At 41.8% G+C, this 144179-nt stretch overlaps 2 protein-coding genes across 3 annotated transcripts in view; both read right to left on the minus strand.

Moving 5' to 3' along the window:
• The window catches only part of CD101 (CD101 molecule), a 50659-nt gene extending 28286 nt beyond the window's left edge, over nucleotides 1–22373 (minus strand). The window contains exons 1-4 of the mRNA XM_021002744.2: nucleotides 22258–22373; nucleotides 11632–12012; nucleotides 8917–9330; nucleotides 7250–7639 (exon numbers count right to left, since the gene is read on the minus strand). Of these exons, the coding sequence (XP_020858403.1) occupies nucleotides 7250–7639; nucleotides 8917–9330; nucleotides 11632–12012; nucleotides 22258–22321 (1249 nt within the window). The 5' untranslated portion in view covers nucleotides 22322–22373. The remainder of the gene's footprint in view (nucleotides 1–7249; nucleotides 7640–8916; nucleotides 9331–11631; nucleotides 12013–22257) is intronic.
• Nucleotides 22374–30710: 8337 nt separating this feature from the next.
• On the minus strand, nucleotides 30711–115221 carry PTGFRN (prostaglandin F2 receptor inhibitor). Of its 2 annotated transcripts, XR_002327619.2 has the most exons (10): nucleotides 114740–115221; nucleotides 87958–88326; nucleotides 83985–84398; nucleotides 74975–75358; nucleotides 57494–57919; nucleotides 53665–54084; nucleotides 48329–48436; nucleotides 36258–36563; nucleotides 34107–34391; nucleotides 30711–31358 (listed from the first exon to the last, which is right to left on the minus strand). XR_002327619.2 is itself a non-coding variant. In XM_021002727.2 (9 exons), exons 1-9 carry the CDS (start codon nucleotides 114786–114788, stop codon nucleotides 34225–34227), a joined length of 2643 nt encoding a protein of 880 aa, XP_020858386.1. In that variant the 5' UTR covers nucleotides 114789–115221; the 3' UTR covers nucleotides 30711–34224. The 2 variants fall into 2 exon arrangements, 1 of the variants encoding a protein (XP_020858386.1); XM_021002727.2 differs by having other exon boundaries at nucleotides 30711–34391.
• Nucleotides 115222–144179: the final 28958 nt, after the last annotated feature.

A 144179-nucleotide genomic window follows, 5' to 3' on the forward strand; every position in this document is an offset into this window, starting at 1 on the left:
CATCTTGGTTTCTATTTCTGGAAGCCAGCTTTTTAGAAGAGATGTCGACACTGGCAAGCCGGAGCACAGTTGGAGAAGGACAACCACTATGGCGAGGGGGCTTGGAACCTTGCCATATGAGCATCAGTTAAGGGAATCATGGACGTTCAGTCCAGAGAACAGGAGATTTAAGATGGCACATGACAGCTGGCTTCAGTATATGAAATATTATCACATGGAAGAGGGATTGCATTTATTCTTTGATCCCAGAATACAGAAATAGGAACAATGGGAGTAGAAGTAACAGGAGGCCACATTTTAGCTCAACAGAAGAAAAAATTCCTAATATATGCTATGTGTGGAAAGGAAGGGAAATTCTATTAAACAAGTCGGAGAAATTGCCAGAAAGAATAGATGGATTTGATTGTGCAAAAATCAAGCATACCAGCACAAGAAAAATTAATGTAACCAAAATAAAAAGGAAAGAAATAAAATGGGAAAATATGCTTCATAAATAGACTTTAGATTTCAGGGATTCATGCTTTTGTCAGTAAGAGAGCTCCTTCTGCTACAATCTCAGAGGACAGTCTTACTCTTTTGTTTGGCATTTAAAGCCCTTCATGACTTGCATCCTCTCTGCCTTTCCAGTTCTTACTCCCCTTCACAAACTCCACAGTCCAGCTATACTTTCCTTTTGGCTGCTCCTCACATGTTCCATTCTGTGCATTTGCATGGCCTGTCCTCCATATATGGAATGCTCTTCCTCTTTGATTCTACCTCCCTGCTTTCTTGGCTACCTTCAGCATTCAGCTCCAATCCCCTCTTCTGCAGGCAGCCTTTCCCATTCTTCTCCTTCCCTCTCCCCGCCTTCTCTTTGGCAGTTCTGTAGACATGAGGTTGTGGGTTCTGCAGAGTTATCATCCAGACCACGTTATACCTATTTAGGTCTTCATAATCCAGGCTGATATTCATTTATTTATAATTGATTATTCTGGAGGTTGAACATTTTTTTCTAACTGATTATTTCTAATTTGCATATCATCTTTTATAATTGTTCATTCATATCCACTGACCATTTATTTATTATGGAATGGGCATTTCCCTCAGACATTTATATACATCCCTTTTTGTTTTTAATGTCATTTTAATCTATTACATTTGCTACAAATATTTATCCTGATCTATTCTATTATTTTATGTAATTATAATACTAGTAACTAACATTTTTATAGTCACCTAATTTTTACAAAGCACTTTACATATGGCATCACATTTGATCCTCAAAATAATGCAAAGAGGCAGGCACTATTTTTATCCCCATTTTACAAATAAGGAGACTGAGGCTGAAAAATGTCAAGTGACTTGGCAAGGGCCACACAGCAAGTAGGTACCTGAGGCAGGATCTGAATCCGGCTCTTCTTGATTTCAGGAGCAATGCTCTGGCCACCTATCTGCCTTTACTATATACAGAAAAGAAGCAGCATGTCATAGTGGAAACCAGAATTGGCTTTGAAGCTAGGAGGACCTCAGTTCCAGTCTTGCCTTTTTTCTGGTTGTGTGACTGGGCAAATCACTTAAATTCTCAGTCAACTCTCTAAGAATATGAGTCACAGGGAAGGTGGCCACCTGCATTGGAAGAGGGAGCATCTTTCTTTACCCAGGAATGAAGAATTTTATTTTTCACCTATACCAATGAATCAGAGACTGAGCCTCTACCCATATGTTTACATATAACATACATCTGTATTGACAGTAGATTTTTATTTATGAATGTTTATAGACAACAGCATTATTTTTATAAACAGTATGGTCTATAGGGAGGCAGCATATGGTACAGGGTCAAGAGCATAGGACTTGGAGTCTGCACATCTGGATTCCACTCGATCCCTCTAGCCACCCACCAGGTCAGTAGAGCCTACTCAGCATAGGCACCTTGGTATCTGCCCTGCCTCTGTACAAGAACCCCCATTCCCACCCACCTTCACATACATACATAATCTACCTCTCAGACTCTGTGACTCCTATGATGAAATAACATTGTTCCATGATGAATTCATTTCTATCATTGCTACCAAAAAGGCCATGACTATTGTTGTAACCCTAACAATCCCTAGGACAGCCCAGATTAAAACTCTCTTCCCTGGCCACTGTTCCCCTCTCTGTACTGTATTCTTCATTAAAATGTAAGCTCCTTGAGGGCAGATACTGCTTCACTTTTATATTTGTATTACTAGTGACCTAGTAAACAGCAAACACTTAATAAGTGCTTGTTGACTCAATTCTAGACTCCAACTCTTTTTTAAAATTAAATTTTATTTTATTTTATTTTTTGCTAGGCAATGGGGTTAAGTGATTTGCCCAGGGTCACACAGCTAGTAAGTGTTATGTGTCTGAGGCCAGATTTGAACTCAGGTCCTTCTGAATCCAAGGCTGGTGCTCTATTCACTGCACCACCTAGCCACCCCTAGACTCCAACTTTTATTGGCTCCATGGTGCTGGGCAAATGATTTAATCTCTCTGAGCCTCAGTTTCCTGTGTTATGGGTATGCTGATACCTGTACTACCAACCTCACAAGATTATTGTGAGAAAAGCATTTTGGAAGTGCTCTGTAAAGGCAGGCTGTTATTTGCACCGAATGTTTATTTTTGTGTAATCTAATCTATCTACCATGTTCCTCATTTCTTTTGTTTGTTCAATAAACACAAATGTAACCTCCATCTACAGTTGAGATAAATATTTTATTCCCGTTATTTGCAAAGGCAGCGTGGCCTCGAGGATAAAATACAGGACTTCTGAGACTGGGTTTCAGTTTAGCCTCTGACACTTGGTCGCTGTGAGATCCTGCCTGAGTCATTTAACTTCGCTCAACAAAGCGTAGTTTTGTTATTCAGTTGCTGCAGCTGGGTCTGACTCTGTGTGACCCCATTTGGGGCTTTTTTGACAAAGATACTGGACTGGTTTGCCATTTCCTTCTCCAGCTCATATTACAGATGAGGAAACTGAGGCAAACAAGGTCAAGTGACTTGCCCAGGGTCTCACAGCTAGTGTCTGAGACCAGATTGGAATTAAGGAAGATGAGTCTTCCTGGCTCCAGGCCTGGCACTCTATGCACTATGGCGCCAGCTAGCTGCCCGTTGGTCAGTTGTTTAATGTGGGGATAATACTACCGGCAGCACCTATCTCCTGGTGGTGTTGCGAGGCTCAGATAGAAATGTCACTGTTAAAATTCATTCTGTTTTTATGGTTTGCCCTTTTATGGGAGGGGCCGTCTTCAGTCAACTTCAAATCTCACTTCTCCCACTGATTAGCTGTGTGATCATGGGGCCACTAGGTGGCACCAAAGTGCATAGAGTGCCAGGCCTGGAGACAGGAAGGCTCACTCATCTTTATGAGTTCAAATCTGTTGTCAGACACTTACTAGCTGTGTGACCCTGGGCAAGTCACTTCACCCTGTTTGCTTCGGTTTCTTCACCTGTAAAATAAACTGGAGAAGGAAGTGGCAAATCTCTCCAGTATCTTTGCCAAGAAAACCCCAAATGGGGTCACAAAGAGTCAGACACAACTGAATTGACTGTGGGAAAGCCCCATTAACCTTTCTAAGCTTCAACTTCCCCATCTGTAAAATGGGGATAATAAGAAATACCTGTAGTAACTACAGCACAGGTTCGTTATGAGACTCAGATGAAATAATAGGTCATAGAATTATGGGTTTAGAGCTGGAAGGGAGCTTAGGGGTAATCTAGCCCAATTCCCTCATTTTACAGATGAGGAAAATGAGGTCCAAGGAAATCAAGTGACATTACCAAGATCACACAACAAATGGCAGAGATTTAAGTGGTGAGATTTGAACACAGGTCCTAGGACCCCAGAACCAAGGCTCTTTCCCCTATGCCACGATGCCTCTAATATGCTGTTCGCTCTTTTGCGGAATGATGTGCCAACATGTACAATCCCAGATTGAGTTTGTCTCTTCCAAATCCTTTTTAATTAGTCAGCCCCTTCCCTTCAATCTTTCTGCTGCAAAGGGAAAATTAGTTATGTTCCTTCATCTAAAGCATGACTCAACTGTATGAAATAAGGAAGCACATAATCCATTTAATTCTGTTTACTGCAGCAAGTGCTTAGAAGGCAATGGTTCAAACGTGGTTTGTGCTCCTCTGAGCTCGGAAAGCGTTGACATTTCCATCGCGCCTGAATGTTGACAGATCCCTTTACATCCATCCTCCCCTCTGATCGTCCCAATCTCTTGGTGAGGTGCAGTTTTCAATCCCCATTTGACAAATCCAGTAACTGAGGCTCAGAGAGAGAAGCGGTTGGCCCGAGATTCCACAGAATAAAGGGGAGAGAGAGAGCCGGCATTCACTCACGTTTCAGTCTGCTGACTCCAAGCCCAGTGCCCCTCAGAGGAGCTCAGAGCAGTCTGATTAATGAACGGCTGAAAACAGAGCTCCCCATAACGTCAACTTCCTTCTTGTTTGTTAGGATAAGCTGACCTTCACAGTCTTTTCAGCCATCCTCTTACACAAAGATCTTAATCACCATCTTCCCAAGCAAGCTACAGCATCCACATGTGTATATATTTCTATTTTCTAAAGATCAGACTTGGGCTAATGTTTGTAAACAGGTAAAGTGAAACATGAATTCCTGCAGAGTCTGAGATTTTGTAATATGCTTATATAGAGAGAGACACACACACACACACATACATTTGGGTGGAGCTGGAGGGAAATTCTTTGGATGATGGCATCATCAGAATAGGAAAACTCTCTTTACTAATGCAGATCTACAACCACAGTATTGTTCAATTTATATTATTAGAGAATCACCAGAGGTAAATAACTTGTCCACAGCTGCACAGAGGGAAGGAAAGGGGGCAAACATTTACTAAGCCCCTACAAGGTGCCACATGGGCAGCTAGGTGGCACAGTGGATAGAGTGCAAGCCCTAGAGCAGGGGTGGGGAACCTGCCCTAGAATCAGGAAGAGCTGAGTTCAAATGCAACCTTAGACACTTACTAGCTATGTGACCCTGGACAAGTCACTTCACCCTGTTTGCCTCAGTTTTCTTATTGGTAAAATGAGCTGGAGAAGGAAATGGCAAACCGCTCCAGTATCTTTGCCAAGAAAACCTCAAATGCGGTCACAAAAAGTTGGACGTGATTGAATTGACTGAACAAGAAAAACATGTACCACCTACTTTTTACTAAATGCTTTACAAATATACAACCCTGGGAGGTGGGTGCTATTATTATCCATCCCCATTTTATAGATGAGGAAACTAAGGCAGAGAGAGATTAAGTGACTTGCCCAGGGTCAAACAGCTGGTATCTATCTGAGGCTAGATTTGAACTCAGGTCTTCCTAAGGCAGCTAGGTGACTCAGTGGATAGAGTGCTGGGCCTGGGGTCAGGAAGAATTGCCTGAGTTCAAATCTGACCTCAGATATTTACTAGCTGTGTGACCCTGGGCAAGTCACTTAACCTCCATTTGCCTTAGGAGAAGGGAATGGCAAACCACTCCAGTGTCTTCACCAAGAAAACCCCACGAACAGTACTGGCATACTATGGTCCATGGCATCATGAAGAGTCGCACACAACCAAACAGCAACAAAAACAACTTCTCTTTCCAGGTCCAGGGCTCTGTCCCCTGCGCCACTTAGCCACCCACACATTTCAGAGATCGGGCTTGAAACCGGGTCTTTTTTCCTCTCCAGCCAGCTCTTTTGTCAAATACCTCCTGCTGCCTCTTGAGTAGGCATTTAATATAAGATGCCTTGTAAACCTGAAAATGCTACATAAATTTCAGCTATCATTACAAGCACAGAAAAGCATGGACCATGTGGGAACAACCACCCTGTAAGCACACACTGCAATAAACAGAATTTAAACATATCATTTGCCTCTTTCTTTTATACAGTTGAGTCATGTTTGGAATGTAGGAGCATGACTCTTCTCCCCCATACAGATGAAAGATGGAAGGGAAGAGACTAACCAATAGCATTTGGAAAAGGCAAATTCCACCGGGGATTGTGAATCCTGGCAAGTTACTTTCCAAAAGGAAGAACAAAATGCTGGAGGCAACATGGTACAGCAAAAAGCTCTTGGTCTGGAGTCCTAGGGCCTGCATTCAAATCCTGACTCTGCCATTTATTAAATGCATGACCCGTGAGAAAATTCCTTCATCTGTAAAACGAGGCTGTTGGCCGAGATAGCCTGAGGTTCCCTCCTGCTCTTCTGTGATCCTCAGATCTTCCCATTTACCCATGTACATGACAATTCTATCTCCCTTACTGCCTAGCCAGCCTTCTTCAACCCTACTCTCCAGGCAAGAGGGTTGAGATGTTTTTTGTGTGATTCCTTCTTTAAGTATGAAAAACCAGAACTTCTAAAAATAGTTACAACAGTATCACAGAAATCTAGAACTGAAAGGGACCTTAGAGATCATCTTATCAAAATCCCTCATTTTACAGGTAAGGCAACTGAGGCCCAGACAGGGTAGGTGGCTTATTGAAAGACAAAGCTAATTAGTTGCAGAAATGAAACTAGACCTTGAGTTACCCTGATTTCCAATCTACCACAGTTTTTCTTTGTGGAATTGTTTCAGACCTGTCAGATTTGTCATCATCCCATTTTGGGGTTTTCTTGGCAAAGATACTGGAGTGGTTTGCCATTTCCTTCTTCGGCTCATTTTACAGATGAGGAAATTGAGGCAATCAGGGTCATAGAGCTAGTAAGCATCTGAGGCTGGATTTGAATTCAGGGACATGAGTCTTCCTGATTCCAAGCCCGGTGCTCCATCCACTGTGTGACCTAGCTTCCTTTCTCTATCAAGCTATTTTGGAGAGAATTATTCACCTAAATAATAATAATAAATAAAAGCAAAGGGAGGGTGAGCAACTTGGAGTTCAGGAAGACAGTTCAAATCCAGCCTCTGACATTTAATTGTTTAACCTCCTGGCAAATCGTTTACTCTCTCCAAATTCCAGGCAACTCTCCTAAGACTCCTAAGCCATATGGATTGACATTGCATCGGCGGAAGGAATTCTCACACCAATGAAATCACATATTGACATAGTCACTTTATAAGAGGATTCACCTCATTCTTCCTTCCAATAAGAACTTTCCTTGGTGTATTTCAAGTAAGACATGTTTTATACTCAGTTTCTCAGGATGCATTCCTTGGGCAAATGGACTCACCAAGGAGGAAATATTAAAAGAGTAAGATACTTGTTCAGGCATGTTTTTTTCAAGGACGGCCCTATCCTTACTTACCTGTTGGCTTTCTGAGACGTATATTGATGTCTGCAAACTGCTTTCTCTGAGGGAGCCCTGGAAAGTCCTTGTGAGAGCTCTCCTCCTCCGTCACCTCACACCTGTATGCACCTTCATCCTGAGGACCCATGGCGGAGATGGTGAAGGTGAAGGCCTTGGGGCTGATCTTTGACACCTGGAGCAGCCCAAGGTTGGCTCTTTCCTCATAGTCTTTCTTTAAGCCCAGAACACCACTAGCATCAAGACTGCCAATGTCAGTGGCATTCAGGTACCAGACCACTTGCAATCTTTGGTTCTGGCTGCTCTTTGACACCACTGAGCAGAACAGTCGCAAAGGCTGCCCTATGGCAAAGGAACTTTCCACAGAAATGTTAACTTGAAAATCTCTAACTGGGAAAACAAAAGTGAGACATTTATTTGCAAGATTCACTTCATTTCTCCTCGCATCCTTTCAGTAACAGAAAGATCATAATTTACGGTAGCCTTTAACCTCTTGAGACCAGTAATCACTCATTTCCTGCCTGAGCTATAACTGAAGTAGGCTGACCAGGGCTTTTCCCGAGGTTGCTGAAATTTATCGGGTGCTGAAAGCATTTGTACTAGTTAAATAATTTAAAACAATTATAAATAAAAAAATAAATATTATATATAATAAAATAAATAATAATAATATATTTATATTTTATATATAAAATACAAATAAAAAATAAAAACAAAATGATAGTTAAAACCAATTAAGCTCATTTAGTTCCTTGTTAGCAAGAACAATTAGCTAAAATAAGAAACTACTACAGATATGCTTTGTCCCCTCCCATTTCCCCCAATGATTCAGTCTCTACCTGAACCCTCCCTGTTCTCTCCCCTGGCTATAGCCTTCTCAACAGCAGCCTCATGTTCTCTCCCTACATGAGGCCTTGAGTCCTAGGATCTGAATTCTTTCTTTGAGATCTTCCTCTGAAACTGAACTTGCCTTAAAAAGTTGATTTGAGTTCTTTCTTTGCTGCTCGTCCTGGGCCCTTAGAATTGCTAGTTACTGTTCTGTATCCTACAATGGAAGAGGAAGTTACCCAGAGAGCACAGAATCTTAGGAAATCTTTTTTTCATTAAGCCCAAGATTTTTTTTTTCTAGACACAAAGTCTAGATAATCTTTTGTCTGACTGAGCTCAGTCAGGTGACTTCCTGCCCTGATTATGTTGCTGACCTCATAGAAGTGAGGGTCCATCCAAGAGCGACATAAAGCTGTGTTGAAGAAGAGAAAAAATAGCATGAACAAAAATGAAACCTCCTATGATAAATTTCAGTTGTTTAGAGATATAATTGAGATACAACTATCAAGGAAGGGGATGCATTCTTACAAATGTCATTCATTACTTGATCAACCAATCAATCAGTCAACCAATGAATATTTATTAAGTCCCTGGTATGCGCTAGGCAACATCCCATATACAATCTCATGTGGATAGAATTAAATTGGAACACTGCATTCTTAACACCTATAATTCCCACAAGGCCAAATCCTACTTTACTCAAACCTTCCAGAAAATGTATTTTGGAACTGAGGCAAAATGGAGTCCCCAAATGGACTTCCTTTTCCTCTCATTAAATCAAAGACACCTCTAAACATACACCAGCGTAGGAATAATTAATCACCTAAAAAGAGTCTTACCTTCAGGTTGGACTATCAATGTAGCTTTGTCTGTCTGTTTCCGAGTGATAAACGTCCATGTCTCGTCAGGGTCCTGGATCCATTCAACGGCTTCACAGAAGAGCTGGCCTTGATCCACAGGCTGCAGTCTCCCTATGAACAACCTGAAGGCTGTATTCCCGATTTTGTCTAGCCTCACATCCCCTGCTGAAAACCTCTCTGTGTAGGAAGATCCGGGGATCAAGATAAAATCTTTGGACAGGGAAATGATCTCGGTGGCTTGGTTTCCTCTTTCCTGAAGTCGGTACCAGGAGACAGAGAGATGGGTGTGTTGAGTTGTGGCCTTGGAGACCTCACAGGTAAGTGCTAATGACTCTCCTTCCTCTCTGTCGAGAGTCTGAGGACTCATGGTCACAGAGAGGGTGTCTGGAATCACTGAACAGAAGAGAAATAATGATGTCCATAGCACAGTATTATATAACATGATTGAATGAAAAGAACACAAGACTTGGATTCCAGGGCCCTAGGTTCAAATCCCAGCTCTGACGCTTACGATCTGGGAAAGTCAATTAACCTCTAAACATCGCAATTCCTCATCTACAAATCTGAAATTATATTCCTAGTATCATAGACTCATAGGATTTAGAATTTAGAGATCATCAATTCAAACTAGCTTATTTTATGGATAAGAAAACAGACTTCCTCAAGGTCACACGGGTCCAGGGAGGTGCTCATGAGAGCCATTTATTAAATTATCAGTGTGAAGATTTATATCTTGGAAATCAGCAAGTGCTATAAATTAAGGCTCAATTTATTGTTTTGTTGATTGTCTAGACTTAAGAAAGTGAAGGAGAAAATGTAAGTCATGCCAATTAAACTTAAAAGTGGGATATGCTTTTTTGGGGAGCCAATCGTTAAACGTTTACCAGCACACTCCTGCACATGTTGTAGGTAGCAGAGTTATGACTTGACCCCAGGTACCCTTATTCCAAATTGAGCCCTCTTTTTGTGATTCTGAGTTTACTGGCAAGTATTGGTAAGCACCTCATTTAAGAATATCAAAGACTACCTCAAAGAGTTGTCAGGAAAGTATTATATAAATGTAATATTATAATTATAATTATTATTATTATATGAAAATAATGCTACTTGCCCACCATCATGACAGCTTTTTATTCAACTAGCCATGTTCTATTTTCCCATCTCCACTGTGACCAATAGCATATATTTGCAAAAGAATGGACTGGGCCAGCGATGTAGTGCCATGATACAGATCAAAGCCAACTGGGGCATAAGAGGACTGAACATTGGCTTCATTAGCATGTGGCTCCAAGCAAGTTGGCTAATCAGCCTCAGGTTATATTTAAATGGTGCAGTGGAAAGAATACAGAACTAGAAGCCAGGAAACCTGGATTCAAGGCCCAACCCTCCCAATTAGCTTATTGTGCAACTTGGCAAAGCACACCCCTTGAAGGGCTTCGATTTCTTCATTTGTCAAATGAAGGAGTTGATAAGAAACTCTCTAAAGTCTCTTTGTGGCCTTACAATCTGTAACCTATGATTCTCAGCCAACACAAAATGCATGGATAGAGTTTTGGCACCAAGAAGGAAAAAAAAACCACAAAAGCTTATTTCTTCACTTGGGTTGAGACAAAAGGGCAAACCCAAAGACCAAGGATTTCCATGGAATAACCAAGACAATTAGGGAATCTTTAATTAGCAGTAACAACCTCTAGCTAACCAGGAAGTTCACTGACACCCTGGATACTTAAAAAAGTATAACCACCTAACCCTACATGGCAGGGATGATAGATAAAGAGGACATACTGCATTTAGAGAGAAGGTGCACCTTTATTTCTAGGCTTTAAATCATTTGGACAAACATGAAATGTGCTTTTTCCATGAAATACATACTCTAAAATGACAATAAATCTGTGGTTTCATCAATATGGGCATTCCCTACAATGATGCAGATGGCGACCCATTCATGCATGCCCATCCTATGCAACTGGCATTCAAGTTTTCCACAGGTACCTCCATTTCATTCTCTTGACCTTGTATAGAAGCCAGTGGAATACTTGAGCTGGTAATCCGCTGGTAAGCCCTCACTCTCGTTACCTCCATTTTTGGCCACACATTTCTTCACTGATCTCATACGTTGATTTGATACATTGCATCATAGATTTTAGTCACAAAAAGAATGAAAAATATGATGTACTATTAAATCACATTATAATCATAGGCTTTTGCAACTGAAGTAATCACAGTGTCATCAACCAATAAGCCTTTGTGAAGTTCCTACTTTGTACCAATCTCTGTGTTAGACACTGGGGATACAAAAACAAAAATGAAATAATCCCTACCCTCAAGTAACTTACATTTAAATCACGTGTGTAAATCAGTATGCACAGAATACATACAAAGTGAACCAAGGGAACTTTGGGAAGGAGGACATAAGGAGCTTGGAGGGATCAGGAAAGACTTCATGTAGAAGGTGGCACTGAAGGAAACCAGCTTCTAAGAGGCAGAGGTGAGGAGAGAATGAATTCCAGGTATGAGGGGCATAGCCAGTGCAATGGAATAGACATGGGAAATGGAAGTCAGCCATAAATAGGGAGAAAAAGGGCAGCTTGGCCAGACTGGAGAGTTTGAGAAGGGGAATAATTTACAATAAGGCTGGAAAGGTAGGCTGGGATCAGGTTGTAAAGGGCTACATAGAAATGGCATATACTTTACCTGTTAGGTTCACCTTGTCACTGTAGCTCCCAAAGTACTGTTCATCAGTGTTGGGTGTATAACACTCATACTCGCCAGCATCCTGGGTTTGGAGCTTTGAAATATGCAGCAAGACTGAGTTTCCCCGGATCCTCTCCACATAGATATCACCGTGCTGAACTCGAAGGATGTAGAAGGCATAAGTAAAGTCAGTGTCCTTAGTACTGATTATCTGTATCTCTCTTTCTGGCTTATCTGGTTTGTAAATGGACCATTGGAAAGTCTGTTCAGTGGGTCCCTGGTGGCCAGTTACATTACATGCAATGCTAACTGGATAACCTTCGGCCCGGTACAGTGGTCCTTTCTGAACTGTTACTCTTCTCTGGCCAATGATGAGCTCAGCTTTCCCATTAGAAAAGGAAGAGAAATAAAAACAGATTAATATTGTAGTTCCCTACGTACAACACAGCGTAGCTCCCTATGTTACAATTCTGGTAAATGAGATCACAGGTTATTGACTGCAGTAGCAGCCTAAACACTCAATGTCTTCTCAGGCTGAACATTAGTGGAATGGCTTGATGAGCTAATTGGATTTTAGGGGTACAGTGGGAGGCAAGGATATGGTGGAGAGATATCAAGAGAGTCTGGCAGAAGGCATGGGATGATGAGATGGAGTTAAGACAATTTAAAAAAAGGTCATAAAAGCAAGCCTGAGGGAGTGTAGCATTTAGTGAACCTTATGAATCCATAAGGATAGAGAATGAAGAAGAGAAAGGATGTTAGAGAAAAGGGACGATGAAAGGAATGGAGAAGAAAGATATCATAAAGATCACATTAATGCTAAAAAAAATTCGAAGGGGAAGAGAAAAAGGATGCTAAAAAAAAAAGGCAGGAAAGACAATGATTCACCAAAAGAAGCAAACCCAATACAAAAGAATTTGATTTACTAAACATTTAATAAGTACCAACTCTAAGCAAGACATTGTGCTAGGATCTGAGGGGCATAAGAATTAAAAAAAAGATCTAATCCCTGATGATAGAACTTACCATCTACCAGGAAAGATGAGGCTCTGTGACTCAGGACAAGTCATTTAACCTCTCAATACTCTAGACAACTCTCCCAGACTGTAAGTTGTAAGGAAAGCATACTCCTATAGTAAGAAAGGGAGTTCCCTCACCAGGGACTTCCCCAAACCCGGAAAATCATAGGTCTGGCCCCTGTTCCAATATTACAAAATAGAACATTCAACAGCCAAACGGCAGTCCCACCTGCATACCCCCCAATAGTACCTCAAACTCTGTGTTCAAGACTGAGCTTATCTTTTCCCTGAACCTGCTCCTCCACCCATCTTCAATACTTCTATCACGGATACCATCATTCTACCCTATCTTCTGGATCTGAAAAACCTGTTTCCCTCTTGGATTCTTCCCTTTATATCTGAGAAGTTACACAATTTCATTGAATCTACCTCTGTAGGATCCCCAAATCCACCTCCTCCTTTCTATTCCCATAACCATCACCCTCATTACCATCTGCCCCAACTACTACAAAAGCCACCTGCCAGGTGAGCCATCTCCCTCCCATCCCTTCTTCCTACTGTTGCCAGACTAATGTTCCTCATGTATAGATTTGGTCATTTTATGACTCTGCTCAAAACTCTTCAATGGCAGCCCAGTAAAATTCAAATTCCTTGGACCGGCAGTTGAGACCCTCCATGGTATGGTGCCAACCTTTCTTTCCACCCTTTCCCGTATTCTAAGACCCACAGTCAAACTAGAATATTTATCCTGTACTCTTTGTCCTCCATGGCTTTGCTCATGCCATTCATGTATCCATTCATATATTTTGGGGGGGTCCAATTTGTGATTTCATTGGTGTGGGGAGTTCCTCACGGACTCCCTCTACCAGTGGAGACTAGCCACCGTAGTGGCTGGGATGCTGACTGTCCAGGATTACACAGCCAATACATAGGGTTCATGTTGGGAGCCAGAGGGACTCCAGCCCAGGACTTTCTGAATGAGCCCAACTCTCTATCAGCAACGTCAGGCTGCCCCCTCTCAAAACAAACAGCTACAACAAAAAACACTTATTAAGCGCGTGCAAGGCAGTATTCTAGGGACTGACAGTACACATAGAAAAATGAAAACTGTTCCTGCCTTCAAGGAGCTTATAGTTTGGACACCCGAAATGGTCTCCCCGATTGGTTCACTGGCCTGCTGAGCTTCTACTTAGCCTTTAAATTCCAATAAAGGAACCTATCCTGACCCACTCTAATCAGGAACGGTTCTCCCTGCCCCCCCCCGATTTCACAAACACTTTGCATTTGTTACTTAATCCATATTATTTTGTGCGGTGGTTATTTGTGTTTACATCACATTCCACTACTAGACGTGTCTAGTTATGGGTTCCATCTCTGGTTTGGGCCATTGAGTTTTTATCTTTTCAACATCTGGCAACAATCTTACCTGATGCGGCTTTCTAGGTGGTGCAAGTAGATAGACTGCTCAGTTTGGAGTCAGGAAGAGCAGAGTTCAAATGTGTTCTCAGATACTTACTTATGTTACCATGGGCAAGTCACTTAATTTCGGTCTGCCTCAGCTTCCTCACGTATAAAATGAGGATCATAATAGCCTCCTAGGGTTGTTGTGAGGATCAAATGAGATAATATTTGTACAGCACTTAGCACAGTGCCTGGCACACAGTAGGAGTTTAAGAAGTGTTTGTTCTTAAAAAAAAATACACCAAAAAAAAGAGGCAGCTAGGTAGTACAGTGGATAGAGCACTGGCCCTGAAGTCAGGAGGACCTGAGTTCAAATCTGGTCTCAGACCAAATACTTGACACTTACTAGCTGTGTGACCCTGGGCAAGTCACTTAACCCCAACTGCCTAAAAGAAAATACAAGAAATGTTTGTTCTTTTCCCACTAGGCTATAAGTTCTGTGAGGATGATGATGATAATCATCTCCTCTTCCTCCTCCTCCTTCCTCCAATTGGGGTTAAGTGACTTGCCAATGGTCACATAGCTAGTAAGTATCTGAGGCTGGACTTGAATTCAGATCCTTTTGACTCCAGGGCTAGATCTCTATTCACTGTGCCACCACACTGCCCCTCTATTTTTTTTTAGGCACAAAGAAACAACTATTTAATAAAATATCTAAATACATCCAGTATTTCAGAAAAAGTGGCACTGTGTACTCAATTACTTTGCTAGTGCATGTCCCTTTATTTGGTCAATTTTTCATAAAAAAAAGAATTTATGTCCACATCTAAGACAGTTTCCTGAAAGTCATCATCATAGAGGTTTCTGTAATCTTCAAGAGAAATCTTAAGTTTTATAGTTGGAACAGTACAGCAGGCACTGAGTAACTGTTTTAAAAATTAAATTAAAGAGGTACAAAGAGCTACTAGAAATCAGAGACAGAGTGCATAGGATTCTAGATGTAGAGCTGAAAGGGGTTTTGGGAGTCATCAAAGTTACTCCCCTCATTTTCTTATAGATGAGGAAACCGAGGCCTAGAAGCAGCTTGTCCAGAGTCACACAGCTGGGAAGCATCCGACCTAAGCTAGAACTCGAGTCCTCCGGACTCCATGTCCAGCACACTCTCCATGACTGCCCCTCGGTGAACACTGAGACAAACATTGCATACAAGTATTTTCAAAGAGTAAGAAAAAGGCCAGCCCACAAAAGACACTTCAAAGATAATTAAAAGGAAAAACATCACTCACCAGTACTGACAGTTAAAAAGCATTTGGTAAGCCCCTACTACGTGCTGGGTGTTCTACTAAGCCCTGGTAGGTGATTCACAAAGACTCAGATCTATAGGTTACATTCACAGCTCCCTGTGGCATGACCTGTTTAGATACAGGGAAAGGATGAATACCTTAGAAATTGCTGAATTGCTTTGACCAAATTGATTCTGCACCAGTAGAGGGGTGATGTGTAAACATGATTCATGTAAGGTATCATTGACCCATAGGAGGTATATATTCTGGAAGTTTAAAAAATAAAAAAAAATTGAGGCTTGGCAGCATCTGCTGGGCCTTTCTCGGGCTTTTGTCTAAAATTACTTCTCTTCATAGACACAGAGCATCCGGTTGGTGAGATTTTGTCTGAATAGATTCAGCTGAGTACAGTCAGCGTTTTCTTTTATCCTGCCTCATTTGCCATTTCTACTGCCCAATTACTACTTTATTATACATTGCTTATTCACTCATGTGTATCATGTGTTTGAGGCTCTCCTCCCCAGTCAGATGGGACATCTCTTGTAGGTGGGGATCAGACAGTTAGGGCTGGAAGGTGCCTCTCACACAGCTATCGAATACAGACCTTTATTTTACATATTTTATATTTTTGCATATATTATATATATTTTGTATATATTTTATATTTTTGTATATATATTGTATATTATACATACATATATATATATATACATACATATATATATATATAAATTTTTTTTTAAATTTAGGAATTTGAGGCCAAGATGGGTTAAGAGACTTGCCCAAGGCCACACAGGTAGTTAAATGGTAGATTCAGGGTGAAAACTCAGGTATTTTTATGGTACCTAGGTAGTGGAGTGGATAGAGTGCCAGGCCTGGAGTCAGGAAGACCTGAGTTCAAATCCAGCCTCAGTTACTTACTAGCTGTGTGACCCTGGGCAAGTCACTTAACTCTGTTTGGTTCAGTTTCCTCATCTGTAAAATGAGCTGGAGAAAGAAATAGCAAACCACCTGAGTATTTTTGCCATTTGTTGCTGTGTTTCAGTCATATCTGACTCTTAATGACCCCCATTTGAGGTTTCCTTAGAATGGTTTGCCATTTCCTTCTCTAGCTCCTTTTACAGATGAGGAAACTGAGGCAAACAGGGCTAAGTGACTTGCCCAGGGTCACAACAGCTAGTAAGTGTCTGAGGACGGATTTGAATTTGGGCCTTCCTGATACCCAAAGCTCTATTCACTGCATACCTAGTTACCCCTGCATCTTTGTCAAGAAAACCCCCAAAATGGGGACATGAAGAGTTGGACGTGATTGAAAATGACTAAACAACCACAAAACGTTTTGGCAACTCAGCGGCTTAGGCCAGGCATTCTGAGTTCGAATTCAGCCTCAGATACTTATTAGCTATGTACAAGGTCTCTGAGCCTCAATTTTCTTACCCGTCAATTGAGGATAATGAGAACACCCACCTCTCAGGTTGTTATGAGGATCAAAAAATACATGTAAAGTGCTTTGTAAACCTTAAAGCACTATAGAAATGCTAGCTATCATTGCTACTGTTATCACTTTGATTCCAAATCTAGCCCCTTTTTTAATGGGCCAATACTTGGTCACACACTTTTAGTGGAAAAAACCCTGGGCTTGGACACATAAGACATGGATTTGAGTGTCAGCTCTGTTACTTATGGCCTGGGTGACACTGTGCAAATAACTTTACCCCTTACAGTCAAAATTTCCTCATCTGTAAAATGGGCATAATCTTTGCACTTCCTATAGAATATGTGTATATATATGTATATGTATATCAAATATACATATTTCCTATATATTTTATATCTATCTATCTATCTATCTATCTATCTATCTATCTATCTATCTATCTTTCACACATGAAAGAATGTATGGGAGGAAAGCTTTATAATTGGGGGGAAAGTTATGGTTTATATTTATACATATATACGTATTTCTAAACATATCATGCCTACATAGCACAAGGCTTAGGTGTTTAAAAAAATGCATATTTTTGATTGTTGTGAATCCTGATGAGAGAGAAAGTATGGTGTCATAGAGGTAGTTCTTGGAGTTATGTCTTGGGTTCAAATCCTGTCACTGATGTGCAATGATGGCCAAGTCACCACCTTCCAGAATTCCAAATGACTCCCTCAAAATGATTAAATTACAGATGGGTTGTTGATACACATCAGTGGAGGGAAAGATTGTACAAAGTAGTTCCCCTTCCCAATGACATCACAGGTCCAGACCTATCTGATTTCTCTATCCACACATATTATATATGCATATATGATGTACTGTGCATATGTGTGTACTATATCTATATTTCCTGATACAGATCTGCCAAGCATGGCGCCATCTTTGAAAAAATTTTGAAATAGCTAATGTCTTGGACACGGGTGTGTGTCAAAAAGAGTTTTAAACCTGATCACTGGAATGGTGTGTGTGTGTGGGTGCGGGTGTGTAGGGGTATGTAGGGGTGTGTGTGTGTGTGTGTGTGCACATGTGTACATTTGTGTTTGTTGATGAACTCAAGCAACAATTCTAGAACCTTTCTGGAAATAGCTCCCTAAGAAGCAGCTTATCTTCTTTTTTCTAAACTCAACAATAGACCCTACAAATCTAAAGGATGTGGTTAACCCCAATCAATTTTGTCTTTATATATGAATCCAAGACTACTAATTGGACACAGCCTCTCAAGGGGGCGGTGAGAATGGGTTTCTCTTTTTAACCCATCCAAGACCCCATTTCAAAGACCCCCTTGTGATAAATGGGATTCATGCATAAAACTGAGCCAATGCTTATAATAATAATAATAGCTAACATTTTAAGGAAGCACTTTATAAATATGATCTCATTTTATCCTCACAAAAACTTTAGAGGAAGGAGTGATTATTATCTGAAGAAACCAAGGCAGAGGTTAAATGACTTAATCAGGGTCACATAGCTAGTAAGAATCTGAAGTTACATTTGAACTCTGGTCTTCCTGACTTCACATCCCACACTCTCACCCACCATGCCACCCGCCTGCCTCAGAGGAGGCTGTTGCTGGGAACTGCAAACAGGTCAAAACCTGATGTGGCCCAGACCAAAGCCTGAACTTGTAACTTGTGTGCATCAGCTTTTTTCTCTAACCAGTTGAGCTTAATATGCTTCTCATTGACAAAAGTAACTATTTCAAAGTTCACATCAATAAACATACATGTTCACCAAAGTAGATGATGATTTTAAAATGAATTTCTGGCATTTGGGTGAATTATAATATTATATTTCTAATATTTTTCTTGTTGCTTTCTTCAGCATAGTGTGGAGGGAAAAGCATTGGATTTGGAATCGAGGGGGCCTGCATTTAAAACCCAACTCTGAGGTGCAATGAGGTGGCACAGTGGATAGAGCACTGGCCCTGGGGTCATGTGGACCTGAGTTCAAATGTGACCTCAGACACTTACTACCTGTGTGACTCTGGGCAAGTCACTTAAACCCCACAAAAAACCAAAAACCCAGCTCTATTATTTACAGCCTATGTGAGCCTGGGCAAGTCATTGTGCTTTCTTAGGACTTGTATTCCTAATCTGTAAAATGAGGGCATTGTTACCCTCCCTTCCTTCCCACATTGTAGGACCGGCACCCTTGCTTGACTCGAACCAACCTTTAGTCTGACAAAGGTGCTGGGAGAAGTCTTGGAGAAAAAAACACCACCGGAGGTCCCAGTATTTTATCATTACATTTTTGGTTAATGAGTCACCTGACCTCTTGAGGTCTGATCTGTGAACGTGAAGGAACAGAGAACTGCTTTTGTGGAGTAAGGGTGGGTTAACGTCTACTGTGTTTTAGCTAGCAACTAGGAACTAGGTCTTCAACCCGTAAATGCAGTACTGGTTATAGTTATGAGTGCCCCGTCTCAGGAAGGATAGGGATGAGCAGGAGAAGGTCCAGAAGAGCACAGGTTGATTAGACCATGTAGGATCAGAAGTTCAAAGGGGTCTCGGAGATCATCTAGTATTCAAGGAAGGTGAGAACTTGAGAGGTTTATTAAGAGATGGTGATTAACAAAGATAGGAATGGAGCCTAGGTGTTCAGACTCAAAATCCATGGACCTTTCCACAACACTGGGCCATCCTTTTCCTTCTCCTTATCTTCCCATACGGAAACACGGTTCGATATTGAAGTCAGATCCCCAGAATGCATTTCAGAGTGAGCTGCGCCCACCAGAATTTAGAAGAAACAGATCATCTGTTTAGATAGATTTAAGTGGGTTAAGAAAAAAAAATCACTTCCACATTCCCCTTCCTGTTCTGTTGACTATGGGCTTTTTTTCCCCCCCAGGCCCTTTCTTCTGCCAATAGAAAAGTTCAGGGAGAAAAAACGGAACTTAAGTTTCTCTAAAACTGCACAATTTCAATGCCAGTTTAGTCTCCTCATATAATGAAATTTGGCAGTGCAGTATAGCAAAAAGTACATTGGAGTTGGAATCAAGGGACCTGAGTTGGGAGCCTGGCCCCAGCACTTCTACTTTTGTGATTTGGGCCTGTCACTTTCTCTGAGCTTCCGTTTCTTCACCTATAAGGTGAGGATAATAATACTTGTAATAACAATAATCATCACTGATATTTACAAGCTACTTTAAGGCTTACGATGTTCTTCACATTAATTATTTCATCTGATCTTCACAATTATCCCTTGTGGTAAGTGAAGAGAACCTTCATTTTTAGATGGGTAAACTGAGGTTCTGGGGGCAGGTAGGTGGTACAAGTAGATAGAGTGCCAGGTCTGGAGCCAGGAAGACTCAATTCTCTGAGTTCAAATCTGGCCTGATACACTTACTAGCTGTATGACCCTGGGCAAGTCACTTAATCTTCTTTGCCTCAGTTTCCTCATCTGTAAAATGTACTGAAGAAGGAAACGGCAAACCACTCCAGTATCTCTGCCAAGAAAACCCCAGAAGGGGTCATAGAGAGTCTGACATGCCAGAAATGACCGAACAACAACAAAACTGAGGTTCTAAAGATGAGGTGACTTGCCCAGGATCCCACATTTAGTAAGTGTTGGAGGTAGGCAGATTTATAAACCTGGGTTTTTCTTGACTCCAAGACCACTCAGAATTGTCAACTCCTCCAACTCAACCTAATTCACAGGGCTTATAAAGAAAGTACTTGGTAAACCATATGAGGCTACAGAAATATGAGTTATTGTTATTTTACAAAAAGCAAAACCATTTGGAAATGGTCTACCACAAACACACCAAGTACAACAGACAGAAATAAACGCATGGGACCTTTAGCTCACCCAGGATCTCCATCCTGTCTCAGCACAGTGATGATCATTTAGCCCCTAATAAAAAAGCCTAGTGACATTCCAGTAACCTCCACAGACTTCCTGGTCCCAGAATCCAACCCTGACTGCTTTAACCATAGTCCTCAGGACTTTCACAAGCCCAGCTCAATTAAGTCAGTCAACATTTACTGAACACACACTATAGGCTGACAACACTCTTTAATTCTCTGTACTCAGTCCAGCTCATACCGGTATTGGGGAAGCTAAGCTCCCCCTGCCTGTCCTTTCATAGACCTCCCTCAGCCTAGTCTAACTCTTCAGCCACTTAGCAGCCCCAGTTGGATGAAAAGTCTTCCATTCCCAAATCAGTAATACCCCATCAGCCCAACCAAGATACCTCAGCAGGCTCCCACTCTATCCAAAGCAGTTTCCACCTAGCCTCAATTCATTCCTAGTAAAACTTCCCTTCCTCTCTCCAATATGGTCCAGACAACCCTAGGTTCAAGCCCCAAACCAGCAACACCCCATTAAGCTCCCTCATGATGCTGTCTTCTAGACCAGTTATGTCTTCCTCTAGACCTACCAGCCTAACCCAGACAGTTAATGAGAAGTCTTATCTTGAGGCAACTCAAGTATCACAGTGCACAGAGCACTGGTCTTAGAAGACCTGAGTTGAAATCTGCCTCTGTTATTTACTAGCTGTGTGACCCTGGGCAAGTCACTTAACTCAGTTTGCTTTAGTTTTCTCAACTGTAAAAAGGGGATAACAGCAATCACCTACCTTGCAGGATTGTGAGGATCAGATCTCTCTCCCACCCCCATTTTCTTCTCTCTCCCTCATCCACCCTAGTCAGCCCCTTCAAGGTCTGTCTTGGTATTCCAGTACAGGTACAACAATCATCTCCCTAAAGGAATCCACATTTAGTCAGGGAAGACTTAATTCTAGAAAAGAGGGATCAAAAATGGAAGTCCTGGGAAGAGCAAGGGGTAATGAGCAGGAGAGACTATAGCCAAGACATCTTCCCCCTCTCCAGGGCCAGACCTATCTAACCTAACACCCAAATGAACTCATGTGTTTAAAGCTTTTTGCATGCCTTAAAGTGCTAATATAATTATTCGACAAGCATTTAGTAAACATCTAGCATGTACCAGGTGCTGACCTAGCCGCTAGAAATATCAAGAACAATATGAAATGTTCTCCACCCTCAAAGCACTTACATTTTACATGGAAAGATAACATATGCAACATGTACATACATATGCAGGGAAAAAAAAGGCAATGGTGAGGAGGGCAATAGTAAGTGGAGGAACAGGTAGGGCTTCCCAGAAGACGTGCCACTGGAGCTGAGCTTCGAAGGAACCCAGAGATGCTAAAAGGAGGAGATGAGAAGGGAGGACATTCCATTCCAGTCTTGGGAGGCAGCCCGTATATAAAGTTTATGATGATGCTAAGGAGGAGGTCTATTCTTTTGCCTGCCACAGCAGCCCCCTCCCAGCGCAAAACACTGCATCTTCCTAACCATCCTCCCAATTTATAAAGTGCTTAATAAATGCCTACTCTCTTCCCTCCCATCCCATCTTGCATTCTACTTACTAGACCTGGCAACACACAGAGAAACATGTGGATCGTGAAACTTACTCAGAAAGAGGAGAACATAAGTTGTCACAACTGGGACAGGTCCCATGGGGAGAGGGAGAGACATGGCCTTTTCCTGGCGGAGTGAAGTTATTTGAAAAGCAGATAGTGACAGAGAGCTTCCTTCACAGCCATAAAGAGGAAATGAGGGTGTGGTTTTTAGCCTACAGAGACACAGAGGTGCGTGCAAACATACAGCATATTGCTAAATGCTCCCCTGACCTAGTCACTTCCATTTGTGTGTGTATGAGAAAAAAAGTTAGTTCAAATATTATATATTTTTTAAGTGACCAACCAACCAACATTAACAACAAAAAATTCCTGAAAGACAGCTCCTTTTCCATGTGACGAGTGGAAGCTAAAAGCCTTCTACAATTCTCTGTAATTTCTTTAAATATGTGAAAAATATATGTGATCAGTCAACAAACATTTGTCAAATGCCTACACTGTGACAAGCACTGGGGCGCCAAAGAAAACAGTACAACAGACCCTGCCCTCAAGGAGCTTACATTCTGGGAGGGTGGACAACACATGATCATCAAAGAACTGAATGGAGGTGATAAAGAATCACTCTCCTCTCTGACTGCCCTTCCTCACCTCCTCATCAGAACAGGGAAGCAACAAACAAGATCTCAAGGGAACAGCTTTTGAGCTGGAAGGGACCTTGGAAGCCATCAGTAGACTCTTTGAGTCCTAGAGAAGTAAAGAGACTTCCCAAGGTGGTGTAGGTGGCAACAAACAGAGGCATCGTTCAAACCCAAGACTTCTGGCCCCACATTCCTAGTTCTTTAAGGCTTCACCACACACATGGTGGACTGTTCCTAGAGATGAGCCATTCCTACTTCCAAAGTAACAGATCATTAACCATCAGGCTTCAGATCCTAATGTTAGGTTAAAAAGCTCGGAGGGGACAAGGCTGGTCTGAGATACCTCATTGTCTGTAATATTAAGTCTAAACTCTGTTCTCTAGTATTCCAGGCCTTCCATGCTCTGGCCTCCAATGTTTTCTCCTACAAATTTGCTTCACAATCCCTGCACTCTGACCAAATCAAACTATGAAACTTTGCACCCAAACATGCATAAGGCATTCTCCTTTGGTTTTCTACGCCCAGGCCAGCCATGTGTCCATTCCTCTCCAGGCTCCACTCTTGACTCTCCAGACTTTCTCCACACACACCTTTTCACTCTGGAAGTTCACTCGTCCCCTGTAGCTCCCTCACGCTGGAAATCTACTCTGATTTTGTCCTCACACTAGAAATAGACCTTGTCCCTTCGGTCCCTTCTTCTGATTGATCAGTTTATTTTTTATTTTTTATTTTTATTTTTAGGCAATTGGGGTTAAGTGACTTGCCCAGGGTCACACAGCTAGTCAGTGTCAAGTGTTTGGTCTGAGGCCAGATTTGAACACAGGTCCTCCTGACTTCAGGACCGGTGCTCTATCCACTGTGCCACCTAGCTGCCCCTTGATTCATCACTTTCTCCTAGAACTTCCATTAAAAATTTTTTTTAAAATATTTTCGGAGGCAATCAGGATGAAGTACGTTGCCCGGGGTCACATAACTAGTAAGTGTCTGAGGCTGGATTTGAACTCAGGTCCTCCTGACTCCAGGGCTGGTGATCTATTCACTGTTCCACCTAGCTGCCCTCCTAGAACCTCCATTTTAAGGAAAGTGCCCAGGCCAGCTATGTTTCCATTTCTCTCTGAGCTCCACTCCTGACTCTGGACTTTCTCCTCCATGGCCCAATACAGGTACCTTCTCCTCCCATCCTCCAACTGTTTTTCACCTCTCATTTATATGTCATCTTCTCCCTTTAGAATATAAGGTCCTTGAGGTCAGGGACTGTCTTTCTGCTTGTATTTGCATACCCAGTGCTTGACACAAGACCTGGAACATAATAATAATAAATACTTCTTTTTTGTGTGTGTGAGGCAACTGGGGTTAAGTGACTTGCCCAGGGTCACACAGCTAGTAAGTGTTATGTGTCTGAGGCTGGATTTGAACTCAGGCCCTCCTGACCCCAAGGCCAGAGCTCAATCCATTGCGCTACCTAGCTGCCCCCTAATAAATACTTTACTTGACTTGTACACACTGATCATCTTGCATGTAACACTCTTCCTTCTACCTACCTGATAACTGCCTTTCTCAAATCCCACTCCTGTGACACCTTCCCCAAACCACCCCAGCCCTGGGTACTATCTCCCTCCTAGGAACTCCAACAGCCACAAATTTGATACCCACATAGCAATATGCATTGCACTTCTGAAAAATTAACAATACATTTTGTTTCTCCAATTCTACTGGAAACTGATTCCTTTTGGGATCCCCCAGCCTCAGTGCAGTGGGCTATATATAAGTCATCAATAAATACCTATTAAGTAGGACGTAGGATCACAGATCACAGATTTAGAGCCGGATGGGGCTTTAGAGATCATATGGTCCAAACCCTTAGTTCATAGATGAATACCATAGGTGAGGTTGAGAGATTTGCCCAAGATCACGTACATCATAAGTGACACAACTTAAGCCATGAGTTGTGTTATTATTAGCCTAGCCTAATTAAAGTACATGAAAGTATGGGGAAGAGAGGTGAGAGGTGAAACAAGGAAGGAGAAGTGAGGTTAGGCTCTCCCAGACCACAATCAGGAAGGCAAGTATGGCATCTGCAACTCTCCACAGAAAGAGCTGCTCCACTCACAGCCATAATCATGATAGCGGCAGAGTTACCTTGGGGAACACGATTTGCTGCTATGAACATTTCCTGGTCTGGAGCCCAGGGGCTAATATGAGGGCCATGGTGGTCTGCAATCCTGTACTTAGGTAGGGTTGCTGATGTTTTTGATTTCCTCTAGGGCAAAGACCGTTCTCATTTTTTGTTTTACATCTCTAGCATCTAGCACAGTATGTTGTGTATATGTGTTTGATAAATATCTATTGGGTATATGTGTTTAAATATGTGTTGGGTATATCTATTGGATTCAATGGAATGTCTATGACCCAAGGTAGTCGTGGGGAACACAATTCTTGGGATGAGGGTTTTTTTCTTTTCTTTAAGCTCATCTTGACCTCATCTTGTCCTGGGCTCAGGGTCATCTGTGATGCCCAGATTCTCTAGCCTTGGTACCCCAGGCCCATTCTGGGGACTTTGTTCAGGGAAGATAGAGGGCAGTTTGAACTCTGGCATGAGGACCCTTTGGATCAATATTCCTTATCTTCTTAAGACAGCAATGCACAGTGGAAAGGGAGACAGAGGACCTAGTTTCAAATCCTGACTCTGCCACATATAACCTTAGCCCCTCTGGGCCTCTTCATCTGTAAAAATAAGAAAACTAGATTAGATTAATCCCAAGGTCCCTACAAGCACTAAATAATATGATACTAACAGGAACAGATCTGTTTTTGACCCTTAATTCAATTCAGTAAGTGTTTATCCATTAGACTATTAGTTCCTTGAGAGCAAGGACCATCTTTTATTTTTCTTTGTATCTCTTGTGCTTAGTACAGTAGCTGGCACATAGTAGGTGCTTTATTTTTCTTTGCATCTCGCTGCTTTGTACAGTAGTTGGCACATAGTAGGTGCTTAATAAATGTTTATTGCCTGCCTGCCTACTGTTGCCTGTAACAGCATGACCCAATGGAGGGTATACAGGCTTTGAATGGGAGGACCTAGGTTTAAAACCTGACTCATGGACATTTATTGGACACAGAAATAAAAAGTAAAAAATCCCTTCTTTCATAGAGCTTACATTCTAACAGAGGTGACAGCATATACAAGAAATAAAGTAGATCTAATAACTTTGGAGGGAAAGCCAGTTAGAGCTACTGGGACCAATAGAATGTGAGGTCCTAGAGGAGAAGGGTTGTTTGAACCTTTCTTTGGACCCCCCAGAACTTAGCATATAGTAAGTGCTTAACAAATGCTTATTGATTTGACTCCAAGAAAGAGCTCCTGCAGAATGTGGTGTTGGGGCTGAGTCTCGAAGGAAGACAGAGACTCTGTGAGGTCGAGGTGAGGAGGAAGAGCATTCCAGACACAGGGCACAACCAGTGCAAACATACACAGGTAGGACATGGAGCACTGTGTGTGAGGAAGAATACAGAGACCAATATGGCTAGATTTTAGTGTGTGTGGAGGGGAGTAATATGTAAGAAAACTGAAATATAGAAAAGGTTCAGGTTTTGAGGTCATTTAAATGCCCAACTGAGAACATTTTCGATCTTAAAAGTAATGGAGAACCACCAAAATTTATTAAGTGTATGTATGGGGAAGTAACATGGTCAGACCTACGTTTTAGGAAAATCACTTTGGCAATCTATTACTTAACCTCTCTGACGTTATCTGTAAAATGACAGGGGTCAATTAGATGATGTCTAAGGTCCCTTCCAGTGCAGCACCGTACGAGACGCTGGGGACACAAAAACAAATAAAAAAATGGTCCCTCCCCTTCAGGAGCTTACATTCTACTGGAAATGAGTTACTTCACCCCACATGCAATTGTAACCCCACTTATCCACACAAGAGACTTCCACTATCTCAAGTCTCCATTTCAAACTGTTTCAGGAATGTTGTACCTGTCAAGAAAATAAGGGAGTAACGGTAAGTAGCTCCTCTAGAGAATAAGGCAGAAACCGGCTACAACCCTAGAAACTATTTAAACACTTTGTAAAGGCTTTCGAGGGGACGATGAACAGGAACAAGGGTTTGACATAAGGAGAAAATCACTGTCAATGCAGTGTACACAGGTGAACACGTCTGCTATGAGGACACACATTGTCCATTACTGGTAGGAACATTCCCCGCCCCCAACCTCACTTTCCCATTTTAGTGGCCAATTCATATTAGGATTTTATATTGATAAGAAGGTGGAAGGGGGGGAAATGAGGGAAGAGGAGAGAGAGAAGAGAGAGGAGAGAGAGGAGGGAGAGGGAGAGAGAAAATATTCTTGGCATCATTTTAATAAGACAAAAACCAAAAGTAATGCTAATAGAAGACGATTATTCTATTAACCTGGGAATCACTTCCTTGCAAATGTATCAGTAGAAAGAAATGTTAAAACGCAGTTCCTGATTTCAAGAACTAAAACAGTGACTGGATAAAGCAATGGGAAAAAATTTTTCTGTTAGAATAATTCTGTGCCAGTTCTGGGGAAATGAGTGAAAGGGAATTTTTTCCCTTCAGATCTGACTCATTATAAAGCTTGTAAAATATATACAATTCACATCCACAACTCCTATGAACGAGGCCTGTGAATAACTCCTGGAGCTGCCCTTCTAGTCTTCATCTGAACTAACCTTTCAAGATACCCATCTGGAGCAACTTTTGATCAAATGGGTAAAGCTTCAGAATTTGGGAGTGCCGGCATCAGAGGGTCTTAGATATAGAGCTGGGATGGACCTGAGAAGTCAAAATCAAATTTTACAGAAGACCAGAAAAATGAAATGATTTGTCTAAGATCACACGGGAAGTAAGGGGGAGAGTCAAGACTTGAATTCTTGTCCTCTGACTCCAGTTCAGGGCTTTCTTCACTCTATTATGTTGCGGTGGCTTCCAGTTTAGTCAGCTCTCTTGACCTTAGCCCCATATGACTAGTTTTGCCCTAAAAAAAAAACCTTATATAAATGCCTTAGGGGTATAAACTATCTTACTTTTAATAACAATAATAATTAATAATTAAAGGCAGCTAGGTGGCACAATGAATAGAGTGCCAGGTCTGGAGTCAGAAAGACCTGAGTTCAAATCTAGCCTCAGATACTTGCTAGTTATGTGACCCTAGGCAAGTCACTTTAACCTCTGTTTGCCTCAGTTTCCTCATCTGTAAAATGGGGATTATAATAGTACCTGCCTCCCAAGGTCATTGTAAGGATCAGATGAGAAAGTACATGTTAGCTATCATTATTATTATAATTAGAGCTTAGCAGAATCTGACATATAAGTAAGTAATAGGTTTGTTGTTCAGTTGTTTCAGTCACGTCCAACTCTTTGTGACCCAATCTGGAGTTTTCTTGGCAAAGATACTGGAGTGGCTTGCCATTTCCTTCTCCAGCTCATTTGACAGATGAGGAACTGAGGCAAACATGGTTAAGTGACTTGCCCAGGGTCACACAGCTAGTAAGTGTCTGAGGCTGGATTTGAACTCAGAGAGATGAGTCTTCCTGACTCCAGGCCCAATGCTCTATCCACTAGCTGCCCCAATAACTAATAATAGCTAGCTAGCATTTATATAGTGGTTTAAGGTTTGCAAAACGCTTTACATATGTTAACTTATTTGATTACTTTATTCTGGGGTCTTTGGGGGATAGTACATAGTAGGCCCTTAAGAAATGCTTGTCAATCAATAAACCTGATTCAGTGAAGAGAATGAGGTTGACGTTGAAGCAGGAGAAAAGAGCTATAAGACAGAGTAAAGGAGACTGTGTGTAATTCTACCCCCTTTGGTCCTTGCGAGTCTTGAAAATCTAATGTGACAAACTCACTGGGCTCCTGGATGTTCCAGGAGGCCTAGACCCAGACTTGCCTGTTGTCAAGAGACCAACAGATTGGGCTCCAACTGTCATGACAGCTACCTGTCGGGAAGCCTTGGAGTCCGGAAATCTTGAGTTTAAATCCTGCTTAAGATGCGTATTAGCTGTGTGACTCTGGGAAAGGCACTCCCAGCCTTAGTTTGTACACTATGGGGATTGGATTCAGTAGGTTCTAATAAGTCTACACTCCTTTATACCGAGTGCCCTAGAATTATAAACCTGTAGTCCTATTCTCCCATTTTATGAATTAGGGAAGTGAGACCCCAACAGATCAAGTGCCTCCTCTAAGGTCAAACAGCAACAGAATTAGGCCTCTTAACCCTTACACCAATAGTGTACCCCTTCACCTTGGTAGTCTGGGGCTTCACCAAAGTTCCAAGTTTGATTAACATACTAACTTGAAGCTGTATTTAAAACGTTTTGGAGGCAGATTCCAGTTCTTCGGGTCTTATTTTGATGGGGGAAGTGGGTCAGGAAGCCGCTTTGAGTTTATTGGCAAAGACATAGGTGGAGTGAACTTTGCAGTATACTGAGCTGGAGAAGCAGAGGCCAATGGGGCAGAGCCATTAGTAATAGTCTCTGTTGCTACCTACCACAAAATACTACTATGAGTTTGGGCTAGGAAGGGAGATACCTAAACCATCAGGTAATAGGATCATAGATTTAAAGCTAAGAAGAACCTCAAAGATCTAGTTCAGCCTCCTTGATTTTACAGTTAAGAAAACTCAACAGAAAGGAGTGACTTGCCCAAGGTCACATAGGTAATAAGTAGCAAGGACAGAATTCAAACCCAGGACTGAAATCTGACTACAAATTCAATGCCCTTTCCACTGTACCATATTGTTTCTTTAGTAGGGATTAATTTACGGGAAGAATAAAAGGAATGGGAATCAGAATAGGAATGGGAGAGGAAGGAAAGTCACGTTAACACAACATTTGTCTTTGATAGACTTTAATCCATTTCAAAATCCACAAATGGCAAAACCATCTCAGCCTTGGCATATGTGCTCTTTTGGAACATGTCAACCAACTCCTACTAAGAAGGCAAAGTGATATAGGGGAAGGAATGACACAATTGGAGTCGGTGGACTTGGGTTTGAATCTTGGCCTTTGCTACTTACTAGTTCACTAACTAATTGCCCCTCTCTGGATCTCAGTTTCTTCATCTGTAAAATGAAGGTGCTGCGCTAGATGGCCTGAGGTTGCTTGTAGCCCTAAAGCTTATGGTCGTATTACTGGATTCCACTCACACCAATAAAATGAGTGTGGTTTCCTACTGAGAGATAAAGAATATGAGGGAGACGATCAGATGACTTGTGGAGGGAGTCTAGCAAAGTCTAGAGGGTCATGGTGGCCACTCACTCTTTACAACTGCTACTTCCAGGCTGGGAGGGAGGAGCACCTCTCTTGAACTTTCTGGGGTGAGGGAAAGAGGGGTGGTATTGTTGGGCATCCCTGAAATCTCCCTCCATTCCAGTCCATGACTGAAACGGGCTGAATTCCAGACAGACATGTTAGTTCCCACGGGCTCACGAGTCCCCAGACTCTGCTCTAGCCATGACCAGGTCAGGGAACACATGTGCTCATTTCCTTGGTTGCAAATTGGAAGAACAATAGTTCCCACTTTCATCCTGTAGATCAGTCAGGCACCTAAGAGGTAACATGACCAGGAGACAAGGGGGCATACCAAACAGAACTGCCTCATACCCAAAGACTTTCTTTAAATGGGAAGTTTCTTTCTACCCTTCCTTTCTGTGTGGCATCAGGACACATCAGCTTCACCGAGGCCTATTAAATTTACATGCTTTTCTATCCTTGAGAACAATCTAAAATGTTGTCAGGGTTTGCCAAATCAAGAGAACCACGGACACACAGCATTCATCCTGCCATTGGAGGGGAAAGAAAAAGCCCAATAAATACCAAGCTCTTAATCCATTTTGACTTTAAATTAAACTTTCTTTAATGAAATTAGAAAAAAAAGAACCAGACTGTGTATTGCATATTATTTGTGATCACAGTATAAAACACAATATAATCAGTTCAAATGACACTGAATATGGACAAAAATACGCAAACCATTTGTCTAAGCAAGTTTTTGTAGATTTGTGAGCTGGTGTTTCCGGTCCTTGTTTCTTGTGCAGGAAAAAGCCAATACTTTCTCCCCAAGTGATGTGCATGCCGGGTGTGTCATTAGGAACCTGGTGGATCGGAGGAAGAAGAATGCACTTACCCGGGCCCTGGTTCCCTTCTTCCTCTGTTGTCAGTTGCAAAGCTAAAAAATAGTTCAGATTTTTCTGCGAGTAGCAAGTTGTATATTGCTTATTGTCCCTGCCGGGAAGGCTCAGTCTCTGGGTCACTGACTTCAGTGACAAAAAATGGCTGCCAACAGTCTGTAGAACAAAACGCAGAAGGGAAAGTAGACAGAAGGGTCTTGATACCAGGGGTCTTCCTGTGCTGGGACTTCAGGGGAATACTGGGAGAGTGGGGAGAACGGAAAACACTAAGAAATATTTTAATGTGATAGATGCGTCTCTGCATTTTCACTGTCCCAAGAGACTTTCTTTATGGTGTCAGTTTGTGTTTCTAAAAAACAACAATAACAACAACAACTTCAGTATGTCTATAAATTTTGGTTATTTAAGATTCACTCGTGTGAATAAGCCCTAGATTGTTTCTAGGGAATATGTTTATGACCATCATGTTGCTCAAATAAACAAACATAAGTGGCGAATTGTCAGCGTCAGGGGTTCTAGGACCCCTGGTCATTCCAACTGCTATGGATGGCAGGAACCTCTCCACTGGGAGCCCTACATGGTATCCCAAGAGGGCCCTCACCAACACATTTCACACTAAAGAAAGAGAGAGAGGATGGATAGAGAGACAGACGAATGATCAGCGAAGTTTGTTTTCCAAGTTGATGCAAGGTTTTTTTGGCATGGTGTCCTGGGTCTACCTCTCTCGCAAAAGCTATGGAAGTAGACATTTTGGGGCAGCTCTTAACATTACAATATCAGCTCCGACCAGCAGCATCAGCTTGTAAAGGAAAAGGCACAGGGCACAATTCCCCACAAAGCTTCGCTAATGCTAGTGGCATTGGCCAAACCAACCCATTACATAGTGCTCAACCCTACTAGGGCAGCAAGGTTCCCCTCCCTCTTTGCCTCCCCCCACCCTCAACAATAGCTGGGCGCCCTTCTCTACTAATAAGAAAGGCCTGAGTCATGAAAACCCTGAGTTTTCTCTCAGCAAAATGGTAGACCCCAAAGTGCTCAGAGTGTGCTGGCTATTAACTAGTAAAAGTCCCAATGCCAACTTCTTGATTCTAGAATTGCTGCCTTTAGAAAAGCCTGATACCTCTCTCCATGGGAAAATACCGTAAAGAAATGGTGTCTGTTTTAGTGTTAGCATGGGGGCTGGGGCAGGAGGGGTGGGGAAGGGGAGGACAAAAACTTAATGCTGTTAAAATCCTATAGTTTCTCCCTTTGGTGGCCAGCCCTACTCCATAAAGGGCATAAATGTGGGGGCCCTTTCCATTCAAAGACATGCAGACCTGGAATGCCAGGACCTGCTCCTGTCCTAAGGGAGCATTCTTGCCCTGGGCACTAAAGACTCTCACAGCCCAGAGAGAACACTCCCTCATCGCATGAGCAACCCTCTCTATTAGCAGAACAGAGGGAAATCAATGTGGAAGCCCACGTGATCATGGAAACTGTAATTGGTGAGAATAGGTGGGGATAAGAAGCTGGGGGAGGGGGAAAAGGGAAGGGTTCATCCTGCCAATTATGAGGAAACGGAAGTACATGAATGCTCTTCTTTGGGACCTGACTTTATTGCTCAAAACAATTTCTTCTCCTCCAACTCCCCCACCCCCCTTTTCCTTGGAAGACAGCACTGTGACTGCTCCTTCAGAGCGAGAATGAAAGCAAAGCAGACAGAAATCTAGGCCATGAGTCATCAATGGGCTTCAGAAAACCCCACTGGGATGCTTCAGAAAGGCCACGCCGAGTCTGAGACACTTTAGAAAGCAGGAGAGTGCTGGAGGAAATCTTTTTTAAAAGCAGGGGGGGAAAAAAGCCTCAGGACAAATAATATTTCTTTCTCTCTGCTCTGACCCACTGTCCCAGCCCTGACTGACACAGTCAAGGAAAAGAAACCGGTATTCATTCAGCGGGCTGTTTATGTGAGAATAAATAGATGGGTTTCATTCCTCTTCCTAACCATACCCTCTCCCCTTAACACCCTGTTGAGCTTCCTGAAAAAGACCTGATGGATGAAGAAGGCCATGGAAAAGAATGGCTTTTCTGCCTTGTTTCTGATTCCTTTCAGGTAAGACAGTCTTGCAAAACTATTCACTTTCCTGACTAGGGAGTCAAAGCAGCAAGACTGGAATGTTAGGTTTCTGCAGGTGCTCCCAAGGGGCCCACTGGAGCTGCTGCCAAAGTGACTGCCTGGCGGGCGGGAGAGAGGCAGTGGCGGATTCTTCTGCATGCCAACATGGGCCCTTGTCATATCTCTGTCACTCCTGCCCTGAGCTGTATAAGGTCAGCCTCGGAGGCCTGCCTCCCCAGCTCATCCAATTGCTTGCTCGAGGGAAAGGAATACTCAGAGCTGCCTCTGCTAAAAATTGGCATCCCACTCCCTTCCTCATTTCTTCACAGGTCTACCTATTGCCACTAGTGGGGGGGGTGTTGCTGGATTTTTACTTAGCTTACATTTTAAGGCTGAGGTGGCAAGGTAAGGTGTTCGGTGGGGTGTCAGGTTCTAGGATGGCCAACAGTCTAACACTGAATGAACAGAGAGGGAAGAAAGAAGCAAAAATGCCTTTCGATTCCATAGGAAACTAAGTTTCCATGTAAAGTGTAGCATAAGCCCCTGAAAATAGGGGGATGATGATAAAAGCCACAAACTGGCTTTTAGCAACAGCGCCATGCTGTCTCCGAGCTGTACTAGAACATCTCATTCAGGAGATCTTAGCAACAGTGCCTCCAAGTCGAGAGCGACCTATTGGAGTGAGCAAGTGAATATTCATCCAAGACAAAGGTCTCTAAATTCTGCCACCCCACTTCTCTCCACAACCCCCTCTCAATAGATAAAAAAACAGAACATAGAGTTTATAAGAGGTTCTAAAAACTGGTTCAGAGGGAAAAAAAAATCAGACAAAGTTCGCTGCTTAAAAAGCCCCACTTGGGAAAACATACACCCTACAAAACAACTGATATATCCAGAACAGAGCGTCCCTTTAGAAAGTGCCCTTGGAAGAGTCAGTACTGGTAAACATGTCCCGTGCTCTTGGTTCTTAACATGCAGAAAAGAGAGAGCTGGAAGTCCCACCTGAGATTAGAGAGGACTTTTCTTTTGCTAGTGTAAAACACTTCACTCTAAAATGTCACTGTCCTCTTCTCACCCATCTCTCTCCCACAAAGACAGTCCATCTTTCCCAGGCACGCGCCTAGTCCATTTCCATTGACATGAGGCGCCTTCGCTCTCTTCTTGTTTCCTGGACCTCCTTCTTACAGCACCAGTGAGAGCTGCAGTAGCCTATGAGGCAGGAGATGAGTCCAATAACCGTGGAGAGGCTGATGCCGATTAGCAGGGGATACTTGAAGGCATTCAGAACTGTGTGGAAGAGGAAGAACAAGGCTAATGAAGCAAACTGAGCCAGTTCTGATCTTGATGACAACAATTCATGCAGTAAAAATGGGTGAATATTTGACTTGCTTTTGATTAGCCCAATGTTTCTCTCCCAAATTCAATTTGATTCAATCCAAACATTTATTGAGGACCTATCTACTATCTTAAAAAGTTCTATGAATACGGGTGCCAATGTTTTTGTCTTATGTGTAGATGAGGAAAGAGGTAAGGGTTTTTCCTCCGTCACCTAAGGGTAAGGAAAATAGGTTAAGAGCTCACAGCAGGATCTAGGCCTATGTTCCCTTCACCTAACTAATGCTGCCTATTCCCTCCTCTCAAGTTAGGAGTAGGAGGTAAAAACAAACAAAAACAAAACTCATTTGGCCATCTCTACCATTTTTTTTTTTAGGGAGAGTGGGGAGCTATGAGGATGCCTCATGAGAGGCAGTGAGTATGCAGTCCCAGAGTCAGGAAGACCTGAGTTCAAGTTCTGTCTTTGATTTTCAGTCAATTCTGGCTGTATGACCTTGGGCAATATGCTAAACTACTCTGTGCCCATGGCAACTGTCTAAGATTATAAAGCATGGACGAGATGGCACTCTATACTGGAAATGGTTTCTTCACTGGGAGTCCACTGTGCTGAAGAAATCATATACCAGGTCCCCCCCAAAAAATGGTTACCTTACTTTTATTATCAGTATATGTGTTCCCCAAATTTGCGAAGAAACCAAATGTTTCTAAGGCAAACGTCATCAAGGCTGGCAATTTAATGGGAAATGCTACGGTGAATCCTTTCGCAAAGTGAATCATCACTTTCTTAATACTCTCTATAAAGCTCCATTTTCATGAATGGAGTTACTTAAAGCACTTTACACCAATACTCACGCATGGAGGTAAAACATCACTAAAGTCCCGTAAACTCAACAACGACTACACAAAAGTGAAACCTGGCCTTCCCACCCGCCCACACACTGACAGTCCTGCAGGCTGGCAGAAAGGAAACGGGTGGTCAGTCTTTAGTCTAGCATTGACTTCAAGAGGTAACCGATGTGAAAAGGGTGAGTGGCCAATGTCACGTTGAGTCCAATGGGGGAGTTGGTCCAGGGTGGGTCTCTCTACATAGTGGCCTTATCTAGAAAAAGGACATCTTTTCCTTATTTGTGTTTGACTAGGCTGAAAGATCCATCAGGGCAGGGAACACTTGAACTTTGTGTCTCCCTCCCTTAGGGCCTAGCTCCACAATCTCCACACAGTAGGAACCTGATAAAATCTGTTTAATTAAATAGTTCCTTCCCCCTTCCCATTACATCTGGGAAAAAATCCAAGTTAAGACTAGGAGGAAGCAAATAGGGCATTTACACAGGAGTTCAAAGGGCATGAAGATATCATCATCTTTCTAATAGGTCTAAACCAGGTAGAATCCATAGGCTTTTGCTGCTTATTTCTTCTGTAATTAGATTTAAGCCTATGTCAAAATTCTTAGATTCTTAACCTGGGGTCCACAGACCCCCATGAACAAATTTCAGGGCAACCTTGAATTTGTTTTTTTTTAAATACATTTTAATAGCCATATTTTGGCATGATTGGTTTCCTTCGTAATCCTACATATTTTATTTTATACATGGAAATAAACAAAAACAGTATACTTAGAAAGCTTCCAGAGACTTCACCAGACTGTTGAAGGGGTCTATAAATCCAAAAAGGTTCAATCATTCTTGTTCTAGATCAAAAACAATATTCACTGGGACAATTTTTTTTTTTTACACTGGGTAGTCCCTTGCTGTTGGTTACAACAAAGCAGACTGAGGGCACTTCACAAACACTGAGAAAAGCGAGCACACAGGTCCATACCATCCATCTTCACAGTTACAAAGATGGGCTTGGATTTGATCTCTGTCTCTCGCTGCCAGGACCCTGTGGTTGATTTGATCCATGGTATCACAGTACAAAAGTAGTTGCCAAAATCTTGGTCCTCAGAGCCATGAACCTGTAGGAGGAACTCCATCACACTGATTTTCTCCAGGCTAAGGTCACTCTTCCAGGTTCTCCGGGCCTTGTTTACAACACCTTTCCGATCCAATGAAGACAGAAGGACAGCAGGTTTATCCAAAGCAAAGGAATGGACGGCAAACCAGGATACATCAAAGGACATGTCATCTAGAGCAGGCAATCAAATGAGAGAGAGTAGTCAGTGCAGCGTATGAATCAGGGTCCCTCTACTCAACCCTGAAAAATAACAGAGGAAGAAAATTACCATGCTATAGGAATGCTCCTATGATGAGCGCAGAATGTAAAAGCGGTCTGTGGCAGATCATTTTCTAAACACCTCAGTAAACTGGACCCTACAAATAGCGAAGTCAGATGGCACGGCAGTGGACAGAGCACTGGACTCGTAGTCAGAAAGAGCTAAATTCAAATTCTTCCTCAGACACTTACTAGCTGGGTAAACCTGGGAAAGCCACTGAATCTTGCTCAGCTCAGTTTCCCTGTCTGTAAAATAGGCATAATGATAGCACCTACTCATCAAATGAGATGATACACATAAAGCACTTTAAAAAGTTGGGAGCACTATATAAATTTTAGCCACTAAGTGGGTTAAAAGCCCACCACTCACTCATACTTTCCTATACTTCTTAATGGGAAACTATGTAATGTCCTTTTCAAATGACAAGTAGGGATAAAAGAGAGATAGACAGAGAGACAAAAAGAGACAGACAGAGACAGAGAGGGAGAGAGTGACACAGAGACAGAGAGAAAGAGAGACAGAGACAGAGAGACCTAGAGAGAGAGAAGGCCCACTGGATAGTTCTGAATGTCAAACTTCTTCAAGTTTGGAGAGTTGCATTGTTTTCAAAGTCAAAACAAGGGCACCTCTGAAACATCAGGCTAAAGAACACAGCTAAATACACATTGATTCCAATGATGTAAAATGTTTGCTTGAACATGGAAAAAGATAGGAAGAGAATCCTGAGAAATGGGAACAGTTTAGAATTCAATGGCCATGTGTGCCTTTTTTTATTCTGGAAAAGTGCTTAAGTTTATAATATTTAATAATAAATTTTTTAAGTCAGACCAAGGAAATTGGGGATGGACAAACAGCCCCAGAGAGTCATGTTGCTGAATTGTAAAGTACTTTGCAAAATTAAAGTTCTAACAGAAGCAAACAAATTAGCATGGGCCTAAGAGAAATAAAGTCTTTGGGACAAGTAATAATTCTTAGACAATTTGGAAGCGCAGCCAGCAAGCAGTGAGTGGAATGAGGCCTCAGCCTCTTCAGGTTAAAGGTGTTGCTGCCATCAGGGGGAACTCAGCCAGAAGCTTTGTGAAGGATTCTGGCCAGGCCAATGGATTTCTTTAAAGTATACGCCACAAAGTCGTTTTTCTAAACAGTAGAAATTAATATATTCATTATTAATTTAGCAAAATACACTAAGGGCAACAGAAAAGGCAATGTACCAATCTTGATGTTTTTAAGATATATATTAAACAAATACAGGGGTAACACAAAAAACAACTTTTTCTAATACGAGATTCTCTAGATGGTCCCCTTTACAACTTATGCTGAGGTAGAGTGTTGGACTTAGAGTCAAGATGACCTGAGCTTGAATCCTACCTCAGATAATTACTATCTATACGTGACCTGTCCCTTTCTTTACCTCGTTTGCTCTCAGTTTCCTCATCTGTAAAATGGGGATAATAGCAGCATCTATTTCACAGTTGTGAAGATCAAGTGATAACATACTTAATGTTAGTTATTATTCTTACTTAAAAGTAACATAAAAATATACCCTCCACTGACATGAGGAATGTTATCTTTGAGGTAGGGATAGATAGCACATTTTTTCCCCATTTTCAATGCTGAGAGGCTTTGGTACTAGCCTTATCTATGCCACAGGACCACATAACAAAAAGAATTCCTTAAAAGCCATAGGATGCTTGGAGGAAATCTAATCACAATTTGTCTTTAATTAGTTGGACTCTTCCACCCACATACAAACCAAAAGGGGAGATAAAACTGAGGCAATAGGGGTTAAGTGACTTGTCCAGGGTCACACAGCTAGTAAATGTCAAGTGTCTGAGGCCGGATTTGAACTCAGGTCCTCTTGACTCCGAGGCCGGAGCTCTATCCACTGCGCCACCTAGATGCCCCAGAATAAAGCTTTTTATGCAAAGAGCAGAGTGTTTCATTCAGTCATAGGCCTATGGAGCCTTAGGGTTGGAAGGACCTCAGGGGTCATCTACTCTAACCCTCACCCGAGCATTTCTCTTCAGTATACCCAAGAAGAGGCTAGCCTAGCTTTGCTCAAAGACCTCAGAATTACACACAGGAAGAGCACTGAAAATATTGAGCTTGACACATTCGCTTCAGGAGCTTTGTGGGCAAAAACACTACTTCTTTGTTTTAGGAGATTTCTCCTCCCTTTTCTAGTGATGAGGACCCTAACTTGGAACCCAGCATGGATTACTAGCCTGGATCTCTCACATGCCATTAGACCAAAGGGTAAGTTTGGACAGAGGATGGAAAAGGAGGAAGATATTACGAGGGCAGGAAGGACAAGAAGGAGCCCAAATGAGATTAGATAATAACAACTCACATTTCTGTATTGTTCTAAAGTTTACAAAGCAGAGCTCACACATTTTAAGAGTTCTGACATGGGAAAAAATAATTTTCCATTGATTTATGGGTACAATGACCCATATCACTCACCATACATCTTTTCTACTCATTAGAGTTGTATCTAGACACACCAACCTGAATCAAGTCAACAAGCATTTATTAAGCACCAACTGTGTCCCAGATACTGTGCTAAGTAAGCTCTAGATTATGGTGACCTACTATAGAGGTCGGGTGAACAAAGACCTGAGTGGCCCCTTGGGTAATATGTTAAAAAAAAAAGAAAAGAAAAGAAAAAAAATCCAAGTGTCTGGCCATATTTCTACCATACCTTCCCACTCATACTACATGAATATCATTTCACCTTTCCTCTTTAAAGTATCATAATTAATTGGAAATTGGAGGTGCTTCGAGGAGGGAATTAAGAAGGAAAAGACTATGAAGGTGAATTTGGACCTGCTTCCGAAGGCTGGAGGGTCAAAGACTGTCACAGAGAAGGATGGGAAGAAAAGGGACCATGTAACCTCTGGAGTTCAGTGATACCCACTCACTATCTCAGATACTTTCTGTAGCTCAGGAGGAAGTGGCTTCTTGGCTTCATGGATTGGTGAAGTGGATTCATAGCTTCCATCAGGAAGATCAGTCTTGGCGATTCCACCATCACAACAGCTCTTCCATTTGTCCCCTCCTTTCCACTCATACTACCACCATCCTAGTTCATTTCCTCATTATCTTGACTATTAGGAAGCCAGACCTTCCTAAATGGACTCCTGGATTCCACTTTCTCCCCTTTCCAACCCATCTGCCACAAAGCTGACCAAAGAGGCTTCCTAAAGCACAAGTCAGATGCCACCCCTTTGCCCAAGAAACCTCAACAATTTCCTATTACCTCTACATTAAAGTACAAACTCCTCAGCTTGGTATTCAAAGTCTTTCACAACCGAGCTCCAACAAACCTTTCCAAGTCTGTGTTGTATTACTACCCTCCATATACTCTACATTCCACTGCAGACCCCCAAGCTGCATCTCCTACCTCTGTGTCTTTGCATATGCTCTCCCCCACTCCTGGAATATATTCCTTTCTCACTTCTACCACTCAGAATTCCTTTATTGCTGCTGTTCAGTCTTTTCAGACATGTCTGACTCTTCGGACACCATTCGGGATTTTCTTGGCAGAGAAACTGGAGTTATTTCCCATTTCCTTCTCCAATTCATTTTACAGATAAGGAAACTGAGGCAAACAGGGTTAAGTGATTTGCTCAGGGTTACACGGCGAATAAGTGTCTGAGGCTGGATTTGAACTCAGGCCTTCCTGACCCCAAGCCTGGTGCTCTATCCACTACACCACCTAGTTAGCCCCCTAGAATCCCTAGTTTCTTGCATAATTCAGCTCTTATGCCATCTCCTATGAGAGGTCTTATCCCACTTCCTCCATCTTAGTCCCTGCCCCTGCTGTTAATGTTCCTCCCAGCACCCTCAACCCATTACCTTGCATTCATTTTGTAAGTACTATGAGTTTATTTTTATCCTGATAGAATACAGTAAGCCACTTCAAGACAGGGAATTTTCACTTTTGCCATTATATCAATAGTACCTGGAACAGAGCAGGTATTTTAATAAATGTTTGTGGAGTAAAGTCTCTCCTGACCCCCTTTATTGTTACTCCTTACTTCTTTGAATTATCATGGACATACTTATCTTTTTCCATATTACATACCACCAGAAGATTATAAGCCCCTTGAGGGAAGGATCTGTTTTTTCATTATGTTTTCATATTCCCAGTGCCTACTACAGTAAATTGCACATAGTAGGCACTTAATAAATGCATTCTGTACTGGAATGGAAGAAATGAGTAGTAGTGCAGATAGATTAAGAAGGCATTTTATCTGTTTACTTTATATAAATAATTGAGAAAGCCACTATTTTCTCTGGAGCAGATATCTAAGACCCAAATGAGAAACTCCTGAGTCTTGTCAAAAGTGAAGAATGCAACCAAAGATGGCTATTCATGTGTGAAGAAATTGCAATTCAAGAAGGAACTTAGATACGCCTCGGGGAAGCCATGGAGAAGAAATAAGTCCCCATTAGACTACAAAATATTTATAACAGCACTTTTTGTGATAGCTAAGAATTGGGAAACAAAGTTGATGCCCATTGATTACAGAATGGCTAAACAAACTGTGGTAGACGGATGTAATGGAATATTCCGGTGCTTTCAGAAATCATAGGGATGGTAAATCCAGAGAAGCATGGAGAGTTTTATACAATCTGATGCAGACTGAAGCAAGCTAGGCCAAGACAACAACACGCACGATGGTGCCAACAATATAAACGGAAAGAGCCACCACAAAACGATCAACAGCGGATGCTGAAACGTGACAAAGAATGAGAACAGCACCAAAGACTGGAGAAAAGACGACCCTTCCATTGCCTCACTTCTTTTGTTTTCAGACTTTTGCAGAATATTGATCAGTTTCGTTGACTTTTTTCTCTTCTTTTTCTTTAAAAATATTACCGTCACATAGGATGGCTCTCAGGAAAGGGAAGAGGAGGGATACTGGAACAGCTTGCAGTGATGTAAAAAAGCAAAAGATCAATAAAAATCATTTCTTTTGAAAAAAAAACATTGATAGAAATCATGAATTCTTGGGTTTAAAAAAATTAACTAAAACCTTAGAGCAGGGGTGGGGAATCTGTGGCCTCCAAACTTTACAGAACAAATCCCCAAAAGGAGGACTTATTCTGTGGATTCAGTCAAAGGACCACTCTTAAGGACCTAGAGGGCCACATGTGGCCTTAAGGCCACAAGTTCCCCACCCCTGGCTCAGAGGCTCTGAGTGGTGTTTTTATCACCACTGTTAATTGAATACAGGGGCTTCACATACTTTTTTCACTTACTTTATTCTTTTTGTGTGTTTTTTTTTTGATCTGTTTATTCTTTCATAACTGTGATTAATATGGAAGTATTTTTTACATGATAGTACATGTATAACCTATACCAAACTGCCTACCATTTTTGGAAAACAGGAAGGGAGGGAGGGCAGGAGAAAAATTTGGAACTCAAAATCTTGTAAAAATGAGTGCTAAAAATTGTATTGACATGTAATTGGAGAAAAAGATAAAATACTACTTAAGAAAAGAATATGTGGCCTTCAGATGAGAAATCAGATCTTAGACATGAACAAGTGGTTAAAAAGATGGTATCTGAGAATACTGTTTAGATGCCTGGACCACAGCTTAAAATACAGGCATGATGGGCTCTTGGCCAGCAACAGATTCACCTAAGTCAGAGTAAAAAATAAATTTCCCTGGAATAGTCTTAAGAACCTAATCCAAAAGACTTAAAACTGAAAAGAGATGGGTAGAGAGAATATATCTTTCAAGACAGCTAACACACAGAACAGTAGGTACCACATAGGAAGAAAACTAGCAACAGGGAGGACGAATAATTTATAGGAGATAGTATCAAAGAAGAGAGTTAGTAAGAAGACCCATGACCTTGGGTACCTATGTGTAATAAACAAGGTCAACTGGAAATCTTACTGCAAGAAAACAACTTCAACTTTATACCAAGACTTGTAGGATGAGACTCAGGATTGTTGCTGGATAAAATATTTGGTAGAATAGTATTGTATATTAAGAAGATGCAGAAGGAAATATAGAAGGATGACAGAAGGAAGAATCAGATAAGGAGCTCAGGAAAAAGATCATAGGAGTTAGAGCTGCACTGTGCTAGATGCTGACAATACAAAGACCAAATTATCAATAGTCTGTACTCTGAAGAAGATTTAATTTCTCTAGATTTCACCTAGTCCAACCCACTTTACATAGAAGGAAAGTGAGGCCTGGCGTACTTAATTTTTCAATTTCGTGCAGTTAGATTTCTGTACCATTCCACTAAAACAGAACTAAGGTTACCAATGATCTCTCAATGTCTAGGACCCCTTTTTTTCCTTCAGTTTTCACCTTCCCTTGACTTTTCTACAGCATTTAATTCTATAGGCCAAAGCCACCCCTTCTTACTGGCTCCTCTCTTCACCCTCTCATCCTACCATACTCTCTTAATTCTTTTCCTTGTGGTTCACAAACCACAATACTCTCTTGCCTCCATGACAGTATAGTGACTGGGGACATATAGGTTTGAGGAGAGTAGATTTCAAAGGGCTGAGAGAAAAGGTAGGTGGGATCTCTGGCCTAAAATCTAGCTCAAGAGTTATGGAAAGCTCTCAAGAAAGAATTTTGAAATTACAAACAAAAACATTTCCAAAGAGGGAAAAAAATGAGAAGCTGTCTAAGGAGACAGATGGAGATAGATGCAGAGCTCATCAACCAGCTTAGATTTTAAAAAGGCATACATAGAAGGAAACCAGGGCAGGTAACTGAGGGTGAATACAAAAGCATGCCCTAGACCTAGAAGAATAGTGTCAGAAGTGCTAAAAAAAAAAATCAGAATGAGAAGGCTAGTGATGAATGCTAAAGACAGCACAAATGATTTTTTTAAAGCTACACTGGGAAAAAGAAGAGGATCAAAGAAAGAAATGCTGCTGTGGGGTAGATGATTTAATGAAAATAGATGATGGAGAGTAGAGAATTCGCCTCTTATTCTGGCTCTGTTTTCTCTGCGAAAGAGAATGATCTATAGTTTGGAAAGAGCAGAATGAAGCACATTAACAGTGATGTAAAACACAATGTAAGTAAGGAAGTAGTAGGACAGTGCCCAGATGTCTTTGATGAGTCCCAAACACTAGGCCCAGATTACATCACAGGATCCTCAAAGCAGTGGCAGATGTGATTGCCAAGCCTTCTTAGTATTTTTTGAAAGAATGGAAAAGGAACTGAAAGACCGTAGATGGACAAATGTACTGATTTTTAAAAAGAGAAGAAAATTAAGTCTTCAAAGTTTAGGTCAGTAACTTTGATTTCTCTTCTTGGCAAAATTCAAGAAAGCATTATTAGAAGGATGGTGTATAATGATCTAGTAAAGGAAACACTGATCACAGCCAAAAGCCAACACTATTTCCTTAAGGACAGATCATGTCAGACTTAGTTTATTGCCTTTTTTAACAGAGTCTACAGACTATTAGGGGATATTGTATAGTTTGCCTAAATGTTAGCAAAGTGTCTGACAATATGTTAGATTTTTATAAATTAGATCTTAAAGGCATATTAAGAGATAAATAGTGACCAGAACATGGGAGGTCACAGGCCCACTGTATTCTACATATATGGAGTGGTTCTTTTTCAGTTTAGTTTTAGGAAGAACACTGATAAGCTGGAGATCGCCCAGAAGACAGTGACCAGGATGAAGAGAAGATTGATGATCAGATCACATAAATACTACTGAAAGATCTGGGGAAATTTAGCCTGGAGAAGAGATTTGGGGGAGGACATGGTGGGGACCACATGGGTTGGGGTACATAGCCTCTAGAGTCCTTTCTAACCCTATGATTTTGTTTAAAAAAGGTTTTAGTTACAATTAAGGTTTAGTTAAAATTGATGTAGGCAACTGAAAAAAAATTTTTTTCCTATCTACTTTTCCCTTCATTCCTACTTCTCCATTGTGCCATTTTTCTTTGTGCTCTTTTATTGCTGGCCTTCAACGACAGTCATGGTAGCTCACCCAAGGAATAGGACCATCGCTTATTTTTGTGAATAGTATTTACCAACTAGTGAAGCTAAGGCAGATGTCATTTCATTCTCATTTCCTGTGAATTCTTCTCTTCCTCATCATCTCAAAGTTCATTTCTCTAACTTACCCCACCATTCATCCCTTCATGGCAACTTTTAGTAGTAGAAAGAGTTCTATATTTATTAGAAGGCCTGGGTTTGGAGCTTGGCTCTTCCCCTTACTGCCAATATGCCTTCTATGGTCCTCCATTTCTTCATTTGATAATGAAGATGTTAGATGAGATGACCTCTAAGGTTCCCTTAAATTCTAAATAGTAGAATCATATGAGCTGATTGGTTTTAGTATCAGTAGACCATTATTTGACTCATTCCTTCCCCCATATATCTTTACTCAGATTACTCAAGTTCTCCCCTATGAGATGGCCCCAGACACTCCCTCTGCTTATCAGAGTTTGGCCTTATCTAATCTTATTTTCACACAGAGACACACAGAGTTTCCCTTCCAGACTGTTCATTTCTGGCCTGCTACAGGTCTTAATCATTCTAGAATACCAGAAGGGAAGTACTTCCAGCTCCTTTCACAGACAATCCTTCAGTCTTACTCTTCCAGTTTCCTTCTATATCACTGTTTCCCCAACCATCTTCTCCTCAAAGCTGAATCTATTTGAAAACTATAGCTATACTTTCTACAGGACTGGAAAGTATGGAAATATTCAGTACTACAAAGGATAAGACTGGGAAAATGGCGGGGGAGGGAAGGCATGCTACAGAAATCAGCCATTAGGTTTGTTGTTATCATTCAGTCATTTCAGTCATGTCTGACTCTTTGTGGGTTTTTCTTGGCAAAGATACTAGAGTGATTTGCCTTTCCTTCTCCAGCTCATTTTATAGATGAGGAAAATGAGGCAAACAGGGTGAAGTGACTTACCCAGGGTCATACAGCTTGTAAGTGTCTGAGGCCAGATTTGAACTCAGGAAAGTGAGTCTTCCTGATTTCAGGCCCTGTACTCTATTCACTGTACCACCTAGATGCTCAACCAAGGTCTTTCTCCTTCCAAAGCTTTCTCCGGGGTCTTTACATATAAGAAACAAGACGGCAGTATCTCATTAGGCCTCATACGGGGTATTGTGTTCAGTTCTGGGAAGGACAGTGATAAGCTGGATAGTGTCCAAAGGAGAACAAACAAGATGGTGCTTGAAGGGCTCTTAATGAAACAAGGATGGGACTTGTTCTGTTTGATTCCAGAGAATATAACCAGGAGTGATGGGTAAAAGTTGCAAAGATAACAATTTAGGCTTGATGTCAGGAAAAGAACTTCCTAACAAATGGTTCCATCCAAAAGTGGAATGGACTGAATAGAGAGGTAATGAGTTCCCCAATCTTGGAGGTCTTCAAGTCAAACCTGGATGACCAATTGTCACTGTTACAGTGGAGACGCATTTTGCATTTGGATTGGACTAGATGGTGGTGAGATACTTTCCAACCCTCAAATTCTGTAATTAGCTGATTTTAAGATTTCTTCCAAGTCTAAGAGTCTATCTAGAAGGGGAAGGTCAGTAGCAGGATAACCCTGGAATAGGAAAGGGGCGATTGACCTGATGTTGCCCCTGTACCTAGTTTTACCATTTGTAATGTTTATAAAAGCATCTTAGTAACAGAAAGATTCATAACCTGGACCCAAGCAACTTTACCCATTCTACAATCCAGCCTATTTGCTGTTCCTCATATATGACATTCCCTCTCCCATCTCTGTGCCTCTTCCTATTTCCATACTTAGAATGTATTCCCTACTCATCTCTGCTTCTTGGAATTTCCATTTTCCTTCAAAGCTCAGCCAAAGCATCACTTCCTACATGAAGCCTTTCATGATTCCCCCTATTAGCTGCTAAGGCTGTCCTCAAATCACCCTCTATTTATTTTGTATACAATTATATATGTCCATGTTGAACTCCACACCCCACTCCCAATAGCAAGCAAGGTCCTTAGGAGCAGAGACCATTTCTTTTCTGTCTTTGTATCACCAGCACCTAGTACAACACCTGGTATATAATAGGAACTTAATAAATGCTTGTTGATCGATGGAAAGAAGGAAAGAAGCCATTCATTAAGTTTAACTCAAGCTACAACTAGCTTACAGTTCCCGTATTAAAAGAACACGGTCACCACATGAAAGGCACCATTTGACTGGTGTATAGGTAGAAGGGAGAATGGAATACCATCAGTATAAGTAGACAGATGGAGGCTGGGGAAAGGGCAGCTCGCTGACTCTGCCTCTGTTTGACCACCTGTCCTACTTCTTGGGTTCTCTGCAATGGTGGACCTTAATTTGAGTATATATGGGTTAACCATATTACAGCTAAAGATAACAGCAGCATGGCACACAAGAAGGAAAAAAGGGATTCAGGAGACAGTGGGACAAGAGGATCAGGGAACAGGACTAATCTTTCTTCAGGCATTTAAAACAAAATAAGATATAGAGACTCTTTCCACAACCTGTTTGGTCATGAAGTGAGGGAGAAAAAAGTTGTATCTTGGACATATTCCCAAAGAACTTACTGGATAAGTGATTTCTGTTAGGATTATTTGTTTGTTCATTCATTCTTTTAAACACTTACCAAGTGCCTATGATAGTTGGGAATATTAGTATACATAAGACAGTCCTTTCCCTTCATGAGTTTATAATCTAGTAGAGGGGCATAATCTGTATTTATTTTGGTACTTTCCAGCCATCTCCAGGCACTCCAGCTACCACCGCCTTCACCTCTTTTCATCAAAAGATGAGCTGGGCCATCTCTAGTTGTCCTGATCTATATCTGTCCACTGGACCCAGATGGCTCTGGAGGAGAAAGTGAGGCTGGTGACCTTGCACAGCCCTCCCTCACTTAAATCCAATTCACTTGCAAGTCATGGCATCACCTTACTGATGTCATGGTCCTCTTGGAGAATGAAAGAAAAACCATGCGCACAATCAAAAGCTGAACTCCAGCCCCTGAGAACCTGGGCCCTGACTGGTGAATTTTCATCTCATTTTGTCCAATCCCAAGCCTACTGAACCACTTCCCGGTTGTCTCCAAGCTATGCTATCTCACATGAAGCCTCCATTTACCTTCCCCCCTTTCCAATATGAACTCTCATATGTACCGTCTTCCTCTATTTTAGAAATCCTTGTGGAAAGGGTCTGCCTTGCGTTCCTGTATTTGTATTTCTAGCACTTAGCACATAGCAAGCACTTAATAAATACTTCTTCATTCATTCATTTCTTAGATATTTTGTGTTTATTTATTGGTGTTTTGGTTTCCCCAAGCAGGGGCCATCTTGCTGTATTGTATTTGTATCCCTAATACAAGTTCTTGGCATATAGTAAGCGAGATATGTGTATATGTGTGTGTATGTGTATGTATATATACAAGTATATGTTTATATATTTGTGTCTTGATATATATTTTCTTTCATTCTGTACATACTAATATTAATTTCTTAGTTTACTGATTTCCACCCCTGAAGGCAGGGACTGTTTCTTTTCTGTCTTTGTCTCCCCAGCATCTAGTCTAGGTCTGACACATAATAGGTTATATATAAACATATGAAAGTTAATTGAATAAAATATGTACATGAAAAAAATACAGGGTTACTCCTCTTCTCCCCCCAATAAAAGGAAGAGGAAAAATGGACAAATACCTGGGTCGAGGGCTGCTCCTTCCAGAGAGATGATGCAGAACAGTTTAATCAGATCTCCTCGATACACTGTTGGAGTGTCAGAATGCACTGAGACGTTAAATATGGGCCCTGGAAGAAAGTAATTGTGATCCCGTTACTTCTATTGCCTCGGTTCAAAATTTAACTCCAACTCTTAAAATAAATTTTTACATGAGTTTAAAAACATACAGCTTCTTCTCACTTAGAACTAGTCTGGGAATATCCACTAAAAGATCTTTTCTACATTCAGATACCAAAAGCTTAACTCTGCCAAATGAATTGCATCTGAAAATCATGAGTAATTTTTTTTCTTCCCTTTTCCTTTCTGTGATGCCAAAGGAAGCATGCTCATTTGCAGGCCCTACAGAAGGTCCCTTATCATGGCTTATTGTTATTGGTAGGGTTCACTACTGGGTAATGAACTTGGCAGTCTTAGTAATGGTGGTTACTGGATATCCCTCTTAGAATTCTAACTTTAGAGGAACTGGAATTGGAATCGTCACATCGGTCTCTCTGAGGACCACCCTGCCTCGCCACCCCCCACCAAATACAGAGGGTAATGATGTAGCTCTTTGAAAAGGGGACTGAGAGTGTTACATCTCATTAGATTCTTAGGAGGTAGATCATACATCTAGTGACATAGATAGATACAAATACAAGTTAACTCTAGGTGGGGAACAGTGTTCTCAAAATTTTGGTAGTTGTGAGCTGATGACAATGTTACAAAGCAACCCATACAAAGCAGGGCTTAGCACAGTAATTAAATAATATTTTAATGGCAAAATTAATCAGACATATACTTAATGATAAGCATAAGTGTCATTATTCTACACAGTAATTAGATGCACATGGCAAACCATTCACATAAATGAAAATGAATGACAGGATGGCAGATTTAGAATGGGAAAGGCCCATAGAGGTCATGTAGACCAATGCTTTCATTTTACAGATGAAGAAATTTAGGCCTACAGATGTTAAGTGACTCAGCCATGTTCACACAGGAAATAAGCCACCAGTCAAACCCGGGACATTTCACTACAACTCCATACCCCTTTCCATTGTCAGTCATTCAGTTATGTCCGACTCTTTGTGATTCCATATAGGGTAAGGTAAAGATACTGGAGTGGTTTGCCATTTCCTTCTTCAGTGGATTAAGGCAAACAGAGGTTAAGTGACTTGCCCAGGGTCACACAGCTAATAAGTGTCTAAGGCTGGATTTGAACTCAGGTCTTCCTGACTCCAGGCTCAGAGCTCTATCCACTGAGTCACCTAGCTGCCTCCACTCTTCCACTGCATTGATTCAAATTAAGCATTTATAAAGTCAGCTAAAAGAAAGGGGTAGTCTTGGACAAGAGATTAGATGTTGTAGCCTCTAACTTCAACCTCTGTCAGACCAATTTGTTGTTCTTCTTATGGTTCTGATTCTAGGAAAGAGTGAAGTCTAGAGTCAACCCCATTTCTCCCCAGCCCAGGACCTCCCTGTCTATCCTGGGCAGGCTCCCATTACTTGGGGATGGGCATACTTATCAGCCAGGGTTTCCAGGGCTATAAAGAGGCCCTGTCCAGACTTCCAAGAAGTAAGGAAAACAGACCACAGCTATGGACTGTGTGGATTCTTGGGTTTATCAAGGGATGCCAGTGAAAAGTAACACTCTCTTCTCTGATTAGACAAAGAGGGAAACAGGCCCATATTCAGAAGTTGGCAGCTAAGGCAAAGGCAAAGAGATGAAGGCTACCCTTCTTTGCCCACCCTCTCCCCCCAAAAAAATCCTGGCAGAGTATTAAAGTCTGCATGGGGAGGGTATTTTGTAATGGTACCATTTAATCCAATTTCAATCATATTGCTTTCTTAACAACAAGTGTCCAGGGAATGGCAATTTTGTTGGGGAGAGTAATTCAGAAATAGGGCAGGCAATTCTGGGTAGGACGCTGGGCTTGGACAGCATAAATGCTCCGAGTTACAAGACGGGTACGAGAGGGGTGGCCCAGCAGGCAAGACAGTCACAGAAAAGGATGTGCCAAGGACAAATTTCACCTCTAGATGGACCTCCAGCCAGCCCTCCTCCCCCTCTTCCCCAGGCAGTTATTTGACTCTTTCTAGGTCTTGCTCTTCCTCTTTTCTGCCCCATCATAGTGAGGTGACAACTAGCCTGACCCACTAATGCTCAACCAGGGGTTTCAAAGCTGGATGTGGAGGTACTTTATTCAAAACTTAGCAGAAACAGAGGAGAAAGTGATCACAATTTTTTGTTGTCCAGTCATTTCAATCACGTCTGATTGTTCATGATCCTATTTGGAGTTTTCTTGGCAAAGATATTGAGGTTTCTTATTTCCTTCTCCAGCTCGTTTTACAGATAAGGAAACTAAGACAAACAGGGTTAAATGACTTGCCCAGGGTCACACAGCTAGTATGTGTCTGAGGCCAGATTTTCCAGATTTCCTTAGGAAACCTCAATTTAAGAGTGCCTGTATTTCTCATTCTCCCTGTTTGCCATGGTGCAGGATAAAGTTTCCATCACAACACTGATGCTAGGAACAAGATTTTTTTTTTTTGTGGGGGAGAGGTGGCATGTATGCAGTAATGAATTATGCATGGTAGCAACTTATTAGTAATGAAGACAATGCTGTCAGCACAGATCTTTAAGGTCTGAAATACTTTCGTTATGCTGAATTTTCATGGTAATGGTATTTCTTGAATTGGACTTGGACCAATTCACTTAGAGGATCATGGAAAAAAAGTTTGAAGGGGTGTTAGAGCTCCTTTAGTTTTATAGATAAGAAAAGTGAGGCGTAGGGAGTTAAAGTGTCTTGTCTTGAGTTAAACAGAGAGTAAGCCCAGATCCAAACCTAGATTCTCTGACTCTGCGGTCTGTGCCCCTTCTACTATCTTACCCTAATTTCCTAAATGAGAAAGACGGGCCTAGACTAGGAATCAGGGGATCAAAGTTCTAGTCAAGGGTTCCCTCTTTGGGCTTCAGTTTCCCAATCTCTAAAATTCAGGAGGTGAACTAGATAATCTCACAGACAGAGCTTTTCCAGCTCTGATATTATGCTCCTAAAAGTTGAGTGAAATGAGTCAAATTCCTAGAGGTCTCTCAACTCCCAATCTACTGGAGAGTGCATTTGACCACACTGTCTTTCAAAATGCTATCCAAGGTCAGACCCTATCACCTCTGACCTGAACTGCTGGCAATATAGTCATCAACAGAACCTCACAAAGCATGTATTTCTAGGCTGTCCTCTCTCCAAACCATTCCCCAAACAGCTACCAAATAAATCTTCCTGAAGCACCTCTAGTCCCACAGTTTAACCATCTCACTCCTGCTCAGAAATCTTCAATGATTCCCTCTTTCTCTAGGATAAAATATCAACTCCTCAGCCTGGAATGTAGGGCCCTTAGGGCTTTTCACAGCCTGCTTTCCATCTACCTTTTCAGACTCGTTTCACAGTATCTCTCTTCACATACTCTGTTCCAGACAAGCCTGCCTACCGACTGTTTCCCAAACCTGACACTCCATCTATTTTCTCCCAGTATCTGCACAAACACAGGCTGTTCCCTCTGTAACACACACTTTCTTTTCACCTCCATCTATTAGCAATCTCTAGTCTCTTTTCAAGGTTCAGTGCAGGTACTCTGGTCTTTCCTGATCTCCCCAGTTAGTGATCTCCTCATCTTCACCTTGTCTCATATTTATTTTGTTGTGTATTTGTTATATACCCCATCGGAATACGCCCTCCCTAGGGAGGGGATGGGGAAGAGTGTTTCTTTATTGTCTTTGAATCCTTAGGACCAAGCACAGTGCCTTTGGGCATGATGCTTACAAATGTCTGTTGAATTGAACAAGAAGCAGAGATATGAAAGAAGGCTACTTTCGATCACATTAATATAGATTCCACTCCCCACCAATACCCCAAGTCATTAAAAACGAAGTAAAGTACTAACCAGTGGAAAAGCACCAGAGGGAATACCCAGGGAAAAATGAGATGGGGCCAGAGGAAGAGAGGGAAATTAGTCACCAGGGAGAGATGCATTATAAAACGTGGCTTAAGGCTTGCTGCACACTTAAGTGATAGCTCTTTTGTTTTCAGGATGGATCAAGTGCTGTCTGGAGCCGTGGCCTTCTATGGAGCACTCAGTCTTGATGGTAACTTATTTTTAGTGAAATAAGGGAATCTTCCTCAAGACTGAACAAACAATTCCAAAGGTTTGGTAAGAAGGGGAAAGAGCTTGGGCATTAATTTCAGTCTAGAAGCTACAGACAATAAAGACAAGCATCACATGACCTTCTCTCTTCTGATTTGGGAAATTTAAGAGTATTTCCTATATGTAATTAATTCTTGAATGGTTAGTTTAGAAAATATAAAGGAATAAATGAACAGTCATCATGGAAATGACTTCTAATTAGGGGTCAAGAGGGCAGTCACAAGAAACATTAGTAGAAGTGGCCTGCACCTCATGGAGAACATCACTTTCCCCTCCTGCATCCCAAGAATGGGGAAAACGGCTGAGGAATTTTCAGTGGCCCAAGTTTAGTTCCCCTATAACAGTAAGTCAACAACTTGAAACTTGTGATGAACTGGCCTCATTTTTCCTTGTGCAAGGTTATTAAGCTATTAAAGCTAAAAAACTGCACTAAGACTTTGAGACCTACACATTTTTAAAAAATCTCTATTACTCGTTGCTGTTCTTAGCAAAGACAGACAGACCGACAGACACATTCCACCTCCACACAGCTGCCCTGGGTACTCTGCCAAGCACACAAGCACAGAGGGAGTTGTTTGCCAAACCAGACGCAATGCCAATGGAATGAAGATGAAACTGTCTTCCCGTGTATGGAAATACTGCTTTGATTTTGGGGGTGGGGAGGAGAGGGCTGGAGGAAGTCTATGCCTGTCATTTCATCACTGTAGGGATTCCTTCCACAGATTCCAAGCAGCCACTCACCTGTAATATACAGTCTTACAAAATTGCCTGTGACTCAGATAGGGGAAGCCCTTTGCCCATGGTCCATAGAGCTGTTACGTATCAAAGGCAGAATCTGAACCCAGGTCTTCTTGATTCCTAAGCCAGATCTTTTATTTACCATGCCATGCTGCCTTGATAAGTCAGACTAATAAAAGTTATGGTGCACGTCTGTACCAGACTCCCCACCCCAAGCCCAACCACTTATGTAACCTTGGGCAAAGAAAACATTTCCCCTCTCTCAGCCTCAGTTTCTTCTTCTGTAAAATGAGGGGGTGGGCTTAGATCACCTCTAAGGTGACACTGAGCTCTACAATTTTATTCTTCTATGATTCCACCTCAATTCTACACCAACCTGTGGTTTGGAAGTCTATCAGAATTGGATTAGATAAACTGGTCCCTGCTTCTCTCCACAAGTTGCCTCCAGCGGGGGACCAGGCTGTTACCACACAGCGGTACAGGCCAGCATCGGACACCTGAGTCTGGTACATTCGATAGCGGAATTCATCTTCTTGGACCTTTTCCAGCACTACTCCATCAGCCCGGGCCTCATCAGTCCAATTCTCCAGCTTCACCACTGAATCCTGGTCTAAGGAGATGATGTGCTTCGTCTCGTTGGGGCTGAAGGGGTCTGCCGCAGGCTTCTCAGCTGTGACGAGGACTGAATACCGAGGAGTCTTTATGTGCTCAGAGGAAACCTTACAAGTCATCTCAAAAGTATTTCCTGCAGCAAAGAAAGGCTTTGCCTTCCTCGCCTTCACGAGGAGCACAGAATCTGAAATACAGCATCAAAAGAAATTAATTACAGAAGGGACTTAGGACAGTCAGACTTTTTGCTCCCAGATATTATCAAAGAAGCGCTCACTCATTTGAACACCGTCCTAGACATGCACTTGCTCCCCAAAGCTGGAGAGTCAAGGAGGAAAAAAAACGTGGATTGGAGGACAAGCTGAAAATCACTAAAGAGGCAGGATGAGTTCCAACCACAGAGGGGCGGGGAGAGTTGAGTCGGGGAAAATTTGGTTCTGGGCCACTGGAAGATGTATTAGAGGATGAACTGGGGAAAGTCTAGGGAGGCTCCTACTGTCTCTAACAGGGTACTCTGGGTGGCTCTGGAGAACCCCAGGATTATTGGTACTGTACAAAGACAGTTCCCGGGCAGCTAGGTGGCACAGTGGATAGAGCACTGGCCCTGGATTCAGGAGGACCTGAGTTCAAATCTGACCTCAGACACATAACACTTACTACCTGTTACTCTGGGCAAGTCACTTAACCCCATTGCCTAACCAAAAACAAAACAAAACAAAACAAACAAACAAACAAACAAAAAACAAAGACAGTTCCCTCTCCTTTCTACCCCATATCTCTCATCTCCCTTTTCCCCTGCCTGCACTCTTCTGCCCTACCTCCTCATTCCACAGATCAATCCAGTTCAGCAGGTGAAAACTGCTAAATGTCAGGACATGGGGGTGGGACCTAGGGCTACTCGGTTCAGAGCAGGACTTCATGTCTTACCCCCATTCACTCAGCCTTTGGAATCTGTTCTGATTGACGGACCAGTAAGTGAAAACTCATCATATCCACCCTATCTATCCCATGTAAGACCATGCTTCACAACACACCCAGTAGGACACGAGGGTTGACCCAGCATGGATACGCTACTAATCTGCCCTGCCTATATGTATTCCTCTGCACCCTATTATTCCCATTTTCCAGCTTTTACTCTAGAAAAAAAGCATCCACATAACTGGAAAGGACATGGCAATCTGCTCCCCCACAGCTCCACTCACAATCCCTGTGGCTTCCCCATCCAAAACTTCGCCTGGCCATCAATCCCCTCTATGTGCTGTATCTCCTATTAGAATTTAAGCTTCTAGGGGCAGCTAGGTGGTGCGGTGGATAGAGCACTGGCCCTGGATTCAGCAGGACCTGAGTTCAAATCCAGCCTCAGATACATAACACTTACTAGCTGTGTGACCCTGGGCAAGTCACTTAATCCCATTACCTAGCCCCAAAAGCAAAATAAAACAACAACAACAACAACAAAAAGAATTTAAGCTTCTAGAGTGAAGACTTATTCACTTTTGCATGTGTATAGTACCTAACAATGCCTGGAACATACTAAGTGGTTAATGAAGTCGTTGAGTTCCTAAATCAATCCCTAACAAGTCACTTAATCCCTGACACTTAAGTTTCCTCACTTGCAAAATGGAAATGCTTGTGCTATATACCTATCTCACTTTAAAGTAAAGTGAAGAAAATGCTACAGAAATGTGAAAGCACTATGGAAAAATCATCATCACCATTTTCATCCTGGGGAATAAAAAAGTCATCATGTGATACTTTGCAGTGCACACAGTAGGCACTTGATGTTTATGCACATGAATTGAAATGAGCCAGATTCTGGTTCTCTATCTTGTTGGACATACAGTAAGTACTGCTTGCTGAACTGGATCATCTGTGGGGTAAGGGATGGAGCAGACGAATGGCCGAGAGGGCAAAGATGGGATAAGAGGCAGGAACTGCCTTCAGGCGCTTCTGAAAACTCATTCCGCCAATGTTTTCTGAACGCCTTGTGTGTGCAAGTCACAGTGAGGAGAACAGAGAATAAGACTGCCCCTGTCCTGTGGAGCTGACCACATAGTAGAAGAAAAAAAGAATCATATATAGTGTCCGAAAAGTCTTAGTGCAGCTTAAAGCTTTCACAGATTAAAATATAAGACTTTTGGTACATTCTGTACAATTCGTATACTTTAACACTGTAGCCCAAAGCTTAGGGATTAAGTATAGTTAGCACTGCTATAATATGCTCCTAAACATGCTGCTGCTATAACGTGCTCCTAAAAAACCATGTCGTTATGCAAAATTGTCCAATAAAAAACACAAGCTTATGGGAAAAATGGGGTTAGGAGCACAATCTGTCCAGCCATAATTGTTTCTTTTATTTTTGCAACATTGCCTCTGATGGGCCACAATGTGGATTCCTTTATGTCTGTTGCTTGGGAGATATGACACGTTCTCTGGTGTCTCCCAAAAGGCTTTATTGATTCACATTTCTTCTCAACACTTGAAATTTTCCTTTAGAATGCACTGATTAGAATTTTTGAACCAGAATGCTTAGATGTTTGGGGATATTTAATGAATATGCATGTGTGTACACACACATATACGTATGTATGTATAGGTATGTGGATACATGTATGCATATGTATATACACAGTTATATTTATGCGCATGTGTGCATATATATTATGTATTGAATATATACACATATACACACACATATGCACAAAGCTCACAAACATTAAAGAATAACAAAACACAAACTTAGAGGATAACGATATACATACACGAAGTGAAATGAGGTAGCTGGCAGATATTTAAGGGCAGTGGGGGTGGGCATTTTGTGTATTCCTATATAGCTCAGGTCAGGTGGGTATAGCTTTCTACATTCACTTAGTGTTTCTTGTGGATGAAATCACACATAAGCAAACATGAAATTCACATGATGCTGAAATTGTTCCCTAATATATCAATGTGCAGCTGGAACAAAAACAAGCATTGTAACAGAATTACCATACCAAAACAGGGCCATGGTCTGCTCTGTCCTCAAGTGGTAGTACCCAGATGATAAGTAACTATAATGAGAGTCTACACGGCATAGTGGCTAGAATGCCTGACTTCAGACTCAGACACTCATCAACTATGTGACCACGAGAACACCATAACCTCTCAGTTTCCTCATCTGTCAAAAGTACTTACCTCAGATCACAAAAGTTCAAAAGAGATGATGTGCTTTGTAAACAAAGTGCTATGTAACTACTAATTATTATTGTTGTCACTATTACTTATTATTATACTATCTACCTCTCAGAGGGTTGTTGAGAAGAAAGCAATTTGCCAATCTTAAAGCACTAAATACACCTTTGCCCCATAAACTTATAGGCCTGGAGTCAAGAAGACCTGACTTCAAATGTAGCCTCAGATACTACCTATGTACCTTGGGCATGTCACTTAACCTTTGCCTCAGTTTCCCCATCTGTAAAATGGGCATGATAATAGCATCTACCTGCCAGGGTTGTTATTAAAAGGTAGTTATTACTACTGCTGCCACTGCTGCTGTTGTTGCTGCTACTACTAGGAAAGAGGAGTTACTACTCAGTAAGAGGAATCATCGTTCCTACCTTCCACAACCCAAAAAATGTTGACAGGCTTGGATACGACTTCCTTGCTTTTCATCCAGCTTTTGTTATGCTGTCTGGTCCATGCAGACACAACACAGTAGTAATTTCCTCTGTCTCCCTCTGAAGTCCTCTGAATACGAAAACTAAACCTGGCCCCATCCTCCTTGGAGAAAATAATCTCCCCATTCTGTGCCCTCTGCCTACTCTTCTCCCCAAATCTCAGGGTCCAGTCTGCATCCATGGTGGCAAGTAGCTCATCGGACACCACTTCATCACTGCGAGAGTCCATCCTGTAGTACCAAGAAACAGTGAAGCGGACGTTGGCATCTGCATTCCTCACATCTGCTATCTGGCACTCCAGCTCTGTGGGATCATCCAGGTACTCAGGGACCCTAGAAGCATTCATCAGCACCTCAAACAGCGGCTCTGTGAAAGAAAAGGGAAGACAGAAGGGCTCAGAAAGAGCAACCCACCACAGAGATAGCACGAGACAGTGAAGTTTTGGGTTTTCTAAGCCACAGGATTGTTTTTATTCATACAATTGTAAGCTTAAACATCAAATAAAATGGGTATCTCTATATACAAATTACAACAGAAAATGAAGATTGTATATGAAACTGCAGAACTCTTATGAAGTTCAGCTTGCTTTTCTTGTAAAATCTGTAATAAATTCAACCTGCAATGTTCAAAGATGCCACGTTTGTTTGTGACTTTCTGGTCTCACTTCTGATCTCTTCTGTGCATGTCTTAGAAAAAGCCAATGACCCTCTTTTTTTTTTTTTGCTGCTACCTTATCTCTGTCCTGCACTCTCCCTACCACCACCCAGCCACTAGGAAATAAAAAAAGAAAAACACACCATTGTAACAAATATGCAGAATCAGGCAAAACACATCTCTATATAGACTGTCTGAAAATCATATGCTTCCACAATCTGCATCTCAACTATATCACCTCTGTGTCCTAAGGTGGGCAGCACACTTCAACATCAATCCTTTGACATCTCAACGGGTCACTGTATTGATCAGAATTCTGAAGTCTTTTAAAATTGCCTGTTTTTACAATATTGTTGCTGTATAAAATATTCTCCTGGTTCTGTTCACTTTAATATATATATCAGATGATATAAATTTTCCCAAGTTTCTCTAAAACTGAACCACAAGCCTAAAATGTTAGAGTTAGAAGGGACCCCCAGTGAATATCTAATTAGCCTCCCTTATCTTATAGATGAGGAAACTAGGGCCAAAAAGGAAGTGATCTATCCAAGGTCAAACAGGCAGAAAATTTTCCGATCTCTATGAATACAGCATCCCCTACAATAGTGAAATATGAGAGAGAGAGAGAAAGAAAGAGAAAGAGAGAGAAGGGAAGAGAAGAAGAGAAAGAAAGAAGGAAAGAGAGGGAGGAAGGAAGAGAGAGAGAGAGAGAGAAAGAGAGAGAGAGAAGGGAAGAAGTGAAGAAGAGAAAGAAAGAAAGAAAAGGAAGGAGAGGGAGGAAGGAAGAGAGAGAAAGAGAGAGAGAGAAGGGAAGAGGAGTAGAAGAGAAAGAAAAGAAGGAAGAAGAGGGACAAAGGAAGAGAGAGAGAGAGAGAGAGAGAGAGAGAGAGAGAGAGAGAGAGAGAAAGGAAGAAAGGAAGGAAAAAAGGGAAAAAGAAAGAAAGAAAATCCTAAACTTCCAGAGCTGACTCCTGGTCCTGACTCCCAATCCAGAATTCATTTACACACCACGTGGCACTTCACTCTGACAGATTTCAGTAAGAGTCCATTAATCATCTCTCCTACTATATACAAATGATAAAATCCAAGAGATAGAAGACAATGTGAAGTCATCCAGTTCAAACTGCTCTCTAATAGATGCAGGAGCTGAGGCCCAGAGGCGTGTTTCACAAAAGTCACAGAGCTCATCTGGGGCAAATTCAGGACTTGAATCCAGATCTCCAGCCTCCCGGTGCCACTGTTCTTTCCACAGTTTCTCATGGCTGTATAAGTTCAATTAAGGCTTCTCTGATTGAACAGAAGGATCTAGGAAAAGATTTGTTTCCAAACCTAAATAACACTGATAAACATGGCAAGAAATGAAGCTCGTGAAAAGACACTTTTCAGAACTTTTAAAATATTCACAGAGATTCTCAATTTACAGCTGGAGAAACTTCAGAAGCCATCTAGTTCCATTTAGTTCAAACCATCTTGTTTTCAAATGAGAATAGTGGAGCCCAGGGTAGTTAAATGACTTGCCCAAGATCACAAAGTATTAAGTGTAAAAGGCAGGATTTGAACCCATGTCGTCAGACAGCAGAGTTTGTGCCTTTTATCAAGCACTAGGCTAGATGCAAACCTTAAAGCACCATATAAATACTAAGTTGGTGCTGAGGATACAAAGATAAAATAAAACAGCTCCCATATTCAAGAAGTTTCCATAGTATTTTAATATTTCTTAAAGAAATGGAAACTTCCCTTTATTCATTCATGATCATCTATTAGAGCAGCTAGGTGGCGCCAGAGTGCACACAGCGCTGGGCCTGGAGTCAGGCCGACTCAATTTCCTGAGTTCAAATCTGTCCCCAGACTTTTACTAGCAGAGTGACCCTAGAAAAGTCATTTAACCCTGTTTGCTTTGGTTTCCTCATCTGTAAAATGAGCTGGAGAAGGAAATGGCAAACCACTCCAGTATCTTTGCTAAGAAAACCCCAAATGGGGTCACCAAGAATGGACATGAAATGACTGAACGACAGTAACAACTATTAAAGACAACAGGACTAGAAGCTAGAACATCTCAGTCTGACACCTGGCTCTGCCACTTACTGGCCATATGACCCTGAGCAAGTCATGTTCACCTCTCTAAGCCTCCGCTTCCCTCATCTTGGAGGATCTCCAAGGTTCCCTCTAGCAACGGCCTTCTGTGATTCTGTAAATGCACCTCTCACGCTCAATCTCCCACCATCCTTTCTGTCCAAATCACCTTGACTAAACAACTTAGTTTCACCTATGACTCATCTGGATTATAAACTGTTGAGGTCATGGTGCTCATCTTTGGTGATTTACATGTCGGATGAAATTTACAGCTTTGTGACTAAGCCAAGTGACTTACATCATTTAGGGGACAAGAAATGGAACAGAATTTTGAATTTCCCCCCCCCATGTACGAAGATGAAAAACACCAGAATTCCTCATTATGAATTGAATTTGGACCACTAGAAGTTCTCACCATTGTCTCTGCCATTTTTGCTTTCAATGATTCAAGCTCATCTTTTATTGGAAAAATCCTCCCCTGAGGAAAAGCCACCTTACTGCCTAATTCTCTTAGATGTTTCCAAGCGTACAAAATGTTTATGATTCTTTTGTGAAATTGTAGATGATCATCTGTAGCTATAAATTACTGTTATAAAATATTGGGCAGCTAAGTGGCGGCATAGTGCATAGGGTGCTGGCCCTGGAGACACGAAGACTTCCTGAGTTCAAATACGGCCTCAGTAGCTGTGACCCTGGGCAAGTCAGTTACTCCTGTCTGCTTCAGTTTCCTCATTTGCAAAATGAGCTGGAGGAGGAAATGACAAATCACTCCGGTATCTTTGCCAAGAAAACTCCAAATGGGGTCATGAAGAGTCAGACACAAGTGAACAACAAAATTTTTCTTAGTTATACACAATTTGTATTTTTGAAGCTTGTAGCTATGAATCTGCAACTTAAATGTGCTTCATTAATTTTATTTATTTATTTGCTGAATTTCTTTTGCCAAGAGGCAGTATAGCTTGGTGGACAGAGAGTTGGCCTCAAAGTTATGAAGACCCGAGCTCAATTCCTGTCTCAGACATATACTGGTTATGCAGTCCCTGTGCAAGTTACTTAACCTCTAGAGACAGCTAGTGGATAAAACTCAGTCGTTAAACCTCTGGTCCTGGAGTCGGGAAGACCTAAGTTCAAATTCAGCCTCAGACACTTACTAGCTGTGTGACCCTGGGCAAATCACTTAACTTCCATCTGCCTCAGTTTCTTCAACTGTAAAATGCAGGTCACAATAGTACCTATCTTCCAAGATTGTTGTGAGAATCAAATGGGATAATATTTGTGAAGTGCTTGGCACGTAGTAGGTGGTTACTAAATCCTTCCTTCCTTTTTTCCTTCCTTCCTTCCCTCTCTCCCTCCTTCTTCCTTTCCTTCCTTTCCCTCAGTGCCTTAGGCCTTAACCAAAGAGATCATATAGTCAGTCCCTATTCCTTCATTCTTTTCTATAAAACATCATCTTCCTATTTGTATGCAGGATTAGGACCATCCCAATACAAAGCAAAATAAAATAAAAGGGTCACTTGCCTCTCAGTGAGAGATGAGAAAAATATTAAATACCATATCGTTCACTTTGCACCTGCAGCAGAAACCCCTCACAAATCACATGGCCTCTGCTGAAGACCTCCAGTAATGGGGGACTCATTCTTCCCATGAAGCCTATCAGACTTTGAACAGTTCTGATGATTAAGAGATTTCTCCTTATTTGGAAGCAAAATCTGCTACTCTGTACAGACACCATATTAACTCCTCAGGAAAGCTAATACTGATGAATACTGATATAAACACATTTAAAAAATATCACAGAATCTCATTCTTTTTCTGAATCTCATTCTTAAGAGATAACCTAGGGGCAGCTAGGTGGTATAGTGAATAGAGCACCAGCCCTGGAGTCAGGAGAACTTGAGGTCAAATTCAGCCTCAGAGACTTATTAGCTGTGTGAAATCCCTTGACCCAGAGTGCCTCTGAGAGAGAGAGAAGGCAGAAGAGAGAGAAAGGAGGGAGAAGAGAGAGAGATAGAGGAAGGAGAGAGAGAGAGAAGAGGGAGAGAGAGAGAGAACAGGGGGAGAAAGAGAGAGATAGAAAGAGAGAGAGGAGGGAGAGAGGAGGGAAAAGAGATAGAGGAAGGAGAGAGAGATGAGGGAGAAGAGAGAGGGGGAGAAGGAGAGAACGAGACAGAATCTAGCTCACTGTGATCATTTTTCAATAAATCAAAGAAAGATGACATGCCTCATTCTCGGTCATACCACTAGTGAGGATCAGAACGTACCTTCAGTGTTCTCTCTAATGTTTTACTTTCCCTCTTTAATGTAGTAAAAAGAGCAGTGGACAAAGTATTAGGAGGCAGATTAGTTTCAGATCTGTTGCTAGCTACTTGTGTAACCTTGGGCAAATCACAAATTCTCTGGCTTTAGTACTCTCATAAATAATATACTCCATATTTTCATCACGGGCCAGTCACTGAACCTCGCTGGGCCTCAGTTTCCCCACTTGTAAAATGCAAATAATCAAAATAGTAGCAATTTACAAATAGCTTTAACATCTCTGCTCTCTCATTTGATCCTCAGAAAAACTGAGACAGTTATGATTATCCCCATTTTATGGTGGAGGAAACAGTTTCAAAGAGGTAAAGTGGTTTGTGCAGTCATACAACTAGGAAAGATCAGAGGTAGAATTCAAATTCAGATCTCTGAGAGCTCTTTCTATTTTTTGGCTAGGCAATGGGGTTAAGTGACTTGCCCAGGGTCACAAAGCTAGTAAGTGTTATGTGTCTGAGGCTGGATTTGAACTCAGGTCCTCCTGAATCCAGGGTTGGTGCTCCATCCACTGCACCACCTAGCTGCCCCTGAGAGCTCTTTCTACTACAAGGTGATCTAGAAGACTGGTATTTGCACTGTTGGAGAGGGCAATAAGACCAAAGAAATTCATTAGTCTTTGGGGGTATGCATTTATCTGAAGTCCTTTATTAGCTTGGGAAAGAAGGAAGGAAGGAAGGAGGGAAGGAAGAAGGGAAGGAGGGAAGGAGGAGGGAAGGAAGGAAGGAAAGAAGGAAGGAAGAAAGAAAGGGAGGGAGGGAGGGAGAGAGGGAAGGAGGAGGAAAGGAAAAAAGGAAGGAAAGTAGGAAAAGATAGTTGAGGAAGAAAAGGAGGGAGGAAGGAAGAGAGGGAAGGAGGGAGGATGGGAGGGAGGCCATGCACCTGCATACTGTATGCCTGAAGACAAAAAAGTGAGCTAGTCCTTGATCTTAGGATCTTCCATTTGAATCATTAAGGCAACACATACAGGACAATCCTGGCTAGAAAAGGCTGTTGTGGTTTGGGAATTCAAAGGGATGAGGAATCTCACCCTTTCAGAAGCAATAGGAACACTGATTTTTATTAAAGTTCCCAGAGCAATAAGGGGGTGGGGTGGGGATGAGGAGGGTGGCCCTCCTTTGCTCCCGGGGAAAGGGACTTTGTTCTATTCATATTTTTATCCTCCAAAGGGAGAAGCAGCCAGGCTTGGCAGACAGAAGGCTAACAGCCACTAGAGAGGTGCCCCTGGGGAAGTCACTTAACCCCAGAACATCCCTGGCAGCAAAGACCGAAAACTGCAGGACAGCCATGAGTCTACATTGGCTGGGGGAGCCTCTGCATCCAAAGATGGCTACATCAATGACATCGCAGGTTCAGACCAAAACGAAAGTCCAAGACTGGCAAACAGGGCACCCTGCACACAAGTAGGTCCTCAGGAAATGCTTACTGAATGGATGAAACCGAGGACAGTGGAAAGAGAGCTCCTTTTGGAATCTGCAGCTCTGCTTCCACCACCTCCTGCAAGACCTTCTCTCAAGGGTCCTCATTTGTAAATAACCCTATGATCAGGCAATCGAGTGCCGATCGAGCCCAGCAGCATTTGAGGCATTAGAAAAGCTACAGGTAAGAATCACATTGTAGTCCTTGCCCTCAAGGAGGCTACAATCTAGTTGATGTGATAGGGTTATTATACACATGAAACCATTATTTTAAAATGATAGCATGTCACAAGGTATCAGCTAAGTCTAGAGGGGAAAAAAAAAGATGAGTTCTGAGGTCAGAGGTCCAGAGTTCAAATCCTGCTCCTCTGATGTTTCTTGGATAGTTTCCTCAAATGTAAAACTGAAGGGTTTAGACTAGATGTTCTCTACCTATGATCCTTTTGATGCTACTTACACGACAGACTGTTCAGTGTAAAGACTGGAGAAAGTGTTAAGGGAAGGAAAAAAAAATCAGTGTGGGCTGGAATAATTAGAAGTGAGTCTGGAACAGTGAAGATCTCAGCTGGAGGAAGGGTAGTGTAATGGATAGCGAGAGCTGGCCTTGGAGTCAGGAAGACCCTACCTCAAATCCTCCCTCTGACCCACCCTGGCTGGGTGTCCCTGGGCAAGCTGCTTTACCTTTCTAAGCCTCAAGCAGTTCTCTAAGATTATAAGTTGCAGAAAAGTTGGTGAGCCACATTGGCAAAGAAGTTTCTCACCAGAAATTCCCAATGCTAGAGTCAGCTAAGTGGTGCTGTGGACACAGCATTGGCCCCAGAGTCAAGAGGACCTGAGTTCAAATCCAGCCTCAGACACTTATTAGCTGTGTGACCCTGGGCAAGTCACTTAACCCCAACTGCCTCAAAAGAAAAGAAATTCCCAATTCTGATGAAATCACAGATCCAGTAAGAAATTAAAAAAAAAAAAGAAAGAAGAACAATTTCAGAAACTGTCTTAATAAAGGAGAAAAAAAGAGTTACTCCAAATATGGGTGTGGCGTGGGATACTGGTTGCAGGCAAAAACGGGATCCCCAGAAGAAAGGAATGCAGGAGTAAAGAAATCAATGGAAAAGATGAGTTAATGAATGCATGAGATAGGGATGGTGTTGTAGCCTTCACTGCCCACAGGAATTTTCAAACTATTTTCAAGCAGGTAGTTTGCAAACGAATTTAGGTTTTAACATGGTTCAGGGGTAAAATTATTGAATATTTCCGGCTGCGTGTGATCATTTCTGAATCCATTTCCTCTATCTTCTGTCTCCAAAATATATCGTTCAAATTCTGTAAAGGTATATTTGATGCCAAATGTGATGGAGAACTGTGCCAGAAATAGCTCTGTCACAAGCACTGCCATTCAAAGATGCAATGCTTATTCCAATGTGTTTTAAACACAAAAGGGAAAGAGGGAAATTTTATTATAATGCTCGCTCACATCTATCATCCCCAGCGTTATTCCCATAATGGCTACCCATTAACTGTTGTTCTAATTTCAGGATCTCCTTCCCCTCCCTCCCAACATGGATCAGGACTTCATTGTCATACAATTTACAAAACAGGAAAAATGAGCGTAAATTCCACCATTCTTCTTTTATATGCCATAAAATGTTGGCTGTGCAAATCTTTTCTGAATGGAAGGCAACATGGCCCAGAGTACTGGACCTCAAATCAGAAAGATGGAGGTTTCAATCTATATTCTCAGATATTACTACCTTGGTGACCATGAGAAGGTTAGAAAACAAAGGGAAAGAATGAGACGACCCTTGAGATCCCTTCTGGTTTCATATCTATACTAAACACCAACCTCTCATAGCCTCAGTTTCATCATACATAAAAATAGGGATGATAAAGACCCTTATTTCATAGGGCTTCAGTTGCTTAGTCATTGCTCAGTCATGTCCAACTCTTCATGACCCCATTTAGGGTTGTTTTGGTAGAGATACTGGAGTAGTTTGCCATTTCCTCTCCAGCTTATTTTACAGATGAGGAAACTGAGGCAAACAGGGTGAAGTGACTTGCCCAGGGTCACATAGTAAGTGTATGAGGCCAGATTTGAACTCAGGAAGATGAGTCTTGCTGACTATCACTATGGCACCACCTAGCTCATAGGGTTCCTGTGAGGTTAATGGTAACAAACCTTCACGTGTTATATAAATGTGAGCTATCATAATGATGACGATCTCTTGGAGTTTTAGTTTCTCCATGTATAAAATGGGGAGAGTAACAACTGCACTATTTACTCAACATATCTTTGTTGTGAGGCTCAGAGGTGCTTTACAAACTTTAAATGGATAAGTAACTATCAGCTATTAATATTATAGAATTAGTTTCTGGGTAGCCGAGAGTTAGCCTTTTATTTTTAAATTCTGTGATAGAATTCTTTCTTCTAAATTGTATTAGGCCCTTCTTTGCCTTCCTCAACAACAGGCTGAATATAATTTACCCTTTGGTTGATGACTCAGAGTGAGTATTATTTGGTCATGGTGATGTACTTGAGATATGGCAAGAACTGCTGGACGCGGTGTGGGACAAAGGCATGGAGGAATCCTGACCCAGCACTGACCCGGGACCTTGTTTTCTGAGAAAAGTCCCTGAGGTCATTTTGCTTCTTCGCCTTTTTCAAAATAAAACATGAATAGTTATTATTTGCACACTCCTCAGGAAAGCGCTGTAACCTGCCATCTTTGCTGCAAAATGAATCACTGAATCAAAAGCCAAAGCAGCCTTCTCCCAAGAGGTTTTTCCACCCTTCAGAATATTCATGGTTAGGAAAGCCAAGAGCTGGAAGGATTGGGGGGCCTGGCAAGAACTGATTCCATGGGCATCCAGTCTGATAAGCCATTTACCTAGTCAATCCATAAACATTTACTAAGTGGCCACTGTGTGCCAGGCACTGTGCTAAGACAGTCCCTGCCCTCAAGGAGCCTACAGTCTAACGGGTGAAACAACATGCAAACAGATACATACAAAGCAGGCTATATATAGGAAAAACAGGAAATAATTAACACAGGAAAGACATTGGAATTAAAAAGAGTTGGATGCCTTAAGGAAAGCAGTGAGGGTTATATACTACGCCATTTTCTTCCTAACCCTTGCTTGGTAGAAAATGTGGCTGCCTTCAAAGAATGGATGACTAATTATTTGGGTTGGACTAGAAAATGGAAAGTGGCAATAATTTAGAAGAATTATGGTTCCTGCCAAGGATAAAGCTGAGCAGTACCTAGGCATGGACCCAAAGGTGAAGCTAATTCTGACCAGGGATTGGGATGGGGGCTACTGTATAATGAAAGTAACCAATAACTACGGCTGGAATTCTAGGAGAGACGATACTGGGCTACTGGGGGAGAAATAGAGAAGGATCAGGAAAGGAGACTAAAAGAAAGCTTCCAGAATATGTCTGGTGCCCAGAGGCTACAGGGAGACTGAGCTACTTGTCTGAACAGCAAAGCCTACTCACTAATCCCTTTTAGCTGGAATATGGACTCAGAGTTAAGTACTTAGATCTATAAAAATCTATACTTGTGAAAAAGCTGGGCAAGGGGAAGAAAGTCTTAGAGGGGTACTCAGGGAACCCCAATGTCCTTCCCTACTACCCTCAGTGTCCTCAGGAACACTTAAAACTCTAGCTGTGATCTATTTATCCCAAACATGGTGACTACAAGTATATTTCCTTGCTGGCTGGAAACCTGTTTCATTTTACCTGAAACCTTAGCTGATGCAGTGGGAAGGGAGAAGACTCATTCCTCACTATTTCCAGAATTCATGCTTGAGTAATTTGGGTAGGACTTAATCCACAGTTTACTGAAGCAACAGACTTGGGGGATGAAGTTCCAGCTCTGCTGCATTTTATTTGTGTGACTTCAAGCAAATCACCTAACTTAGCCACAGAATTTCCTCATCCATAAGATGGGGATAATAACTATATCACCAACCACATGAGGCTCCTGGAAGGAGAATGCTTTCTAAATTGCCCTATAAATGAGAGCCCTCATGATCATCCTCTTACGGCATTTAGCTGCTGATGAGAAAAGCCAGCCACAAATTTTCCTCAAGGTAGCCTTGATTCGCAAGTTTGTACCAAATTCTGAAATTATCATATCATGTCTTCAGGATGGATCTACTTTCTTATGAAATCTTACTTACTTATTCTGAACACCACCCTGGTCCATACTCAGAATGAGAGAGATAATGAAGAGGGCAAGAAGACTGGCTTTTGCTCAGCGAACTCTACGGTTAACTAGCAAAAGAATGTTTTACTTAGTCCAAGCAAGACTGAGATCCTGAAATGATTTTTTTAAAAATAGGTTAGGTTCAGATTCTTAAAATCTAGCCAATAGCTCAGAAATATTCAGATTCTTTAAGAGTCTGGCCAACATGGCGGATGTTCTGATAAACCTTGTCTTTGACTGAAAGGAGGCTTGGGTCAAATTCATTGGGGCAGAACCCATATGTCGTGATTTCGGGGTCCCAGCACCCTTAAACCGCTAAACTTCAACATTTTGATGGCATATACAGGAAAGCTGCCTAACCCCAACTTCTTCTCCAGTATGTAAGCCTCCCCCCCTCTTTCTTGCCCTGCAGTTGGGGTCACTCTTGAAAGCTCGGAGGTGCTTTTCAGGCAGGCAGTTACGAGGCTGTCTCCATCCTCCGCCTGACGCTCTCAGGTTCTCAGTGCACTGGTTCAGTTCGAGGCCATGGACCTGGGCACACCTTCTGCAGCATAAAGGACGAGGACGGATGATGCTTGATTCTCCCTTGGCCACGTGGTCCAGGTCCCTGGCATTCTATTATCTCACAGTCCTCACAGACTGCTTGGCCACTCCTAGATCCCTCCCACAGTCTTTCTATATATAAGGTCCATCTTGTCTCCATTAAGGTGCTCAGATTCTTATAATCTAGCTAATAGCTCAGTAATGTTCAGAATCCTTAAGAGTCTGGCCAATATGGTGGATGTCCTAATAAACCCTGTCTTTGTCTTTGGCTGAAAAAAAAATAGTTTATTGGCGCTTTGTAAGTGGAGAGGGCCAGTGTGATAGTGAGCTGTGGAGGCAGGGGAATGGGAGGCAGCTGGATTCCTGAAGGTATGAAGGTAGTAAAAAGATAAGAGAACCCTTCAGAAAACTGGTCTTAGTGTAGGCATGCTATGTATCTTTTTTGCTGTGTTAAGGAAAATACCCAGGAATAGCTATGCAAGGGCTGTGCTGGTTGCCCTGGATGGTCTCTCACTCAATGGGTCTCCCACAACTGGGAAAGGGGCTGTAGAAAGTGCCTCAAGATCAGCTGTTTCCAGACACTTACCCTAACCTCTCTTCCAAAGGGCACAATCTTTATGGACTTGTGAGTCACTTTTCAGTTGTCCCAAGTGGTGTAGGGTCTATTATAACATTACATCATGCAAACACCCCAGATGTCTCGATATCAGCAGACTAGGCCCAAAGGTTTCTGGGAAAGGAAACAGACTAGCAAAGCCCTGAAGGCTCTGGCTGTCTTACCTCAGGACAGCTGTATAAGCAGCTGCAGCATGTGGTGGATGCGGGGGTGGGGAAGAAGAAGCCTTTGGAAGAAAAAGTAGGAGGGAAGGGCTATTACAGCAGCAGCAGCAGCAGCAGCTTTTCCCATCCCTTGTGTTCCCTATGGGTTTGCTCATTGTGAATATCTGTGCATATTCTATGAGAGGAAAATCTCGGCTACCTCTGCTATCACAGTGACTCTAGGCACACATTTTATTCCTAACATGACCATTGCTCTGCTATTGGGGTCTGTGTGTGCATGGCTTTAGAGGTAGCTTTAGAGGATGACCTTGGAGGTCATCTAGCCCAACCCCCACCCATTACTGATAAGGAAGTCAAGGCCCAAGAGATTAAGTGATTTGCCCAGGGTCACCCAGGCCACAAACAGTACTGAAAGGATTTGAAAGCAGGTCCTCTTTGCTCCAGATCTAGCAGTTTTTTCTCCCCACTTCAACATGGCATTTCCATATATAGAGAGCATATTACAGAGTACATGCACGTCTATATACGGTATGCATTCATGTAATGAGTAATATTTATACGCAGCTTTAAGATTTGTAAAGTGTCCTACATATAGTAACTCGTTAAATTAATGGCACAGTGGATAGCCGGGCCTGGACTCAAGAAGACCTGAGTTCAAATCTGGCCTCAGGCACTTAATAGCTGTGTCACTTAACCCTGGTTGCCTCAGTTTCCTCACCTGTAAAATGAGCTGGAGAAGGAAATGGCAAACCACTCCAGCATCTCTGCCAAGAAAACCCCAAATGAGGTCATAGAGTCAGACACAACTGAAACGACTGAACAACAATGATAAAACTCATCCGACCCATGAAAAGCAGAGCTGACTTTAGGGTCAGGAAGACCTGAGTTCTAGGCCTATTTCTGACATATACTGACTGAGTTCTTCTGGACAAGTCACTTCATCTTTCACTGCCCTGAGCAACTCTCTAAGACAGTGACTGTTGAGCAAGTGAAAATCTGCATTGGCGGAGGAAGTTTTGTCACTGGGAGTTTCCTGTACCTGGGAACTCATATTGGCAATTCATTCAGTGAAGGAAATCATAGGTCTGCTCCCCTACCCTAGATACACATCCACAGATGCTAAGAGATAATAAATATACACATGTATAGATGTATATATAATGTTTGCTATTCCTTAGCATCTATGGATATATATCTGGATATGTATATGTGTGTACGTGTATCTAGGTATCCATGAATGTGTATATATCCACATGTATGTACACTGTATGGATATATAATGTTTATTACCTATCAGTATCTTTGGGTGTCTATCTCTCCGTATATGTATATATGCATATATATGTCTATCTGGATTATGTGTATATATATATATATATATGCACATACACACAATATATATTTAGTATCTATAAGCATCTACGGATATATCTGTATGTATATGTATGTGTGTGGATATATATGAGTATGTATATATATGCACACACAAAGATATGCATATATGCAAGTACATGTATGCGTATATAATGTTTATCATCTATGGTTATATCTGGGTATATATTTATATCTAGATGTATACGAGTATATATACATGCACATACACATGTGTGTACATATGTACATGCATATGTACAAATATGTCATTTATTATCTTTTAGTATCTATGTATATACATGGGTGTATATGTGCATACATGTGTCTATGTATATCTGGATGTATGTGAGTATATATGCATACACATATGTATATATATACACATGGATATGTATGGATAGTTTCTTATCTATTAGCATCTATGTACATATACACACATGTGTGGGTACGTGTGTGTATATATATGTGGATTATATGAGTACATATATGCATATGCACATATATGTAGATATAGACAGGCCCATTATATATACATACACACATATCATATATACATGTACAAATGATCAAATTAATCAGCTTATCAATGTTTTTAAAGACAGTAATATTCTGCCACTTGCCCCTTCCCCAGATTACACACCCACCCACCCATGCACAACAAAAGTCTTAGGCACGTAACTGAGCCCTGTTAGCAATGCTACCTCCTCCTCTGTCTTCTTCCTCCTTTTCACTCTCTGGAAAGCACAAACCCTAATCACTCCCTTCCATGAAAGAGGATCTCAACGCCTCCCCCCAAGAGCTCTTCCTGTAATTTGACAGCCCCACAACCCCCATGTGCCAAGATCAATGCATCGGGCCTTCAAAGGCTCCCAAACTGGAGAGCAGGCAGCCCACTTAAAAAGATGCTCAGGCAGTGATTCAGAACTCAGGAGTGGGGGTTACTCAGTGTTTGGGATTTGACGGCATCACACAACATGCCCAGGGATCAGAGCTGTGGAACAAATTCAGCTCAAGAGATGAAAATCATCCTTTGGTGCTGACAACATCTGTTTTATTTTGAAGAGTTGCTAAGGAGAGTTTTGGTTGGGCCAACGTTGTTCCAGTTCAGTACCTCCCTATGTGTTGGACGCGTGGTTTGGACGGCAGGAAAAAGGCTCCCAGATAACCTTTGTTTCATGAGCTCTTCAGACATTGAAGGACTGCTCTGCTAATGAGGGTGACCACGAGGCACAATGGATAGATTGCTTGGCCTGGAGTCAAGAAGACTCATCTTCTTTAGTTCAAATCTGGACACATACACGTACTAGCTGTGTGACCCTGGGCAAGTCACTTAACCCTGTTTGCCTCAATTTATTCATCTGTAAAAATGAGCTAGAGGAAGAAATGGTAAACCCCTCTAGTATCTCTGCCAAGAAAACCCCAAATGGGGTCATAAAGAATCAGACATGGCTGAAAACAACTGAACAACAAACATATACTACATAGGCCAAAGACAATTTGAGGAGTGAGAGGCATTCAGGCTGCAACCCTCTCTTACGCAGCTTTTCTTTCATCCACCTCCCTGCAGTTATGTTAAAACACTGAAAGAGCATGCATGACCTAACGCACAGGGCACTGCACTCACAGAAATATTCAGGTTCAAATCCCACCTCAGGCATTACTTATCATACACAGGTCATTCACCAAACCTCTCTAGACCTGTTTCCTCAACTGTAAAATGAGGGTGTCGGACCCTATGACCTCTGAGGGTGCTTTTAGCTCTAGATCTACAATCTTATGAACACTCCTGAGCTTTCAAAATAAAACCATGGATTTCCCACCCCACCAGGGAAGGTGGGCCCATGGAACAATAATGTTCAGAAGTCTAGGAGGTACAGAAATAGGCAAAGGGGTCTGAACCCATATGAAACTGACAACAGTTCATACTTCTGGTTAGAAAACAATCATGCAGCTGAGTCACATAGCTGAGGAAAAGTTAAGTATGTTTAATTAGTAATAATGATAATAACTGGCATTGATATACATATCAAAGGCTACCGTGTGCTTTGCATTCTATCATCTCCTTTTCCTCATGATACCACTGAGGAAAGCAATACTAGGACTTTAATCGAGTTTTACAGACAAGGAAACTGAGGCACTGACAGGTAACATGACTTGCCCGAGTGAATAAATAATAAGGGAAGAAACCAACTTCAGAGAAGAAGCCAAAGGGTCTCCATGGGCATTAGCTTTGACTACTCTTGCTTGTGCCCACACGGGCCATTACCCTGCCCTGGGGTTTATACCAGGCAGAGGAAAGGCAACCCTGGTCCTCAAGGCATTGATGTTATCAGGGTCTCAAAGTAATGGAATGTGAGTTTTCTTGCTTAATGACGACAGCCCACATTTGTATGACACGTTAATGCTTATAAACCCCTTCCTTACAAGAACCCTGAAGAGTGGGTTGTCAAGACACTGTGATCATCATTTTAACAGATAAGAAAACAGAGGCTCAAAATAAGTGAAGCGACTTAGCTACAGCCATGGAGTTAATGTTGCAGTGGGGATTTTGAACCCAGTTCTTTTCTCACACTGGATCCAGTACTCTTTGCACTATGGTAGGCTGGCTCCCTTCAATATGACAGTGCAAAAAGGGCATGTCTAATTTCTCTTTATCAAGATTTTTTTTTAAAAAAGACCAATGTGATATGGCCGAGCAGTAGTCTTGAGTCTGAAGCATGGAAGGTGCTGTCCATATTGTCTCCCCTTCATTGGAACCTTCAGTTCGAGGAGAGGAGAAAGAGGAAAAAAAAAATAGGGCAAGCTGACCTCATTCAATGCCTGCTTCATTCAGCCTGGCTAATTTCACTTGGGAAAACAACAAAAAAAAGAATTTAGGAGGGAGTGTTCAAGAGTTTGGAGTTATTTCAGCCTAAAGACCTAGTTTGGGGGCAGAGCTGTGGGGAAAGAAGGAAACAAAGGGGAGAAGAAGGCAGAATAAGGTTTAATCTTCAGTGTACATGAAAAGTTATGAGGTAGGGGATTATGGGTATGGAATATTGCATATAATGTGGGATTTGGTTTATTTAGGCCAAACTGGCTCCTGTCCTTCCCTCATCCCTTATCTCTTTTTTTCTTAGCTATGAAGGATGACTCTTTGGGTGGGATAAGGATATATTGGCAAATAAAGGGGATGTAAAAGATATCAATAATCATTTTTTTTAACAGTTGCAACATGGGAGCTGACAATTCACATTTCTAATGCACTTTAAAGTTTACAAAACACTTCCCTCAGAATCTCCCTGAATCTAAGTAGTACAAGCATGGTTATCCTCACTTTGAGGATGAAATGGAAATGGAAGACTCACTGAGGCTTACACAGGCTAAGACATGAACCTCAGTCTTTGAATTCTGGCCCCTATGTTCTTCCTTCTCCACCACACAGAGAAGCGAATGCTTCTCGAAGCAATCCTTGGACCATCTGATGGAGCTGCCTCATCTAGTTTTATCTGGAGCCAACCAAGGACGCTAAAATACTCTGACAAAGTACATAGGCTCCTGAACCTGACATCGAGGAATAAAATATCTCTGCATTCTGGGGGGACTTAAAGGAAAATCCAGTCCCTCTTAAGTGAGGAAATCCTCTCCTTTTTTTTTCCTCTCTGCTTTGGGCTTTTGGAAAAGCACCAAGATAAACTCAGAGTCCCTGCTCCAGCTCCTAGGAGTTACGGGATAAGGGAAGAAAGAATGATACTCCATCCTTTCTCTGATGAGGATTCGTTTCAAAGAGCCATTCAGGAACACCCTGATGCTATAAATCTGAGCCACAAAAGGAGATTAAATTCCCTCCAATGAAGTCATTGAAACTGAGGCGATACTATCTAAACACTTCCCTCGCCTTCTAGATTCAGGCTCAGTCAGTCTGGTTTCATCCCTAGCTGAGGATGTACCTGGTCAAAAATTCATTTCTGCTGATGTACGGAAGCCAAAATAAAGCAGATCCCCTTAATATGCCCATGAGAACGATTATGCCTGAGAGGAGAAAAGCCCTTTTCATGAATTCTATTGATAACCAAATCACTTACCCAGCAAGGTGACCTCCACTCCAGCTGGTTCAGACATCTTCTCAGCCACCTTCTGCCAGGTCCTGTTATGCCTAGGTGCCCAGAGAGCCACATGGCAGAAATAGTAGCCAGAGTTTTCTTTGTTAGCATCTCGTACTAGCAGGCGGTATGAGTGTATATCCACACGATTTAAGGTAACTGTCAATGGGCTGTGCACCACGGCATTGTGGTCCATGCTTGCCAAGATGTGTGCATCAGGCAAAGAACTGTCAGGTGTCTTGCTAAAGTACCACGTCACCTCAGCCTGAAAATCATCCTTCTGATCAGTGGTGATGCTGCAGGTGAGGTCCAGGTCATTCCCTTCAGTCACAGATACATTATTCTTGGTGACAGTCGCTCTTAAGGCTTAAAAATTAAAAATAATATTGAGAAATCCTGACAAATCAGATGATCTAAACCTCAGATTAATTTACTTTTAGGTTCTTCTTTTTTATTTGATAAATTTTTGTTTCATTAAATATTTCCTAATTACATGTAAAAACTTTTTTAACATTCATTTTTTAAAAACTTGAGTTCCAATTTTCTCTCCCTCCCTCCTCTCCCCTACCCCTTGAGAAGGCAAGCAATATAATTTTTAGATTCTTCTTAACAAAATTGAGGAGAGGCTTCACAGGTACTCTAAATATCTGTTGGATAAAACGTATCCTTTAGGAGGCTTAGTATAAAAAATTTTTTAAAAACAAAGATTAAATTAAATTCGTCCAACCCAGGGAAAATGTGGACCATAACTTTGGCAATTTTAGAGAACAAAGGACAACCTAGGATCAGCTGGGGCCATACATTAGTCTGAGCAGGGATGCTCTTTTCAGCCCAGAGAAGGGAAGAATTCAGAGCAAAGGGGCCAAAATGGTGAGAAGCCAGTTGACTTTCCTTATAAGTCTTCAACAGTGTGACTTCATAGCAGGGTCAGTTCCAAAACCATCAGACATACCCACATACAAATCAAACACAAGAACAGACTATAAAGTTCTGGATAAATAATTTTTATAACGTAAGTCCTCTCCATTTCATTAGTGTGGCTAATTAAGAGTTGACTATGTTTGGATATAATATTTGAAATATCTTGTGTTATCCAACAGCAGCCTCACAGATGGAGTTTCCACTATTTGCTTCCAAAGCTTTCCACTTACTAATACTTTAGTCTATCTTTTTTTTTTTGAAGAAGTTGAACACCTGTAATCTAAGTACAACAGCACTCAGCTTACTGATGATGGTCTGGAAACAATTACACAGATGAGAAATAACTAACTGTCCCCGAGAGGCTAACGGCTCCGCACATCCCTATGGCTCTCTGGCAAGAGTTGTTCAGCGGTAACAGCTGCACCCAATGAGCAGGACAAAGTGAGGCTGGTGCCCAGCTCGGGGGAAGGAAGGAATCCTAACCCAAAAAACTCAGGCCCTCCCAAGCGAATGACTTTCATCCGAATCTAAACAAAACCTGAAATACATTTCAAACAAGCTTTTCAGGCCAGTTCCAAAGTCTACTTAGGTAAGAGAATGAGAAACAAGCCTTAAGTGTCGGAGAAAGGGAATGTCATAGGGCTATTTCCCATTTCTGGATATAAGTAAACACATGTGTGTGTGTGTGTGTGTGTGTCTTGTGTGTGTGCATGTGTGTACAGTGTGCACATGTGAACATTGTGTCTACATATGCACACATGTGTGCATACGTGTACACAATACATGCATGCATACAATATACATATGATACGTGCATGTATGTGCAGGGGTGTGTGTGTGTGTGTGTGTGTATGTGTATATACACCTTCTCCTCTCTGACACATTATTTAAAGGGCTTAAAAGAAGATTAAGACAGCCTTACAAGGTGGAAAAGAAAAATCTCCAATTTTTCCCAACCCATTTTATGCTTATACCCTCCCCAAACCTAATGGAAAGGAATGGGCATTTACATAGTGCTTACTGATTGCCAGGTACCACACTAAATGTTTTCATAAATATTAGTTCATTTGATCCTCATAAGAACTCAGGGGCGTAGGTGCTTGCTATTATTATCTCCATTTTATAGATGAGGAAACTGAGGCAAACAGGGTGAAGTGACTTGCTCAGGATCACACAGCTAGTAAGTGTTTAAGGCTGGATTTGAACTCAAGCCTTCCTGACTCCAGCCCCAGAGCTCTACACACTGAGTTACCTAGATGCCTCTAATCATTTAATGATCTCTTGCCACAAAAGACAGACTATGACAGAGAGCACCATGGGCAGGGCCTTGTGGAATGTAGCAGGGATGGTCTTGGTTTAGACAAGCATGTGCAAATTTCTTATGGCACCTTGCCAGACCTTCCTTTAACCCCATCACATTTTATTGTGTCTCAGACTTACTTGTACATGTTATAACCTCCCCATGAGACAGTGAGGTCTTTGAGGGCTTCCTGGAGCCTACATACATCCTCACACCCCTAGCACCTAGCACACTGCCTTGCATATCACACTCAGTAAATGCTGAAGGCAAAAGGCCCAATTCTACTGTGACACTTTTATTAATTCAATAGAAAACTGAATCTTCTACCATATCTGCTATGAGTAAGAGTAAGAAAACTTAGGGCGCTCTAGCTTTAAAATCACAAATGTAATTTCTTTTAACTTTAAGACATAAACCCGTATTTACGTTGTTATTCAAGCACACAGTGACTTCTGCTTCCTCTTGAATTTTCTCTTCTGTAAGCAAGCCAGAGAGCAAGATCACTACTGGCCAATGGATGGGGAGGCACATGGCCATTCCTTGCTCTGGGCATAGAGTCTTTAATGGAGGGGAGAATTTGAAGGTGGCGAAGACTTAGAGAGAACCTACCCTCTTTTAGAAACAGCACAGAAGAGACCTGAGTGTGTTCATACACAGCAGGGAAAGAACCAGTAGACTGGGAGGAACGGACGATTAAAGACGGGGTAAAGATGATATTATCAATCAGTCTTCGAGGGCCTCCAAGGTACCAGGCAGTCTGCTAAGCGCCGGGTTATAAAAAGACAGCCAAAACCATGGTCTGTAGCTCAAGCAGCTCACATTCTAATGCAGGAGACAACATGTAAACAACTACATACATACAAGACACAGAAGTGGAGGCAATCTCAGAGGGAAGGCACGAGCAATAGGCGGGCCAAGAAAGGCCTCAGGAAGCAGGGGAAGCCAGTTGGTGGAGGTTAGGAAGGAGAGCATTCCAAACATGGCAGACTGTGGGGCAAAGTCACAGAGTCAGGAAATGAACTGGTGTGGGACGAATAGCAAGACCACTGTTGATGGATTATAAAATACAAGAAGGGCGGCGAGGTGGCACTATAGTGCGTAGAGCGCTGGGACTGGAGTCAGGAAGACTCATCTTCCTGAGTTCACATCTGACCTCAGACACTTACCTGCTCTATGACCCTGGACAAGTCACTTAATCCTGTTTGCCTCAGTTTCCTCATCTACAAAATGAGCTGGAGAAGGCAAACCACTCCAGTATCTCTGCCAAGAAAATCCTAAATGGGGTCACGAAGAGTTAGACGCAACTGAAATGAACAAACAAGACGCGTACATGAAGGGAAGTAGAAATTAAGACTAGAAAGGCAGGAAAAGGTCAAGTTGTGAAGGGCTTTAAATGCCAGAGGATTTTATATTTGGTTCTAGAGGCAAAAGGGAAACATTAGCGTTTACTGAACAGGGGATGACATGGTCAGATCTACACTTTAGGAAAATGACTTTGACCATGAGTGGAAGACGGATTGGAGGGAGGGGAGATGAAGGAAGGGAGATTGGGAGTAATCTACTGAAGAGCACAGGAGGGGACTGCTCTATTTGAAAAAGAAGATGGAACAGGTTTACATAGAAAGTCAATCCACAGAGGGTAGGGTCATAATAACTACTAAGAAAATCAGCACCATTCCTTTGAATAAAGAATGTCTCCCCTCCCCCACAAAATAAAAGAAGACCGGCAGTAGCACTGCCACCAACAGTTTAAGGACCTTCCTCAGCCTATCACGTTGGTTCAACTCAGGGCACACTTTACCCACCACTCTAACTCTTACAAAACCTGACTGTAGCCCATAATTTATATTTTTCAATGTACTTATATTATAGAATTTGTTATAAGAGATATCAGGAATCCACTTGGACAGGAATCCTCTCTTCCAATATCTTAGACAAAAGGTCATCCAGCTTTTGCAAAAAGACCTCCAGGGATGGAGAACTCTCTACCTCCTAAGGCAGTCCATTCCATTTTTAGATAGAGATCTGTTAGGAAAAAATTTCCCTTACTTGCAGCCAAAGTCTGTGTCTGTGCTGATCTTAACCTGTTGCTACCAGCTCTGTCCTCTGGGGTCAAACAGAAGATGACTTATTCCTCTTTGATATGACAGCCTTGCAAATAAAGATAATTCTTATGTGCTCCCTTAATCTTCCCTTCCCTAGGATAAGTCTCCCTAGTTCTTTTAGTTAGCTGATCAGCAAGGCATGGTACCTAGACCCTTCATCACTCTATTTGCCCTCATGGAAAACCTTCAGCTTACCCAGCTTCTTCCTAAACTGTGATGCCCGGAGCTAAACTCAATTCATTTGTGTTCTGCCTGAAGAAGAGTACAATTGAACCTCTCCGGGTTCTCGGCACGGTGCCTCCAATGATGCAATCTGAGATAACATCAGCATCTTTGGCTGCACGTGTCAACCACCATCTTCTTCCCTTTCAAAGAAGATTTCATCTTAGAATTAGGCGGAAAGGTCATATTTGAAAGCCACCTACATCTGCTACTCTCAGATCCAATGGCTACAGTGTGGAAAGACACTGTAGAGAGAATGCTGGATCTGGAATTGGAAGACAGGAGTTCAAATCAGCCACTGTCACTTCCTGCTTAGATGGCCAACCTCTCCGAGCTTCAGCTCCTTCATCTGTAACACGAAAGGGTTGAGCCAGATGGTCCCTGAGGTGTCTTCCTGTTCTAAATTTAAGATCTATGAAAACCTTTAAGTTTCATCTTCATTATTAATATCTTCTCCATCACTTTAAGTCTACGTAATCAACAAAACATCAATCAAACCCTGATTTGTAGCATTTGCGGATTTCCAAGGTGTAAACGCTCATACTGAAAACTTCACACTTGGCACTTACGGCTCAGTATAAGTCGGCTCCAGCATACCTACCTTTGCCCTGTGTTAGTATAATTCTGCCTCCAAAGGAAATGTCTTAGAATGATGGAATTCACTATTTGGAAAGGCCTTGGGAAGTCAGCTAGTCCAACCCCCTGCCACTCCCACTAATTCCCCATTACAGTGTAGGCTCCTTGAGAGTTGGGATAATTTCACTCTTGGTATCTGCATTCCCAGTACCAAGCACAGGGCCTGGCACAAAGGAGACACTTCTACAATTAATGATTGATGGATGCTGTCTTCATGCCTCTGTTCTCTAAGTCTAAATGATATGGCCCTCACGCCTATGAAAAGAAAACTGAGTCTGACTCAGCCCATCCTCATTTTAAAAAAAAAATGTTTAAAGGTGGTATTGGTGGTAAAGTGTACTACGTAAATCTCTGTAGCATTGAGCTAGCTACATGCCACAGGGCACGTCTGCCATCTTGGAATAAGAGAGCACTCTGTTTACAGGCTCATGTTGAACATCATTAGAGGCCACGTAGGAAGATAAAGAAATAATTCTTGGCGCAGTGGATAGAGCACTGGCCTTGGATTCAGGAAGACCCGAGTTCAAAGCTGGCCTCAGACACATAACATTTACTAGCTATGTGATCCTGGGCAAGTCACTTTACCTCATTGCTTGCAACAAAAAAAGGAAAAAAAAAAAGAAATAATTCTTGGCCTGAGAAACTCCCAGTTGGATCAGGACAGCTCATCTGCAGGAACCTACGACAGGCCTGGGTAAGTCCATGTAATGTGAGAAGTTGCTGGGACAGCCAGATGCATGGGAGTCCAAACAGCCTTGGGGAAAATGAAATCTAGAAGTCAGGGTTCAAACAGAGAAAGGAATGAATTCAGTGAGCGCAAGATGATCATTACTATTGAAAGCCTTGAGTGAAGCCCAGCCCTCTTAATGGAATAACAATGTGCTAAGTACAAGAGGTAAACTATCACATAAATTGTGATGTGAGTAGAAATCCAAATGGCATAGAAAAGAATGAACACAGGACTTGAAAAAGCATCAGCACAAATAGAATTATGAGAGATAGGGAACTCCCAGGGTGGAAAATTCTTCCACTAAAGCAGATCACTACCCATCTACCTATAAATTGGTACACAAACTCTAGGGAGTTGCCCAAGACAGATATTAAGTGACTTACCCAGGGATACAAACCCAGCTAGCGTGAGAATTAGAATTTGAACCCATGTCTTCATGACTTCAAGCCCAGCATGCTATCCACTAACATCGTGCTGCCTTTACTTAAATAGCATTAAAATAAATAAAGCAAGCTATGTCTCCACCATTGGAGGGCAGCGTGAAGAGTTCCTGCTAGAACCTTCATTTAAGGTGGATGCGCAGGCCAGCCATCACTTTATTTCCCATCTGGATATACTCCTCTGGACTTTTACATCACGCCGCCATGCCTGGTGCCTTCCCTCTCCCCCTTCTCAGCTTCCTCTTGTGTGCCCTCTTCCCCCATTAGAATGTGAGCTCTTTAGGGACAAGAATTGTCTTCTTTTTTCATATTCGCATGGCCACCAATTAGCACAGTGCCTGACACATAGTAGGTACTTAATAAAAAATATTGATTGACTGCATCACGTAAAAGCAATAGAAGTGGATGCAGTTAGTGGTATGGAAAGCCAGCCAGGAATAATAGGAATTTCCTGTTTAAATGAAAAAGGCCTTATCAATTTGGAAGCAGCTAAACAAATTATGGCACATGAATGTGACAGAGCCTCACTACTCTGTAAGAAATGATGGATACAGGAAATACAGAGAAGCATGGTAAGACTTACAGCAACCAATATAGAGTGAATTAAACAGAATTAGGAAAAAATATGCACAGTGATGATAGTAATGCAAATAGAAACAGCAAAAAAAAAGTTAATAACAAAACCAGTGTGATAATAATAAAGAACAAACTTGGTGTTAAAGAGATGAGAAAATGTACCTCCCTCTCTTATTTGCAGAGGTGGGGGGTATGGGTGTGGAAGCTCCTGCATCTATCTCAGTTGATACGGTTGCTGGTTGTAGTGAATTGGTTTTTCTCATTCTCATTTTTTCTTATTCTTTGTTACAGGGGATGTAACCCTTTAGGTGGGGGAAGGGAGGATACATGGGGAAATGAAGGTGATGTAAAAATAAAAGATATGATTTAAAAATGAAGAGAAATAATGGAATGGACTGGTGAAGGAAATTTCTTGAGTTCAGGAAGAAGAGAGATACTCAAGTGGAGAAGACTACCTTGAGATATGGAGGGTTTGTGCTCACTTGAAGTCTTTGATCAGAAGCTGGGGAGCTATTTGTGGGGTTTTCATAGAGAGGATTATTTTCAGGTATGTTTTGGAATAGATGGTCATCAGTGAAATTCTATCCATCTCTGGGATTCTGTTATTCTGTAATTCATCAGAGAAATCTTCATGGAGGTACAGTGAGATTCAACCAGGTGTGCTAAGATAACATTCCATTTTTAAAATACATGGAAATCTCTTGAAAGAGTATGTGTATTGAGAGGTTTATATTGTCCTTTTGGGTATATTTCACATGAGGATCAACCTCACGTTTGTGCTTTGTTATGGGGATGGCACTTTAGGTAGGGGAAAGGAGAAGGATACATGGGGAAATGAAGGTGATATAAAAACAAAAGATACGATTAAAAAGTGAAAAGAAAAAATGGAATGGAATGGTGAAGGAAATCTCTTGAGTTCAGGAAGTAGAGAGATACTCAAGTGGAGAAGACTACCTTGAGAAATGGAGGGTTTGCGCTCACTTGAAGTCTTCGAGCAGAAGCTGGTGGGTAGAGAAAGACAAACATCTGAGCCCTTAAAGGTACTCCATACAAGAAGTCACATGTGTTAGTGCCATGGATATTGACATCTTGATGCACCTGTAAATATATACTACCTTCTATACAGTCCTGATCCATAAAGTAGATGGGACAAAGGATGAAAGTGGGACCAGAGATCTCCCAGGGAGGCATGATTTACCATTCACAAAATAAATCCTACCTATTTAGAAACTCCTGGTGTCAACTTCCCTGATATCACATTTAGGCATTATTTTACATTTACCAATATTGTGTTTACTAGTACAATAATCTGTATGTAACTTAATAAAAAGCTATACCATGTCCACTGACATGTGGACACTTTCATATATCTGTTAAGATTTTCCTCACTGAACTAGACAGATCTAATCAGGAACCCTAACACAGAGGTCCCCCAGTGAGCCAATCAAGAAAGTTAACCTTGATAACAGGCTACTATCCATCACTCTGGAGACATCACGGTATAGTGGAAATAGTCAGCGTACTTAGTTCTCACCTCTAATGGTAACTTACTTGCATGACCTTGGGAATCATGTCACTTCTCTGTGCCTCAGTTTCTTCAGCTGCAAAAATGAAGGTGTTGGACTAAATGGCCTCTGAGATCCCTTTCAGCTCCAGATATGATTCTATGATACTATGCTTGACTCCACATGCCTCACTAGGACTTTAAGAAGTAAGGGAAGGAAAAAGGGGTGTGGTGGTAGTAGCTTCCATTATACTCAAGGACTGGATCTCTTCCATCCTCCTCTCTTCTCCCCAAGTCTGGTCAACTTAAAAGATCACAGGATCACGGATGCAGAGCTGGAAGGGGCCTCAGAGACCACCTATTTCAATCCCCTCATTTCACAACTGAGCAAAAAGAAGCCCAGAGGAGTTAAAGGATTTGTTAGAGGTTGCATTTTAAGTGAAAAGCCTGAACAGCTGCTCATCACCAGAAGTGAGAGTCTTCTGGTCTAGTAGGATATGACATCATCCCTGACCAAGAGAGAAAATACACACAAATACAAAGGTGCTGGATACCCACCTGTTGGCTGGATGGTCACAGTGGCAACATCCACGCTTTTCTCTTGAATTTCTTGCCATTTACTCTTCTCTCCAATCCACTCACTGACCACACATCTGTAGGTACCCTGGTCTACTGGCAGCACCCGAGACACAGACAATCGGTAAACATCCTCCCCGACGGTATCCAGACGCAAATCTCCACTCTGGTAGCGGCTTTCATACTGTGGGCCAGGATAGAACCGATTCTCATGTGTCAAGGAGAGGATTTTCTGCCTGGCGGGGCCACGGTGAAGCTCCCACGTCACAGAGAGATGTGTATGTTCTGAGGAGGCAGAAGAGGCTGAACAACGGAGTTCAAAAGAGTCCCCATCCCTCAGGCGCAGGGAGGAAGCAGGTTGGGATTTTGAGCTCACTTGCAGAGCGTCAGCAAGCACTGTTTCAACAAAACAAAATTGTTAGGAACACTCAGCATCCTATGTAAAAGTCTGAGAGCAATTCTGCAAGCACTAGGCCCTCTGGCCTTTCCTTCCTTGCTGGGAGCTCCTGGCCCAGAGCCATAGCTGCTGGGGCTCAGTCATGGCTCTAACACCGGCCAGGGTGCAGGTGACTTCCTCCTCTCCCTCTTCATCTTCCCTGAATCGAATATTCCAAACTCTGTGCCCCCAGTACCCATTTCCTCCCCGCCTACCCATGGAAAACACCCCATTGTGATGTGGGATTTTATTAGAGCATTTAAAAAATAATTCTGTTATGGTCCAGATGATAGAGGAGGAACCTGAATGGATCACAACAATTCTAGCAGTTTTCAATGATGATAATCTTAAGTTCTGGTGCCATCCTTGGGGCTTTTCAAGGAGAACTCAGAATGAAATCACAAGAGAAAGGATTAGGAAAGTCCCTGATCCTGAGCTTACCATTATATTCCCTCTTAATCTTGCCTCCAAAAGCAAAGGCGGGGGAGAGGGGGGGAGGGGTGAGAAGAACCTTCTCTAAAGTCAACCAGTGAGAATTCTCCGCTCCCCTCCACAGTCCGACATTGTCCCAGCACAGTGTAAGCTCCCTAAGCACAGAAATTCTCTGGCTTTTGTTTTTATATCCCTGTCACCTAGCAGAGTGCCAGGCACAGAGCAGGCACTTAATATGTTAGCTGACTGATCTAAGTAACCATTGAGAGAGATGCATTTAAGTACAGCAAATACTACAACTCTATCTGTTCTATTCTATTCTCTCTCTCTCTCTCTCTCTCTCTCTCTCTCTCTCTCTCTCTCTCTCTCTCTCTCTGTATATAGATATATATATATATATGAAAGCTCTTATTTGGGGGATGGGAAGGATGGTTCATGAAGGAAGGGGTCTAGATTGCTTCTAGATTCTCTTCCAAAAACATAATTCTAACACAAAAACTGTTCCGATTAGACAACGAGACACCTGGTGATGTTTTTTGGGGGAACATAAATTATTTTAACTTATTTGTAAGGCCTTCTTATGGGATTTTCCATGTAGGTGGGAGGAGTACATGAGGAACAGGAGAGGTGGAAGCATGCAATGGTTTCTTCTCTTTGAGCCATTCATGTTACCCAGTCCGCTTGCTTGCATCCAATTTGAAACCTAGGCATCCATGGAGATGGGTGTCTTTTTCTTGCAAGTCTACCTCTTCCAATGAACTGAAACACATGTCTTCTAAGGCTTCCTCTCCATTCAGGGAGCCCTTCCCATCCCCCTTTAATTCTAGTGCTTTTGACTCATTATCTCCAATTTCTCCTCTACGCAGCCTGTTTGTACATTGCTGTTTCTCCTTCACCAGATGTGAGGCCTTTCTTATTATCCCTAGCATTTAGTACAGTGTCTAGCACATAGTATGCAATTAATAAACGTTTACTGACTGACTGGCTATGCTGCTATCCCTTTATCTTTTCATTATTATAATTATTTGACAGGCAACTAGGTGGTACAGTGGCTAGAACACGGCCTGAAGTCAAGAAGATCTGAGTTCAAATCTGGCCTCAGATACTTAGTAGCTGTGTGACCTTGAGCAAGTCACTTGATTTCTGCTTACCTCAGTTTCCTTGGCTGTAAAATTCGGATAATAAGAACACCTGCTTCACAGGGTTGTTGTGAGACTCCAATGAGATCCTATTCACAAAGTGCTTAGCACAGGGCCTCCCACATAGTCAATGCTTTGCTGTTCTGTCATTTTTCACTTCGTGACCCCTTTGGGGTTTTCCTGGCACAGATACCGGAGTGGTTTGCCATATCCTTGTCCAGCTCATTCTACAGATGAGGAAACTGAGGCAAAGAGGGTGAAGTGACTTGCCCAGGGTCACATAGCTAATACGAGTCTGAAGCTAGATTTGAACTCAGGTTTTCCTGACTCCAGATCCAGCGCTTACCATAAATGCTACATTTTTATTTGACATGTCTAAGGTCTGCTTACTAGGGCAGTATCATTTGACGGGTACAGAATTCTTTCAGGGTCTGTATGGCCTTTCACATCCACAGCCAAGTCAAATTTAGCTGCTTTGGGCCATAAGATCCTAAGTGGCAGGTTCCCATTATTCTGTCTTCACATTATTCTTTCAGCACAATACAGCCTCAGGAAGAGATGAGATGCCCAAAAGTGATGCCCGAGAAAGAAATAAGCCCTGCACCATCTGTGCACATGTTTTCACATGCCTCCTCCTCACATCATCTAGCCAGAGGTTTTCTTGCTCTTCCCCGTCTCCCCCATACGTAATTTCCATTTGCTGTCCCTGTGACTTGGCCCAGGCTATCCCCAGCCCTGGAGTGCACTCCTTCCACGATCTCCTTTCAAGGCATTGCTCAATCACCCCCTTAAACAGGAGGCCCTTCCTGATCCCCTTAGGGTCAGTGCTCTCTCGATCCAAACCCCAAAATTATTTTGCGTATACTTTTGTCTCTCTCTCTCTCTCTGTTTCTCCTCTCTCCCTCTCTTCCCCCAATTCATCCCAGCAGAATATAAGCTCCTTGTCGGCAGGGTCTGTTGCCTTTTTTTTTTTTTGGTCTTTGTATCCTTTTGCACAATACCTGGAACACAGTAGCCACTTAATAAATGCTTGCTGAAATAATCTGAACTGTTCACTCCATGAGCAGCTAAATGGGACAGTGCATAGAGTGCTGGGCTTGGAGGTAGAAAGAATCATCTTCCTGAGTTCAAATCTGGTCTCAGACAGCTGTGTGACTCTGGGCAAGTCACTTCACCTTGTTTACCTCAGTTTCCTCATCTGTAAATTAAGCTGTGGAAGGAAATGGCAAACCCACTCCAGTATCTTTGCCAAGAAAACCCCAAATGGGGTTATGAAGAGTTGGACACAACTGAACAACAGCATTCACTCCACAATAATAATAATAATAACAATGATAATTAACAATAACAAAAATAAAAATAGCTAACTTTTATATAATAATCAGTACGTACCAGACACTGTGCTAAGTGCTTTTATCCTCACAATAACCCTGAAAGGTAGGTGCAATTATTATCCCCATTTTCCAGATGAGAAAACGAGGCAAACATCGGTTAAGTGACTTGCTCAGGGTCACACAACTATCAAGTGTCTGAGGCTAGATTTGAACTCAGGTCTTCCTAACTCCAGCCCAGAGCTCTATCATAAACCTACTTCAGTGGTCATAGAGTGGTTAGATGATGTGTCATCACAGATAACAGAACTAGAAGAGACCTCAAGGAATCATCTGAGCCTGGCCATCATGCCCCTTTACGGGCCATGTACAGAACGGACTCTCTAGACTACCTTTGGTAGCTCTGAGATCTAGGGTCCAGGTGGGATGTGGACTCCGCCCTTACTGACTGCAACCCCAGTACTTTCTCCAGGGCATCACACGACCCCTACAAAATCTTCTGACTCCCTTTTCAAAGATGAGGGAGCTAGCCCTGAAGCTGCCGTAGCTGGTAAAGGCAGCGGAGTTTGAGGCGACAAGAAGCTAAGACTCCCAGTGGGAGCCTCGAAAGGACGTACCTCGCACTCGCACTGTGTCATCATAGTTGCCCTGGACGGTGGCGTCCGTGCTGGGGGTGGAACATTTGTACTGGCCTTGGTCGGCGGCCTGGAGGTTCTGAATGTGGAGCTCTACGGCGTCATTGCTGATCCGTCTCAGCTGGATCTCCCCTCTCTGCAGCCGCTCCCTGTACGGCTGGGCCGTGAAACCTGCCTCCCAGGTGCTCACTATCTCCACAAAACGTGTCCCCGAAGATGAGAAGCTCCAATCAAAGTTCTGCTCGCTGGGGCCATCGTAGTCACTGACATTGCAGGGGATGACCAGCTCCATACCCTCCACTCGGACAAGGTCCCCAGTGGGGATCTTCACGATGCGCCCCTGGCAAACAGCTGCAACGAGAGGGAAGGAAAGATGGACCTTCAGTCACTGAGGCACCCCAGGGATCAAGAAGATGAGCTTTTGGAGGATCTCGTGCCTCCACACCACAGAAGGACCTGCCAGGACCCTGAATCCCAGAGCCTTTGGAATAGGGATGCTTTCTGCCCAGGGCCTGGAGCCATCCCACCACGAAGATGTGGCCTGGCAACTACGCCTGAAGGTGTTACCGTGAAAACTACTAAAGACCCAGAAAAGGAAATTCTTGCTATCAATGACTCAACATCAAAAACCAATATGATTTTTACCAATGGAAATGAATTTAAGAAGAGGCCTGCCCATCTGCTTTGCTTCTGCACCCTAAGGACCATGAGACCTTTCCATCTGATTTGTAACTGAAACGTTCTACATGGGTTGCCCTCCCCATTACAATAGGGGCCCCTTGAGTGCAGAGGCTGTCTTACTTTTCTCTTTGTAACCTCAGTGGTAAGCCCAGTACTTTTTTTACATTTCGGTCATTTTTAGTTGTGTCTAACTCTTGGTGACCCCATTTGGGGATTTCTCGGCAAAGATGCTGGAAGAGTTAGCCATTTCCTTCTCCAGCTCATTTTACAGATGAGGAACTGAGGCAAACAAAGTTAAAGAACTTGCCACATAGCTACTAAGTGTCTGAGTTCAGATTTAAACTCAGGTCTTCCTGACTCCACCTTCTATCCACTAAGCCACCTAGTAAGCACTTAATGAATGCTTTTTCACTCATTCATTCTTTCATTCATTCATTCATTCGCAAGATAAAAACTACCACAAGCTGTATCATAAGGAAGAAATGTTTTCAAGAATCATTTCATCAAGATTTAAGAACTGCACCAAGTAATGTCCATTCCAATTAGTGAATTCCACATGCTTAGTCTGCTAAGATTGACAAAGAAAGGATCTTTGTTTTTCCTTCCAGTTTCTCATTTATTCTCTAATACACCGTCATTCTTTTAAACTTCACCCAAAAGGGAGGGATTCAGTTCATCAATTATTTATCCCTCTTTGTCCCACCCCTCTTCACCTATTTTCTCTTCCAGAGCACTTTTCTGGGGCTAATCAAGAAATGATTTTCTTTGACTCATGACAGTTTTTAACTTGAGAGCTATATCTAATAATAAAATTATTAAGCAATGGTTCCCTGGCATGTTTTATAGTTAGTGTCAAAAAATGTGATGATCCTACGGTGTTTTAATTGTCCCTTCTGACTCCCTAATCTAGAACTAATGATAAAAGGCAAGCAACTCATAAGGATGCCTCTAATTCCCAATTCTAACCATTCATTTCTGCTGGGAAATCTTTTGAAGTCCTCGACAATAATGGGTTAGGTGGGGCGCTGGGCAGGGAGGCAAGGCAAGGCCAGGGAAAGTGCGGCAAAGCGTGTAACTGTTTTGTTACTATTACCACCTCCTCTGTATATGTTCCTTCGCACACAGTTGAAGCGAGCAGTCACTAGATAGAAAAAATCTGAAATTCCCTTGGTATCAATAACCTTCAGGAACAGCTGATACAGCAAACTTAGGCACATGGGGTTTCTGGATACCTTCTGCATAAATTAGAGGCTGTACCTGGCCCAGCACCAGAGATGGTTACAGGACTGGGAGTTTCCTCAGTCTGGTGTTCCACACTGGCTTTTATCATCTGAACTACCATAATTCTCACACAAATTAGATTTAATCTCCAAATGTATATACAAAGATATGTCCCTTTCAACTAAATATCAATGATTTTGGGAATAATCATGCCAGTGAGGCAGCAAGTAGGCTTGATTTGAACTCAGATCCTGCCTGAGATACTCATTAGCTGTGTGACCCTGGGCAAGTCACGTAATTTCTCTTTGTGCGTCTATTCACTCATCTGTAAAATGAGGAGGTTGGACTCAATGACCTTTAAGATCCCTTCCAGCTTAAAATCTATGATCTTGTGATCACTGGTACAGAGAATTACGAAAGGTCAGTAGGCTGCCTGCTGTCTCTATTTCCTCTACCTCTGGAATGCATAATCAGGTTAATTAACTACACCCAACCTTGTCCCTGAATACTAGGTGGCACAATAGTGGATAGAGTATAAGGCCTGGAATCAGGAAGATTCATCTTCCTGAGTTCAAATCTGCCCTCGGACACATTAGCTGTGTGACCCTGGGCAAGTCACTTAACCCTGTATGTCTCACCTGTAAAACGAGCTGGAGAAGGAAATGGCAAACTACTTCACTATCTTTGCAAGGAAAACGCCAAACGAGGTCATGAAGAGTCAGACACAGCTGAAAGTGTTGAACAATAACAATAAACCTTGTCCTTGAGAGGGAAAAGTATCAGGCATCTTGTTCCAAGGCACAGAGCTACTGATGTAATAGAAATCTCAATATTCAGCCTCAGCAGACAAGGGAAATCATTGGAAGTCAAGGAATACTAAATCATTTATCTGCCTTCCTTAACCCTCTTCTTAAGAAATATATTTTTGTTTCTGCTATCATTCAGTATATAGAATATATGGTACTTGCACAAGTTCCTTGTGATCATTTTTAATCATCGTTCTAGTTCTACTATCCCATTAAGCCTCTCCATACAAGCAGCAAGCTTATTTTCCCTTTCTAAATCATTTGAGATATGTACCAGCAATTATGTCACAGCCTATCCAGAAAAAAAAGTCCAGCTTAGACTTCACTTAGAATTATGACTAAATTTCTTTTTTTAAATTTTATTAATTTCTTTTGATTTATCAACAATCACTTCCATATGCTTTTGAGTTCAAAATTTTTCTCCCCCTTCCTCCCACCACCCTCCCCAAGATAGCACACAATCTGATATAGGCTATACATTTACATTCCTATTAAACATATTTTCACATTAGCGGAATTGTAAGTAAAAATTAAAACCAACAGGAGGAACCATCAGAAAGAGGAAACAAAACTCGACAGAAGAGAAAAAAAAATGACAGCGATTCAACTTCCATAGTTCTTTCTTTGGATGTGGATAGCATTTTCCATCACAAGGCCTCTGGAAATGTCTTAGATCCTTGTATCGCTGAGAAGGGTTAAGTTTATTAGTGTTAGTCATTGCACAACATGGCTGTTATTGTGTACAACGTTCTCCTGGTTCTGCTCACTTCACTCAGCATCAGACCATACAAGTCTTTCCAGGTTTCTCTGAAGTCAGCCTGTTCATCATTTCTTATAGCACAATAGTATTCCATTACATTCATATATCACAACTTGCTCAGCCATTCCCCAGTTGATGGGCATCCTCTCAATTTCCAATTCTTTGCCACCACAAAAAGAGCTGCTATATTTTTGTACATGTGGGTCCTTTTCCCATTTGTATGATCTCTTTGGGATGCAGTGCTAGAAGTGCTATTGCTGGGTCATTTCTATAGCCCTTTGGGCATAGTTCCAAATTATTCTCCAAAATGGTTAGATCATTTCACAACTCCACCAACAATGCATTAGGGTTCCAATTTTCCCACATCTTCTCCAACATTTATCATTTTACTGTTTTGTCATGTTGGCCAATCTGACTAAATTTCTTACCAAAAGACTGACTTTGTTTCTATTGCGCAAGAGGAACCATGGGAGAACAGGGAGATGACTAAAAGAAAACCTCAGACCTTGAGAGGCTTTACAAATATCCATGGTAGAAGAGATAAGATGTGCGAAAACAATGAGATGTAGAATACAGTAACCACTAAAAAGCCTTGGTTCTCTAACGCTAAGGAATTGAGGAGGCGAAGTGGTCAAAGACAGACTGAAACTTGCCTAGCTAGCAGCAGATCCAGAGCTAGTAATCCTCCTAACTCTTCATCTAGACCTCTTTCTTCTACGGCAGAGAGACGGGCTGGAAAGGAAGACAGCACTGTGGCAGAAGTTAGGGATCCTAGCCCTGCTCACTTAGCTGTGTGATCTGGACAAATCATTCCGCCTCTCTAGGCTGTAATCTTCTTATTTGTAAAATGAAGATGTAGAACTGAATTATCTCTAAGATTCTATGATTTTTTTTTAAAATTTACAGTACATAGGGGCTATCACCACCTTATTGCTGGAAGTTATGCCCCTCTCCTTGCAGACCAAGATTATATCAGCCTTTTTAGTTGCCCCATCATGTTGAGTTTATAGTCCATCAAAATCACCAAGTTGTTTTTCCCCTCAAAAAACTGATAACTATGCCTCCTCTATCCTGTATTTCAAAGTTGATTTTTTGAATCCAAGTATAAATCTATGCATTTATCTTTACTGATTTTCACCTGATTAGACTCAGCCTAGCATTCTAGATTATGATCCAAGATCCTTTCTGGATCCTAATGCAAGTAATTAAGTGCATTAGTTATCCCTGCAGGGGGGCCCCCCCACCCCACCCCTTCACTGTCATCTACATATCTGATAAGTATGTCACCTATGTCTTTATGCAAGGCAGAGAGGCCTGTGGCTAGAGATGGACGAAGGAAGGCTTCAAGGAGCCTTTGAGCTGAAACACAAAGAACAGAAGGATTTCAACAGGCAAAGATGGGGGAGAGAAGGGAATTCCAGCCAGAGAGAACCGTATAAGCAAAAGCATAGATGTAGAAAAGCATGGGTTATGTTCTTAAAGTAATACAGTTTGGCTAAAGGATAATGCATAGGAAATGAAGGGGAGATAAGACTGAAAAGGAAAGTTAGAAACAGATCAACTAAGCCTTTGAATGCCAGGCAACTGAGTCTGAACTTAATTCTGCAGGCAATGGAGAACCCCTGAAGATTCTGACATATGAGAATAAGCAGAACAGAAATGTGCTTTAAAAAGATTAATCTGACAGCACTATACAGAAGTGATAAGGAAGAGGAGAGACTAGAATGAAGAAAAACTGTACTGCAATGATTATTTAAAAAATAAAATAGAGAGGGCTTGAACTCGGATGAGAAAAATGGTAATGGTTAAGGGAAATATTACACCAGAGGCATTTTTGAAATAGTCTCAATGTACTTTAGCAAGTGATTAGATTTGAGGGTCAAAGAAAAGGGAAGAATCGAATATTAAGTCAAGATTTCCAAGCTGGATGACTAGGATAGTGGTAGCATAAATAAACATAGAGAAGTAGGTAACAATTGGGATTTTCCTTGTGATTTGTTTTGAGAAGGAATGGCAGGACAGAGGCCCAGGGGGGAATTAATTTCATTTTAGAGATAGAGTGTAAGATGTTGATGGGACATCCAGGTAGAGGTATCCCATAGGCAGCTAGAAGTTTGTCTTGAACTCAAGAGAAGTTGGTCTAAGGATACAGTTGAAGTCATCTATATAAGAGCTTATTGAGGGCAGAGAATAGTTTTGCTTTTTTTTTTTTAAATCCCTTGCAATTCGGACAGTGCCTAGCACACGGTACTTACTTAATAAATGTTTACTGGTTGATTAATGAGATTGTTAAGGGACTGAGTATAGGGAGAGAAAAGGGCCAAGAACAAAACCCTGGGGAACATTTATATTTAGGAAGCTGAAGAAGATTCAGAACAGGAGACCAGACAGATAGGAGAAACAGGCAAATGCTATTGCCCAGTGGAGGAAAGAGTGTCAAGGAAGCAGAAGTGGTCAGCAATGTCTAATGAAGCAGACTAGTCAGAAAGGATGAGGATTGATTAAAGCCCACTGGCCTTGATGACTAGTTAGTCATCAATTACCCTTAAGAGAACAACTTCAATAGAAAAACATTATCTGATTGGAAAGAAAGCGAGGGGTACAGGAGTGAGTGGTGAGGAAGAAATGGGAGTGAATGCAGACTATTCTTTCCAGAAAGTTCATCAGCAAAAAGAAAGTGATGGATCGACAGTTCAATGGGGCAGCAGATTAAGAAAGGGTTTTTCCTTATAGGGGAGAATTTAGTACATTTGTAGGCAATTGGGAAGGAGGAAATGGAGAGGGAAAGACTGAAGATACAAGAGGAAGACTGGCTGACTTAAAGGAACAAGGTTCTAAAGGATGTGGGAAGAGATGGGGATCAAGAGTACAAGAGAAAGGTGAGCTCTGGAAAGGAGAAGGGGCACTTCTTCCTAAGGCAGTAGGGAAGGAAGAAAGATGAATGAAGATACAGAGAAATGCTGAGGAAGAGAGGAAGTTGAGAGTTCTCATATTGGATAGCCTCTACCTCAATTAAGGAGGAAGTGAAGTCAAATGAAAGAGGCAAAGGATAGAGGTGAGGACTCCAAAGTGTAGGGCAATAATTCAATAGGGAAATCAACATGAATCATTAATAAAAAGTTTGTGGAGCGTACATGTACCCATTTTGACCTTATCTTACTATACAGTGTGAGACGTTGGTCTATACCTAGTTTCTGCCATACTGTTTTCCAGTTTTACCAGCAGGTTTTTTTTTAATCAAATAATGACTTTTGTTGTTGTTGTTGTTCCAAAAGCTTGGATGTTTGGGTTTATCATATACTAGTTTACCATGGTGATGAGCAGCACTATGTATCTTGCTGAAATTATCAGACATCCATTGATAGTAGTCTCTCTCTCTGGTTTTGGGTTTTGTGTGTGTGTGTGTGTGTGAGGCAATTTGCCCAAAGTCACATTGCTAGTCAGTGTTATGTGTCTGAGGCTGGATTTGAACTCAGGTCCTCCTGACTCCAGGGCTGGTACTCTATCCACTGTGCCACCTTGCTGCCCCAATAGTAGTCTCTTGTGAGCACAGATCAGGGTTTTGTTTTTGTTTTTGTTTATGCTTTACATCAACATTTAGCAGCCCAGGAGCACAGCAAAGACAATGCATGGTAGGAGTAAGCCTGGAAAAATGAAGTGGCCGGGAGACACTAAGGAAGGCAGAGTTGAAATGGCTGCCCATGTGACAATGCGGGGGGAGCAGTGAAGACTCTTAAGGAAAGAGCAGGCAGAAAATTCACAAACTGGAAAAACAGAGAAGGGGAGGTCAATTAGATAGATTTAAGGAAGACAAAGAAGGTACAACAGGAGTGAGTAGGTAGGAAAGGTAAGAAAGATTGTGGTCAGAGAAGGGAATTTCAGGGTTTGAGATCTTTTGTGGAAGAACAGTTCTGAGTGATGACAAGGTCCAAGGTGCGGCCCTGAGATAACAACAAAGTTTATTACTCTCCCAGGAGGTCAGGTTACATGAGGCACTCCCTTTCTTGGGCTTGGGCATGAAGTAATGAGGAAGGGTGACTGGTAGGAACACAGAGGAGTTTAAACCCTCTTACCACCTAAATAGTATCTATCTGTAGTATTATCTCCAGTCATCATATTTGGTCACTTGTATCTAAGTTGGATCATTAAAAAACCATCATAATAGCCAACACATCTATTTTACAGATGAGTAGATAATAAAACAACTGGCAAAGTCAACAGGGAATTAATTAATGGAAGAGCTGAAGTTACTGATGACCATCATATTTTAATCTCTTCTGTGGCCAATGGGATTGTGATTCATTAACTGATATTCTGTTTCACTCAAGAATCCTGACAATATCTCTATCCATCATATGGAGAAGTCAGGGGGAGATGTTGGAGAAGATGGAGCCCAAGCAAAAAAGTTCGTGTAAGATGTTAAGAAAAAGATAACCAGCCATATGCCTATGTGCAGTCCTGCTTGGTAATGAGGGCTAGATCAGATGACCTTTTGAGGTCCCTTCTCCATTTAAGACTTCAAAGCGTCTGTAGCCAAGGATCATGCCTAACATATACCTCCAAAACATCTAATATAATACTTATCAAATTGTGGGTACTCTGTTGCTGTCCTTCCTAATCCAAGAGAACCAAAATGACCACTATGTCAGGGTTAATGTACAGTGTGTCCAGCTGTAGCTGATTAGACCAATAGGGGCTCAGAAGGTTATACCACAGGTTGGGCACATAGAGTCCATATAAACATTTGGGATGGAGATGTCTCTAGATCTGTACCTCTCACATTTCTTTTGAGCTGCTGCCATTCCACTTTGCTCACAGAACACAGCACCTTCTTTGATACAGGCATCGCATGCTGGGCAGCCCTGTGCCAGTGTCTCCCATGCCTCACAATTGATTCCAAAGTTGTTCAGAAAGACCTTGAGAGTGTCCTTGCCTTGCTTCTTCTGAAGTCCATGTGAGCGCCTGCCTTGTATGAGTTCTCCATAAAGCAGTCTTTTAAGGAAACGTACATTTGGCATTTGTGAGTACTAAATAAATATTTATTAACAGATGGAATAGCTAGCGTAATAGCTACCATCTAGTTCTTAAAAAGCAATTCTCTGGTCACATACCAGAAGTCAAAAGGAGTGGAGGAAAGGCAGATCCACAAGGACACGTCACAGATGGCCTGGGCTAACTCTGACAACTCCACGTAGGGTCCACAGAACACAGCTGCTATTTCTTCCCCTCTGGATTCTAGAAATAACTTAGATAGGATAGGAAATAGTTTTCTAACTCTATAACTCATAAGCTTCCACCAATGCGCTTTCCTTATTGATGATCAGTAGAAACTAGCACTCTCCACTACTCATGCCTAGTTTTTTTCTTCTCAGTTTTCCTATTCTGCTATATCAGTTTTCTTCTCTCTGGAAGGCCACAATGATGAGTCCAGAAGGGCAGGTTCAAGTCTTGCCTTGATACTTTTCAGCTGAGTTACCACTAGCAAGTCATTTTCCTGACCTCCCTCCCCTTAAGCCTCAGTGTACTCATCTGTAAAATGGAGATAACAATAGAACCTTCCTCACAGGGTTATTGTGAGGATCAAATGAGATACAGAAAGGTAGTTTGCAAACCTTAGAGTGTTATATAAATGTCAGTTATTTACCTGATCTGTTACATTAGGCATGGCTTAGCCCTGGAGGTGACATCCAGGGCTAAGGATGTTGTTTTCTGCTGTCCACAACTGTGGGCCCACCCAAGCAGCACAGCAGAGAACGTCTGGCTGCCACCCTGTTACTCAATGTTGCATGCAACAGAACTGCAAACAAAAGTCTGGGTTTATTTACCAATTAAGAGCCCCAACTTGAATGCCACTGACTCCTGCATTTCTCTCTTTCAACATGCATTCGTTCAGCAAGGTGTCATTGTGTGCACAGCACAGTGCCAGGTACTGTTAACGAAACAGGGAATCTTTCAATGAAAAAAGCCCAGCACCAACTCAATGAAGAAATCAGATGATTGCAGGGAAGGGGAGCAAGGACGGGAGAGGTAGCTCCATCCAAGACCATCGCAACCAGCTGAGAACTATTCAATCTTGTTTACTCCAGGAAAACACCTCCCTGCCCCTGATTCCCAATGAAAGGTTCAAAAAGAGCTCCTTGACAAGAACATTATCCAAAACGAACTCCGGCTAGTTAGCTCAGCTGAGACCCACAGCATCATTCTGGCGGGATGGTTCTCAACACTTCTGCGGAGTAACACGATCTCATTATCCCACACCCCCAGAATAGCAGCATTAGGTTCATTAACGTTTCTTCTTTAAAGCTGTAGAAAGCCACCCACTTGCAAGCTTTGGCTGCCACTGAATGGTTTCTGTTCTAGACACGTCACTCCTACCTTTTAAAATACTTAGGCAGACATAATCAGGTGAAGAAAGAAGAGAAGAGCTGGGGAGAGAGAATCATCATACACCCTTCACTGGCACCTTCCTCTTTCTCCTCCAGCCCACAGGGGTTTCACTCCCGTCCTCCGTATTCTTGGAGCATCTACTGTTTCTATCCCTCATGAAATATTTCAGGACACGTTCATTAAAAACCAAAACAAACAGAAAACAAAACAAAACAAGGGAGGTGGCAGTATGATAGCTCTTCCCTAGCTGGACTGTAAACTCCTTGAAAGCAAGGAGAAGATCAACATGTCCCTAGGGCATAGCCTAACACCTGGCACACGGCATGCATTCAATAATGCTTCTTGTTGTTGAGAGAATTACTGAGACTCATGCAGCACAAAGGGCCCTCTGAAAGTCTGGCATTGGCACCGACTGTCCATACCAATTCCTGGGGCAAGGGTAAGGACCTCTCTAAGGACACTGAGGAAAAAGTGGATAGTCTAGGGCATGGATTAAACCCGTCCCCAAAAAGACAAGTGCAGGAACTAGGAAGCCTGGTGAAGAGCCAAGAAACAAAGAAGGACCAAGGAGAATTTGGGAGGCAGTGAAGAGAGGAAATTAAAAGAAAAAGCTGGGTCTGAGAGAGGGAAGCGATAAGAAGATGCCTTGGGGTTTCCATAACTCCTGGGCAAGAAAAGAAGGTGGACAGATAAGTTACACTGTCCTTCCCTATGGGATGCCAGGAGACGGAATTGGAAAATCCATATAAGCGGCAAATCTTCTTAGCCCTTCTTTTTCTATACTGTAACCCCATCCCTTTCTTAAGATCAAAAATTGAGGGCTGGAAGGGATGTGAGAGATTGTCTAATCCAATCATCTCATTTTATAGATAAGAAAATGAGTCCCAGGGAGGTTAAGGGATTTGCTCGAGGTTACACAGGAAGAAAATAGCAGGGCAAGAATTCAGACCCAGATCCTTTGGCTCCCAATCTTGCTCGCATCCCACTGCACCACACTGCCATACTCTCCCAACCTCCTCCTTATAAACGGACTAGCTACCTATCATTGGTAGCTTTCTTATCATATGCTAGACACAAAGAGAACAGATCTCTCATCTTGGATAATTTATATATATATATATATATATACATATATATGATCTGCTTGTGGAGGCATAATATACATGGAATGTTAAAGCTTGGAGGAATGATTGACTTAATCCAGTCCAAATCCCTCATTTTCCAGATAAGTAAACTAAGGCCCAGGGAGGGGAAATGACTTGCAAAACTGAGATATGAACCCAGAGAGACTGCATGGTGGTGGACAGAGGCTTGTACTTGGAGAACGACCTAGAGGGTGGTGAGGTAGCAAGATGGGCAGGGCAAAACTGAACTCAGCATCAAGAAGACCCCAATTCAAATCCTGCCTCTATACTTTCCAGTTGCATCACCTTGGACAAGTTCCTTAAACTCATTTACCTACGTTTTGCAATGTCTAAAATGGAGAGTGTGTTGAACCCAACAAGCTTGAACATCCCTTCCAACTCTGAATCTGATCCTATGAGCCAGATATAAACCACGGATCACCACACTCCTGTGTGACTCTGGACGAGTCAGTCAACTCACCTGGGACTCAGTTTCTTCCTCCATAAAAGAATGAGGATTGGACTAGAAGGCCTTTAAAGTCCATTCTGGCTCTCCATCTATGAGCCCAGCTCCTAACCCACTGTTCTTCACATTATATCCTTATCCTGCTGCCTCTCGTAACAAAATAAAAACAACTCGGGAACACTGCCAACATAATAGGAGCAAATACAAATACCATACGTGGAGTATCACCTGTATCTGCAACTACTAAGGGTACGGGGTACGAATTGGGGAAGACTTCATGGAGAAGAATTTTGAGCTGCGCCTGGAAAGACTGATATGGGAGGAGAGGGGGCTGGCCTGCTAGTCAGAGGGAATATTTGTGGCATCCAATTGAAGTTTGTATTTGATCTGAGAGGCGATCAGAACTATGGTCTTCAAAACCACCCATTCAGAAAGTCAATAGCATTTATTAAGCACTTGCTGTGTGCCAGGTACTGCTAAGCACTGGGGATATGAGGAAAAGCAGAAACAATCCCTGCCTTCAAAGTCCTTACATTCTATTGGGAGAGACCACGGGTAAATAACTACATCCAAGACACATACAGAGTACATCTTAAGAGTAAGGCTCTCACAGAGTTTCTTAATCTTTCTTTGTATCACGGCCCTCTTTCGCAGTCTGGGAAAGCTTAGAGACACCTTATCAAAACAATGATTTGAAAGGCATGGGATAGAATACATAGGATTACAAAGGAAAACAATTACTTTTAAATGTAATTACCATTTAAAAAAAAAAGAAGTTCCCAGACCCTAGGTTAAGAGCCCCTCACGTCCAGCAGATCGGATGGGGTTATCAGTCTGTGTGCCCAATGGTCTATAACAATCCTATTTAAGTGCTGAGCTTTTTCAATTAGTTTTTTTTTCTCATCAATCCCTGAGCTTGCTTGATTTTGGTGTTCTCTGAGGCCTCAGCTCTGAAAACAACATACAAGTCTCACATCTGCTTTCAGTCTTGGTGGTTAAACTTACCCCAGTGCTAGCCAATGAGCTATTGTAGGACACAAAGGGGCTGTCTCCATCCACAGGCAGCTAGTTTGGTAAACTGCACAGTCTACAGGGGTCCATGTCACAAAACATATTGGGGGGAAACGGTGGCAGAAATCATTGGGAACCTTGGTTCCTTCAGTCACGATCAGGACATTACTAAGTCATAAAGCACATTACTAAGCTTGGGACCCAAACTTCTCTTTTGGTCGAAATTAGCTTGTGGGACAAAGAGTTATTAAGGTGGGACTCAGAGATGAACAGGCAACATAATTATATAAACCCTGTTTCCATTGGAAACCAACCAAAAATCCCCATCCTTCCTTCAAATCCTGTCTATCTGGATTATCAGTTGCTAGCCCTTTGAAGGAATGTTCCTCTAAACTACCCGATGGTGGAACATCAGCAATTGTTTCATGAGCTATTCTCCAATAAAAGACAAATAAAAATAAGATTAGCAGCGTTCTCGTTACATTAACACCCCAGTATAACATCCTGTACCTCCCCCTACGGGCCTTTGCAGGACATCTACATGGGCTCAGGATGCTCTGCAAAGCACCGACATCCTTCTGAATGGATTCCAATGGCTCTCTCACATTTTTTTTCCTCTTGATCCAATCACCCATCCTCAGATATTAATTAACATTCACGCCCCATGAGACCTGAGCCTTATAATTAATTTGTCTTTCTCTTGGACTTCTCCGGCTTTCCCAGCTTACATCGGCTAATCACCAAAACGCACACAGTCTAGACACAGTTCAACTACTTCTACTTCTGTGGGCCTGGGCTAATCATGAATGTCTACTGAGATAGCCTTCTTTTCTCCATGACAGACCACACGGGTGGGTTTGGTTTTTTTTTTTTGGAGGTTCCTTAAAACATTGCTCAAAACACACTTGGGCCACAAAAGCTTTCCAGAATAATTCCAAAATAATTCCAGCTGGCTTCCACTGTTCTAGTTTCAGAGGCCCCACCCTGTAGCCCTCATGACTATGTGTCTATACACTGCTATGCTGTGCTTTCCCCACTTCCTTTATAATTTCCCAGAGAGCCTAATGTGGTGTCCTCTACCTTGAGAATTTTCCCCAAGGACTGATAATAATAAAAACCAGGAGGCTGAAGAGGAGGGGAAAAGATTAAGAGTATGTTTTTGCCTTGAGCACAATAATAGGAATAAAAAGATTCACTCCCCTCTGAGTACCATAGCTGTGTGAGTACTTAACTCGGCAAATATTTGCTGTGCACCTACTATGTGCAAGGCATAGTATTAGATGCTGTGTTTTTGACTTTAAGCTCTCTTTATAGATTCCTCGATTCAGAATGATGAACTGGATCATCTGCTAATAAATAAGTAAACCTTTAAACATGCCAGCACTCAGAAAATGGAAAATGCACACCTGTGCCAAGAGAGATTTTTTTTTTCCTTGTGCAGCATAAGCTAAGCCAGTCTACTGGACAGGTACCAAATCAACCAGTGTTCTCTTCTAGCACATCCAGGATGCAATAACTGCACAAATTACTACCCATCCTCCCTGTTCGGCTCTTTGTATGCCTCCAAGGTATCAGGATGACACAGAGCAAGTGAGGTAAGGTGAGGCACTATTGTTAGCACCAGAAGTGGCAGCAATAGCAGTATCTACAGGTTGCCACAAGGCTGCTGTGAGGCTAGCCTTATTAAATACTCAAGGAGGACTAGATATACATGACTATACATTTAGGTCACTTACGAAGCACAGAATTAGAGATTATCTTTGTTAAGGGTCCTACCAACTGCTTTGGGGTATGATGGGGATACTGTATATATGTATGTTTTTCCAGGTGGTGTTTCCACCCAACACTGACAGCCTTCCCTTCATGGATACAGAACTATTTCTACTGATTCCCTCTTCCAAACACACATCTCATTAAAGAAGGGCTCAGTCTGGACTCTCCTGTCTCTCAGAGTACAGTGCTCACCCTCTAACACAACAAAGGAAGGCTGTCTTTTTTTTTTAAACTTCAGTTCCCTTTGTGCCTAATATCTTCCAGAATTAAGACAGCAGAGTCAGCCACTTCCCAGACTGAATTTGAAATCAATGAGCAAGCATTTATTAAGCGTTTATCATTGTATGTGCCAGGCACTGACCATCAACCTTGCCCTCAATGAGCTTTCATTTTACCGAGGACACAAGACAAGGGGATATGGGATACAGGCTTTGGGATTTGGTGACAGGGGCATTTTTGAAAGGGAGGGGGAGATTTTATTTCTCTGTAATACTCCCAGTTGCTAATGGCCTTCCCCCACAGACCTCACACTTTGTTTCGTACCTCTCAAATGTCTTATTATGTGCTGCTGTGTATTCGTTAATCCTGTTTTCTTACCAGTCTATTTGCTCAGTGAAGACAAGACCAGGTTTTTTCTTGGGAGGCAACTAGGTGGCTCAACAGATAGAATGTTGGATCTAGAGTTAGAAAGATGTGAGTTCAAATACTCTCTCAAACACTTACTAGCTGTGCGATCCTGGGCAAGTCATTTAACCTCTGTTTGCCTCAGTTTTCTCATCTATAAAATGGAGGTAATAATAGCACCTTTTTCTCAAGGTAGTTGTAAAGGGAAAATAAGATATCTGTAAAGTGCTTTGTAAACCTGAAAAGCTCTGTGTCAATACTAGCTGTTATCTTCTAAGCTTTGTTTCTCCTCCGGTGTGTAGCACGCAGCAGATACTTAACAAATATTTGTTGCTCTTGTTATCTTTAGTTCAGCCCAGGCTTGCTTACAGTCTGAATCACCAACAGCAATTTGCAAAAAAGAAACAGAATTTTAGGGTCAGAATGGATGCCACATCGAGGTCATCTAGTCCAACCCATCTCAGTATTACAGGAATTCCCTGTACACTATCTCCCAATCCACAGGTCATCCTGTCTGCCTGAAGACCTTTCCAGCTCTACAACTATTATTCTATGATCCTTTAGGGTGGGGTAACTCACTCCCTTCCTGAGACAATGCATTCCACTTTGGGACAATTTTAATTAAGAAGCTTTCCCCTACACTGAGCCTGAGTCTTCCTCTCAATGACTCCCACCCCCTGCTCCTAGGGCCAGACAAAAGCAGACAGAGAAGGAAGATTCTTCATGATTATTTTAGCTACTTTCTTACATAGCCCTGACTTTACCTCCCCTTCTGTACGGCTACCTTGGTAAGGTTGAGAAAACATCAAGTTTCTCCCAAGAGATGTTCTACAATTTCCCAACAAAGGAAATGGGTGTAATGAGGATATAGTAACAGAATAACTTTGCCCATGAAAGCTAAAAAAAAAAAACCAAGAAGGGCCCTTGGTGGCACCAACCAAGCTGCCATGGAGAGGCGCCAAGCAGGTGAGACAGAGTAGAGACACTGGCTACAGACGGGGATCAAGCCTTGAAAGCTGGGACAACTGCCAGAGAGATCCAAAATGCAAAAAGTTGTGCGTGTTGTGAACAGCAGGTGTTAGCGTGGCCACAAAAACTTCCAGCTCCTGGGGGGGGTCACTTAACTCAATCTCTCCCTTTTTAAGAAGAGGCAAGCACAGCTCAGGGAGAGGTTCAGACATTTACTCAGGGTCACAGAGTCGTCGTTCAGTCTTCTCAGTTCTGCCTGACTCTTTGTGACCTCATTTGAGGTTTTCTTGGCAAAGATACTGGAGCGGTTTGCCATTTCCTTCTCCAGCTCATTTTATAGATGAGGAAATTAGGCAAACAAGTGACTTGCCCAGGGTCACACAGCTAGTGTCTGAGGCTAGATTTAAACTCGGGTTTTTCTGACTCTAGGCCTGGTGCTCTACTCACCCCACCTCCTAGCTGCCCCAGACTTAGTTGTCTGGGGCATTAAAAGGCTAAGTGGCTTGTACGTGGTCATACAGCTAATATGAATCAGAGGCAGTTTTTGAACCCAGATCAGTCAGTCAACAAGTATTTTCTTTACAACTCCAAGGCTGGCTACTTCTTCAGCAACTACCCATGTTTACAAGGGAAAACGGTATATATAAAGACACAGTGACAGAAACAGATATACATATATAATGGTTAAATAGAACATAGAGAGTGTATCCCTGAACTCATATATAGCTGGTCAGTTTTACCTGGACACTATAAACCTTTAATTGTACTATTAGAAAATTATGCTCTCTCCTGATAATCCTGAGACGGACAACCAAACGGGCACAGAAGTGGCCAAAGAAAGAATGGGCACAGAAACTGCATAAACCATAATCCAACTCCAAAAAAATGGAGGGCTGGCATCTGCTCAACCAATTTCCTTTCAACAAATCTGCCCAGACTAGGAATCAATAAAAGGGATATCAGCAGTGGATCAGAGGGACCACTCAAAAGGGGCCTTGGTAACGGAAGTGTCAGCAGTACTCTTCAGCACAGAGAGTCTAATTTGCTGGTTCAGGAGGTATAATGATTATGAGGTATTTGCTTGGAAACATAGATGCCTCCTAGCATACCAGACAGTCAGCCTCTAAGGCTTCTAATACAAGTTAAGATCCTTTCTAGGTGGAAAAAATGGTGCTACAAAGATCAGGGGGAAAAGTCTGACACTAGCCTAAGCCATACTGTACATATACATACATGTGTGTGTATACATATATGTGTATATATACATACACACACACACACACACACACACACACATATCTATGTTCTACCATAGCCAGAAAAAAGTCCTCCAACCTACCATTTGGTATTTCTTAAGAATATGATAATGTTTCTAGACCTGTGGGATGGTCACTGCTCAATAAAATAGTTTCCTAGCCAGGAATCACCATATATCAGGCAGCATGGTACAGTGGGAAGAATGATGGCTTTGAAGATAGAAGACCTACATTCTAATCCTGCTTCTCTCAATATTTTAGAAAAGTGATTAAACTTTTCTGGGCCTCAGTTTCCTCATCTGTAAAATTAAAGGGTTGAGTAGTTGACTTCTAGGGTTTCTAGGTTTCTTCTAGCCCTAAATCTATGATTCTAAGGAGAAGCAGGAGTTCATAAAGTGAAAGGCTTAAGTGCCCTAGCCTCTTGCCCCCCAGGGCTAGAAAGAGGTCTAAAGGCATAGACATTTCTTAGCGACTTACAGGGGGGAATTGTTATTATTATTAAAAAGTATTATCCAAGTGTGAGCTAACTCCCCTAAGCCAGAAGACTTTGTTTCCATATCTTTTTTTGGCAATGTATATACTGACTGGCATTCAAGTGTATTCCTATTTGATTTCCCCCACTATATCACCCACCAAATGCCAGTCCATCTTAGCATAATTGACTGGACAGATTCAAAGTTTCAAAAAGACCCATTCTCGGCTTTTATGGTGCTCACAGTCTGGTAAAGAGAGAAGACACAAATATACACAACTATAATACATGATATTACATGATAAATGCATTAGAAGGTTGGTGAAATACTCTGGGAGGTAAAAAGAAGAGAGGGTGAGAAAAGGACTTCAAGGAGAAAGTAGCATTTCAGTTGGACTTTAATAATAAAAACAGCCCCAATGAGAATCCATGCTCGCACAGTTAATTGGCTATCTACCTTCAAATGAATGAATAAAGACACATTTATTAGATGCTTACTATGTGCTAAGCACTAGGGCAACAAATATAAAAGTGAGATACTTTTATCCATTGGGGAAGCAGCGTTTAGAGGGGAGTGGTGACCAGGGAGAGTGTTTGGGTTTAAAAAGTCCCAGGAATGGTCTGTGGAGCTTTAGGGGAGTAGACTGACACACCCTTTCCCCTAGAAATGGCAGTACTGATTTTATTATGCTCCCAGACTTGGAAAGGATCAGGGGAGCAGGAATGAAGTAAAGGTCACCCACATCAGTCAGGAGGCATGTCAAGATGGCCAAGGCTGGCTAGATATGGTATGCCATCTAAAGCAAATTGTGTACCTATGTCAAGTATAACTGAAATAAGTGCTCCTGCTCTGCAGCTGCTTTGAAATTTATAGGGTGGAGCTGATTAAAGTCCCCAAACAAGGTCCTTAAACTTGAAGCTGCCACTTGGTAACCACTTGACCTAGTGAGGGGCACTTTGGGAAAACTGTTGAAAAACCAACACTCTAAGAAGACGCATAAAAAAAGTCATTATCTCTTGACATACTTCTAGTCTGTAAGTCTCTCGAAAAGATCACCATCACTAAGTAAAAGGAAAATTCCAAGTACTATCACAGTCCATTGGCCAACTAGGGCATACCATCTACTCTAAGATAAATTTGGAAGAATTTTAGCATATTTCAACCAACTAAAAAGCTGAGGAGTTGTGAGTATTCTCTGCAGCCTTCTCAAATTATCATGTATATAAGTGTGTGTGTGTGTGTGTGTGTGTGTGTGTGTGTATGCGTGTGTATGTCGTCACCACCATCCCCAGTGGAATGTAAGCTCCTTGAGGGCAGGTACTATTTTTCATTATACATTTTTATCCCCATTGCCTTGTTTGTAGCCGGCATTTAATACTCTTTGTTGGGTTGAATTGTTAAGATTCCACCTTATCTTTAGGGAACAAGTACAATTAAATTTTATGTACATGAGTTGCTCGGGCAGGCCCCCCCCCCCATTCGATCTCTCTACCTTGAACCAAAGTTCCTTTTAAAGGACTAAATGTGAGACACTCACATACCCCTTAATGACACCACACAAAAACAATATATAAAAAGTACAGGAAATCTGTGATAAATAATCAGCTTAGCTGTTCAACTTTTTTTTTTTAATGGCCAAATGAATGTGGACCATTCAGCTGCCTTCTAAAAAGAATGATCACTGACATCCAGAATTCCTATTCAGCAGGCTCTAATAAGAATAATTATAGTTAGACGAGGCATTAATCAGTTTGGCAGATACAGGAGTTCTGATAATGAGGCTAAAATTAGTAGCAGGGAACCTCTGAAGGCCACAGCACTTCAAAGATAGATAAGCTGAATGGATTCACCACTGGCTCTCAACATCCCTACTACTGCTTTTTTGGAAGTTACATTTTTGTTAATACTCAAGGCCCCATGTTCCTCAAAGCAGGTGCTTGTGAACCCACTCTGTGGTTGAAGGAATACCATGTTGTCTCTGTGGCACTACTCAGAGCATAGACTCCTGGATCTACTCTGGTCCCATCAGTTAACAAGCACTTATTAAGCACTTACTGTGTGCTAGGCATTGAGCCCAGTCCTTTCCACTGCTACCCTACTCAATATCAGACTCATGATCATTCTTTCTGCCTTTCTTTTTTTTTCTTTTATTAGTCAACTGGGGTTAAGTGTGGTGATCACTTTCCGACCAGCATCTCCATTCCACACCCAAGCTCTAATAGAAAAGTGCAGTACAGAGGCAATCGCTGCTGTCAGTGCCCAGCACACACAGAACCCTGTTATAAATGCTACATGGGAAGGATAAAGAAGGAGGATCTTTGTCCACAAAAAGCCTAGAACATCAAGAGAGCTGACAGAAATAAACATAATGCCACAATCATGCACAAACATGCCACATGGAACAAAGGAGGAAGAGGACAGTGGAACGGTGGGGGAAAGTGATGAATTTGGTATCACTAGGACCTGAGTTTGAATACCAGCTCTTCCATTTACTATCTGTATGACCTTGATTTCAGCCTCTCTGGGCCTCATTTTCTCATCTGCAAAGTGAAGGGGCTAGACTGGATGAACGTTAAGTATCCTTCCAGCTCTAATTCTATGCTTTTATGAACTCAAGTCCATCTATCCCGGCAGAGTTAGAATGTGGGGATGAGTTTTGAAGGAAAAACATGGATTAGTGGGGGAAGAAAAGGAATGGATCATAGAATTATAGATTCAAAGCTGGCAATAACCTTAGAGGTCTTTAAGCTTAATCTCTTCCCCCATTTTATAGATGAAGAAACTGAGGCACAGAGAGATTAAGTGATTTGGGGGACCTGTAGGTTAGAGTAATACACATACAAGGCATGGCAAGTAGGCTTGTCTGGCCTAAGGGGGGAAAAGCCTAAACCTGGGTGAAGAGGAAGATGAGAGTGGTTGGGTTTGGTGAGATGGGGTGCCTGTGTGAATAGAAAGAAGGGTTGATGTTGGCTCTAAAGCAACACATAAGGCATTTAGACAGGATGTGAGAGCTTGACAGCCACAAAGGAAAGACGCTATCAAAATGATGCTTTGGGAACATGCTACCTGTTAGGATGGATGAAAAGAACTTACAAGAGACGCTAGGAGTGAGCCAACCAGAAGGTAGTTTTACACATGCTGGTGTGGGCTCAGACTTCCATTTGGGTAGAAGCTGCTAGAAATGGAAAGAAAGAGGGAGATTTAAGGGATATGGTGAACTGGTTTCAAAGTGAAAGACGGAAGAAAAAGACCAAGATTGAAGGATCTCCCCAAATGTGCCTAGTGGACAGAATGCTATACTTAGAATCAGAGAAATCCAAGTGCAAATCCAAGTTTCATTCCTTAATATCTGTGTGACCTTAGACGAGTCATTTTATCTCTTTGGGACTCAGTTTATTCACCATTAAAAAGACAAGGTTGGACCAGCTGGTTTCTAAGGCCTTTTCCAGATCTTAACCTCTCTGCTTATGAATGGGGTTCAAATACCACCAATGATCCTCACTGTGTGGCCATCAGCAAGTCACTTCATTTCTCGAACCCTCCATCATGCATTGGATAAAATAATGAGACTCATAGCACCTGCCTCCTAGGGCTCAAACAAGAGAATGAACGCAAGGTCTTATGTAAACCTGAAAGCATGCTATGAATTGAACGATTAGGATTATTACTTCCTCTGAGCCACCAGAGAATTTTATTTCCACCTCTCATGGAATTTATATAGTGATGGGTGTTAAAATGTACTCCTGTTTTATCCCCCTCGACTAGACTGTATGTTCCTTCATCGCGGAGACCGTATTTTATTCATCTCTGCAACCTCTCCAAACTGTTCTGAATGCAGTAAGTGCTCAGTAAATATCTGTTGAATTGAAGTCGGAAGCTTCAACTGAGTTGAATTGAAGGATGGAGTACTGGAAAATTGGGGTGGGGGAGTGGAAGAGAGGAAAAACAATAACAGCTTACCTGCCTATGAAGCCTTAGGTTTACGAAGCCTTTTACATACATTACCTCAACTGATTCTCACAGCAATCCCATGAGGTAGACAACACTGTCATCGCCAACATCTTTTCACAGATGAGGAAACAATCGAAGCCGAAATCACAGAATCTCCAAAGCTATCTGGGTGAGTGCCTTAGCCAACATGACATCAACCAGTAAATGGGGAAGCTGATCCTCAAACTCACTCTAAGGTCAAAGCTCTATCTATATTACATTAACTTGGATGAACATTTTTTTAAAAATTAAATTTCAAGTAGCAGTACAGCAATCATTACAGCAGCTCACATTTATGCAATGCTGCCTAATGTACATTACCTTTGATCCTAGTAACAACCCTGCCAGGTAGGTGCTATTATTATTCCCATTTTACTGATGAGGAAACTGAAACTCAGAAAGGTTTAATGATGCGCAGAATCACAAAGCTATTTTCTGATTATAGGTTCAGATGCAAGTCTCTGTCATACCACGTCTAGCACTCCAATGGTAGTGCGTGAGTGTGTGTATGTGTGAGAGAGAGAGAGACCGACAGAGACAGACAGAATAAGTGTGTGTGTGTGTGTGTGTGCGTGTGCGCGCGCACGCAAGCACACATGTGTGTGTTAGGGCAGCAGAGGTACACAGATATTATCATTGGGCTTCTAGGTTCTCAGATATCTTTGTGAGAGGTAGGCAGGTGGGAAAAGTAAGAATGTTCTAAAGGCCAATTAGAGATTAAGTAGAACTGTCTAATTACTCTCAGGACATTACTGGGCATTGCAAAGGTCATAGAAAGCTGTTTCCCCCACTGCTTCTTCTCTAGTCCTTGACTTACAGAGAGCAAATACAGACCTTCCGCCTCTGGCTTCTCCATTACCAGAGTCCAGGATATTATTTGCAAAGGCCTGCCCCAAACACTCCAACACCCATTTTGGGCAATTTTTACTAGTGGAGGTGAGACCCCAATGCCAAATATACAGATGCAAATTTATAAACTTTAAGTGGTATATCCAAATCCCTGCTGTCTCTTGGCTTTCCTCCCTCTTGTCTGAAGGCTCCTTTTCAGTACCCTTTTGCTGAATAAACATTTTCCTCTGACCCGGTAGGTATGAGTGTCTCCCAAACACTCTGTCTTGGGCCTTTTTCTCATTCCTATTGCTTTCTTCTGGCAAATCTCATCAGGCTCCAGGGGTTTAACGGTCACATCTGTGCAAACAATTCCCAAACCTATATACCAGCTGAACTTTGACCCTGCATCACCAACTCAACATGTCCAAAACAAGTATTCGTAATGTTCCCCTAGACAACGTCTTCCCCCAAACTTCCACACTTCTATCGAAGGCATCACCATCCTTGGAGGCCCCTAGATTTCTGGCCTTGGATTCACGCTTCATTCTTCATCCTTCCCCTCACCCCCATTCAACCACTTGCCAAATCTTGTGGACTGGCCTCCACAATATCTTTGGCATCAGTCACCTTCTCACTACTCCTGGGATAGAGCCTTGACTGATGCCTACACTTAGTTAACAGGAAGAGGAGGTAGATTCAGCAAAGGATACCAAGAAGGAAAGGTCAGATAGGCAGGAGAACTAAGAGAGAGAAGTGATTCTGATGCACATTAAATTTATAAACTTGCTACCTTGTATCTCCTAGTGTAGTTCAGGTCCTCACCACCACTGGTATTTATTATCCACCTGTTATGTGGCAGACACTGTGTTAAGTCCTGAAGATACAAAGAAAGGTAAGAGACAGCCCCCTCTCTCAAGAAGTTCACCGTCTAATGGGGAAGACAAACTGCAAAGAACTCGGTACATACAAGACACATACCAGTGGAAATTGGAGGTAACCACCAGAGAGGCAACAGTAGCATAAAGGATAAGTTTCTTGCAGACAGGCTTCCAGGAAGCCAGGGAAGATGGCAGGTAAGGAAAGAGAGAATTCTTGGCATTGGGGACTGCCAGTGAAAACATACAGGGCAGTTAGGTGGCAAAGTGGATAGAGTGCTGGGCCTGGAGTCAAGAGGACCCAAGTTCAAATCCAGTCTCAGAGACTTCCTAGCTGTGTGACCCTGGGAAAATCACTTAACCCTGTTTGCCTCAGTTTCCTCATCTGTAAAATGAGCTGGAGAAGGAAATGGCAAACCGCTCCAGTACCTTTGCCAAGAAAATCCCAAATGGGGTCACAAAAGTCGGACATGACTGAAAAACCGACTGAATAACAACAAATGAAAACACAGAGCTGGCAGATGGAGCGTCTTGTTTAAGGAACAGAAATGAGGTCAGTGTTACTGGATCATAGAGCGTGTGAAGTGCAGCAAGGTGTAAGAGGATTGGAAAAGGAGGAGGGGGTAGGTTATGAAGGGCTTTGAATGACAAAAGGATTTTACAGTTAGTCCTGGAAGTGACTAGTTTACTGAACAGGGGAAGTGATATGGTTAGATGTGCACTCTAATAACTGAGTAGACAATGGACTACAGTGGAAAAAAGACATGATACAGGGACACCAACCAGTAGTTGGCTAATAGCAATAGTCCACGCGTGAAGTGATAAGGGCCTGTACATAGGTTATGAGAGGAAACAAGGGAACATATATGAGAGACGGTATGAAGTTAGAATTGACAGAGCTTGGCAGCTGATTGGATATGATGAGGGGGGAAGAGATTGAGGATAACACCTAGGCTGGGAGCCTAGGTGACTGGGATGATAGTGGTACCTTCCACAGTAACAGTCTGCTAATTAGTCTTCCTGCTTCTAGTCTTGCCCCTCCTCAATCCACCCTCCACACAGCTACCTAAGGTCACTGTCATTTCCTTTCTCAAAAATCTTCCCTGGCCCTCCACTGACTCTAGCTTTCAAAGCCCTTCCCAATCTAGCTCTGACCTGCCTTTCCACTTTTATTTCATATTCCATATTAACACCCTCACATACTCCACTCCAAAGTATCCCCTTTGGTGTTCCCTAGAAATAACACTCCATCTCCTGCCTCTGACTGTGTCTTTGTTCAAGTGGCCCCCAAGTCTGGAATGCCCTCCCTAACTTCCTTCAAAGAGCACCTCAGCTACTTCCTCCTACGTGAGTCTTTTCCCAATCACCCCAATTGTTAGCCATCTTTCTCAAAATTATTTTCTTTTACTTTGCTTCCCATGTACAATTTCTATGTATTGCATACACCCCACACTTCTAGCCTCAAGAGAATACCAGCTTCCTGAGGGCAAGGATTCAACAATTCTGTATCTGAAACAAGGAGCACACAGTAGGCAATAAATGTCAAACGGAATCAAGAGAGTTGATTGAGGGGTCTTCTGAGACAAAGGTTTGGGAAGAGAAAGGGGGGATGAAAGCTAGAGGGGGCAATCCCAGGGTATTCTATATATAGGTGGTAACTGAAACCATGTGACTGGATGAGTTCTCTCAGGGAAGGAGTTAGAAGGCTCAAGCAGATGTGAAAGGAGCAAAACTGAGTTGCAGCTCCCCTGTCCTGCCCCTCTCACCCTCTCATTTTAAACCCATTTTGGCACCAGGCCTATGCTAGTGAGAAGGGAGGAGCAGCTAATAGGGAGACACACACTCAGCTTTGGTGGTGGGAGTTAAAAACAGGCTCTGTGCATCAGGAGGGGAATCCACAGGGAGTCTCTGGCTTTTAAGCCACCCAGAAACCCTACAGCAAGGATGCATCTGGGGCTAGGTTGGTCCAGGCCCCATCCACAGAGGAAATCACTGGGCTGGCTGAATAGCTCTGGGTTAGCCCTGTACATGGGACCAGAAGTTGATAAAGCTGAAAGGCACCTTAAAGATCTTAAGAGTCCAACCCCTTCATTTTACAAACAGGCAACTGAGGTGGGGAGAAGGGTACTGATTTGCCCCAGGGTTAAAAAATATAGCATTTGAACCTGCGTTTTGAGATCCCAAATCTAATATTCTTTCCCAAACTCAGGGGAGAAGCCAGATGTCCAATCATCAGTGCAAGAGACTAGTTTTCCATGATTTTTGCCTTTGTTTGTATCCCTAGCTGTTAGCAAAGTGACCTTGTACACGGGAAGCCCGTAATAAATGCTCGGTGACTTACGTCCTGGAGTCCCCAAGCATCTGACAGGCTCAGACTTTGGCAGTAACCCATGCCCATGTGTCCATGCCTATTATATATGCAAATGAGAGAAAGAAACTGCAGGAGTTTGAAGACTGGACTGTGGAGATGGAAGGGATTCGGGTAGAAACGATAGAGGGCAGAAAGAGAGTATGGGGGGAGGCAGGGTTGTTGGTAACTAGTTGAGAAACCAGTGCCCTCGGGCTCTTTCTGTGGACCTTCAGTTAGAGAGGCAGCAGCTGCTCCAGTAACAAGTAAAAGTTAAGGAAAGACTCAGGCAGGCGATCCAGTCACCCACCACTTAAACAAAGCAAGGAGAAAGTGCACCACGATCGTAAAACTGCTGCTTCGGCACACCTCGATCGGTCACATTTAAAGGGGAAAGTTTGTGGGGTGGCTCTTTCCTGAAAGGAAACCCAGGCTTTGTGCCGTGGTGCACGGTTGTTGGGGGATTTGGGAGGTGGGAGCTAGTGGTTACAGAGTCTGCAGCAAGAGCAGATCAAAAGGGAACATTTCCGCTTTGGAGCAGGAGACCAGGGTTCTCGAGGGCGGACGGGCAGGCAGCCAGCCTCCTGGCCAAGGCGTTCAAGGTGAAGGAAGCAGCCTCCTGGCTCCCCCGCCTGCCAACAGGTAGAGCTGGAGCAGCCCAGGCAGGCAGCCGCCACTCCCCCCCACAGCCGAGCCCTGGATCTGGATCTGGGCACGGGAGGGCTTGGCCTTCTGGCTGAGCATCGGGTGGATTCCAAGCCTGAAGCTGGGCTAGGGGCAAGCGGGTTACCGCAGCACTAACGGCTAGCGATCACTGCCCTCCCCGCCCCCAACCAAAGGGCTACCCCGGATCCGGGCGGTCAAGCGCTGGACAAAATGCCGGTTAAGTGGGTGGGCTCCCCCAAGCCCAGCCAGGCTCCGCTCGGCTTCTCGAAGGTCCTCAACCGAAGGCTGTTCCGGGAGCCGGGCAAGGGCGGGGGTCGGGGCTGGGGGGGGCCGGAGCCTTGGGCTGGCCCAGGCCGCACGCTGGAGGGGAAGGACACCCCCTCGGTCCGCCCATCCCCTCCGCTCCCCTCCCACCTTCGCGGGGCCCCCGGCTCGCAGCCCTCTCGCGTCTGGCATCACGCCCCTCTCCCCCCAATTCGGCCCGGGCCCCCAGCCCGGACTCACCGAGGGTCAGGAGCGCCAGCAGCAGCGGCCTCTCCCTCGAGTGGCCCATGCTGGCTGGCGGCGCGAGAGGAACTCCCCTTCCCTTTCTCCTCCGCCTCGCCTCGCCTCGCCTTCTCCTCTGCCTCCTGCTCCCGCAGCTCCGGAGTCAGCGCTCCTGCACCCGGGGGAAGGGGGCGGCGCGCCCGGCCCGCGCCGACTCCACTCCTGCGCCTGCTCCCGCCGAAGGGCTTCCCCAACCGAGACCCTTCAATTCGCGCGCAAGAGCGGCCGTGTATTCCTTCTCTCGCTCTCTCCCTCTTTCACCTCTTCCTTCCCTCCTTCCTTCCTTTTTTTTGGGAGCAGGCGGGGAGCCGGACGCTAGGGCTGGCCGCGGCTACAGTGTGCAGCCCCGACCGCTTCCCGAAAGCAAAACGAAAGAACCGCAGCGCCTGCCAGCCCGCCCGCCCGCGCCTCCCATCCGGCGCTTTGCCAGCAACAAACACAAACTTTCCCAAGCCCCTCCCCACTTCAGGTAACGGGGAGGAAGCGCGGCGCTCTGGGGATCTCTGGGTGCTGCCCGCTTAAAGGGGAGGAGAACTTCCAGACCCCCACCCTCGTGCCCCCGTGCCAAACCTCCTCCGACCTTTAAAAGTTGGGAAATGCCCAAGATTTTTCTAGGAACAAATAACTCCCCAGGAATCTCCCCAAATCAAAGCGCAACTCTTTCCCTTCTCGCGAAATCCCGCGTTTGTTCCCCAAAAGTCACCCCCCACAGAAAATCCACAAAAACTTAACTTTCCACAAATCCACTCCGTTCTCTAACTCCCGCAATCCGGGCCCTGCCTGATGGGATCCTCCAGGAGGACTCCATTCCTGAGTCCTCCACTTTCCCTCTTTTCTCTGAAAAGATAGAGCAGGGGCACTGATCTGACAGGCAGCTCCCTTTCCAATGCTCTAATCAAAAATACAGAAATATTAATATTACGACAGTGCTTTATGTTTGATCCTGTTCGAGTTTTACATTTTTTAGAACTGAAAATATATACAACTCACATACGAATTTGCAACAAAGTAACCAAACATATAATTTTTTTCTTTCCAGTAATGATGCTGTAGTTCTGTATAGTACTTTTATAATCATTACGTCATTGAACCTTGCGGTGGATAGGATAGGTTTTCTACATTTTCTAATTCTATCCAACAAGCTTTTATTCACTAAGCAACTACGATGTGCAAAACCCAGTACTAGGCAGTGGGAATACAAAGACAGAAATGATAAACAGTCCCTCTACAGGATGACTTCTGACAGTAGAGCATTAAATCTCAGGAAGGTCTGGAAAGGTTTCCATTAGATTATTTATTTTACAGATAAGGAAATTGAGGCCCAGAGACATTAAACAACTTGTCCAAGGTAGTATAATAGGTTAGTGTCCTGCAAAGAGGCACAGTGGACTGGAACACACCTTCTTGACTTCCAGGTCAGTGTTTTTTCCACCACACAATAAAAGCCAAGTATTTGGGGAGGGGGTGGGGAATTTAGTCTGCATTGTCTGAATAATTCATAGATGAGTCAGACATATGAAATCAAGGAAATTGCCTGAACCCACTCAATCCAGTGCCTCATTAATATGATAGGGAAAAAACCCCACAGTATTCCTTCTAAGATTACCTCTAATTGATCTTGTCCATGTGTCAGGTATGTCTCAGTTGTATGTAGTTGTTGGTATGGTTTTGCCCTCATTAGAATGAGTTCCTTGTGAGCTGGGGCTGGTTTTGCCTTTTTTTTTTTTCTTTCGTATCCGGCTTTCAGCAGGGTGCCTAGCAGGTCAATGCTTGTTGACTGACTAAGAAAAAGGCAAAGAAAGGTTACAAAGAGCCAGGTCTACCCATCACTCCTAAGCTCATCTTGCTCATAGCACTGTTATAAGCATGGGTGGTTTAATTCAAGTTCATCACTGTCGCTGAAAAAGATCATTCAAAACTCATTCAAATCATCCTCCTCTGCCCCCTTCAGGGCCCATCTCAAATCCCACCTCCTCAGCTAAGCCTTCTGGGTAACTTCAGGCAATGCATCTTTCTCTTCTTTGATCATTTCTTCCTTTTGCATTTTGTCACTTGATTAATTCAGTTTAGCATTTTATTATACATACATTTTCTTGCACCAGTCATCAAATCCCAATGATGTTCCTGAGTAGTTCCCCTCCCCTTCTGGAAACTCTTCTTGACTGACTTCTGTGATTCCCTTCCCATACTTCAACCAGATTCTAAGATTCTTCTAGGTGGAGATCTTTGTATAAAGCAGAAGATAAGTTACTTGAAGGTAAAGCAATATCTTGTTTCTGTTATTAAATGTTTGTTGAATAAAATTTTGTTCATGAGATAACCTTCTTTTGGATCTACAACAATCTAGTTATAATTCTAGACACAGAGTAGGTATTCAATTTCAGCCAACATTCGTTAAGCACCTACCATTTGAGGAACACAACACTAGCTAGAGTTGAAAGCTTTTAGCTAAGATACTATCCTTGGCCTCGTGGAGCCTGCAGTCTAGCAGAGGAATAAGACACACATAAGACAGTTCTATAATGATTCATGATTGAGTTAGCAGAGAGGTAAAACAAAACAAAACTATGAAGCATTCAGGGAGGCAAGATCAAGAAACACTGTGCAGGACAATGGATAGTGTTGAACTTGGAGGACCTGAGTTCAAAACCAGCCTCAGACAATTATTAGCAAGAGGACCCTAAGCAAATTGTTGACCCTTCTGAGCTTCAGTTTCCTCATCTGTAAAATGAGGAGGGTGGTCAGGAGTTCTTAAACTGGGGCTTGTGAAATTAAAATATATATATTTCTGATAACTGGGTTTCAATATGAGCAGCTAGGGGGCACAGTGGATAGATAGTACTGAGTCCAGAGTCCTGAAGACTCATCCTTCTGAGTTCAAATTTGGCCTCAGACACCTACTAGCTGTGTGACCCTAGACAAGTCACTTCACCCTGTTTGCCTCAGTTTGCTCATTGTAAAAAAATGAGCTGGAAAAGGAAATGGCACACCACTCCAGTACTTTTGCCAAGAAAACCCCAAATGGGGTCAGGAGGAGTCAACTGAATAATCTTTCAATATAATTGATTGTAATTCTATATATTTTATTTTATGCACTTAAGAACATTTTTTTTTGAGAAAGGACTTATAGGTTCCTTCAGCCTGCCAAAAAAGTCCATCACACACACACACACACACACACACACACACACACATACACATTAAGATCTCTGAGATCCCTTCCAAATCTAAATCTACTATCATATGAAATATTTATTGGCTTGAACAGAACTGAAAGTCCTACTTCTTGTAGGTCTGGAGCGATCCTTGCATATCAAAGGCAGCCGGATTTTTATCATTTCATATAAACAGGAAAGTAGTGCTTCCAGGTTGTAAGCCACATCTGCCACACCTTTTGCTGGACCCTGACCACTGCAGTATAAAATATATCACTGACTAACGAGAGTCATGGCCAGCATCCCCAGCAGGAAAGAGCAACTTGCTAATTCATGAATTGGGTATTTGTTTATTCCTTCTTTGTGCAGGATAATCAATCTTTTACTAGCTTAAGTAAGACCCTATTCAGTAGTCTTTTTTATCGCATCTCATTGATTCAAAGGCCTGCCCAGGGCAGGAAGACTACTTTAGCAACCCCAACTGACAGAATTGTTCCCTCCCCCCCAACCACCACCTCCCAAAAAGATTCTTCCTGCTCAATACTGTAAGGGAAGGCCTCTCCCTGCCCAGCTGTTGTTACTCATCATTGATGCATTTGTAGGGACACTCAGAAATGCCTCTCTAGTAGGACTGGCTGTACCCAGATTATAGGGGTCAATACAGGAGAGGGTTGTCCCTGAAATTCTTCTGAAATAAAAGCTTGTGGAAATTCAGATGCGTTGTTTGCTGAAGTTTAAGGATGCCTTCAATGAAGGCAAAACATCTTAATAGTTTTAAAAAAAGACCTCCCTTCTTCAGTTATTGCCTTTCTCTTCTGCATTTTTAATCATTCCCTTTCCATTGAAATGCTTCCAATCTTCCTACAAATATTATCCTCTGGTCTAGACAATCCTCAATTTTAAAAAGTCTTTTCATAGTCCATCTGCTCCTTCAAGGTACTAACCCATCTCTCTCCTTTCATTGATTGCCTTGAAAAAGTAGCCATCATGAAAGCATGATTCATCATTGGCCATGGTGAATCATGCTTCCTACCTCCTGACAGAGAGAGGTGATAGACTAGAGGTGTAGCAGGAGGGGGAAATGACTGGGGACTAGAGGAAGTAATTGTGGTGCCACAAAAAGAAGAAAAGAAAAAAAGAGTATCAATGAAATATATATTTTTTAATACTGGAAAGCAAAAGAAAGTTCCAAAAAAGACAGACAAGCAGAACCATTTGGAACTGCTGTGTCAAATGTATTCTATATCTTTAAAAAAAACTGAGCTTCATGTATTAGAGATTTACAGTTTTTATATACAATCCTCTTTTGTTGTTCTCTGTATATGGAAGTGATTATTTGTGAATTGTTGTCAAATTCATAAAAAGAAAATAGAAAAATGTTTTCAAAGTATTCTATGACCAGGCTCTTTCTTTTCCTTACCATCTATTCAGTCATAGAATTAGATATAAGTTAGATTGCACAGTGATTATATCCCTGGACTTGGAGTCAAGAAGACTTGAGTTCAAAACTCATGCACTGACTACCTGTGTGACCCTGGGCAAGTTACTTAACTTTTATCTGTCTCAGTTTCCTTACGTGTAAAATGAGGATAATAATAGAGCCTACCTCCCAGGATTGGAGGGTTGTTATGAGGATCATATGAGATAATATTTACAAAGTTTGGCTTAGGACAGTGCCTAGCACACAGTAGCTACTTAATAAATACTTTGGAAAAAAAAATCATAAGATCACAGACTGAGAGTTGTAAGGGACTTTGGAGGCCATTCAATCCAATTCTCCCATTTTACAGATGAGAAAGCAGATTGAGGGAGGTTAAGTGACTATTCAGTGATCAAGTCCTTGTCATCTGACTTCTGTTCCCACCATTGTACTGAAATTGCTCTTCCAGAGTTCACCAATGAGCTCCTGATTACCAAATCCAATGATATTTTTCAGTCCTCCTTTTCACTGACTTCTCTGTAACGTTTGACACTGTTGACAGCCTCCTCCTTCTGGACTCTCTCCTCTAGCTCCCTGATTTCCAAGGCTCTACATTGTTCTAATTCTCTTTATAATCCTTAAACTGTTCCTTTTCTATTTCCATCGATAACTTCTCTTCCTCTTCCCCACTGTTTGATGTTGGTGTTTGAAAGCATTCTTCCATCCTGGACCCTTTCCCATTTTCTCTTTATGTTTTCTCCTGTGGTAGTTTCATTCATTCATGGCAGCTCAATTTTCTCCTTCATGAGATGACACCCGAGGCATATCCTCATCACTGATGAAGCCCCATCACCAACTGCCCATAGGAGATAGGCCAACACCTACCCAGATCTCCCAGCTGTATATCAAACTCAGTATGTCCCAAACTGAATCTCTGTCATCTTTTCTCCAAAACTGACTCTTTCTTCTTACTTCTCTATTCTTATTCCATCATTCACCTCGATTCCCACTTTCCAGTGGCTGGAGTTAGCTTCTTGTCCTTATCCCATATATCCAGTCAGTTGCTAGGTCCTATCCATTATCATTCTCTTACCTCTTTTCCCTCCTCTCCATTCTCACTGTTTCCATACTAATACAGATCCTCATTACCATCATCTTAAACTGTTGCCAGTACCTGGTAACTTCTATTTGTTCCTCTACTCTCTTCCCCCTCCAATCATTCCTTCACACTTTCCCCATATTAATCTTTTTGTATGTATAAGTATGATTATGTCACCTCTTCATTCAAAACCCTTCAGTGGCTCCTTTTTGTCCATTTTAATAAAGATTATACTTTTTTTTTTGCCTTTTTTAGGCAATTGGGGTTAAGTATCTTGCCCAGGGTCACACAACTAGTAAGTGTTAAGTGTTTGGTCTGAGGCCAGATTTGAACTCAGGTCCTCCTGACTTCAGGGCCGGTGCTCTATCCATTGTGCCACCTAGCTGCCCCCAATAAAGATTATACTTCTTGACCTGACACTGAAGTCCCTCCTACCTTTCTGGCTCTATATCATAACATTCCCCTCAATTCAACTCCAGCCAAACTGAACTACTTGCTGATCTCAATATGTAACTCACACTTTCCCACTTCTTTGCCCTTGATTTGACTAATCTCTGCCTCAAAAGTCCTCCTCTGCCTTATAAAATTCTATCCACTCTTTAAAGCCCAGCCCAGAAGCTACTTCCTCCATGAAATCATCTTGATCCCCTAGTTGGCAATGATGTTCATTCCTACGCCCCCATGACTTAACAGAGAACTTAGTCTGTACCCCTGCTTATTCATTGATCTTGAATTAATTTACATTATTGTGATTTTTGTATGTTTTACTAGGCTTGCTATCTTCTCTACTGGCTAATATCGTCCTGTCTTCAAGGGAAATAGATGTTTGAGGAATAAATAAATGAACACATAGGTCATAGGGGACCCCACACATTGGATATAGTGGGGGGAAAGATACTAGAAAATATTTAGCTCAGAATCTACTAATAGATCAAACAAATCACAACAGGGACAAATCGGAATCATAGATTAAAGCTGCAAAATTGGAAGATGCTACCTAACCCAGTCTCTCAATTCTGCAACTGAGGAACTGAGACCTAGAGAGATTGAATGATTTATTCACGGTCACACTGATTATGAGGAGCAGAGTTGTGATTTGAATTCAGTTCTTTTGATTTCAGATAACTATTAAGAAAGTCCATGCAATGAAATCATTCTCAACTCATAAACAAATGGGACAGAAACAATTCCCCCTGCTGCTCCCAACCCCCTCACCCTCCAGGAGGGAAAAGGAACAAATTTTTCTGCCTTGTTTTCTGACCGAAATCCCTTTCCAGGGAAGCTCCCTCCTTTGATCTCAGTTCCTTCAACCGGTTTGAGTAGCTGTCAATCACAGAAGCTCCACCTTCTTCTACATCTGCATCCTGAAACTGCTTCTCTGCCAACGCCACCCCCACAGCTGTCAATCACAGCAGCTGTACCTGAGTAACAATCTCTAACCTGAAGTCGCTTCTCTTTCACAGTGCTAAATGAGGCTTCTCCGCTGTCATCAGTCAAAGCTAGACGCCACTTGCTGCCACTGCTTTGGCTTCAGGTACACTGGGGCTAAGCCCTGGCAACCTACCTATTCAAACCTTGGGCAAGTCATTTATGTTTCATGGGACTCAGTTTCCTCATATGTAAAATGATGTTGGTTAGAGTCGATGACTCTAGTTGGCATGCCTACTCTAAATTCAATGAACAATGAATCAAGTGAACTCAGTACATGCTACAAGGTTATTATTAGATCTATTGTTTTTTCTCTATTGACTGCTTCACCTAGGTGGCGCTACTGGGGTCCCCAGTCCTCACTTCCAACTGGTTTAAGTTGAGGCTTTCTGTTTACCTCTTTTCTGCCCCAAGGCAACCCCCTACAGCCGGAGTCCTTAACCTTTTGAGGGGCATGAACCCCTTTGGCAGACAGAAGAATGTTTTTACATGCATAAAACAAATCAAATAGGACTACAAAGGAAACCAATTATGTTGAAATAGTTATCAAAACATACATGCATACATACATACATACATACATATATATATATATATATATATATATATATATATATATATAAAGTTCATCAATGCTGGGTTAAGAGCTTTTGCCCTATAGTCTAGGAACATAACTATTCAACCCCCTTAATCTGCCTCTTTCCCTGACAGGGAAGGCCTTCCTGGCAACTAGCCCCTGGGAATGCAAGTTTTCTTGAGGTATCACACCTGAGGGCAATGAGGTAGGGCTGTCACTGTTAATATACAAAAATCCTTTTCACCTCTTAGATATGATCAGCTTTTAAGATAATTTTTAAAGGACCTTAATTAATTAGTATGCTAGGTGTTTTTCTTGCTTCTGATGTTGCTATCTTAGACCTAAAATATTGGAGAGAAGGGTTATGAACATAGTTAATGTGAAGCAGAGATTCTCACGTGGAACAAAGGCTTTGGGTACATATTGGAGGGTTGTTCTGGCTCATTCCCCATATCCAGAAAATCTGGGAACTTCACTATATAATACGACCAAATGTGTTGTCACCAACTAGCCTAGCAAGCACACCGTTTGCAAGCTCCAGGATGAAAAAGTTGATGTTGAAGTTAATGAGAACTTATAACAGAGCTCAGGGAAAATGTCAACACCTGGCCATTAGCAAGACTTTCCCTTCATCCCCAGCCCCAGACCCGCAGAGCCTCCCTCACTTACAGTAAATGCTAGGCACAGCAGCCAGCCAAGGATACATCTTGTAGTTTCTAGCAGGCGGGCCCCTCTGTCATGCCTCCTGAAGTTTTCCATGAGTTTCCTGAGTTCCCTGTCAGCTCATGTTGATTCCTTCTCCAGGCCTCTGCCTTCCTCCCAACAGCGCTCTTACGGGGCTAACCAGGCCATCTCTTTAATAGAGACAGGAGTAACTCAGAGTTTCCCCGTCATGGAGCAAACCAGATTCTCCCTGCAAACCAGAGGATCTCCACACAGAAGCCCCCTCGTGCTTTTTGCTGTTGTTCTGTCATTTCAGTCGTGTCCCACCCTTATGACCCCATTTTGGATTTTCTTGACAAAGCTACTAGAGTGGTTTGCCATTTCCTTCTCTAGCTCATTTTGCAAATGAGGAAACTGAGGCAAAAAGGGTTAAGTGACTTGCCCAGGGTCACACAGCTAGTATGTGTCTGAAGCCAGATTTGAAGATGAGTCTTCCTGCCTTGAGGGCCAGCACTTAATCCATTTCACCACCTAGCTGCCCCTCTTATGTTGTGGATCCTGCCAGTCTCTGATGTCACAGGCCTACAAACCTGCCCCTCTAATCTTTGAATGATTGTCATTATCTGGGCTGGCTCATGGTGTTTCCTGTCTGCTTCAGCACTTCTGCACAGGTCATGAAGCTTGACAAAATATCCAATATTCTTCCTATTGTCTTTCCAATCCCTGTATCCCATTGGAGCCAACTATGTGGGGCTATTCAGATTACTCAGGGCAGCTTCCCATGATATTCAGGACACATTGCTGTGTGCCAAGAAAATACAGGGCGGATAAAAAATGTTACTGCTACAGCAGCAACTGACATTGACAATATACTTTAGTTGATACAATATTTACATCGGCACCTTGCAAACAAAGATAATTATCATCTCTCTTACAGATAATAATAGCTCACAAAAATGGTAGTTAGAATTTAGATAGTGCTTTAAGGTTTGCAAAGCACTTCACAAAAATTATCTCACTTGATCCTCACAGCAATCCGAGAGGCAAATGAGCATATTGTCCCTATTTTACAAATGAAGAAACTGAGGCAGTGAGGGGCTAAATGACTTGCCCAAGGTCATTCAGGTAGTCAGTTTCCAAGGCATGATTTGAATTCAGATCTTCCATGTACTATCTACTATACCACATAGCTACCTCTCTTTTTACAGCTATCTAATAGCTAATTTTTATATAGCTCTTTGTTATTTGCAAAATGCTTTACATATATTATAAAATTTGAAGAAACTGAGGCATAGAAAGTTTAAGTGACTTGCCTATGGCCACACCTTGAATGTTAAAAGTAGGGTTTGAACTTAGGTCTTCCTGACTACAAATCTAGAACTCCCTGTGCCATGTTAGAACTCCCTTTGCTAGAAACAGAAACATTGACGGAACAGTTGAAAGGAAAGTTGATCAGGAGATACCAAGGTCCATTACAGAGTCAATACTAGACCAGTGAAATTGGGGATGGGGAAAAAGGAGGGGTAGAAGTCTGTTTAATACCAAGTATTTATTCATCTTTATACTTTTCTGAATATTATAAGGGAAATTCTTCTGACTTAAGTGAACTGATACAAAATGAAGTGAGCAGAACCAGGAGAACATTGCTCATAGTAACAGCAATACTGTACCACAAACAACTGTGAATGACTTAGCTATCCTTGGCAATGTAATGAACAAAGACAATTCCAAAGGACACATGATAAAAAATGCTATTCATCTCCAGCGAAAGAACTGATGGAGTCTGAGTGCAGATTGAAGCATGCTATTTTCACTTTATTTGTGTGTGTGGGTGTGTGGTTTTTTTTTTCTTTTGGTCTGTTTCTTCTTTTACAATATGACTAATATAGATATATGTTTTACATGATTGCACATATGTAACCAATATTAGATTGCTTACAATCTTAGGGAGTGGGGAGGTGACAGAAGGAGGGAGAAAATTTGGAACTCAAAATTTTTAAAAAATGAATGTTGAGGGGCAACTAGTGGTGCAGTAGATAGAGCACTGGCCCTGGAGTCAGGAGGATCTGAGTTCAAATCTGGATTCAGAAACTTGACACTAGCTGTGTGATCCTAGGCAAGTCACTTAACTGCAATTGCCACACACACACACAGAATGTTAAATTTGTCTTTACATGTAATTGGAAAAATAAAATACTATTAAAAAGATATTCTTCTGAATCTCTCTTAAATAGCTTTAATTGTGTGTATCACTGCTGCATAAGTTAAATGAAACTTTATAAACTAAAATTCACCTATACTTCAAGAGTGGAATGAAAGACAAGAATTAAAAGCAAAGAAGAAAAAAAAATGCTGGTAAATGGGGTTATTCACTACTGGCATGAGTAACTAAAGATAAGTCATGGAAAAACCTTAGAAGCAGGAAAAGACATCATCTGTATGGAAGAAGTCAAGTGTGATTCTGCTTGAGGGAAGGATGGATGGGATGTCCTCTCTAGAATCCTTCCAGCCCCAGGATTTCGTGAAACTGGAGACCACTGCCACCACCAAAAATTCCCTTAAAATAGAACCTGCTGAAGATTTTTTTTTTTGCCAGTCAACAAATTTTTAGGGAGCCTTCACAGTGCACATAACACAGCAGAGAACTCTAGCGTGATAAGTTATCAGGAGGAGAAATTTTAAAGAAAAAATAACAGATTGGAAAAGTGTTTGGAAAAGTTTAAATACTCAACAAAAGGTAAGTGTTGTCATCGGATTGGAAAGCAGACAGGACCGCAGCCCCAACAGTGCTTATGGTCTAATTTAATGTACTAACACTCATTAATTTCTGCAAAGTGACAAGAAGATGGATGCTAAAAAAGCAGAGAGAGTTAGGAGGAAGGTAGGTAACTGAGAGGAGTATGAAGGATCCCATAGAGGACTTGACAAAAACATTGGCGTCTCAGCTGAAAATATCTCCTGAAGGGAAGAGAAATAGGAAAATGGATTGTGGGGGAAAGGCAGGCAGATGTCTGAGAGCAAAAATAACATACTACCACTGTGGTGTGGTAGGGAGAACTAGCCAGCTTAAATCATTCTCAATCCATTTCACTTCTCCTTTTCCCTGCCCGAGTATATCCACAAAGTTGTGTTCAGTTCTTAGAGATGGTAAGAGCTGACATTCACAAACTTGAGATTTGTGGGCTCAGTTCAGGAAGTCTTCCCTCCTCCAGGAAGCCTATACTGAGCCCAAGATTGCTAATAACTTCCCTTTAGAATTCCCTTTTTATCTACTTCTTATATTGTTGCTCAGTCGTGTCCAACTCTTCATGACCCCATTTGGAGTTTTCTTGGCAAAGATACTAGAGAGGTTTGCCATTTCCTTCTCTAGCTCATTTTACGGATGAGGAAACTGAGGCAAGCAAGGTGAAGTGACTTGCCCAGGTCATACAGCTAGCAATTTTCTGAGGTCAGATTTGAACTCAGGAAGAGTCTTCCTGACTCTAGGCCTGGCGCTCTATCCACTGTGCCACCTAGCTGCCCATTTTGTATATATATTTAAGTTTTTTATGTACATGCTGTTTTCCTCAACAGAATGTAAGCTCCTCGAGGTCAGATTACTGTTGTTTTTGTATGCCAAATGTCTAGCATAGTGCCTGGCACATAGTGGGCACCTAATGAATTCTTGTGGAATAAATGAGTGAATACAGAGACGGGAAGAGATCTGGGAACTATGGCATACAGGGGATAGCTGAAGGAACTGGAGATATTTAATAATGATTGTGCATATTTATGTAGACCCATGGGGTTTGGAAAGTATTTTCCTTGCAATAACCCCATGTGGTGGGTAGTGCAGGTGTTATACCCATTTTGCAGATGAGGAAACTGAAACTCTGTGAGGTTAAATGATTTGTCCATGGTTAGGTAGCCTATAAGGATCTGAAGTAGGATTTGAACCCAAGTCTCCTGACTTCTAGTCTAGCACTCTTTATATTATGCCACCCCTATGTCTAAGTTGTAGAAGATAAAAGAATAATGAATAATGGTGCTTGTTCCCATTTAAATAATACTTCCCTGATTAAATGATAGCTCTTTTAAAATACTTAAAGAAGTAGACTTTTTCTGAGGGGTTCTAACAGGCATGCCTAGAACCAATGGGTAGGAGATATAAGAAGAGAGATTTCAGTGCAATTTAAAGAATAACTCTCTAACAACCAAGCTTATTTAACTATGGGTCTAGTGACATCTCAAGGTAGTGAGCTTTCTCTCACCAGAAGTGTTAGACAGCGGCTGGATCTCCATCTGTTAGAGATGTTCCCAACTTCCCAACTTCTCAAATCGCAACAATCAATCAATCAAAAAACATTTCTTAAGTGGCTTCTATGTGCCAGGCACTGTAACAGGTACCAGGGATACAAAAAGAGGCAAAAAACAGTCCCTGCCCCCAAGAAGCTTGCAATCAGATGCCTTCCCGTTATTTCTTCCTTCAGCTCTGTCTCACATGAGGAGGTGGATCTTCTCCTTGCCAAGGCAAACCCTTCTACATGCACAAGTGATGCCATTCCATCTTGTCTTCTCTGGCAGATTTACTATCTCACTGATTTTCAGTCTACTGTCTACTGGCTGCTTCACTGATGCCTACAAACATGCCCATTTCTCTCTCTTACTCAAAAAAATCCTCACTTAATCTCCCCATCCCTTCTCGTTATCCTCCTGTATCTCTCCTCTCATTGGTGACTAATGTCCTTGAGAAGGCTGACTATAATTGGTTACCTCCATATCCTTTCCTCTCAGTTTCTTCTTAAGTCTCATCAGTCTGGCTTCAAATCTCATCATTCAACCAAAACTGTTCTCTCCAAAGTTACCAATAATATCTTAATTGCCCAATCTAATGGCCCTTTCTCAATCTTCAGCCTTTTTGACCTCTCTGAAGCCTTTGACACTCTGAATCACCCTCCTTTCTCTCAGTTTTCATAACTTTACTATCCTGATTTCCTTTTTTTTCCTCTTTGACTGTTCCTTCTCATACTTCTTTGCTCAAGTTCATGAAGGTCTCTCCCACTAACACTGAATGGCTCCCAAGGCTCTATTTGGACCCTCTTCTCTTCTCCCTCTTTACTATTTCACTTGGTGATGTTATCAGTTCCCACAGATTCAATATTGATGCTTCTCAGATTTAATTAATCAGCCTTAACCTGTCTCCTGATCTCTAGTCTCACATCTCCAACTGGTCAGTCTTTTCAAAGAACCAACATTTAGTTTTATTGTTCTTTTTTAGATGTTTTTTGCTTTCTCATTTATCTGTTTGTTTATCCTTTACTTTTTAATATGTCTTCTTTTGTGCTTATTTTAGATTTATTTGTTGGTTTCCTAAATTATTTTTGCTTTAAGTAATATTTTGGTTTTTTCCCCTAATTATATATCAAGAAAATTTTTAGCACTCATTTTTACAAGATTTTGAGTTCTGAATTTTTCTCCCTCCCTCCTCTCCCCTCTTCTGAAAATAGTGGGAAGTTTGATATAGTTTATATGTGTGCTATCATGTAAAACATATTTCTATATTCATCCCATTTGTAGAAGAAGAAACAGATCAAAAGGAAAAAAAACACAAGAAAGAATTGGGTGAAGAAATGATATTTTTAAAAAATTAAGGGATGAGAAAGAATAGTACAAAGGGTGTAGAAGGAAGGGAGAGGTAGAATGGGGTAAAGTATCTCACATAAAAAGGCAAGAAAGACCTATTACAACCTGGATTTTGAGGCATTTTGCTTCAAGAGTCCTTTGTACTTGTCTAAACATTGTGTTGCTGAGAAGAGCTGCTTCATTCATAGCTGATCATCACACGATGTTGCTGATACTGTGTACAGTGTTTCCCCAGTTCTGCTCATTTCACTATGCATCAGTTTGTACAAGTCTTTTCAGGTTTTTCTGAAATCTGCCTGTTCATTATTTCATATTACACAATAGTATTCCATCACATTAATATACCACAGCTTGTTCAGCCATTCCCCAATTGATGGGCATCCCCTCAGTTTACAATATTTTGCCACCACAAATAGGGCTGCTGTAAATATTTTTGCATATTTAGGTCCTTTTCCCTTTTTTATGATTTCTTTGGGATGAGTGGTATTGCTAGGTTAAAGGGTATGCACAGTTTGTTTGCCCTTTGGGCATAGTTCCAAATTGCTCTCCAGAATGGTTGCATCAGTTCACAACTCTACCAACAGTACATTAGTGTCCCAATTTTTCCCACATCCTCTCCATTTATCATTTTCCTTTTCTGTCATATTAGCCATTCTGATAGGTGTAATGTGGTACCTCAGAATTGTTTTAATTTGCATTTCTCTAATCAAAAGTGATTTAGAGCACTTCTTCATATGCCTATAGATATCTTTGATTTCTTCATCTGAAAACTGCCTGTTCACATCCTTTGACCATTTATCAATTGGAGAATGGCTTGTATTCTCATAAATTTGACTCAGTTCTCTATATATTTGAGAAATGAGGCCTTTATCAGAGACACTTATTTGTGTCTCTGATAAAAGACACTTGTAAAGATTGTTTCCTAGCTTTCTGCTGTCTTTCTAATCTTGGTTGCATTGGTTTTGTTTATGCAAAAGCTTTTCAATTTAATATGATCAAAATGATCTATTCTATATTTCATAATGCTCTCTGTCCCTTGTTTGATCATGAATTTTTCCCTTGCCTATAGATCTGACAGGTAGACTATTCCTTGCTCTTCTAATTTGATTGCTTCATTGTCTATTACCTTTTAGCAAGAAGCAGTTTTCTTCCTTATCTATTTTAATCAGGTCTATTTTTGCTTTTACTTTGTCTAAGACCAGGGTTTCTACCCCTGTTTTTTTTTTTAATTTAGCTGAAGCATAATAGATTCTGCTCCAGCCCCTTACCTTTACTTTGTGTGTGGCTCTCTGCTTCAAGTGTGGTTTTTGTAAGCAACATATTGTAGGATTCTGGTTTTTGATCTACTCTGTTATCTGCTTTTGTTATGTGGAAGAGTTCATCCCATTCATATTCACAGTTATGATTACTATCTGTGTATTTCCCTCCATCCTATTCTTCCTCCTATTTGTTCTCTCTCTCCTTTCACCTTTTCCCACCTCACCAGTGTTTTGCTTCTGTCTACCACCTCACCCCTGTCAGTCCCCACACCACTCTTTTATTTAATCTCCCCCCCTCCACTTCCCTGTCAGGTAAGATAGATTTATATATTCAACTGATTGTGTATATTATTTGCTCTTTGGGCCAATAGTGATGAGAGTAAGGCTCAAACAATGCCCATCACCCACCCTCCCATCTTCCCGTCCACTGTAATAGGTCTTTCTTGCCTTTTTATGTGAGATAATTTACCCCATTCTACCTCTCCCTTCCTCCTACACCCTTTGTACTGTTCTTTCTCATCCCTTAATTTTTTAAAAATATCATTTCTTCAAATTCACCTTATACCCATACCCTCTGTCTCTGTATATTCCTTCTATCTGTACTGTTAGTGATACAGTCTTTAAGAGTTACAAGTATCATCTTCCTGTAAAGGGATGTAAACAGTTTAGCTCTATTGAACCCTTTATGTTTTCTTTTCCCTTTTTACTTGTTTATGCTTCTCTTGGGTCTTGATATTGGAGGTCGAACTTATGGTTTAGTTCTGGTCTTCTCCTTATGAAGGCTTGAAATCCTTCTATTTCATCAAATGACCATTTTACCCCTTGATGCATTATGCTTAATTTTGCCAAGTAAGTGATTCTTGGTTGTAGTCCTAGGTCCTTTGCCCTCCAGAATATCATGTTTCATGACCTCCAATCCTTTAATGTTACAGTTGCTGAGTCCTGTGTGATCCTGCTTGTGACTCCTCAAAGTTTTCTAATTTTTAAAATGCACATTTAGTTCATTATTCCTCTCTTTTTTTCTATTTTTTTATACATATTTGTTGGAATATAATTTCCCCCCGAGAACTACTTTAGCTGCATCCCAGAAATTTTTTAATGTTGTTTTATCATTATCATTTTCTTTCACATAATTATTCATTGTTTCTATGATATGTTCTTTAACCTATTTATTCTTTTTTAAATTACATTTTTTAAAACAGCAAAAATCTACCTTCTCTCCCTCCCACTCTAACTCTCCCCCACTTTCATTTGGAATTAAAGGAAAACAAAGCCCTTTTAAAAATATATAGGTATAGATACAGATATCTATATATCTATCTATATATCTATAGATATAGATATATAGATAGATATATATAGATAGATAGATAGATAGAGATATATATATATATATAGATAGGTAGATAGATAGATAGATATAGTCAAGCAAAACAAATTTCTGTATTTACCAAGAAGATTCCTTCCCCCAAATAAGAATCATTCTGCAATCTGATTCCTTCACCTCTATATCAGGAGATGAAATCATATTTCATCATTAGTCCTCTGAAATTGTGGCTGGTCATTATACTGATCAGAGTTCCCCAGTCTTTCAACTGTATTGTTGTCACTGTATAAATCGTTCTCCTGGTTCTGTCCCTTTTATTCTACATCAGCTCATGGAAATCTCCCCAAGTTTCTCCGAAGCTATCACCTTTATCATTTCTAATAGCATATAGTATTCCATCCCATTACATACCCTTTTCAGCCATTTCCCAACTAATGGGCACCCCCTCAGATTCCCATTCTTTGCCACAGCAAAAACAGGTATAAATAGTTTTGTACATCCTTAGAGTTTGTTTTGCTTAGGACTAATCCCCCTCCTTAATTTTCCCTCCCTCTAATTTCCCCTTTTCCGTTCTCCCATTTCTCTCCTATTTCCTTGTTAAGTGAAATGTATTTCTGTACTCAACTCTGTGTGTGTGTGTGTGTGTGTGTGTGTGTGTGTGTGTGTGTGTTCTTCCCTTCTCTGACCAGTTCAAATAACAGTGAGGTACAAATGAAAGCCTTTCCTCCCCACTCCATTCCTTCTTCATCATTCATATAGATGTCTGCTTGTGAACACCAATAATGTAAGATAGTTTTTCCTAATCTTCCTTTTCTTCTGTCTCCTAGTGTACTACTCTTATCTTCTCCATTCTTCTCCTGAGATCATCAAGACTTAACAAAAACACTCCCAGGTTTTCTGTCTAACTAGACTCTCTTTATGACTATGATGATGATGGGGGATAAGAGGGGACACATACAATATCTCCCTACATTTGAAAGTAAGCAATGTGTCCTTGTTTAGTCTGTTATTATTGTATCATGTTCACTTTTTTATGTTTCACTTAACCTATGTTTGAATTTCAAAATTTTTACACAGTTCGGTCTTTTCATCAGGATTTCAAAATCATCTTTTCAACTGGTTTTTTTCATCAATTCTTAAAAGTCCATTTCCCCCCCTGCACGATTATTCTGTTTTTCTAGGTAAGTTATTGTTGGTTATAAGCCTATATCCTTTGCCTTCTGGCATCATATTCCAAGCTTTCTGCTCCTTTTGAGTGGTGGTTGCTAAGTTGTGTGTAATCTTAAATGTGGATTTTTGGCTGCTTACAGTATTTTTTTTTAAAACTGACCCAGAAGCTCTGGGTTTGGGCTATAATGTTTTTGGAGATTTTCATTTTGGGGTTTCTTTCAGGAGGTGTCTGACGGGATTCTTTCTACTTACACTTTGCCCTCTAGTTCTAAGAGATCTAGGCAGTTTTATTTTTTAAAGATTTCTTCAAATATGATGTTTAGGCTCTTTTTTTTTGTCATGGCAGTCAGGTAAGCTAATACTTAATTGTTTTCTCCTTAATCTTTTTTTTTTTCCAAATTATTTGTTTTTGCTATGAGATACCTTACATTTTCTTCTACTTTTTAGTCTTCTGTATTTATTTCTGCTCATCTCACAGAATCGTTGGTTTCTAATTTAGTCCATTCTGATTTTCATGGAGTTTGTTGCTTGAACAATGTTTTATGCCTCTTGTGCCAAGCTGTTAATTCCCTTTCCAATCCTTTCCTCCACAGCTTTCATTTCTTTTCTATTTTTTCTAATGATCTTATTTCATTTATAAAAATATTTTAAAGCCTAAAAAAACACAAACCTCTTGCCTCATGTCTTCTAGAAATTCTAGTTGAATTCACACCCAAACTGTGTTTTTCTCTGAGCTTTGCTTGTGTATATTCTGGAGTCATTCTCTTCTTCTGAATTTGTGTTTTGAGCATTCCTGCCACCCTAATAGCTTTTTATGGATGGATTCTTTCTTTGCTGATCCTTCCCGCCTACCTCTTCTCTTCAGCATGAATGTTAGGTCTGGGCTCTGTGTTGTTCTGGAGGATAGGTTTCGTCTGGTATCATTGATGCTTTCTTTGGGTGTTGAGTTTTGTGTTTTTTCAGGATCTCAGGGACAGTTCAGTTTGGGGATCTGCAAGCTTTTACTTGCAATCACTCCCAAGGTGATCTGATTTAGGGCAAAATCTGATTGATTCCCTCTTCCCTGAGCTCTGTAAATTCCTGACCTAGGTTTGAGTCTGAGCAACTGTAGACTATTACTGAATCAACTACTATTGGTCAACTAGAAACCTCTGCTGTTTCTGAGTGACAGAATTACAAGCTTCCCTTTGTTTTTGAATTCCTGCCCTGACCATTCCTCTGCAGGGTTCAGAATCAGCTAGAAGCAGGAACTGAGACCCTGCTCCACTCCTGGGGACATAGTCCTAACACTGATGCTTGCTTCTGAGCTTGCTCATCTTAGCCAATGGTCTGTAGCTATTCCTTACTCCAGAATTCCACTCCTAGGTACAGGTCTTCTTAGAATATCCTAGATCTGTGACCTAAATCTGCACACACTCCTAGTTGGCATCTGTTTCCAGGAGGTATCCTGAAATAGGTCTGGGATTTCCTTTTGCTCTGGTGTACAGGCTCTCCCTGGGCACAGGAATAATCCACATCTGGCTTGTTCCTGGCTAGACCCTATCCTCAGTGTCCACAGATTTCTCTGTCTGTCTTCCTATGTCAGCCCACCCTTAAAAAGTGACTCACTATAACTTTTTCTTACATTTCCCCATCAGGATTCTGTCTGGTGAATTTGCTAGCTCTGTCTGGAGGGATTTTAGGGGAAAGGTCTCCGTACTGCTTTCTACTATTTTGCCATCTTGGTTCTGTCTCCTAACCCATATTTGTTATTTAGGATTTCATTGTAAATTTTGCACTTGGGTCTGTCTTGGTGTGCATTCATGTGTGTGTATATGTGTATATGTGTGTGTGTGTGTGCACACATGCATGCTTTCAACTGTTTCTTTTATTGTATCATGGTTTGTAAATGATGTATTTATTATTTCTGTATTTTTACAATTATTTTAATATATCTGCCCCCTAATTCATGGTCAATTTTTGTGAAAGTTCCATATGGTGCTGAAAAATACATATATTCTTTTGTAGTCCCATTTTGAAGATGCCATAAATCTTTTCCTTCTAGTTATTCCAGCAATTTGTTGAGTTATTCATTTTCCCTTTAATGCAACTTTAAATTAGACTTATTCAGAACTGAGAGAAGGACATTGATATCTCTTGCCTCTATTGGGTTACTGTCTATGTCTTCTTATAGTTCAGTTAATTTTTCCTTTATTAATTAAAATGCTAAAGCATTTGGAGCATATAAATTTGATGCTGATATTGGTTTGTTGTCTATGATTCCTTTCAGAATTATATAGTTGCTTTGTTTGATAACATGATTGCAACTCCTACTTTTTTGGATTCACTTGGTACATAGCACTATTTTTCACAGCCCCCATCTTTATTCTGTGTATATCTTTGTTTATTAAATTTTTTTTCTTGTAAGCAATAGATCATAGGGTTTTGATTTCTTTACTAATCTGTCATTCACTTTATTGAATTGCTTAACCCATTCACATTTAAAGTTATGAGAGTTAATCTCCAATTTGGTTTCTAATACTGGTTTCTCCCCCCAAAAAAAATTAGAAGGTTTTTTCCCTTCTTCCTCTCTAATCACAGTACAATGTCTTTTCAGTTGTATTAGCTTAATTTATTTTTAGGGCAACCCTATTCTCACTGGCTCTTTCCCCTTACCCTCAAATTCCCCTTTCCATTTGTTACCCCTTTCCCCAGTTTGGGAGTTTTGCTTGACTTTTTCATTCTTGCTTTTATCTTGTTATTTAATTTTCTCCCTCTTTATTTTCCCCCTCTCAAATGAAATCAAATGAGATTATTTCTGTACAGCCCTTAACACAGGGCTGGGTACATAGTAAGCACTTAATAAATATTTATTTCCTTCTTTCTTTTCTCTGTTAAGTTGTCAAGTAACATCTCCCTTCCTGTCCTCCTCTTCAACTTGTTTCATTCATTAGTATTTAAAATTTCATGTTCTGTGCCTTTTTCTCAAATTGGATTTCTTTCTCTCATTCTTTTCATTATTTATCTTCTATTTCTGTCTGTTCTAGAATTTTATTCTTTGATTCCTGGCCTTTAATACTTAGTCTTCCTTCATTCTCTGTATTCCTCATGGAATTAAAGCTTTTAAAATACCTATTTTGAGTTCCTTCTTCTAAACATTTTCTAGGTTATTGCCTTGTGGATCTTGCCCCTAGTCCTTCCTTTCTAATGTGGCTTATTCTTAGAAATACCAAATCCTGCAGGTAATGAAAAGTATATTGCCTCGCAGTATCAATTTTCCTTTGTCCCTAATTGTGCATTTGGCTATTATTTCTCTCCTCATTTTCATTTCCCCCCTTTTTTACCTTGAAGTCTTCTTCCTGAGTCTGTACCCTTCCACTCTTTTGGGTGTCAGGAACTCTGATTTGCCTTTTCTTGGGTCAGGATGAGTAATCTCTAAGATCCCTGCAGATTATACCCATTGTAAGGTCTCCATCTCCCTTTATCGAATCTCTCTGTTCTCCCATGGGAACATTAATTATTGGTATTACCTCCCACCACTGATTTCCTCTTTACTTTCCCCCCTTTTCAATCCCTCCCTTTGCTTCCTCACCTGTAGGCTATCATCTACCTAAGAGATCATAGGAGTAATATTCCCTTCGTTGTTAGCCTTTGATTTGATTATAATACATCACACATTCCCCTCGATTTTCTTTCTTTTAAGCAATCTCTCATTCTGTAATATTATCACACAAAAAACATTGATTCATCTGTAGACAGGGTGTGGTGAGGTTTTGTCCATGATGTTTTAAACCTTTCTCTAGCATCCCTTTGATTTGACTTTTGCTTTCACCCATGCTCTTTGTGGGCCTTTGGAAAGAAATCTCTTTGTGGTCTCTGTTGTTATTTTGTTGTTCTTGGTTGTATTTATTTACCTTTTATGTTGTCTGAGGTATTTGAAAAGCAAATAATTTGTATAGATCTGGTTTTCTTTCTAGAAATGTTTAAAAAGTCTTCTAAAAATTGAATATCCATATTTTTTTTTCATTAATTGCCGGGCTCAGGTTTGCAGGGTGCATCATCTTGGATTTGCATCTCGAGCTCATTGAATCTTCAGAACACATTATTCCATGCCCTTTTGCAATTTCTGGGGGGAGAAGAATAGTCTTGTGTTATTTGAATTTCCTTTCATTTATATTTGAAAGTCTTTATCTTGGGTACTTGAACAATTTGATATTTGTCAGTGGTATTGTTAAATTTAACCACTATGTGTCCTAGAATCTGCAGTACTGGGTTTCTTTCTTTTCTTTTCCTTTTTTTTTTTCTGGAGATGATCTGTGAGGTTCTTGTGATGGTACTTTGTCTTCTGTGTTCAGAAGTTCTGGGCAGCTTTCTTATATTATTTCTTGCCTTATGGTGTTCAGGTTTTTTGACTTGTTACATTCTTCTGAACCATTTATCATCCTTAAATTATTTCTATGCATCCTGTCTTCAAGATCAATGTTTTGCTTCTACAGAAATAATTTTTCTTCTAATGTTATTTCTTTTTGTTTTTCTTCTTCCAGATTATCTTTCATTTCTGTAAATTTGCAATCCTAATCTTGTATTCTCTCTTTCGTTTCTTTGGTGAGACTTTTCACTGTGAATTCAAATGTTTCTATTCTGCCAATTATTTCTAATGTTTCATGCCATTAATTCTTCTTTCACAATTCTTTTTTTTTCTCTTTCAAGCCATTTAGGAATATCCTGCTATGGTTCCATACTCTCTTGAGAATCTATAAGATCATCAGCTATTGATTCATTTTTTGGGGGTCTAATAATATTTATTCATAGATGACTGGACTCTTTAGCTGACCTGGAGGCTGTGTTTCCTTCTGTTATTAATATCTTCCCTGTTGGTTTATCTCCTTATGCCTAAGATCTCTGATTGAATTTGCTTCCTTTCAAGATCTTTGGTAATTTCAATCTTTTTTTCTCCCTCACACTCTCCTGTCACTAACTCTCTGAATCCTTCCCCTTTGATTGTGGTTTCCTTGGGGGATGGTCCTCCAATCTATCTCGGCTTCCTCCCACACTGGAAAATTCAATTTCATGGCCTCAGTCTTCACCCACAACAACTTCTGGGAGGACACAACTGGCTTCAGCTGGATGCTAGGTTCTTTCCTTTCTAGTTTAGTGGAGTACCACATAACCATACACATGTCCTACTCCAATTCCCTCTCTTCCTCAGTTCTGTGATTGAGCTTTGTGGCAGCACAGAGTGCTACCATGCTACTGTCCCAGCCTAGGCAAGATTCTGTTTTTGGTTTTCCAAGGCACTGGGAAAAGGTTGAGTTCTGTTGAAGGCCCTGCTTATATATAGATCTGTTTATATAGCCCCTCTGCTGGAGCATGATAGACATTGGGGTAGGTGGCTGAGTGAACTCTTTAGAAGTTAGAAGATTAGCTTTTTCTGCTGTTGTTTCATTGGATGATCATCTTATTGGGGTTCTTAGTATACTACACCATGGAGACAGCTGAAATTGCCTTAATTCTTCCTTATAATTCCTATTTTAGGGAGGTTTGACAGGTCACTTGGATCCGAGAAAATGGTTAATTTTTTTTTCTTGTTGGTCACATGACTCTGAAGTCTCTCATGCCCATATCTAATCTGTTACCAAATCCTGCTGATTCTTCTTTTGTCACATCTCTTGTATATACGCTTTCTTCTCTCACCAGCTGCTACCACTCTGGTTCAAGCCATCATGATCTCACACTTAGACTATTGCAATAGTCTGCCAGTTGATTTCCTTGCACCAAGTCTCTCCCTACTCCAGTCCATCTTCTATTCAACTGTTAAATTAATTATTTTGAAGTTTGGGTCCAACCATGTCAAGTTCTGTATTTGATAAATTCTGGTGGCTTCCTATTAACTCTTGGGTCAAATATAAATTTGTTTGTAGATCTGACCAAGGCCTTTGATACTGACAGTTGTGAGGGCTTATGAAAAATTAAAATTTGGTTGCCCAGAGAAGTTCATCAGTATTGCGTGTCAGTTTCATGATGGCGTGCTTGCCCAGGTTCTGGATGATGGATGATCCTCTCATGCTTTCTCAGTCACCAGTGGAGTGAAACAAGGCTATGTGCTTGCTCTCATGCTTTTCAGCATGATGTTTTCAGCCACGTGAAACACTTTCAATGAGGACGATCATGGCATCTAGGTCAGCTACTGCACAGATGGTAAATTCTTCAACTTGAAAAGGCTACAAGGGAGTGTTGGTACATGGTTTTCTGTTTGCGGGTGATTGTGCACTCAGTGCAGCCTCTAAAGCTAAGATGCAACAAAGTATGGATTGATTCTCTGCTGCTCGTGCTAATTTTGGCCTAACAATTAACACCAAGAAAACACAGGTTCTCCATCAGCCAGCACCACACCATCCATATGTGAAACCATCAGTTACAGCAAATGGAGAAGTTTTGAATGCTGTGGATGAATTCACTTACCTTGGCAGTATACTTTCCAGGGATGTACACATTGATAATGAGTTTGACACATGCTTTGCCAGAGCTAGCTCAGTGTTTGGGAGGTTCTGAAGGAAAGTGTGGGAGAGAAGAGGTATTAGACTGACTACCAAACTGAAGGTCTACAGAGCCGTTGTGCTGCCCTCATTGTATGCCTGTGAAACCTGAACAATATACCAGCACCATGCCAGGAAACTGAATTATTTCCATTTGAATTATCCTAGGAAGATTCTGAAGATCACCTGACAGGATGATACCAGACATTGAGGTCCTTTCTTGAACTAAACTGCCAAACATCCAAATTGTACTGCAGATGCTGAGTGAAGTGAGCAGAACCAGGAGAACATTGTACACAGTAACAGCCACATTGTGTGATAACTAACTTCAATAGACTTAACTCTTCTCAGCAATGCAAGGATCTAAGACAACTCCAAAAGACTCATGATGGAAAATGCTATCCACATTCAGAGAAAGAACTATAGAGTCTGAATGCAGATTGAAGCATGCTATTTGCTCTTTTTTTTCCTTCTGTTTTGTTTTGTTTCTTCTTCCTTGTGGTTCCTCCTATTGGTTAAAATTCTTCTTTACAACACGGCTAATGTGAAGATATGTTTAATAGAAATGTATATGTAGAGCCTATATCAGATTGCATGCCATCTTGGGGAGGGAGGTGTGGAGGGAGAGGGAAAAAATTTAAAACTCAAAAGCTTATGGAAGTGAATGTTGAAAACTAAAATTAATTAATTAATTTTAAAAAAAAAAACAACTTTACTGCAGAGAATGCAACTCTGACGGACTGGCCACATTATTCAGAGGCCAAACATATGCTTGCCTAAAAGACTATTTTATGGAGAACTCATACAGAACATGTGCTTACATGGTGGTCAGAAGAAGTGATACAAGGACACTGTCAAGGTCTCTCTTAAGAACTTTGGAATTGATTGCATGACATGGCAAAAGACTGCTAGCATGGTGTGCCCACATCAAAGAAGACGCTGCACTCCAGGAGCAAAGCACAATTGCCGTAGCTAAAAAGAAACATGAGATGCACAAATTTAGAGCCATCTCCACCCCAAATGTTCACATGGACTATTTGTGCATCACCTGTGGTAGAGCATTCTGAACTCATATTGGTCTGATCAGCCACAGTCGGAAACGCTATAACTTGACTCTAAGATAGTGAGGTCATTTTAGTCCTTTTCAAGAACGAAGGACAAGTAGATGGATAGATAGATAGATAGATAGATAGATAGATAGATAGATAGATAGATAGATAGATAGATAGAGAGGTGATAGGTAGATATGCATGTGTTTATGTATTATATATGTGTATGTATAAATGTATAAGTGCTTGTGTGTGTATAGTGGCTTCCTATTATCTCTGACTTTTAAAGCCTTTCATAACCTGGACCCCCTCCTTCCTTTCCTATCTTCTTACATCTTATTCCCCTCCATGTACTCTATGATCAGGCAACGTTGACCTCTTTGTCGTTCCTTAAACAAGACATTCGCCAACTCTGTATATTCTCATTGACTATTCCCCATACCTGGAATTTTCTCCTTCCTCATCTCTGTCTCCCGGCTTCTCCGATTTCCTTCAAGTCCCACTTAAAGTCCCACCTTCTGCAGGAAACCTTTTCTCATCTTCCTTAACGCTAGTGTCTCTTCTCTGTAGATTATTTCCAATGTATCCTATCTATTTCTCATTTGTTCATAGTAGTTTGCATGTTGTCTAACCCATTAGACTGTGAGCTCCTTAAGGTCATGAGTTGTTTTTGCCTTATTTTGTAAATCTAGCACTTAGCACACGTCCAGGCACATAGTAGGCACCTAACAAATGTTTGTTTACTCGACTTGATCTCAGCAGCATTGACACCAATGAGCTTAGCGTCTTGTTAATAAGAATAATTAATTAAAATAATAAGTTAGAAGATAGCTTTTCTGCCTCTGCCTTCCCCATTCCCATCCCCACTTCCCGAGGCATCCTCACCATTGCAGTGCTATGTAGTTTTGGCTGAAGAAGTCGTCAGTGATAAAGCAATGGGATACATTAAACAGTCTAGGTGCAAAGCCATTATTGACAAAGTCAATATTAGAGGAGATGGAAACAAGGGTTCAAGCTAGTGCAGAGAATTTGATGCATTTTTTTTTAAATGTAAAAGTACCTGTGAGCTTTTTAAACTGGGAAAGTGGGAATAACTTACTGCTTTGCCTAATGGTTCCTCACTGTTAAGAGGTTGCCTCTTCCTGAATGGGACTCAGTAGCGTTAGGGAGAGTGGAAAACAGATTCCTACATTGTGAGGGAGGTTAAACAAATTGGCCTCTTCCAACTCTGAGATTCTATGATTCTGTTACGTCCAACTCCTTCATTCCACTTTAGCCTCTCTCATGGCTCTCTTAATGCAACAGAAAATCCACTAGCTTTCAAATTAGGAGAGATCTAGGTTCAAATCCTCCCTCTGACACTTGCAGTGTGATCATGGGTAAGCCACTTAATTGCTCTATCTATAAAACATGGTTAAAGATGCAATATTCCTTTAAGGTAGATAGTCCAGGTGAGGATCAGAAGAGATAATTTAAGGAAAATACTTTGTATGCTACATAGTGCTATATAAATGTCAGATGGCATTCTTTATTTTCCTTCTCTCAAAATGTCTTTGTCCAAGCTGGTCTATATTCTTAGAATTTTTTTTCTTTTTTGCATCTCTTCTGAAATTCTGGCGCATACCTTCTGTTCTTCAAAGGACAGCTCAGATCCCAAATCCTCTAGAGCACTAGCGTCAAACTCAAATAGAAAATGGGGCCCCATTAATCCTTACATCCCTGAAGGGAATTGACTTAGTTTTTAAAATGTAATGTTATTTATGTTTCATTGTATTCTTATTTATTTTATTAGATATCTCCCAATTACATTTTAATCTGGTTAGGGCAGCAGTCTGAGTGTTGTGGGCTGCAGGCGACAACAGGAAGGCAGCGTTTGACAATTGGTCTAGATGCGTTTTTTGGAATTGCACACTCACAGTAAGCCCTGATTCCTGGATTGGTTGAGGATGAGGCCAGACCCCATCCCTGGGGTGGTCTCAACACCTCCAGAACGTAAGTCTTGATAGACCAGAAAAGAGCAGCACTTTATTTCACTGAGTCCTCAGAGTGAGGTGGGGTGTTGTTGTTATGTTGTTCACATATCTGACTCTGCATGACCCCACTGGGGGTTTTCTTGGCAGAGATCCTAGAGTGGTTTGCCATTTTCTTCTCCAGCTCATTTTCCAGATGAGGAACTGAGGCAAACAGGGTTAAGTAACTTGCCCAGGGTCACACAGGTAGAAAGTGAGGCTGTATTTGAACTCAGGAAGATGAGTCTTCCTGATTCCAAGCCCAGTATTCTATCCAAGTACATGCTATCATTACCTCCATTTTACAGATGAGAAAACCAAGGCTCAAAAAAGGTTATATGACCTTGTGCACAATCTTGCCCCTTCCTATCTTCCATTCCTTTTACATTTTGCCCACTCTGCCATACAGCCTTCTTGCAGTTCTTCATACGTGTTATTCCATTTCTCCCTTCTGTGTCTTCCCACTGGCTGTCCCCCAGGACTAGAATGTTCCTCCTCCTCACCTCCGCCTCCTGGCATCTTTGGCTTCCTTCAAGACTCAGTTCCATTGTCCCTTCTGCAGGAGGCCTTTCCAGCTCTTCCTCCCACTGTTAGTGCATTTCCTCTGAGATTACCTTCTGTCTGTTCTGTATTTATCTTCTAAGTAAATAATTGTTTGTGTACCGTACCCCACGTGAGAATGTGAGCTTCTTGCGGACAGTGACTATGTTTGTGCCTCTCTCTAGCCCCAGAGCTGAGGGCAGTCTTGGCAAAATAATGGATGTATAATAAATGCTTGTTGACTAATGGACTTGCCTCTACTAACATGGCTAATCAGAGGCGTAGGTGAGATTCAAACCCAGGTCTCTCGTAAGTCGAAATCCGACACTCTCTACGATCTCTCATATTGCCTCACGTGTACCAAACCTTCTTTTAGACCTTGCCAGACACAAGGCCTGATATCTTCCTTAATGCAGGTTACCTTTGACCATCGAGCAGTAACTTGCTACTTCTATTCCCTGGTGAACAATCGTTTAAATCCCTACTGGACGTGACCAGCCAGTTCCCACTCTAGCTTCAAAGAGAAAGAACATGACTTTAAACCCTGTGGAAACAATTCTCCACACCCACCTGCCCATTCCATTCCCTGGGATATGACTGGCAAATCAGCTCTGTTGACCTTGGCTCTGGACACTGCTGTCCCAGACTCAGGCTTTAGCACCCCTTAGGACAGATCTAATTCTGACTTTGATCTTGGATGTCTGAGCCCCTACTGCCTTGACCTGCTTCCCTCTACATTGGCTTTGCTTGCTTCCTGTTGTCCCTGCTTCCCTTTCAGTGCCTTCAAACAGTGTGCTGACTTGGCCTCATCCCTGCGGATTACACGCCTACACTCGGCTTGGTTTACCGGAACTGGATTTAGATCTGAGCTCCTTCCCCAGGGTGGGGAAAGGTCCCCAGCATCCTCCATCCTGACAGCTGCTTGTTCCACCCCACAATCAGCTCCTCCACACCTGTCCCAGGCTTTCAGCTGCTATCTGAAGAAATTCAGCACACACTTATTAAGTGCCTACTGAATGCAAGGCACTGTGCTAAACAGGATGGGTACTGAGACTAATAATAATAATAATAATAATAATAATAATAATGCCTTCAAGGAGTTTCCTTGGGCCTGCTTATCTTCAGAGACTGCTTTACACAGCACCAAACTGCTAGGAGCATAGATTGATCTGTATTTTGGAAGCCAACAGGATCAGGAATGAATCCCCCCCCCCACGCCCCTAAAGACAAAACTCACTTTGCCTTGTCTTGCTAAGTGCTAGTGAGAACTATCAAGAGCAAATGAGGTAATGTATGCAAAGCCCTTTGTAAACCTTGAAGCCTAGATGCTAATTTCTCCTTAAAAAACAAAACAGAACAAAACAAAACAAAAAACTAGACCTTTAGAGAGGCAGCATGGTATGGAGGATAGAAATTTATTTAGTTCTGCTCTTTATACCTATACTTAATCTGAATATGTGTGTGTGTTCACACACATGTATATACATGCGGTGTCCCAAAAATCTTTGTGCAGTTTAAAGCTATTAAGGCTTATTATATATGTTCTTGTTGTCTCTCCTGCTATA

The sequence above is a fragment of the Phascolarctos cinereus genome, unplaced genomic scaffold, assembly GCF_003287225.1.
Source record: "Phascolarctos cinereus isolate Bilbo 61053 unplaced genomic scaffold, phaCin_HiC Scaffold_5;HRSCAF=322, whole genome shotgun sequence".
Lineage (NCBI taxonomy): Eukaryota > Metazoa > Chordata > Mammalia > Diprotodontia > Phascolarctidae > Phascolarctos > Phascolarctos cinereus.

What these genes read in the sequence shown, in the direction of transcription:
- PTGFRN (XM_021002727.2), bottom strand. Translation starts at nt 114,788, where the DNA reads ATGGGCCACTCGAGGGAGAGGCCGCTGCTGCTGGCGCTCCTGACCCTC. An exon ending in GCTGGCGCTCCTGACCCTCG is followed by an intron (nt 88,327 to 114,739) that starts GTGAGTCCGGGC and finishes CTCTCGTTGCAG; the next exon opens with CTGTTTGCCAGGGGCGCATC. An exon ending in TGTGACCATCCAGCCAACAG is followed by an intron (nt 75,359 to 83,984) that starts GTGGGTATCCAG and finishes TTAATTTTTAAG; the next exon opens with CCTTAAGAGCGACTGTCACC.